The sequence below is a fragment of the Cygnus olor genome, chromosome 5 (genome assembly GCF_009769625.2).
Source record: "Cygnus olor isolate bCygOlo1 chromosome 5, bCygOlo1.pri.v2, whole genome shotgun sequence".
In the NCBI taxonomy this organism is placed as follows: Eukaryota; Metazoa; Chordata; class Aves; order Anseriformes; family Anatidae; genus Cygnus; species Cygnus olor.
In genome coordinates this window covers 59,375,815-59,497,710 of record NC_049173.1, presented here as the reverse complement: position 1 = coordinate 59,497,710, position 121,896 = coordinate 59,375,815, and the positions used below count along the sequence as shown (strand labels likewise).

The 121,896-nt window shown below is 38.7% G+C and overlaps 4 protein-coding genes and 2 long non-coding RNA genes across 9 annotated transcripts in view; 2 read left to right on the top strand and 4 right to left on the bottom strand.

Annotated features, from left to right (window-relative positions):
* Positions 1-3,854: 3,854 nt before the first annotated feature.
* Positions 3,855-5,310, bottom strand: LOC121071452. The gene is made up of 2 exons (XR_005820604.1): positions 4,730-5,310; positions 3,855-4,639 (listed from the first exon to the last, which is right to left on the bottom strand). It is a non-coding gene; the product is annotated as an uncharacterized LOC121071452 (long non-coding RNA).
* Positions 5,311-5,315: 5 nt separating this feature from the next.
* Positions 5,316-55,968, top strand: CSTF3 (cleavage stimulation factor subunit 3). Its single transcript, XM_040559710.1, has 21 exons — positions 5,316-5,540; positions 15,080-15,181; positions 15,311-15,406; positions 38,850-38,882; positions 39,256-39,353; positions 40,800-40,866; positions 40,963-40,997; positions 41,105-41,231; positions 43,651-43,728; positions 43,933-44,095; positions 44,625-44,734; positions 45,180-45,296; positions 46,388-46,462; positions 47,763-47,906; positions 48,006-48,108; positions 49,911-49,980; positions 51,312-51,507; positions 53,305-53,458; positions 53,823-53,917; positions 54,043-54,103; positions 55,276-55,968. The coding sequence occupies exons 1-21, from the start codon at positions 5,511-5,513 to the stop codon at positions 55,476-55,478; spliced, it is 2,157 nt and encodes a 718-aa protein (XP_040415644.1). The 5' UTR covers positions 5,316-5,510; the 3' UTR covers positions 55,479-55,968.
* A 5-nt stretch (positions 55,969-55,973) lies between these two features.
* TCP11L1 (t-complex 11 like 1) lies at positions 55,974-74,681 on the bottom strand. 3 transcript variants are annotated; one of them, XM_040559711.1, is made up of 10 exons: positions 74,568-74,681; positions 71,371-71,534; positions 68,212-68,344; positions 65,628-65,748; positions 64,832-65,052; positions 63,645-63,781; positions 63,010-63,206; positions 60,612-60,793; positions 59,772-59,944; positions 55,974-59,567 (listed from the first exon to the last, which is right to left on the bottom strand). In XM_040559711.1, exons 2-10 carry the CDS (start codon positions 71,519-71,521, stop codon positions 59,332-59,334), a joined length of 1,551 nt encoding a protein of 516 aa, XP_040415645.1. In that variant the 5' UTR covers positions 71,522-71,534; positions 74,568-74,681; the 3' UTR covers positions 55,974-59,331. The 3 variants fall into 3 exon arrangements, with proteins under 3 accessions (XP_040415645.1, XP_040415646.1, XP_040415647.1); XM_040559712.1 differs by lacking the exon at positions 74,568-74,681 and adding an exon at positions 72,804-74,293; XM_040559713.1 differs by lacking the exon at positions 74,568-74,681 and having other exon boundaries at positions 68,212-68,361; positions 71,371-71,504.
* A 1,486-nt stretch (positions 74,682-76,167) lies between these two features.
* Positions 76,168-85,063, bottom strand: DEPDC7 (DEP domain containing 7). The gene is made up of 9 exons (XM_040559577.1): positions 84,897-85,063; positions 82,842-83,229; positions 80,712-80,842; positions 79,639-79,828; positions 78,634-78,848; positions 77,134-77,276; positions 76,821-76,946; positions 76,645-76,723; positions 76,168-76,475 (listed from the first exon to the last, which is right to left on the bottom strand). Exons 1-9 carry the CDS (start codon positions 84,967-84,969, stop codon positions 76,261-76,263), a joined length of 1,560 nt encoding a protein of 519 aa, XP_040415511.1. The 5' UTR covers positions 84,970-85,063; the 3' UTR covers positions 76,168-76,260.
* Positions 85,064-85,586: 523 nt separating this feature from the next.
* Positions 85,587-88,659, top strand: LOC121070927. Its single transcript, XR_005820299.1, has 3 exons — positions 85,587-85,630; positions 85,727-85,799; positions 86,045-88,659. It is a non-coding gene; the product is annotated as an uncharacterized LOC121070927 (long non-coding RNA).
* A 6,540-nt stretch (positions 88,660-95,199) lies between these two features.
* Positions 95,200-121,896, bottom strand: part of QSER1 (glutamine and serine rich 1) — a 45,793-nt gene continuing 19,096 nt past the window's right edge. For both annotated transcript variants that reach the window (XM_040558739.1, XM_040558740.1), the window contains 10 exons: positions 114,556-118,254; positions 111,749-112,038; positions 110,127-110,243; positions 108,492-108,625; positions 106,034-106,245; positions 104,105-104,242; positions 102,513-102,610; positions 98,483-98,635; positions 96,949-97,044; positions 95,200-96,381 (listed from right to left, as the gene is read on the bottom strand). In XM_040558739.1, coding sequence (XP_040414673.1) covers positions 96,241-96,381; positions 96,949-97,044; positions 98,483-98,635; positions 102,513-102,610; positions 104,105-104,242; positions 106,034-106,245; positions 108,492-108,625; positions 110,127-110,243; positions 111,749-112,038; positions 114,556-118,254 — 5,078 coding nt within the window. In that variant the 3' untranslated portion in view covers positions 95,200-96,240. The remainder of the gene's footprint in view (positions 96,382-96,948; positions 97,045-98,482; positions 98,636-102,512; positions 102,611-104,104; positions 104,243-106,033; positions 106,246-108,491; positions 108,626-110,126; positions 110,244-111,748; positions 112,039-114,555; positions 118,255-121,896) is intronic.

Here is a 121,896-nt window from a genome sequence, read left to right as displayed (position 1 = left end):
AAGCGTGCAGTGCCAACCACAAACAAGCACGCTCTGCCCCACCTCGCTTTGTTCTCCTCCTCGCTTGCTGGATGACAACTGCTGTGCTGAACCCTGGGAAGTTCCCTCTCCTTTCCAATCATCCTTTGAAGCCTGGGTTTTCCTTCCATGTGCTTCTGCTTTCTACCTGACTATTGCTTGCCTACCCTTAAAAGCAGGACGCACATCACTTTCCAAACCGAGGCAGAGTTAAGCGCTTCCCAGTGACTCACTGCTGCGAGCTGTGACTCACGGGGCGATTCATAGAAAGCGGCTTCTGCTGTCAGACAGGACCAAGGCCCCGCAGCCCCGGCAGGAGAGGACCCGGAGGAGCCCCCGAGGCTGCCGAGCCCCCCGGCGCGGCTCTCGGCCGCCCCCTCCCGGGGCAGCCCCGGCTGCGGCCGGCCCGGAGCGCACCCCCAGCGCCAGCGGGACGCGGGGTGCCGAGGCCCCAGCTCCGGGAGGACGGCCGGCAGCTGCCGGCAGCACATCTCAGCTCCTGGCAGCACGCATCCCGACGGATCCACCAGGAGACGGGTGCCCGGTGCTGAGCGCCGACACTGCTCCAGCGAGCGGCGGCACAGGAACAGCCGCTTCCCCCGGGAGACCTCCCCAGATCCCGGAATAACAACAGGATGGGACCCGAGGAAAGTTGTTCAGCCTAAACGTGGGTTGGTTGTCCTTCGCTTGGAAAGCTGAAATGCTGCTTAGGAAAAAAACACACTAGGCGATGTTGTGCTACATAAATGACAGCCAGTTCAAGCAAGGGAACTGGTGGTGGGCAGACTGGGATTCAGTCCCCGACTTTAACATTTTACTACATTATAACATGCATTACTGCAACTATGTAGGCTGCTACAATTACTTTGTACTATTCACCCTAACCATTCACTTGTCTGTGTTTGTTTTCTGCTTGTTTACTACATTTCTAAATTGGTTTCTCTCCCTTTAACTAATTTCAAAACCTGACAAATTTCTCTCCTCTCCCTGAAAGAAACTGATTACATTATACCCTCATCGTTTACCACTGCATGTCCTCGATGCCCTTCTTCTTAGCTTCCTGACACTGTCATCGTGAAGCGCGATTTCCAGGGTAAGAGGAGACCTGTACCTTCACATGCTGGGACCGCTTGCATCTCCATACCCATAGCCTAGATGCTCTGCAGGACACACGACCGCCTCCGTGCGCTCGCCTTATGGAAATCCTCTACCTGTATGACAAGCACCGGCGCCTCAGTCACTGGTAGCTGGAACAAGGCACACGTACTGTGCCTCCTACCATGGCTTTCTTGCCGAGATGGCCTACAGTAATCAAACGGAGAAGATGACAATGGAAGGCATGAGTTGGAGAAAAGGCACAGCTGGAACAAAATAAGACATCTCCCCCAACTACTGACGGTAAAAGACCACTACCATCTCTGGCAACACAGAAGCCGCAACAGATCCCACACCTTTCCAGCATGGTAATGTTTTCCATATTCCAAACCCAACAGTGCCCGTATCAGAGTTTAACGTAATGAACGTGCAGCTCACTACTCCAGACTACTTCTGGATTTGTATCTCATGGATTTAGAGCAAAGGAAGCATCGTGGCTCTCTGTAGTGAGTGGCTGTGCCACACCTGACATGGGGATCAGGGAGAGAAAATAACCACATTTTATTTCAGAGAATACTACTCAAGCACCAGATCTGATGCCACTGCTCCCACCAGTCCCACACTGGTGAAAGTAATTTCATACACTGACATTCCTGTCAGCTGAAAGGTCCATATAGGATACCATTTGCAGCTGAGCACTGTTGTGTTCCCCTCACTGCCCCATCCCCATTGCTGCTTCCTTCTCTCTTCACTACAAGCTCCAGCAGTACCAGTACAGACTAAAAAAAAAAAAAAAGATTAAAGCATATTAGCTTGGGTTCTGCTTCCTTCCTCATCTTTGTAGTTGATGTAGCCAATTAGTGGGACACACCTCACTCTAGAACAGTGGATGTCAAACAGGGAGCAAAACCAGTTTGGCAGAAACATGAATTTCATTCATAATTACGGCCTGTGGAAATATGTATTTAGACTACCTTCTTTAGTCCACAGAATCCCCATGGTGCTGTCAAACACAAAAGCTGAAGGACAGATTATGGGCTCTGCAAGGCACTCACCTCCTGCAGAACTCTCAGTTGATGCAACAGCAGGGCCCACCACCACCCCACAGCAAGACAGGGGCTCTCAGTTTTCAGCTCAACATGCTCTCCCCTGTACCTATGCTGAAATCCATCCTAGAGGAGGAGGTGATAGAGCCCACAGCCTCCAATGATATAATGGAGAAGTGAGGACAATCCCCTCTGTGTTCAGGCAGCTTAAGATTGAGCATTAATACACAAAAATCAATGGGGCAGTTCAAATCTCAGAACTGCTAGCATTCTCTCTCTACATTTGAGTAATTATACCTCTGAGCGAATCCTATCAAAAAAAGTCTCTGAACAATGTTTTTGGTGGTTACAGAGTGATGCTAAAATGGTTGTACAAAACCTGGGATCTCATAACTAGTAATACACAACAATCTGCTGTGGCAGCTAGAATGACTTGGAAGACAGATATGGCAGCTAGTTGATATCCACTGACTGAATGCTGTGAAACAGCCTCCTCCCGAACAGGCTCCACTTAATGCCAAGGTCTTGGCCTACCACCCTGTAAAGATCAACATCCATTTGTTTTAAGATCTGATTTTCTTCTTCCTTTTTTCAAGTGGCACAATTTGTATCTACTTTTTTTCCTAGCAAAAACATTTAAGTACCATTGAACTGCTATATGTATTGCAGGCGTCTTCAATTCATGTTCAGTTTCTGATTGTTTTCAATTTGTGATACATAACTTCAGCAACAGCCACTTTCTGAGCAGTAAGATCCACAATAGTTCACTTGTTAACTCACAGCCTGCCATTCAGTTTCATGTCAGTGACTAACCCAAGCATGAATCACTACAGCATAATACATTAGCAACATCCTGTTACTTTCATATCACCAGCGATTGCAGAATTGAAGGGCAGCTTTTCCAAGTAGACAGGCCTGTAATCAAGTCTTCACTACTCCAGTTACATTGAACCGGAAGCCTTGAGCTATTTCACTTGTGATTATGCAGCTTCAAAACAAATGTAAGGAACAGCCACTTTCTAAAACAACATTTGAGCTACACAGGAGTTAGCAACTAAGTATTCATTGTAAGCTTAGCCATAGCATCCCCATTATTTGCTCCAAGACCATCAGTAAGAAAACTCCAAATCAGCCTATCAAACAGGTCAACTAACACAAAACACTATTGTACTCAAGCCAGAAGACTTATGCATGAGACCCAAATTGAAGTTACATTCAGAAAAAAACTAGAATTAAGTTAACAATGTTCTATGTAAACTCTAAATTTAAGACTAGGAAACATTTTTAAGTTACTTTGAAATATAACTTACGATTTACACACAGTTTTTGTTTTTTTAAGTGATACTGCCTCTTGACTGAATCATACCAGAACACAAACATCTTCATTATTACATAAACATGAAAAGTTTCACATGTAACTTCAAATCAAGGCAAGCTATCAGGGCTGAAGTGGTGAGGCATAACTTATCAAGAAGAATTGAAACAATTTTCTTTCTGTAAGCTATTGCTCCTCGTAATTTCCTCCAGCTAATACATTGTGGTGTTAAGAATGTGTATTACAGCTGCATTTCAGGCAAGCTATCACAGCAGCACTTGACAGAAAGGGGGCAGGCACTAGCTGTATTTACAGCAGCTGGGGTTTTGCCAAAGGCCTATTCGGTATGTGGAATTACAGAAATGAAGAGCAACACCAGGTTAAGAGATAAAATATTTAATTGGGGGTAGGAGGGAAACGCTGTAAGAGGTACAAAGAAAAAACCTAAGTAACATTAGGCATCATTCATTTCACTCTTTACTAACTTGCCCTACTGGATGAGCAAGATGTCACTGGTGATATCAACGTCCAAAGCCGCCTTCATCATTTTAAGAAACTAAACAAGGTAATAGAGAAGCACCTAAAATTACAGTAGAAAATCCATATAGGTAAAACAAATGAGTACCAGAAATCCTAAAAATCTAGGCCAAAATTTCACCAAGGCCACTGAAACAGCTGACATCCTGTAGGCCTAGAATAGCACAGGTATTGAGTGGTAGCAGTTTCACCAGCTTTGCTTTAAGTGATGCCTTATAAGGACAGGGTTCCTACATTGGAAATGGAAAAACACATTTTTTTAAATGAAATTACAATCGTATCTCAAATATTTTCAAAATAGAAGCTGTTGTGACGTGGAAAAGCCCATGAAAAACAAGGTAGGCTGCTACCACAAAATCATCATTCTTTAAGAAATCTGAGACCAACACGGCTTATTTATCAAGAGATTGATAGGCATACATGGATTTCTCCTATGAAGAACAAGATAAAAAACCTTCAGTACTGATAAAAAAAATCACTCCACAGCCTGGTCAAATAAATGCTAACTCTCTTTCCCTCACATGCCACCTTTTTTCTTTTTGGTCAAGCTTAGGAGGTAAGCGTTGCTTTCCTTATGTCCTTTTTCCACACAACTGTAGCTTAAAAAGGTGACTTCTGGAAGACAAAGCTGAAAGGAACCCAAAGAGTACTAACATCAACTTATTTAAAGTATTTCTGCATAAATATGAGCATATTATACAAGTTTAAGAACACTTACACTGCTGTTTTGAAGGTAGCTAAGTCAGCTTTCACCCCAGCATCTGCCATGCCTGAGTTTGTTTCCTACAGCTGCCCGTTTCTCTGCAGCGGCCGGCTCAAAGCCCCTCTCACGGACAGCGATTGCTTTGTACATAAAGTTTAGGAGCTTTAAGGGGAGCTGCCTCCTGCGTCCTCGAGGTCTCTGGAGCTGCTGACCTCTCAGCCTGCCCTTTGCACTTGCATCCTGCCTTAAGGAGAGCTCTGGTGAGGTGGGCCTACTGCTAGGAGGCATCGTTCAAACGGCAGCGGTCCTGAACGAAAGGAGGACTGGGCTAGAGGCTACCGAGCCCCCTGGTTACTGCTCAGCGTGCCCAGGACTCCAGCAACTGGGCTCCCTCCACAGCAGGGGACGCGGGACAGCACTACACTCCCGGGGCACAGCCCTCACGGGCATGGGACCTCCACAGCGGGCCCCGGCATTAGTGGGGTAAGGGGTAAAGGGAAGGAGCCGGGGCCGCCGGGCTCCCTCACGCCCCGCTTCCCGCCCGCGCACTGCCAGGCAGCGCCCGCTGCCGTTGCCCCTCCCGGGCCGCTCCCAGCACGCCCCGCGCCGCTCCGCCCCCCGCCCCCGCGCAGAACCGGCCCGCAGGCGCCGCGCCGCCATTTTGTGGGGAGCGCGGACGGGGCCGGGGCCGTTGGCGCGGCAGGGGGAGCTGCCCGCGGTGGCGGCGCGGGGCGCTTTTTAACGGGGTTTTTAAGCCGCCGAGGGGCTCCGCGCCGCGGCTCTCTTTTAACCCGCCATGTCTGGAGACGGAGGCGCTGGCGACCAGGTGAGCGGGAGGGGGGAGGCCGCAGGCCGCTCCCTGAGGAAGGCTGGGGGGGGGCGGGCGGACGGACAGCGAGCGGGGCGCCCGTGGGGCTCGGCGAGCGCTTGGGGTGCGGGAGTGCGGCCCTGCCCTGCCCTTCCTTTCCTCCTGCTCGGTCTGGCCCTGTCTGGCCCTTCCTTCCCGCTGCCCGAGCCCCGGCACCGCGCCCGTCCCCTCAGCGGCTCCCCCATCTTGAGGAGCCGCCGCCGTGCCCTCAGCCGGGCCGCGCGGAGGGGAAGGGGAGCACGGGGGGGTGCTCCCGGCGTGGCCCCTCGGTGCAGGGCGGCCCTCCCGGCCTCCTGGGGCTGCTGAGCCGGCCCTAACGCCTCCCCGGGGACAGCAGGCGCTCCGGGGAGCTGCGCTTTGCTTTGCACGCCTCATTCAGTCGTGGGTAGTGGTCGCGTACGCCAGGGCTTAAACCCGAATAAACTGTCTGTGCCAACAGGCTTGCAGGGTTTTATAAAGCTAGTGTTTGCCCGACACCTGCGTTTAACGTAGAAGGTTGTGTGCTTCTTGAGAAATACAGCAGAAGTACACCGCATTTTTGGTCCGGAAGTATTAAAATGTCTTCAAATTAGAAACAAAATATAAAAAAACATAATAACAAAATATATGCTTAATAAAAGAACTCTTTTTGTGGTACATCATTCTTGCTCTTGGAGAAATAACTGCTGCTTCAATTGGCTTTGGCTTCTTTTGTTGTTTGTTGTTTTTTTTTTAATATGCTAAAACCACATATTTGTCATATTTTCTTATTTTCTAGGCAGATGCAGTCAGGATTTTATGCCAGATTTTTAAGTCTAGTGTTAATATGAAATATTTTCTACTTAGAGGCAGAATTTCTCTAAGTAGCTCTTCTTAAAAGTTAGGGCTGTGTTTAAAATCTGTGTTATGCGGGGCAGTGGGGTGGGGGTGAAAGTTACTGGGTAGGGGAGAAGTGATTGATATCCCTACAGCTGCCTGCGGAGCCTACACAAATTCTTTAAATCAAGCCAATGACCTAGTACTTCCTTTTTCAGAAGCTTTTCTTTGTAGAATTAAGGCTTTTTCCAAAACAGGTTATGCTTCTGTCTATCTGGGCCTGTATCGTGAAAGGGTGACATATAAACTCTTTGTAAAGTCACTAGTTTCTGGGGTAGGGCAGGCAAGAATGTAAAATATCCAGTTTCTTTCTTGTTAGGGAAACATGCTGTGAATTACCAGCTTGTATGCTCAACACTAGTGAGGTTAGTAAATGTTTGTATGCTCAACACTAGTGAGGTTAGTAAATGTTTGTATGCTCAAGCGAGAGGTTCTTCAGAAAGGTTTACTTCATCACAAAAAGTAAGAACACATTACAGTAAAATGTTGACAGTCCCGATGTGTAATATGCTTCACATTCAAGCTACCCACCACAATATTTTTTTTGAAGTTGCAGTGACAGTTAATTGCATAATTAAACTCAATTAAAGTGGTGTCTTCGTTTCTGTAACTTGTAATATATTACTGGGTAACTTACAGAGCAAATGATGTTGACTTAAGGCTCTATTTTCTTTCGCAAGGAAAGACTTAATATACAAAAGGTTGAACTACTGTCTATATACTAAAATAAAAGCTATTCTGGAAAGTATCATTAGTTTTAATGTTGTGGTGCCACATCACAGGGTTTTAACATTAAAAAAAATGCAAATTATTTGCAGCATATGTAAGTCATCTATTTTAATATATAGCTCGGATTTTTTAAGTCCGTGTTAACTTTCAGCCTTTATCAGGTTTTGATTACTGTTTTCACATTGGGTACAATTCAAATATAAAAAACTTCTATAGGCTTCGTTAAATCTTTTCTTTACACCATGTTCTTTATGAAAGCAGTATTCTGTTTTCCCAGACCTCCAATTTTGTTATGGTCAACTTCTTCCATCAATTTTCTTCAGTTTCTGTACATTGCCCTCTACAATATTATTTTTCAAACCCTGGTAGGCTTCTGTTTCTTGTTCCTAATATTAAAATAGGACATAATTTAATATTGGTGTCTTGAGCAATACCACCATGAAGGTTCCCCACCCTCGGTTAACACCGGTCCAGCTGCATTGTGCGGCAGGTGTGTTGGAAGCGTTGATGTGGCTCTAACAGTGGTCGTTACACAGTTACCTGGTCACAGTGTGTCTGTCCAAGAAGGAACAGCAAAGCATTGTGACTGGGGCAGTGGTGCCTTGCTCTTTTCTGCCACGCTGCTGCTGATATATAGCGTAGCCTAGTGCTGCTAGCCAAAGGTCTCTCTGACCTTACATGCGCAATGACCTTACAGTTTTAATGGTTCCTTTTCATGGGAAGCTGAAGCTAGACAAAGGTTGGATTGCATCTGGCTTTCTTCTTTCACGTTTCCTCTGCTGCTTGCGTGACCAGGTTCTGAGTCTTCGTGTGCCATTATTATTGACAGTCACATACTTCGGTTGGTAGAAGGGGTGACCACAGTTAGCTGTGCACAAGATGTGCACGTTAGAGTGTGTGATGCAGATGCTAAAGACCTTTCACAAACCAGAACTGTTAGCTCTGACTCATTAACGCTCAGGAGCATCTACATCTTGCTTCCTAGATCTTAGGACTTGGAGAGGACTTCCAAAAGCAGCCAGATGAAGAACAAATTGCCATGCTGTCTGCTGTGAGCACGAAGCTGTGGTAGTGCAGGAAAGAACGGAGAGCATGTTGAATGTAGCAAGAGTGGGAGAGTAAAGGCTTTGTAAGGTTAAAGTCTCAGATGGAGATTAGAAGGCTTTATTACACCATGTGCAGTACAGCTGGAACGTGCCTTCTCTGCCTTTAGGTTGAGCTTAGCTAAGCGTCGTTAGGCTGCATGGCTGTGTGGTAGAGAAGGAGCCTGAGCTACCAGGTGGAGGCTGTCTCCTCCCCGCACTGTTACTGTTGAACAGAGTGGGGTAAAGGAGAGGGGATAGGATGGGACGTGGGAACGTGATGCAGGCACCATTACTGCATGGACCCTTTTGGGAGTCAGAATAGTTTCAATTCTAGTACCGTTTGCTATGCTGGACCCAAACTAATTTCTGCAGAACCAGTTGAGTGATACCAGAACTTAAAATCTGTTAGGTCCCTCCTAAACTCATGGCAAGGTCTACATGATATTTAACCAGCCATAATTTACAGGGTTGGTTTCTAGAATACCAAACACTTTTGTCTGTCTATTTCGTAGACAGCATCTGTTGCTGTTTGCTAGAAGATTCCCTCATTTTCCCTGACAAGCTCTTCCCAATCTCTTGCATGTGTCAGGGTTAAAAAGAGTATGCGCTTGCAACTATAACTTCTTTTACATTTTTTCCAGACCTTTATGTAATGTATCTGGTTTCATTTTGTGTGGTCATTGCTCCAGGTACTCTCAAAGAAGGCCTAAATGCATTGTGCTCTTTTTGCCTCTTTCTCCTATGACAGAGCAACTTCTCTTATTCATTTAATAAATACAAAGTTGCCAGACATGAGTTTTATCTGAAGACTTGACGCAGTATTTATTTTACCCTTGCAATAGGTTACTTCTCATCTTTTTAAGTCTAGAAACATGCATTTTCCACTTCCTGTACTGGTTTCCGAGCTGTGTCTCAGCCCTGCGATGCAGGTTACCTCTTATGAATATGAATCTGCTCCAAGACTGAGCTATGGAAAAAAAGTCTGTGTAGTTTCTGTGATTATAGAAAAGACCTTGAAAGAAGTATATTGTTGGGTTTTTTTTTTTGGGTAGTATTTCCTGTCCCTCTCTACTGCATTCATACCTTGTATCTGTTTGGTACAGTACAGCGTACAAGTCTCTGAATTCGAAGTGCGGTAGTAAATGCTAATGTAAGCAACTTAAGCTTAATATTTTAAAAACAGATGTTGGTGAGCACAGTGCTGAAAGCAAAGGCTTATTTTTGCAGGATTGTGGGAGTTGAGCTTCACAGGAGGAGTCATTTGAAACAACAAAAAAAACCTAGCATAGTAGCATATATAGTACATAACTGGCTTTACTATCACTGTTTACAGTTACTATAGGAACTGGTAGTTCATAGAATGAAAACAAGGTTTGATGGCGAAAGACTTTGGACTTGGTGTTGCGGATGTTTTTCCATTTTTTTTGCACAATTGTAACCAAGCTCTATATTTAAGCTGCGTTTTCTGGGACAATAAGTTCCAGATACACCAAGAAGCTAAAGTGGAAAATGTCTAAATGCTAACATTTGGGAAATAGTCTCATGAGGAAAGAATGGTAATCCTTATTAATCTAAAGCTCTTGATTTGTACAGAGATATAAAACAGCCCAGATAGTTCATAGAAGTTTACCTGTAAAAGTATCATTTTAAAAATTATTAGATTAATATGCTGCGTTACATCTGTTAATAGTGACCCAGTCTTAATGGGCAAAGATTCTTCCAAAATTGTGTTCACAGTTGAATTTCCTTAGTGGCCAAATAGAAGGCAAGGTATTATAAATAGATTCAAGAGTTGCCTATGGGAAATACTTTCCATTTTGGTATCATTGTTGTTTGTTGAACTCAGGAAAGACGCCAGTTTCCATGGTTAAACAAGGCAATCTGGAATACGGTGTGGTCCTAGAATAACTGTGCAGCTGGGTGTTTGTTCTGGGTTAAGTAGCTTTTCCTGTCAACAGTGAGTTAAGTTAGTAGGGGAAGTATGGTTGCTGGACACTAAGTATCTCGCTTTGTTTTCCCCCACAGAAACAATCATTAGTACACAGAGAAAGTGCAGGAGGTCCAGTGCTGTGGTGTTTACTGTACTAAATTACCGGATGTGCAACAAGCAAAGAGCAAGTTGCTAATTCTTATTGTGTATAGCCATAACTAAGCGTGAAGGAAAAGCTTAGGCTAGGCAAATGTGTAATTTAACCAAATTGAGAAATTAACAACGTTTAAGGTGCATGTTTTTTCACTGCAAAAGCTCCTTTTGTGGAAGCAGGATGCTTTAAGCAATGGGATGCATTATATGGTGTGAGCAGCTGAAATGTGTTTGGCCAGGTATTTTCTGCTGGTTTGGAATCATGAAGGTTCACTGTCAGAGGCCTGGGGAAACTCTTAACTGATGCTTTTAGCAGTAAGGTATAAACCAAGAATTTTTCCTTGAAGGTGATTAAAAAGAACTTGCAGTAAAGACTAAAAGTCAATTCATGTGTTCTTGTTCCCTCTGACATATTTTATGAATTCAGATGTGGCTCTTGTACAATTGACTGATTTTGTTGGAAGAAACATTTTATGCTCTTAGTATCTGTGAAACTAAGAATCCATTGCCATTTATCTGTGTACAACTAATGAAAGCTGTGAATCAGGCTAGATGTTACAAATACAAGTACTGACAACTTTAAGTGCTAAAATGATTCAGTGACCTTGAGTAGGTTGTTTGTGGGATTGGAGCCCGATTACACGGGAGGTATATTGAACACAGTTATCAAAAGAAAAGGACAAAAAGTACTTCTCCAGTTTGAATGCAACAATTCTTTGCAGCATTTTTATCCAGCCATTAAAGAAAAGTTAAAAGTTAGTATCCAATTTGGTAGTTTTTATGGTAGTTTCTGCCGATCTAAGTTGGGACTGAAGTTCTATATTTTTTTGAATTCCGTATTCTTCATCACATCTGATCCTGGTAACAGGGAGCAGAGCCAATCAGAAAGTTGATTGCTTTTCCTAATAGGGTTTTTTTCCTGCTGATTTAACTCCTTGAACTGGCTTGGTACAGAATGAGGCAAGCTCAGGCATGTGCCTTAACCAGAGGAAGGGACTGAAAATAAATGCTTATATAGGGGCAGGATCATGTCAGTGAACAGCACCCGGTGGGTGAAGTATTTACGGTGTTGGATACTGGCTGTTGTGCAGGTGATACAAATAAAAGTACATAATCAAAAGTCATGTGCTCCCAAGCTGTGATTAACAGCAGCTCTAAGCACAGGGTTGGTTAACATGCAGTTTTCGAGACTGTGATCTTTCTAGTTGTAGTTGAGCAAGGTTAAAAGTCACAGCTCCCTGCTCCCCTTCACTGCATGCTTACATTAGACGTTAGTCCTCAGAGATTTTGGCGTGTCACTGAATGCAGGCGTGTACTCACTCACCCAGCTCTGGCAAAGTGGTCCGCACTGGAAAGCCTGAGCGTTGATTTCTCCGGCGTGTTAGGAATGATTAGGCATGAAGGTGAAAGGTAATGAGAACTTGTTTTAGTTGAGATATAAACTGAACGCTGGTTTGCCTGCAGTGTAGTTTGCTCTACATGTGGATGGCTCGTATAAGATTTTATTTTTTTTAAGCCAGAGAAAAGGAGAGGGAATGCTCACTGGCCTGAAGAGTTTGGGCGTTTTCTTACTGGTGACGTTAAATATAAGCAATACCAAACAGTCCATATTAAAACCCTGACCATATCTCATTTATCAGTTCTGCAGAGCTCCTGTGTTTTTCTTTTGTTTGCATGGATAACTTTTTTTGCTGATGCTAAGTGAATACTTGCTAATGTAAGAAATTAGTCCTTCAACTTCTTTCAAATAAAAGAATCAAGATTTTCTTATGCTTCCTACATGGATTAGGAGTCCTATATCACACATACAACATTAATGTAGGATTACTGGGATTATGCAGTGTCAGCAGTTATTTTTGCAGTAGCTTAATTTATTGCAGCCATTCTGAGGTTATTGCCCTATATCTGCATGGGTGAAACTGACTTCCTGGAAGCCCTTAACTGTTTTACAGCAGCATCAGCTGAGTTAAGTCTGTCACATGGAAAGGTTTGAGGTAATACAGCTGAGCTACTGCTGAAAGAGTTGAGATGCACTACAATGCTCCATTCTACTTTTTCCTGTTTGGAAGTGACTAGTTGCAGTAGAGGACCCGGTGGTTGAAGAAATGTTTCAATTGTTGTGTAGCGTAGAGCAATAAATTGTAGCCAGTGTTAATAGTACTCCTACAAACTAGGCGTTTCTGTCTAATTGAATAATGAATAATCTATGCATGCTTGAATATTTGAGAAAAATAGATTTCATTGAGCCAGAATACAATGAGAAGCAATGCTTACCACTGCTGTGGGGCATATTTGAATTTAGTGCTTTACTGAATAAAAAAACCTGCAGTTTTGGGTCATCTGTAGAGATAACTTACATAAATTGTCTTTTAAGTTTGGAAAATTCAGATTCAGTGCTGTCGTCCATAAGTTGAAATATGCTCATGCATGCATGTCATTTTGGAAAAAAATAATGTCACTAGTTCGTTTCATACTGTTTCACATCCTAGAGCTGTATTACTTCAACTACAGTCTGCAGTATTGCCCAGTCAGCATTTCAATGGACTTAGAGATGTAAAGATGTTCATATGGAGATTTATAAATATACTACTTTTGAACTGTCAAGTTTGAGCTAAATTTTTAAATGTAATTTGTTATGAAATTAATTTTACAAATTAATTTCCTGTGGGATGTGATACTTGCCTTCAAAGTTACACTGCTTTGCACCAAGCAATTACTGTTAAGAATGACTCAGAGCTGAATTAAAAAGAATAATGGTCTTCATACATAAACTCCTATAAAGCACGTTCTACGATTTTTTTTCCCTTTCACACGACTGCTCGAACACATCAGTGTAACGCTTCAGCAACATTCTTGATCACTTGTCCATTTTACAAGTAAAAAAAAAAAAAACTAATTTGAAGTCTTAAGGCAAATAACTTGATTTATATTCTGCTAGTAGGACTGACAGGAAAATTAGTAGTGCTGAGAAATATTAAAAATACAGTAACCTTCTGAAATGATTAAAGTTGAATTATGACATAGAACATAAGTAACTTCAGTATAGTAGTATATCTGCAAAGGTTAATAAAACCGAATTGGGGTGGAGGGAGGAAGAGGACCTGCTGAAAATAAAGTTGATATTCCTAGGTAGGAATATCTTTCTTGCAGGCTTACTGTGTTTGCTATCTTCAGCTTTTTCTTGTTTTAAAAATCATTGTGTTGCACAATACTTTGCTGGCAGCTTACCTTCTTATAACACTACTGTAATGGTTCTGTTTATTATTGCACTGAGGAATAAATGATTTTCCAGTAAAATCCATTAATAATACCTTGGGTTTTTACTCTTAGAATGTCTGGTCCTCAGAAGTGATGTGCAATAGCGATGCTTGTTAATTTCATGAGAAATCACAACTCTGTAGTGTTATACATGTCTAGTTGCCTTCTCTTTTTTTTGTGTATGATGAAACCTTTGATAGAGGTGAGCATTAGTTCTCTCTGTCCTGCTTACTGTCTTTATAATCTTCAGAGCTATATATTGGCCTAGATCCAATATTAAGAAGTAAAATGACTTCCTTGAAATAATCTTATAGCAGCTGACAGGTTTTTTTTTTAGTGTTCTGTACAGTAATAAGTCACCGTCCTCCTGTACAATACAGAATGGTGTATTGTAACAGTAAATATGTAGATAACTTGTAAAATTTCTCCATAAATATTTTATAGTAATAGTATAAATACATATTATTACTGCATGAGAGCAAAGCATACTTGATCATATGATTTGGAACTGCTAACAACTGCCTGAAAATGAGCCAAGTTCAGAACGTTCGTTAAAAAAAAAAAGTACACAGGTCAGAACAGTATTTCACATTTAAAAAAGCTTCATAGCATTTGGGGTTGTAATAAGCATGCATTTAAAAGGCTTGAGTGGATGTGATCATTATAGATAGTAATTCTATTTTCATATACTTCATGCCAACAGCGTTAAATCTAGGGATTTTTTTCTGGAGATCCTAAAGATATTTCCACAAAAACAACTTCAAAAGAAAATGTCAACCTATACTGCAAGAGTAGCTTTATTAACAAGTTAACATTCAATTTAGTATAGATTTTAGTATCAAAAAAAAGGTTTTAAACTCAAATTTGAATGTCTCAGTGTAAAGAAAATGTTTTATGGTAGGTAGTGTCAAAGCTACGGGAGGGCAACTAAGAATTTGCTGATTGCAAGATCAGGAAATGAACCAAAAAGAAATCGTGCTTAGATAGCATGTAAGTGTTGCTGCTAGAACTGTCATCTCCTAGTTTTTTTTGTTAAATCTGTAACTTGTGATATGAAATACTTACTGTCTTGTCTATGCAGAATGATTCAAGCAGTAAACTGGATTTGTTTGGCTGAGGGCTGTAATACAAAAATCAGTCTGAATTTACTTAAGCCGTCTTAAAAGTTTCAGGTCAGTACAACTGTTTGGAGTTCATAGTGCACTAAGTCTTCTGGCAAACTTGAGTTTGTTCTAGTGTTCTAAAATGACTTAGTTTAGTCTAGCTTTTTGCTGGCTTACCAGATGTGTAGAGCCTGTGGTAAGAATACATTATCTTACTGAAACAACTTGCTTTTACAGATAAAATTACAATTAGCTCCAGCATAAAAATCTGAAGTCTGGAATGTTACATTGTCAGTGTGTTGTCATTAGCTTGACCTTGTAGCTGGGATTGAATTTGTGAAACTCTACTTGTGATCTCTTATGTCTTCTCTCTAACTTTTCTAGGCTGCTGAATATGTCCCAGAAAAAGTGAAGAAAGCTGAAAAGAAATTAGAAGAGAATCCATATGACCTTGACGCTTGGAGCATTCTCATTCGAGAGGCACAGGTTTAGTGACATAGGATTACATTTCCTTATCTATGGTCCACTCACACTATTTGGTTCTGGAGTAAAATCAGCATATTCATTTACATAAATCATAATATTGTAAATGCTGTTTTGATTTTCAATTTTTAGAATCAACCTATAGACAAAGCACGGAAGACCTATGAACGCCTTGTTGCCCAGTTCCCCAGTTCTGGCAGATTCTGGAAACTGTACATTGAAGCAGAGGTTAATATTTTAACATTCTTTCTTATATAACATTTAATAGGAATTTAAGTTTACACTCTCATAAGCATAAATAAGATAGGCACATACAGTCTACAGACAGGGGGATTGAAAGTATACCTTGCGTTTATTTTGTAAAATAGGTACAAAGGAGTAATTAAAATGAATTCTAAAGTATTGGGTCTTTTATGAGATGATGATTGTTGCATTATGGAATTGCAACAACATTAAAACAGTTTCACTGGTATTGGAGTGCTTTAGCCTTTTCTTTACTTGTCGTGTCAATTTATTGCCTCCCGTGTCATTTATTTAGAGGACATTTTTTTATTCATACGTACAACTTTATCTGACTTTCTGTGGATGTTTGGATCTTTTAATATTTTTGCTTCCATAGGGAATTGAGTATTTCTGTGAGTAGTGTTTTCAGGGAGGGTGTGGGATGGGGATGGCAGCTGAGTTCTGGAACGACAATGCTGGGAAAATGTGTTAGCACTACTCATTAGCTGCTAGAAATCCGAACAAAATTGGGATTATTCACGTAACTATAAAACTACAGCATTTTTGTACCCACTAAGTGCATTGACCACTTAAACTTTAATGATGTGCTATGAAATATACTGTAGCGTGGGTATTTTTTTTTAATTTTCTGTAACTACTTTATAACAATACACATACTTTTCATGGGCATCTTTTAGCTGCACATTTTTCTTGAGACAAGTCTTCTGAACAAGTGGTGGGGACCTGTGTTTCGTAGATAAGAAATGAGCTAGCTAAATTTTTTACTATTTTATGTGAAAATTGATAAGCAGCAATCTTGAGTGGCAAAACTTCATTGTATAGTTATATCATATTTTACATTAACTTAAGAATCCAAATGCATCCTGGCAGTAAATTTTTAAAGCTTATGAAATAAAACTGGGATCATGGGAACCTAACAGAAAATTTTATATTGCAGTTTGTAGGAAGATGTAATAGTATAACCTCAAATGAAAAATACTGAATGAAATATCCTTGAGTTTACACTATTTCGTTTCTAATAGCTTGTAGTGGTTACTGGAATGTTGGTGATTGGACATATTTGGGAGATTGTGAATGCACTAACACATACAGATGTGAATTTTTCCTTTTGGCACCCTACAGGCAAATTCATTAGCCTCTTGTACCCTTCAATGTTTGCTATAGAATCTAGTCTTTAGAATCTAACCTAATTAGAGGATTACCTGAAAGTTGCCTGAGTTCTGTGGGATTTGGTGGTTATTTAAAAGTTTTATCTTTCCCATGACTCAAATTTAAGAGGTGAATAAGACCACCTCAAAAAGTCTGTACTATGTGCTACATCATAGATCATTCAGCAGAAAGTATTGTTATCAGTGTAAGGTTTCTTGTCTGAGTCTTGAACCACGATCAGAGATGAATAGACAGACATTACCTCCCTTAATCAATACCTTTTAACTAATTTCTAATCTAATAGTATTTAGAACCACAAACAGTGGCAAAGCTTAAACAGTCTAGGATGTAATTCTTAGGTGCTTCTTCAAGGAGAGAAGATGAGCTTCTACACAGCTGGTATGGTAACCAAGTAACACAAGGTAAACTTGAGAAGGAGACAGTTGGCAGTAAGATCACTAGCTTGTGCGTGCACGCGTGCGTGTGGGTGTCTGTCTATAATTACACTCGAAATATAAGAGAAATGGAATATATGATTCTGTTACTCAAAAAATTGGAAAAACGTGAACTTTGGAGATCTGGTAGAGGTTACACTTGGAATGGGTTATGCTTAAAAGAAATGCAAGGGGTTATTTTTTGGGAACTTATCTGAGGAGGACATTTTTTAAACTCCAGTTATGACTTATATTTCCAACTTTTCTTTCCTGTTCCCAGTAATTCTTTCAAAACTCACTTAGTTACTGATACAACTCCTAATCAACATGCTTATATCTGCCTGTTTCAGTATATGTAACCATTTATAGCTGCAAGCCGAAATAACTTCCCGTTTCCAAATTCTTCACTAAAAAATATATTCACACAATTGTACACTGTCAGTGTTGTTTAAAGTTGTACATCATATGTGTAGTCCTGTCAGAGTAAATTCAAAGTGAAATGTTTTCTCAAATGTTCCTTTAACAGTACGAGCATAAGTTAAATTATTTTTTTCTAAGTCTACCTGACATAGCTAGAGGAATTGTTTTGAGGCTTCTTTTCTCACAGCCTTAAGATGTACAAGGAATATATGGAAGGTACTTCCCGAAATCTTTTTTCCATTGGAAATCCTAGCATTCTCCTGCTGCTATCAGGTTTTTCTTGGATACTTCAGAATTATAGATCTTTCCAGCCTTGAGTTGGGAAAGTAAACTTGTGGTAAATCTGAGTTTAGCATTGCTTTTGATTCACTTTCACTGTCTCCGTATTTAAATCTGGAAATTGCTACATCTTCAGTTATCTGTGAGGTATGTCTTTCCTGATGTCAAAACAAGCATATCACTTTCCTCTTTAACATGGTAACTTGTTTCCTCTTGGTGTCACAGAAAGAGAGGAAGGTGAGGGCTGTTTTCTGGCAGGTTGTCTTTCACTGGATAGTTCTGTCCAGTGAACTACACAAGTCTGAGATGAATATCGTTACATAGTGTTGTTCTATTATTGGAAGATGGGCTAGGGTAAAGGTTATGATTGTGGCCTCATGAAAAATGATTTAGCCCTGTAACAGATGTTCTTCATAAAAATATTAGAAATATTTAAATTTCCCTTTGTGTAACTTGAGGAATGTGTTCTTTTCAGTTCCAGTCTTCAAGTAAAAATAATTGTTTATAAGCTATATGAACAAAAACTGTTGCCATGCATATGCTGGTTCATTTTGTAGTGTGAAACTTAACTGCAGACCTTACTGCTGTGATTACTTTTTTTTTTTATGACAGTGTTACTCACTGTCTCTGTTTTATTTTACTATGTTACTTGGTTCCCTAGTGGAATATAGTGTAAAGCAGTGCTCAGCACTTAGTATATCATCTAATGTATTGCCACTGATGTACAGACTTTGCTGAATTAGCTGAATACTCTGTGTTTCCATTTTGTATGCCAAGCACTGATTCTGGTCTCTGATCATGGCTGATCACTGTCACTGATCTCTGGTTATGGCTGGTTTGGCAGTCATTTGAACAGGGAAATTAACTGGGAAGAGCACACTTTGACACTTTGCTGTGTGGAACTTTAATATTAAAGTTTGAATTTGTCAAAAAGAAATTTTGATTCTCACACTTTATTTCTTCTGACATTCAGAGAAGCAGTTGCAGGACGTGGAATTAGTAGAATTGGATAAAGTGTCTCCTGGCTCACAATATTTTGGGGTCATAGCATTTAAATGCTTAAGGCTTGTGAAAATAGAGTTTGGTTAGTGAATTAGACTAGTCTATTTTTATACATTTTAACAAGTAAAAGTAGTTAACTATATATTTGTCATCTCTCCAAACTTAGGAATTGGAGCAGTTATATTACTCTTGTTACTCAGACTGTTTTCTCTACTTGCTTGAAGCACATTTTTCTCTTGATACTTTTTCCATAAAAATCTACTTCCAGAAAACTTGAATCAATTCACATATCAGTGCCTCTTTGACAATTTTAAAAACGATCATGTAAATCTGTCCCACGTGTACCATGATGTTAAATTAATAGATCACATGATCTGGATTCTATCCTGCTCTGCTGATTTGCTGTGCCTTTTTGGGTAAGTTATTTAACCTGTTTTTACCATTATTAAAACACAGATACCTACCTACCTCACAGGGTTGTTGTGAGGCTCACTTAATGATTAAAGTGCTTTTGGCATCTGGCTAAAAGGTGCTGCAGAAATGTAAAAATAAATTCTGTTGTAATACACCCTGTGATGCTCTAGGCCGAGCTGTCTGTTACTGTTTCCTCTGTCTCTTTGATTGTTTGACCAATCTTTTAGATACTGAAAGACCTGTTAATTCCTTTCATACACTTGAAAGAACTTTCACTTTACTGGTGGTGTAGGTATTTCAGTAGTTCTGCAACAAACATTTGACATCATTGCCTTTTTTTCTTCTAGTTTCCCTTGAGAAATCACTAGGCTGACGATCCTTTTAAGCACGTTTATTAAACTATGTTCGTGTATTTGCAACACTTTATGAATTTTTAGTTGCTGACAGGTTAAATTGAAACTTTAATTGTCCTGAATGTTTCAGGCCAGTTCACACCACACCTTTTTACCTTTTCTGTTGGGCATATTTCATTATATCTTGGTCACTTTGAACTGTTGTTAGTAGGCACTGAAAGTTTTCTATAATTAAAGATTTAAAAGTCATAAGCACAAGACAGTTGTGACAAATATCCCCACATCTAGAAACAATAAATACAAAACTAGTAAATTGCATGTAAAGTGTTTGGCTGTTAATATGTATTTTTCATCTTGCAATTTTTTTTTCCAAGTAAGACCTCTGTGTTACTGCTTGTTCTAAACAAATGAAACTAGATACAATTGTTCAGATAATTTCTATTTGATATGAACATTTTGAATTTTAGATGTCTCAGTAACAAAACAGATGCTGTATGAGGGTTCAGATGGTGGGCCCAAGGCTTAGGGTTGATTGTTTTGCATTTCATCATATGCAATACATCAGTATCTTTAATTCGTGTAATTCACACTGGTGTGGATACTAGTCAGAATGTATCATTTAACATACTTGTATATGAAAAATGTAAATAAAACCATTTAGAAAAATTGTTTTTGTTTAAAATGTTTGTGTTTCTTCCAAGCATTTTCTTCCCCTTTTACTTTAATCTGTTTCTGAGTTCAGAAAAAAAATTATTACGCTTCCAGAATACTTCTGCTTGGGGAGAAATGGGAAATGACGTCTGTCAGGATCAAGTTGGAGTGATCAGAAGTCGTAGTAAAATAGACTTCTTAGCTGAGATTCTGTTTAGTGGTTCTTTCAGTTGAAAATATTGTATATATTGCTAGCCAATTTGTGTAAATTTCTTATGGAAAACATATCCCATTATCACTCCCCTCCTGCCCCCACTTCCCCTATCTTACCACATTTCTTATAGAAAACTTCTGCTTTTGAGAAACCGTTGTACAGGTGCTCTGTACAAACATCCATATTGCACATTCTTGACTACCTCAGTCTGAGACTTTTAATCTTTTTTTACAACTGTATTATTTATGATCTTTTCTTATTCATGTGTGGACTTGTTCCATTCCTGTTAATAAATGTTGTTCTGTCTGTGTGATTATTGTAGACTTGCACTAGAAATTAAATGCAACTTCTTTCCTGTCTTTTCTGCTCAATATGTAAATACAGGCATGTACACCTTGCATAGTTGCCATGGTCCTATAATATGTGTAATATCAGAAAGCTATCCACATAATTGACATTGTTAGTTTCAGTTGGTGTGGTACAATAGTAGTGGATTTCCAGATAATTTCTGTATTTGATCATAAAAATAACATCATGGGAAGGTATTAGGAGTTTTAATTTTGAAGTGGAAGTGATGCTTAATGAAGAGATTACTATGAACCTTCTTCTATAGTGTGTTGCTGTTTTCACATGAATAAACATGGACTGCTTCTTGTTCTGTCGTATTCTTTCAATGTGGGGTGACAGAAACATATTGGAAATGTTAGTTATATAAAACACTTGTTCACAACACTTTTGAAGTCTCACTTCCAAGTGTAACGAAGACAGTGACAACTTTCCTCATTGTGTGCTTTCTTTTGTTGAGATCATGTGCTGATCCTTTTACTGATGTTCTGAAAGGGGGGGGGGGGGGGGGAGGAGTGTGTGTGTCAGGTGAGACCCAAATGTCAGCTTCTTTCCAATGTCTGAACCTGAAAGATCCTATCGTAAATACAGAGCTTTCATATGAATCACGTATTAGCTACAGATTGGTTATCTTCATCTGGATCGATGAAGGAGCTGTAATTTGAAGTAGTGTATCATAATTTCTCATTCCTTTCTACATCTTTTCCAGCTTCCAGTTGTCAGCTGGTTGAGTTACTTGTTGATCTGTCTTCAGGTTTTGAGAAGCCCACTGGCTGTGAGGACACTTTCTGCTAAACTGTATCTGTTAGTGTTACTGCATAAAACAATTCATTATTTGCTCCAGAATCTCTTTTTAGATTATGAAAAGGCTTTTGAGTCACTGCTGCAATGAAATACAGTGGCTTCTCTTAACTAGCAACTTCTGTGAAGGCAATCCTTTCATTCTGTGTGCCATTCGATATGCATTCTTTAAGAGTATGCATTGTTTTTTTCCCCTTATTAGGGTATGCTTTTTCTCGATGATGGTTCAATGTGACGAGTGTTCTACATCCAGTTTTGGAATTCTGCAATGAAGCGTTGTGTAGTTAGCACAGCAAGCTTTGACATTTTTCCATTCTTACATAAAACAATTCAAAAGTGAGATGTACATAGAATCCATTGGTACACGACTGTACCATTGTACAGGAGGCATCCAGGTATTTTTTGTGGCATATCTTGTACATGCAGTTATCTTCATGTTAAAAGGTCTTATAATGATTGGAACCGGATTCATATTGGGGTTTAACCGGTTTGGTAATAATAAATGCTCATAACGGACGTATGAGAGCATTTGCAGAGTTCATTGGAACTATGCTGTCAGAAATGTTTCCATTTAAGGGCAGGCATTTTAAGTAGAAAGATGCTCTTCTCATTTAATTCATGGACAGTTTTCAGTAATAGTATTACAGAAGTCCTGTTGCCTCTAGATATAAGACTTTTAATAGAACTTGCTTCTAACCTGAAGTATGAACACTGGATCAGGCTTCAGGTGTATTCTCTTAGAAGCAGGTTGTTTGGAGCCAACCGACAGGGCCCATGTGCTAATATTATTTTTCACAAGTTCCAGTGAACACGTTACTGATGACACATCAAAATATGTTTTTAGTAGATCTTTCAACCAAAGCTCTTGTAGATAGACTGCTAGGCTAAAGACTTTCACAGTTTAAACATGTTGAACTTTCTCCAAAGTGAGGAGGGCTAGATTTGTTGATGTGCTGAGGAACTGTAGTAATTTTATTCGTACCTTCAACCTTACCCTGTTTCAATAAGACAGTTACAGAGCTTCCAGATGTAAAGCCTGTATAGGCTTTTATCATTATGAATTCAAGCTGTTCCTCTGAATCAACCCATTTGGAAAGTTCAGTAGTGTGGTGCCATTTTACCTTGTTTGACTCCTGTAATGTGACCACGTAAAACTTTCTGAGCAGCTTAATCTCTTCAGATTCCCCATGGTTTGCATTACTTGAATGCATGAAGTAGGGAATATGAGGTAGAGAATAAGAAAGAAGCAGTGCGTGAATCAGGATAGAGCAGTGACTGCACACACTTTGAAGTGTTAAGCCATGAGTACAGCAGAACAAACTTGCTGTGAACAGATATTTTTGTATTGGTTTATGCAAGAGTGGACATCAAATACATTCAAAAAATACTTCTGTAATCATGCATTTGGACTAGAAAGGCAACTTGCAAAATGGTGCCTAGTTAAGTGATTTATTTCTTTCTGAGTCAAGACTAACAAAAGCATCAAATTCAAATACCATGTCTTATAGAAGTAAAGGTTTTCAATCACTGTTCAAGTGTTTAAACAGTTTTTTTTTAAAAAAAAAAAAAAAGCTCTTCAGAGATTAAAATGGATTACATATGCAAAAGTGAGGCAGCAGGTTTTTAGTGTGCTGTCCTGCAGATACAACATGTATGGTCAAGTTAGCTGGTGGTGAAGTAACTTTGTTGTGCTCAGTGGAGCTACGTTTATACATAAAACTAGGTATATTTTAAATGTTTGTAGTGTGACCTGGTAGTAAAAAGGGCAACCTGGCTGCAGCTGAGTCTTAGTTCCCTTTTCCTTAAGAAAAGGGAAGATGCTATGTCAAAGAACAAAAATTCCTAAAGCTTTTTTTTTCTCACACTATATATTTTGGTTTTTTTTCTTCTTGGAGGAAATAAAGTGTGGTTACAGTTGGTGGCATTTTACAGTGCATATAAGGGTGCTGGTACAACTTCCTATTAAGTTCTCCCTTAATTTAGGAGTTCAGTTTAGCATATAAGAAAATATGTATTAGTGTACTGCTTTTCACCCCTTCTCCCCCCAGTTGGGGAGAGCATGCATACTCGATTTTATTTTTCAAAATTATTTCAAATTGGCTTTGGAATTAGTAAGTGACTGGTCCTGGTTTAACACTGATGCAGTTCATCTCAATTCTGCTTTCAGGATATCTGAAGGGCAGGCGACAAACGTATTTGGCTTCTCTCAAATTCTGCATCCCTAGAGCTTCTGTTAGAGGCTTGGTCCCCAGTATATACGTGCATTATATATGTTAATTAACTAAATGATGGGTAGGAAGAAATCAAAAAAGCATACTTAATATATAGTGAGCTAAAGTAATAAAGTCACTATTTAAAATAAATTTTTAATATTTTGATTATTTTAGTTTTTATGGCTAAATTAAAACATGCTATAGGCTCCATTTATGTGGATTCCTCAGGAATCTCTCAAACTATGTATGTATACATGCAAGGTTGTATGACCAGGTGACCTCCAGAGGTCCCTTGCAACCTGAGACGTTTCTGTGATTTTCTAATATATGGTTATGTAATGAAGTTGCACAGCGCAATAGAAATCTAATGCTAAATAGAAATCTGAGTATATCAGTACAAATTGCCAACAGTTAATATACTTAGGTTATTTAAAAGTTTATAGCTACTCGTGTAAGATTATGCACTAATTATTTTCCTAAGTTAAAGTTGAATATATTTAGAATTACAAAAAATGACAATTTTTTGTTATATACAAATACTGAGTGAAACATGATGATACTGTGTGTAAATGAGTGGGGAAAAACTAAGCTAGATTCCCTGCTTTACTTTTTTTCTTAAACTCTGTAGCTGAGTATAGGTCTTCCTTTTCCCATTTTGTGTCCCTGTCTATCAAAAAACTATTTTTGTATGTTTTCATAGAGTAGAGTTAGAAGTGCATTTACTGTAAAAAAAAAAAAAAAAAAAAAAAAAAAAAAACTCTTGCAGCGTGTCCTTGCAATGCACCCATCAGATGACAAAGAAGTCCCAAGAATCCTTATGAAGAAAAGCTGTCTTTGGATAGTTGAGATGTTCTTTGTATTTAAGAAGTGTATTTAAGAAGCATGCTTCTAATTGCTGGGTTTGATGGGGAGGAAAGGGAGGAAGATTCCCTAAGAATGGAATAATATATTTGTATTTTTATCTACTTTTCTGAAATTTTCTTGACTTTATTTAAATGAAATATGCAAAAGTAATCTATGACAAACTTTTTTACATCCTAAATATTGCAGAAGTCTGGTGTTCTTAACATCACTTAATTATGCTTGTGCATCTTCATGGATGCTGATGTGTTTGTAATGTGTACCCCTCACAAATGCAATACCATGTAGCAGCCTGTACCATGCAGTGTGTTGCATGAACAGTTCTGGATTTGTTTTAAACTTTCCCTGAAATATTGCAATGAAATCCCTGAAGTTTAGTTACTCTCTGCAGCTTGTTATTTTGTACTGTATCAAGGATAATTAGAAGATAAAACTCAGTTTATTTGTACTATGCAGGAGCTTAAGGTATAAGAAGCCCTTTCACTGATGTTTCTATTCTGGAGAAAAGAATAATACTAACATGAGTAGGTTTTCATCTACTTAAAGGTGGAGTGCACTTTTAATAATATGAAAGTAATGTAAGTTGAAGATGAGCTACAGTGTTTGAGCAAAAGTTTACAGAAATTTGCTTTTGTAAAGCATCCTCCTCGAGGAATTTCAGCTTGCAATTTCCTTCTCTTGGCTATATTGATTGCCACCTCTCTACAGGTTTTCCATAGACAACACAGTAACAGTCGTAGTATAAGCATTATGCTTCAAAAGTCTGCCTGTATAACCCAATGGTGCTAACAAGTTCATACACAAAGAAACATTTCCTTCATACTAAATTATCAAGCCTTGTACCTAGAGCCCTAGTCTGTTTTAATTTTGCTAGGGGAAATCCATAATTCTAGTACACTGGCTGTGGCTTTAGGAATTATAAATTCTGTCTACTTGTAAAATTGTGCTAGAAATGCTTACTTCATGGTGATGACGATGTACCAAGTAACTGAAAGAAAGTACAATTCGCTCATGTTGAAGAAATTCAGGTTTCAAATAGACAGGTCTTAAATAGGGATAAATCTTCAAAAGTGCAAGTAGGTACCCCTGACAACTCTAGTAGCCATTTAAACTTTTGTTATGTAAGCACACTCTAATATAGTTCCCAACAAATGACTTTTTGGTCCTGTTACACAAAAGCACGTAAAATAATTTTAAACAGAGCAGTGTCCCTCAACTCCTTCAAAAACAAACAAACAAACAAAAGGAATCGTTGCCCTGCTGAGTGCATGTTATTTGCCTGTTGTTGCCAACTAGCTATCATTATTCAGGGAAATATTATCAATGTTTGTCAATGGGAGTACAGCATAACAGTACATAAGTAGGATGGGCAGTATAAGTTTAAAACCTCAGAATATTCCATGGTATTTGCCCTTGATGAAATTTCAGTGATGGCAAGCCTGAGCAGGAAACTGACTGCACTATTTGTTGTTAAAGGTTAGAACTTCATTTCTCCAATATAAGTTGTGACTAAACACTATTTAGGTTTTGCGTTTTTGTAAATTTGATTTAAGGTTAGTATTTTAAAATGATATCCCCCACACTTGTGTGTTAAAAATGGATTTTAAAATGGAAATAGCATGGAATATTTAAGTTAGGTGACAATTTAATTGAGCAGAAGTATTTTCCTTGCACTAAGAGCAGATGGAGGTAAGTTTCTTCATAGTGCCACAGAGTTTCTGCTGTTCTTGCTGCTTGTCTTCGCTGTTAAAAAATAAAATACTAGTGCATAAGAAACCTCACCTATTTACAAAAAAAAAAAAGGCATAATCTTAGATATTCATCAGTTTACTGATGTTTCCTAAATTCAGTTTTCTCACCAGAAAGGTTTTGTTATGTTCTTTCTCATATTTCAGAAATAATAGGAATAAGGTCAGTCTGTGATTTTTTTCATTTATAAAAGAAAAAAATGTGTATTTTTAAATCTGGTTTTGTTATTTTTGTTGATCATTGGTCTGAATGCAATGAAGACCACACTGGTGAGTTGTTACCATTAACCTGCATGATGGACTTCTAGCAGTCTGTCATTTCTGCAAAAACTTCATAGTTGAAATATTTCATTGCTCTTAGAGTGTGCTTCTGTACCTCCAACATAAGAAATCTTGACTGAATGTTAGTATGCACCAACTATTTGAATTCAGCACTGAATCTGTATTTTGTTTTTCTCCCAGGCTGGCAAAGTTGCTAAAAACTCTGTAGATTATGGTTTTTCACCTGTTTGTAGAGAGAACTCTGCTCACACTATGTTCAAGGACAATTCTTTGCTCAAGTGCTGGCTGATTCAGTGTATCAGAGAGATTCCATAGTAATACTTCACCATGTGGCCAAATCTTCAGACTGGATTTTTAAGAATGCTGAATCGTCATGATGATGTACACCAAAATGAGTGCAAGCACCATCTTCCTCCAACACGAGGCTAAGGTTAGAGTGAGGGGAAATTCACGTCGTCTTTAGAACCTTGTCTGTCTTGCTGTGAACTATATCTTCTCAATCTGGGTAGTTTACATAATGTTTTAGTAGCGGTGCCCTGTTTTTTACCAAACCAAATATTTTTTGCCAGTGATAAAATGATCGGTTAAGCTACTCTGTTAATTACATGTTATTTCTACAGATGATGGTGGTTTGGTGTTCTTGTGCGCTTGATGTGCTTAGATCAGATCAGATGCCACTCTTGGCATCCTGACTTAACTGGCCAAATAAAACAAAGAACAACTATAAAAATACCATAATTTTGTATAAGGTGCGCATCTGTGCAGCAAATTGGATGCAAGAGATCATACATAATGGTTTTTAATTCAGTTTTTGAAACTGACAGACATTTTGCATTCTTTAATGTGCATCCTGTTCTGTACTCTGCTGCCCAGTCTTTGTCCAATACCAGTATGTTAGCAGTTAAAGCAGAGTCCTCAGGGACTGGATCATATTTACCAGGTGTCTGTCTACTGAAGAGGCTTTTTTTTTTCCACATGAGTTGAGAACTGCTTACTCTGGGTTTCTGAATTACCAATTATAGCAAAAAAAAAAAAAAAAAAATGTTTAAAATGCTCAATTTGAGGAATAGGAGAAGGAATAACAAACTGGCTGGATCTCTGCTGTCTCTTACAGCAGCTTCCTAGACTGTCTGATTCTACATGAACATCACTTCTTGGTTCCAGGGTGTAGAAGCAAACTAATTTTTAACGGTGACAAGCAATAGAAGAAATAAGTTGATTAATATCAAATAGTTTGTTCCTGAAAAGAAACTTTATTAATTCAGAGTGCTCTCTGGCAAGAGGGACAGAACTACCAGCTGTATTTATTTGGTCTGTACAAGTGTATGAAAAACCACCTCCCTTCCTCGTCAGTAAGCAGGTGTTTCTTTCTAGGTTAGGGTCAAGACTAACCTTTCTTTGGCAAGTCTATGCATTTACCTGTGCAAGTACTCATTTCAGGTCCCTATTGGATCAAGACACTAAAGTATTCTTTTAGGTAAATAATGCAATATTTGTGTGTGTAAGGCCTTTGGTGTTAGGTAGCCTTACTTTCAAAAGATGATAGTTGTCTTTTAAAAGTTGGCTTGCAGTCACATGCCTTCAAATAACTTCTAAGTCTTTCAGTTTCCATCAACAAAAATCTCATGTATCATCTCAACTGGTTATGTAAATGTTTTAAGTGGGTTCATAAAAATATGCATCAATACTTGTGCCTCTTTGTAAAATAGATTTAGGCAGTACTCGTTTACAGGCAAACTACAGATTACATCATTTTATCTTGTCATCAACTTTGAATTTGAAATACCTTCCAGTTCATTTTATTCGTTCTTGTGTAGGTAGCCTATTTAGCTTGAGCATATGACCCTACCTTCTGGTATTTGTTCTCTGAATTTGAGATGTGGAAAGATGGGAGGAGACTGGGACAGCAGTGGGAAGGCAGTTGTATTTCATCTGTCTGTTTTTGCTAGGCCACGTGGGCTATGTGTTTCTATAGGGCTTTTATAATGGGCTTTCATATTTCATCTTTTCATAAGACATGAAATAAACTAAATGCACCTACCTAGCTGTGGGTGAAATGAACATTAGAACATGACATTTTTATTTTATTGAAATTGGAAGTTAGAGCAGTGCTTCCCTCTGTTTATCTGATACTGATGAATTTCAAGTAGGAATAATGCAATGAATTTATAAAGACAGAAGAAAATGCCTCACATGAGGTGTACGTTATTTTGAGTTTACCTGTAAAATTAAAGACTTCAGGGCAAAGATCTAAAAAAACAAGATAATCTTACAGTAGAAATGTCACCTTGAATTGCTAAAGACTGGGGGAATGTGTAATCTGTATTTTTATTTTTCTATTTGAGTTTTTCCTCTATGTATTCAATTACTCATGTAAGATAGCTTAGTAAGTCAATGTAAGCATTAAGTTCAGCTCTCAGATATAAAGCAGATACGCATACATTTTTCTCTTTATCCTGTTTCATGAATAGTGTGACTATTCCCACAGGCAGAAGCCTAGCAGGCTTAGCTTTAACCATTGAAGTCATCAAGTTGAAGTTTAAAAGAGGAAGAAGGGGAAGCCGCTTGAAAAACTTTAGTCACACTGTGTTTAAGTGGAAAGAAGGTAGCATAGGATTTAAATATTCTAGGGAAGTGTTTTTTATGCACTAAGCAGTATGATAAGCTGTCATAGTAAATAATTACACTCAAAATCAAATATTTTAGAAACAGAGGTTGCAGAATAGTTGTGCACCGTCCACTTAAATATTATTGGTGGATCCACTCTTTACCAAAAAGATTCCCATTGTTCATGTGGTTTTGTATTAGGCAGTTTATGATCGATCCAAGTAGATATTGAGAAGACACTGCAGTAAAATTCATATGCTGAAAGAAACCATTAATTCTTAGCAGTGAATGCTACTCCTGTAGTGAATTTTGTCTCTTTTACCAAAAGACAAACATGTGGGCATTGACTTTTCAAATATGATCTTTCCTTTTTTAACATCGTAGATGAGACCTTCCAGTAACTATGACTGAGAATATGCAAACTCATAGGAAACAGTAGAGAAATTTTTTTTTCTAACAGACATACAAAGGGTTTTAATTGGGGCAGCTGCCTGTATTAGAAAAATGCAGTAATTCCCCGTGCTTTAATTTGAATATTATATTGCTGTAGAACAAAAATAGCTCAGTCATCAGGTTAATCTTACATTTCTGAGGCTAATTATTTCCTAGTTTACTAAATGACTGAAAAAAATGTTTCTGCATGATTTCTTAGGAAATCCATGGGAAAGCCAGGATTCAAACCCACATTCCTTCCTTATAACATTTTTGCAGTGTTGCAGCTCAAGTGTACTTGGTGTGGTTTTAATAAGGTTATAGTGTAACACGGTGCACGTCTTGTCAGCTGCAAATTCAGAAGATGAATGCAACGATGCAACCAAGATGCTGAGAAGTACTTGGACATGAGCATTATTCTCCACTATTAACTTTATTGTTTCTGATTCTTATTTTCCTGTGACGAGACAGCTGTCTTCTGTGGTCAAGCAGAGCCCCTAGACGTCTGTGGAGGCTTGTAGGCCATCTACTGGTTTTAACAACATTTGTCTCTGGGCCATTTTTGCAACAAATAATTGGAAAATTGCTTTCTGTGTTCCAACTGTGGAGACAAAACATTAAGAACAATTTGTCCTCTGCTGACAGGCCAAGGTAGTCCCGCGCTAGCATTGTGACTGTAAGAAGATTATGTTGTATTACGTTACAATTACATTTTCTAGTACCGCTCTCCTGTTTGAGAAACTTCTGTTCCTTTTCCTTAGGTTGTCTTTAATTTGAGGAAGGCCTTTTTTAGACTGCTTTCATTGTAAAAATGAGAGGAATTAATGCATGGTCTCTGAATTTGGCCACTTCAATGGGGCAGTATTTCTTTTGGGTCCTAAAAATTTGATAATTTTGACTACTAACTCTTTTTTTGGGTTTTGTAGACACTCTATTTAAGGTAACTTTTTTCCACTTCTATATGTATTGCTTTTTTAAGTGCATATTCCAAAATCTCTTTAAAAAGTAAGAAATTCTAGCTTTTTCAGTTGTATCATGAACATATCCTAGATGGAGGACTATTAAAACTTTCCATACAAAAATTCGGATTATCCGATATCTTCATTCTACAAAAAAAAAAAAACAATTCACAGTATGAAATGATTATAGTTGTCAAAACTGTAACTTTCTGTGTTTTTTTAATGCAAGTGTATTTGAAAATAATGCATTAGAACTGCTTGTAGGCATGTAGTGAGCGTAGTAAGAAGTCATCAAAGTACAGTCCTACCGGGGATCTTACTGCCACCCAAAATGTCCTTTTTTTCCCCAATTATATCATCAAATTACATTTAAAAACTCACTTTCTTACTCACATATTTTGAGAATACCAAAATCAAATATGGGACAATTATTTTTTAATGAGGTGCATTATCGTTATGAACACTTATTTCCAATAGTAGTCAAAAGCAACTAGAAGATTTTAAATCGAAAGTCTAAAGGTAGATCTCAGAGCTTTAAAGAGTGAGGTCTGTGTGATGAAACAACTGGCTTTTAATTTTATTTCTACCAGGTAGTGATGTCTCATGTACCTCTTAAGATAAGTTTTCTGTTGCAGCAGTCTGATCCCTGTATTGTTTTTAAGGTCTTAGTATCACAGGGAATTTTGGGTTACTGGATTAGTGCATCGCTAATGATGGCAGACTGCAGTTTGGCAACCTTGAGTAAGATGCCTGTAATATTAATAAACTAACTGAAAAAAAAGTGTTAGAGGAATGTGTATGTCCAGTTCAATTGCCAGTGCTAAGAGACTGCTCATCGTATGTGGTTGAGGTTAGATGATGGGTGTAATTTATCCAAGCTTACAAATTGGGGATCTCTAGCTCATTGAGTTGGGCTGAGTATCTTGGTTTTTTGCTTATGTCTTAATTTAACTTTTTAACTTGAGTGTTCTGCTCAAAAGCTAAGACGTCAGGTCCTTATCTTGCAGCATTTTGTCATGTTAACAGGTTAGCCATGGCTGCTGTTTGCTTTTGAGTCCTATAAATTTGTTTCTCTGACAGTGAAATCAATGTAGAATTAATACTAGGTGAACAAAGACCCGTTGCTTTGTGAAATAGCATGTTTCATAATAACTGCAAAGGGTAGTTGTAGATCTGTTAGCCATCTGAAAACGCTTCCTATTGCTATTGTAAAATACAAAAGACATTGAGAAATAGAAATGAGACACAGAAATGAATTAAAGTACATAGGAAGAGCCAAAGTGCATAAGTCAGGATGGAAGCAAGACAGCTTACAGGACTGTGAATGTGTGGTGACGTTCTCTACTGTGACTTAATGTGAGTATGAAATTAAAGAGGAAATTATAAGCCCCAGAGCATGTTTAAAATTGACTTTTTATTAAAAGAAAGAAAAAAGAATTGCAGACAGTCTAGGTATGAAGATGAATATGGCTAGAAAGGAATGGATAATGGAAAGGATGTTTAGCATTTGTAAACTACTTCATACAGATGATAATTTGATAGTTGGCAAATTTCCTAAATAAAAAAGTGTAGTGATTTTCCTGGTTTGGAGAAGATGTGAAAAAATGTCTATTGGTTTAAAATAAACATTTATAAAAATGTGTTGTACTATAAAGATGGAGACCAAACTAGCAGAGAATACAGGATTGCCTCACATTGGTTGGAAAAATGCTTGGGAGTGGGTTGTTCACACTTTCTCTTACTCTTACATGAAGAAAGTGCCTTGCTGTGGGACCAAGATGCCAGTATGTTTTGTAAGGAATAGAGGCAGATACTGTTCCTAAAGATTTGTCTGTATGTGGAAATTCAAATTGCACTAAGGTGTGAACTAAAGCAGACTATCTGTTTAGAGATAGTCAAAAGCTGCCTGGGCATGGTCCTGGGCAGTCTGCTCTGGGTGGCCCTGCCTGAGCAAGGGGGGTTCGACCAAGTGACCTCCAGATGTTGATTTTGACATCAACCATTCTGCAGTTCCACAAGTTTTCCGCTCACAGATAGGGAATTAGGCTTTTCAAGTCTTTAGTCTTACATTTTTTATTACTATTTTACAGTTAGCTGGTAACATGGGGGTCTGTCTAGGTTGATGCCTTTGAGAGCAAAAAGGGTTTCCTCTGACAGGCTTGTGTGTACTTCGGCTAAATTGCTCCTGAAGGCTGTTAAAGCTTTAGGGATCATGAGGCTGTAATGTCAGATTTCTTGTAATTAGTGAGTGAAAAACAACCTTGCCTATTCCTAGCTATCCATCCACCTCTCTAGCTCTGCCACTGTCCTCTCCCAGTCTCCCATTGCAACTTAGCTCCCTGAGGAAAAATGGTGTCATTCATTTACTGATGGTCACTTCTCCGGTAGACAAGGCCTTCCTTTGCTGTTTTTCCTGTCTTTAACACAAAATGGTAACGTGGCCCAGAATTTTGCTATAGAAGGTCAACATCTTCACTAGCTGCCCACTGTCTGTTGTTTTACATAAGATAGTAGCTGGTAATTGGACTTAAAGCATTACAGGCCTTGTTCATTGGCTTAAGCCACGTTCTTAATTATTGTAATGTTGATTTATTCTTAAATACTATGAGAAAATTCAAAGCATATCTAAATATAAAGACACATATGTGATAGCTTACGATAGTTCACTATTTTGGTAATCAAACACCTGCGATTCATAAAAGATGGTTGTGATCAGAAAACAGACTGCAAAATGGTGCTTTTTTGCTCTATATTGTAGCCATCTATATGGCAGCTGTGATGGTATCCTGTGAGGAGACAGGCTTTCAAAGGTTGATATATCTAGTAGAGACAACTTTTAAATTTTGATATGGTGCCATGGTTGTGGAAACTCTAGAAATAGTGTGTATAGTAGTAGATGAAGACACTTCAGGTAGAATAATTTTAAGGAGCTTTTAGAATTGCATTTTATGACAGACTTTCAAATTGAGGCACAACCATGTAAATGTGAGAAGTAACACCACTTAGGATGACTTGCAAAGTATTTTCATCCAATTACATTTTGAATAAATGAGTTTTTGCATACTCTGTGTACTATATCTCTTCTTTGCAGTCTTTACTAACAACAAGAAAAAAGCTGTATTTTCATAAGGAATATTAACACTCCAGATGAAAGTGCAGAAATACTGATTTTTTCAGTGCATATCTGATATAAATTGTAGCACAATTCTGCATTACAGAAATTACATCTGCAATTCTGTGCTGATGTTTTCTAATAAAGGAGGTTATTGGCTTAGCCTTGGAATACCTTGCAGAACTATGTGCTTTGTTCAGCTTACATAAAATAACTCTGATGTTATTATCTGGGAAGTTATAATCCAGCCTCCTTGGGTTAATGTCTCCATGTGAGTGTGGTGTTATCCCTGTGTGATTCTATATTTGTCCTGCTGACACGCTTACAGCATTTCACCTGCATTTCATGTACTTGGACAGAGCTGGGTTTGCCATTTGCAAGGGTAATTGCTATTATTTGACATGAAATTGTTTGTTGTGTGAAGTGTTCTCGCAGTTAGCCAAGAGATTTGCTCTTCCGCTGACTGGAAGTCTCAGCAAACAACAAAAGACAATGTGCGGAAGATTGAAGCATGTTATGCTCTCTTCATCCTTTCAGAGATTACATTTCCTTGAGGCACTCTGAGAAGTGTGAACTGCGGTAGTCCCAGCAGTAGTTACTCTGCAAATAAAGTGAGAACATCTCTCCAGCCAGCTCGAACCTGTATTTTGGAAACAGGTACAAAGGTACCTGATATAAAATACCTGAATGTATTTTTTTAATCCTACACTTTGATACTAGTAAAGACACTAATTGCATCCCATCAGGCTTGACAGTATGTAGAAGGTTAATTGAAAGGAAAAAATCCTGCCTTAACAATGAAGGTGTTTAAAAAAAAAAAAAAAAAAGATGAATGTGACAAACATGGATTTGGTTGTGTTAAATTTGGTGTAGTCTGATTTTCTCTCAAAATGGAACTTTTTAGTTATATAATAACCTGTCCTGTAACTGTGTGAATTAATATAGGTCTTTAACAGTGAAGTCCAGTTAATAAACAAAAGGAAGACTTCCAATATGTGCATGTATGCTCTGGTTGTAATTTTGTACACTGAAGCATAGGGTGTGTATGTGTTCATAAACCAAACAAACATTAAAGATGTTGCATACATGTTATTATTTATAATGAAACCAGATTTCAGGAAACAGTAGTTTTTAAAATAGCAGTCACTATGAAGGAAGTCCCCTGGAAGTTAATGCTGGTGCTGCTGTGGTGTTTTCTCCTCACCAGCTCCTGCTCTCTGCCAGCTGCACCCGGACTTTCTCTTCAGGCCACTCTTCCAAAAAAGTTGCTAAAGCCACGGGAGAACAGTGCCTGGGAGGTGGGTAAGGCAGAGAGCAAGAGTGTTTTCCTCACAGAGGTGGAGCAGCATTGGGTTCAGCTGGAGACCACGAGTAAGGGACATAAGATTTTATTATCAATTTTTATCACCTACTTGGAGAGAGGGTTGGGCTTTAGAAATAGCTGAGGCCTCTAGAAAATGAGTCATGGCAGAAGAAGCCATGCTGATCCTTAAGGAAAGGATTTGAAACAAAGTGAAGTGCAATGTAATTTATGGATTAAATTTTGCCCTTGAATGTTTATGAAGTTCATTATTGGGAAGTATGTAGTGTATTCTGGGGAGAAATTTTACCCTATTATTAAGAATTTGTCTTGTACAAAGCTGATACAGTGGTGACTTAAACTTCCTATTGGATCATCAAATTTAAAAAGACTTTCTCAGCAAATAGTTGGAATTTCTTACTGTTATAGGCAGAGGAAGGCAAACTCAGATGTGTTTTACCACAGGAGCACCTGATTATAGCCAGACTAGGTGATCTTTTTGTAGTCTTCAAGGATGGAAGGGGGATATTTTTATGGATAATAATTTTACCCTAGAATGTTGATATTCATAGGCTTATTCTGTAGTTGACAGACTCGTGCTAGTGACACTTCTGTATGTTCACCTTTGTGAGGGTATCACCTACCTTTTGGATTAAAATAATAATAGAGAGGAACAGAACATGTACACAGGCAGTGTTAGTAATCTGAGGACAATCTGTTGTAAAGATATATGGTTCCTTTTGTTCTGTTTTTACTAAAGAACAAAAATACAACATTCATGTCAATCCTTTAACGCTTGTCTGTATTTGATCGCTGCCTGTTCCTGTGTCTGTAGTAGAAAAAAACAAGAAAAGTAATAGAAAGATGTGGTAGTGGGTCCTGGAGGCAGCATGCCCTTTCTGGTGCTCCATTTGCCCCATCACTGAGGTGTCCCTGTGCCAGGGCAGCCAGGATGCTTGCTTGGGAGCCAAGAAATGCAAACAAATTCCAGCAGGAGAAATAGCTCCTCTTCCCTCTGGCTCTGGGGCTTGGTAAAAACTCCAGTGAGGGATGCCTAGCAAGCACTGGCAAGTGCTGCTTTTTTCTTTTCTTTTTCTCTTCTTTTCCTTTTTTTTTTTTTCAATCTGTCTTCAACCTCATAACTTCATTGGTACCAAGATTTCACTGACAATTAGATGTTGAAAATGGGTAACAAATACATAACACTGGCGTAAGTCCAAAAAGTCCAAGTGTGGACAGCAGCTTTTCTTGTATTTAGTAATTCATGTAGAAAATACTTTGTTCTTTGAGTTACAACACACGCAAATAAAGAATATTAATTTTTCTTAGCAAAAATATCTTAATTTTAAAGGTCTTGAGGTGCAAATCAGTTCATTGGAAGCACATGTAACCTAATTGGTCTTCCTCATGCTTTGTTTTTTGGTGGTGTTCAGTGACAGTGCTGCCACACACTAATAAAATCGCTTTGGTAAACAATTGAGTGGAATTGCTCCGCACTTACCTGATGTCATAAAATTACTGAGATCAGTCTGGGTCATTTATATGGGGTAGTGGTGGTTGGTGGGCTATTGGCTGATAAAGGCAGGGAGATAAACAGGCAGGCAGCATCCTCACCTTGCCAGCTGCAGCTGGGAGTTCTCCCTGGCGGAGTAACTCGCAGCAGGCATGCAAAACTTTTTTTGCAGGGCTAGACTGAAGGGTAGGCTGTTTTGTCCTGCATATCTACGGCTTTTTAATTTGAGCATGTACAATTTCTTTTCACCTTCCGTGCCTTTGTCAGTGACAAAGCCACGGAGTAATTTTCATTAAAAAATCAATTTATTCCTTTTACTGGGGACTTGCTCCTTAAAAAAAAAAAAAGTTTCTGCTCTCCCTATTGAAGATTTTGATTGAGTAAAAGAAGGGGGAAAACGTGCAGGCAGCTTCGCACTGTACTAGGCATGCAAAACAAAATTTGTTCTTTTCCATTATGTGGCCAAAGACAAAAGGAGTATGCAGGGGGTGGGACACGCTGATGAGAGCTCTTGCTCCTTACTGAGAGCTGAATCCTTTTTGTCATATTCTAAGAGATGCTGAAGAACCTGAAATGCTACTGTAACTTAAAAATGGATGAAGGGAAAATGGGAGGTGTCTTTTTTTTTGACTTTGCAATGGAGGAGAAATTTAAAATATAAGCAGTTGTTTTCCTTCAACTGAAAATAGGGTGGGATCTGACTCCTTCACTTGTGTTCACAAAAGTCTTCTGCCTAAACAGCTATAAAAGTACTGTAACTGCTGTTTAGAGATTGAAATGCTGTGCTGCTCTCACTAGAAGCTGCGAGGAAGCAGAAATAAGATACGTGCCCGTCCGTTCACCTGACTCGTTTGAGCCGTGTTATTGCAGAGCGCTGTCGTTTCTGCAGTCGGTCATTCCTATGGGCAGCTATCTCCTAACCGAGTAGTTTGCAGAGAAAAAAAAAAAGTGTGAAAGCTCTGTGAAAGCTGTGTGTTCAGTATATGAAGTAACTAGGCCTAACTCCTGCGAAACAGGGTTTTGTCAGATCACTCAAACCTGGGCAGGGTGCTGCTCCAGTTTGGAAGAGCTGCTAGCACAAGGTTCTAGTTTGCAGTGCGTGCCTATAACATCTGCCTGCAAAATTCACTTGAATTCCTGCATTTTTAATTGCTCTGGTTGATGAGAGAGAGAAATTGGGATCCTGTTTTAGAGGGGCCTGGAGGCCGGGGTGTCGGCGAGAGCCGAGAAGCTGAGGAAAGGGAGCCAAGAAGGATCATGGTACAGTGAAGGTTGACCGTAGGCCTCCTGCAGAGTAGTCATGTTTTCCTAAGGCTCCCATTAAAAATTCTCTTAGGCTTTAAAAAGAGAACAATGTAAAATGATGTAATTACTAGGTTAATCCCCCTGTGCTGCCTGGGGAGAAGAAGAGGCTGTCCGAGCCTCTCGCGGCCCTCTTGCTTCCCACTGAAGTAACAGCTGTGAATCCCCTCAACAAAGGGCAATGAGATTTAAATGGGGGTTTTGATACTTAAAAAAGTGCAGTGCAACATAGCAAATTTCATTAAAGGATGTTTATTTCTAAACAGATACGCGTTTCTAGAGGCTTTTCAGATTCTCCTTATCTCTTCAGGGTGCCCAGTACATTAGCATAACTTGAGCTACTAAGCACGTGAAGAGCATTGTCAGTCAGCTTCTACGTCTTGTGCTTTTCTGTGTCCTGTGTGAAAGGAAGCCTGTTCTGTAGAGGCTGAGTTTTCACCCGTGACCCTGCAGTGCTGTCTGAATGACATGAGTGCTGCGGCGCCAGCCAGTTTGGTGTCTTGTGGAGGGCAGCACCAGGGCTAGGGGGGGCACGTGTTGAAAAAGAGGTTCTCCAGGTTATTCTCTTATTCAGCGTCAGCCTGTTAAGTCAAAGCTTACTTTGAGAAATAAATGTCAAAATATAAAGCATGATAAAAGAAACATGTTACATGTTTGTAAATGTGGTATTTTGGGTTTACTGAATCCTGATGTGGAGACTTTGGTACCTAAGTCAATAGATATGCACTTAAGACAACGAAGTTCCTCAGAATAAGAGGAAAGTGTGGGTATCCAAACCAGACTATAGGAAAGTAACTTTGTCTACTGAGACTGCATTTTTGGCCCTAATGGAAGTAAAAAAATAAAAATATGAAAATTTTGAAAAAGCTAAGCTAGGTATAGTTTTTATATGTTTAATTGTATCTTTGCAGCATTATGTGAAGTTGGAATGTAGTTAGTTTAGGAAGCCAGACTGGAATGTTTAATACTGTATGCAAAATATATTCCTACTATTCTAAAATAGTTTAAGTGATTTGTTCTTTTCTGCTTCCCTGTAGATTAAAGCAAAAAATTATGACAAAGTGGAAAAGGTGAGTCCTATCAATATACGCGATATATATCTATAGCAAGAAAAAAAAATCTTCTGATTCGACTGAGATTGAAAATAACTGTGGCTGTCTTTGAATGAGCTATTCAAAAACACAGGAAATATCACTAAAGTAGATTTTGTTGTTGCTACCAAACTAATCAGTGAAGTGAGCGGAGGAATTTCTCTGTTTAATTCTTTCCAATTTCCTTGCATAGCATGAAGGTATTTTTGTCAAAAAAATGAGTAATTTATTCTTTCTTATAAATTTTAGTCATAATTATCAAAATTATTTTATTTCATACTGTATAGCATTAAAAGTAGAAACTTAATTCTGTATTGGAATCCTGATCACATCTTCTTGATGTATTAAACAGTTATTTCAGCGATGCCTTATGAAGGTTTTACACATTGATTTATGGAAATGTTACCTTTCCTATGTACGAGAAACCAAGGGGAAGCTACCTAGCTACAAGTAAGTTAACAGAGTTACTCTGAATTATTCTAGTTTTATAATGACTCTCCTCTTGATTTTTGACTAAGGGGTGGGGAAGAACATGAGTCTCACACCTGCTTGGGAACCTTGTAGCAGAGTGGTTTTGGGGTGGTGGTGGTAATAATATATAATTTGCATTTTGCAAGCATTTTCTTTAAAGTTTCTGTAATTAAGCTTGCTGGGTAAAATTTCTTCCTCCATCTGGGTCCATATGTAGAGGTGGGACAGCAGCGGGGGACCATCTGGAGCACCCATGCTGTTTCCCTGCAAATGAGATTGGTGTTTAAGCTAATCTGAAATATGCTTCCTTCTCAGACAGGTCTTTTGCTATTCTCCCCCTTAGTGCCCTGTTTAGTCTCCACAAAATTCAAAATCAATTCCAGTTGAGGTACTATTTTTGAGTAGTTAATAGTAAATCAGTAATTAGAATAAGTTTGGGAAGGCCTACTAAGCATAAAAAATCAGGGTGTCAACATCTTTGGGGCATGCTAGTTTTCATCTCTTTTCACTTACTAGATTTTGCTTGTGTATAGTCCTGTGGACTGAGTTCAGTCCTCCTTCTTCCTGCTTGAAATTTCAAAAATAGTCCTTCAGCATCTACAAACTGTTTCTTTCCCAACCCATCATAATTTCTGTGTACTTCAACCATTAAGACAGTCACTGATGCATACATGAAAAAATGCAGATTTTTTATTTTTAAATACTGTTTTCAAAAAATTTCTAAAAGTATTTTCCTCTTCCCATCCGTTATCTTTCTGTCATTTAACTTTACTCTATTTTTTTCCCTTTAACGTGGACAAAAAAGTAGTGAGGTAGTGAAAAACTTCTAAGGAAAGGAAACTGGGAGAAAAGTGGGACAGTGTAAAAGCTATTTTCATTGAAAATTGAGCAAGTAGAAAAATTCTGTGAACATTTTTAAAAATGTGAATCACTTTTTTTTTTTTTTGGGGGGGGGGGTAGATTATATGAAAGATTTTGGCCATTTTCCACACAGTGGAATTACTCCTAATTTTCCCATCCTTTCTATGTTCTTAGAGAGTTACAAGGTTCAAGAATTTCTGAGAGAAAAAGGAAACAACAGGTTGTCTGTAAGGAACATTTAGAGAGCATTTGGTTTCTATCTTTTCAACTTAGAGTGCACTTCATATGCATGGATTTCCACATACTTGAGGAAGGGGGTTCTTGGGAGTGATTAGTATACAATATTGCCACCAATAAATGTAAACAATTTTCTCTTAAAAATAAACCTAAATTCAGAATTTAAAGATATCCAAATGCTAATTTTTTACTCTCAACTATTGGATGATACTTTTCATTCCTCAAGGTATATTGAATTTGCTGCACAAAAAAATGCTCTTAAATAAAGATTTTTCTAAAATACTAAAGAGTTGCTCTATGGTCTTTGTGGTTTGTTCTTTTCCTCAGAGAAAAAATGGCTCAGGCATATGATTTTGCTCTGGATAAGATTGGCATGGAAATCATGTCATACCAGGTATGTTTTTTCTATGAAAACACATTTAATTTCTAACTTTATATCAAGTACAATTAAACATTAATTTCATTATATTTAATATTTTTTCTTGCATAGATCTGGGTGGATTACATCAATTTTTTGAAGGGCGTGTAAGTACCTTAAAAGAATTTATTTTAAGTTCAGTTAAAGTAATGTTGATATTTGTACTGGTGATGGTCTGTAACAGCTGACATTGATCTCTCTCCCCACTATTTAGAGAAGCAGTAGGATCTTATGCTGAAAACCAGAGGATAACAGCTGTCCGTAGGGTTTACCAGCGTGGGTGTGTGAATCCAATGATTAACATAGAACAGCTCTGGAGAGATTATAACAAATACGAAGAGGTAATCAAAAACATTAAATCTGCTTGTGACATTAAAAAAAATAATCTTATAATCAAATATAGTGCTCAAATTGCATCCACTAAATAATTACATATAAAAGAGATGACTGGCAGTGTAAAAAACATTTTGTGTGTGCTATGTACCAAAACACCTGTAGCAAAACTGTACAGGTACCTGATTGATCATTTTTTAAAATTATTTTAAAGATTTTGTAGCATGCATTTAACTGTCCTATTCCCCAGTTGGCCCATCTGAATTGCTAGTGAATTAGAAATCACTGTTACCAATGGCAGAGAATATATTCAATGAAAGCTGGGGCAGATCGGTTGGCAATGGGGGCTTGCTATCGCAAGGAGGCATTTCCCTCGTTCCAGTTGAACAGGGTAAAATGGCATTCAGCTGTGATGGTTTGGATTTCCTCCATAGTATTAAGTCACATGTTCTCAAGAACTTTTAAAATGCTCCCCACCATCCTTCACCTGAAGCCATTACAGCATCAATTCAGGTGAGTCTGCTGCCACACTGTCTTCAGCAAGCACAACCTCAACTCATTGACCCTGCAAGCTGATCTGTAGCTGCACCTCTGTAGTGTACTTGTAAACGCTTTTGGTAGCAGCCTGTTAACCTACCCCACTCACCACAGGTAAGAATGCAGAACCGAGAATAAATGCCTTGGTGCTCAGCACCCTCGAGCAGACACCTTGGTATGGCACGCTCCCTCATCCCGCATGTTGCACCCAGCAGTGCCTATGCTGGCAGGCGATGGGTCAGCTGTGCATTGTGCAGGGAAGAAGGGACAGTTTCTCTTCCCTTGTTTCTGACCGTGCCAGTTGTAGGGTTGCTGACCTCAGACATTAGACACCACTTAGCCAGCAGGAGCGCTTCCTGGCACCCGCAGCCAGCAGTGTGTCCCGCCATAGCTCATCACCAGCTTGGTCCTCAGCGGTACTGCAGCTGGCTCTCTTACCACCAGGGAGGGTACCAAATGACATGCCTTCTCCATAGGAAAATCCGGTGCTGCTGCCAGAAACTTCCCTGTAAACCTCTCCCACACAGTAAATGAAAGCTATCACTGCTTGTTTCTACTGGTTTCATCAATACATAGGGAGCCTGTCAAGATGATAGCTGAAACCTGGCCTACATTTGTTCTGTATCTTCTAGTTGAGGCTGCTTGGTTGGCATCTGTCACGCAAAACAACATCTCAGGCGAGGGCTGGTGGCTGCTGGGACATGGGTCTCTGCAGCTCCTGTTCAGCTTGCAGACCATCCTGGTGCGGAGTAAGACAGTGCTGGGCACCAGGGCTCTTAGGGGGAAACCTCATGTGTAGATCTTGGTACAAAAGGCCACTGGGTATTTGCTGCAAGTGAAATACTCGTGGGTAAAACACTCTCCAGCTTCCCTTCAGCTCAGTCAGTAGTTACTGGGTAGCAGTATCTGCCTGTCAGCTGCCAGCACCATTAGTTAACTAAGGGGCTAAGTGGGGCATTGCTGGGTTTATATTCTAACTGGCCCAGATAGCTCGGCGAGGGTCCAGATGGGGCCTTTCTCTTGCTCCTGCCACAAGGGATCAGTCCCCAGCTCAAATGCCAGCTTGGAACAGGACTCAACACTGCTCACGTTGCTCAAAATCCTGGCAAGTCACTTCAGCAAAACCCACCCTGACTTTTGTGAGCACAAGAGTGGTTGCTTATCCTGCCACCAGAGCTGCTCCTTGAGGTTTGGTTAGTGCCTGGGAGCCCGCTGCCTGGCCTGTGTTCCTGGCATCGAGTTGTGAGCTCTGCCTTGGGCTGGATCCCTCCTGCTCTGGAGGGCTCTGAGCGCACACGGGTCCTGCCCCGTGTCCTTCTCTGGGGTGCTTGGAGCTGGCAAAGGTACGCATATGGCCATCCCTTGCTTCAGGAACAGAGAGGAAAAGGCAGAGCAGTGAGCTTTGACTTCAGTCTCTGTTATTGCTTGTCAATGAAACCTGAATTGCTCCTATGCTGTCCTTGTGTTCACCCAGTGAAGAGCAGGCAGCAGCAAGGCAGGGAACTGTGACTCTACCTGGGCATTGACCATGATTTTAAAAAAAAACTGATTTAAAGATCCATTCTTTCCTCTGCTTTCTCCCCCATCAGTTTTATGTAAAGCTCATTGCATCTTGAAAGCTGTAAGTGATAAGATTAAAAATATACTGAGATGTTTTAGGTCATCTGATTTTTTGTATTGAATGTGTTCCTTCGCAAATACATTCTTGCCCCTTTGTGATATGTTTGTGAAGAAATATCCAGAACCTTTTGAGATCAGTATTTTAAAATAGCTTTGACCTTCATGCTCCCTTTTGCATCCTCTTTCAAGCTATTTTCTGAATAAATTGAGATTCAGGAATTCCACATTGAAATTGCATACTCCCAATTCCTTTTTTTCACCCTTTTCCAGGGAATCAATATTCACTTAGCTAAGAAGATGATTGAAGACAGGAGTAGAGATTATATGAACGCACGACGTGTAGCAAAGGTACAAACTTCTGTTTACTTTTCTTTGTTCTATTTAATTCTACAAACTAGCTCTAAATTTGGTTCTTATTTTAAAACAAAATGTGTGTTAGATTAATAAGGTAGGTACGCTGAAATATTTGTATCAGTTTCATAAAAAATAAACTAAGTTTTTTAGTTTTTTGTAGGTTTAAATCTGGTGTTCAAAACATTGTTTCTGTTTCAGGAATATGAGACAGTTATGAAAGGCCTGGACCGCAACGCTCCTTCTGTCCCCCCACAAAATACCCCACAAGAGGCTCAGCAGGTAGACATGTGGAAGAAATACATCCAGTGGGAAAAGAGCAACCCACTACGCACAGAAGATCAAACTCTCATAACAAAAAGAGGTAATTAGATACTGCTCTGGGCTGTGTAGAATTGTATTTCTTAGCTCAATGAATGGCTTCCAGTGTAGATAATAATGTGTTTTAATGTTCATGGATGGTGCTTTAGCAGAAATCAGTCAAGATTTTTTTCTTGCCTGTCTTGAACTGTGTGGGTGTGATTTTTAAACAATGTTTAGTTTTTACTCAAGTCAATCTGAAAGCAATCCATGGATTTGGGGTACAGTGCTATAGTCGTATGCCACTGATCTCATTAGAGGTCACAAAATGGTGGATCACAGCCTAACATTATGGCTGATGTTCTTGGATGATTTCTGTTTCCTCCTCTGTGGATGAGGCAGGGTTTAGCTGCTGGTTAGGATTCATGAAGTTCCAGATGATATAAAAGAGCTGCAATTGTGATTGTTCTATTCAAAGCCCATTAGTGTTAATGGTGTTTTATTTATTCACTGTTTTCTGTATTTCATTGTGCAAGGTAGAACTATTTCTGCAGTAATATACAAGGAATATTTCTTACATTTTTTCCTCCTAGTTATGTTTGCCTATGAGCAATGCCTTTTGGTTCTGGGACATCACCCAGATATCTGGTATGAAGCTGCACAGTATCTTGAGCAATCTAGTAAGCTGCTAGCTGAAAAAGGGGTAAGGAGATTGCTGTTAGTTTTCTTTCTCATTTAATTGCTGTAATGCAGTCTACTGTTGTTAATTTTTCCTCAAATACTTAAGAACCAAGGGGGGAGCAAAAAGTCTCAAACATCTTTGTCTCAAACACTTGTGTCATGTTCAGAATTTTAAATTTGGGGCTCAATTACTAAATTTTATTTATTTATTTATTTATTTTGCATCTGGGATAATAACATTTATTAAAAAAACTATTTTCCTGTTGGCCAGATTTAGGTTTGGGTTTATTTTGTTGTGGTTTATTTTTTTTGGCTGTAGTAATTTCTCAAGTACTGAGGAGATGAGTATCTTTTTATTGGAGCATTGTATGGGCACTCAGTGGAATTTTTCATGCAGAGAAGATATTACATAGATGGGCCTTCACTGTCACAAGTGTTGAACAATTATCATATTTATTTTATAACAGGACATGAACAATGCCAAACTTTTCAGTGATGAGGCTGCTAATATTTATGAAAGAGCGATCAGCACTTTACTAAAGAAGAATATGCTTCTTTATTTTGCATACGCAGATTATGAAGAGGTGAGCCAAAACAGTGATGTACTGATATTAAAACACAAAGACATCTCTCTTCAATAATGTCATTTATTTGAAGCATACTGAATACACAGACTCTCTGTACAATTACTTTGCTGATTTTTTCTAGCTTTAACCTTATTCAGTATTTCTGAGACTGAGCTGACAAAAGGGGGAGAGACAGCCTGAAGTATTAGTTATAATTCTTTTGAAAATCTAATGCCTTTCCACTTAAATATTAACTATTTTTCAAACGACTGTGAAGTTGAAAGACTGATCAATTTACATTTACTGGAACATCAGCTTCTTCATTTTTAAAATGGAGGAAAAGAACACCTTTCCTGTCCAATTTTGGGGGATTTTATGTTTGTGTTTCCATGGCTACCACTGTATCACACAGACTTGATGAGTAATGCCCCAGCAAGGGTTGTTTTTGCACATGAACCATCAGAAATGAGGACAATTTCCCACTGATCATATGAGGACTATAGAATCCTCTGTAGGATGTATTTTGCCCATTTACTGTAACATGAAAGTCTTTGCAGGAAGATCCTGAGGACAAAAGCCAACAAATCTTTGCACTTAAAAGAAAAATCCTTGGCTTTCAGTGCAGCCTCTTGTATCCTAAACATACTGGCTATTAAAGTTTTTAAAGGTTGCACCATGCAGCTTGGAGGGCTGCAGCTGGCAGTGAACAGAATGGATTACTTGAAATGTGTAGGTTTTAGAGTGAAGGTGGTCTTCCTAGCTGCTCTGCAAGTTACCTTTAGTTGAAGATGAAGGAAACAGTCTTCAAATCCCAAACACCTAAAATGTCAGTTCTGTTGCAGTACTACAAAATTAGAAAAAGACAACAGAGACTTTAGGAAAGCATGTATGTAGTAAGCACTAGTAAAAACAGAATGTGGAAAGTAAAGAAATGACTGCACAAGACAAAAAAATGCATCAGTTTAAAATGATTGACATACGTAGTGTCCAACTGAGGAAAAAAAGAAACAAAAATTTTATTTTTTTTCTTCAGATTGATTTTTGCATTCTCACAGGTGGTTTTTAATGGTATTACCAAGCATTCTCTATTTCCTTTTTATTTACTTTAGAGTCGAATGAAGTATGAGAAAGTACACAGCATATATAATCGACTCTTGGCTATTGAAGATATTGATCCCACTCTGGTAAGATGATCTTTAGTATTGAGTTTTTCCACATTTGCATAGACAGTCACCTGAGTACACTCAGAGAATGGGGAAGTACTTATATGAGTTTATTGGGTCACAAGGATGATTGAGCAGGTGGAGTACTGAGATGACAGAATTAGATTAAAATTTCAGCAGGGTTGATAATTAGAGGCTTTAATCCATTCAGACACTAAGTCACGTGCATATTTCTCCTCTGTGTCTTTTGGAGAACCTCTTAAAACAAGTTATGAAGATGTCAGATGTTAAAGATTTTATGAAGCATCTCATAAGAATTGGTGTATGTGTTGTTGGCCCAACTAAAATTTCACTTTGCTTCTCCTTAACTGATTAAAAGCACATTGCTTTTGCCCATTGCCCTCCCTAAAGTAATAAATATCTTTCTGTGTATGTGTAGTTTGCAAATAAATTTGTAATGCACCATATAAGTATCAAAGTTTATTGCTGTACATCTACTTATGTAGTAAACAGCATGGTTCATAGTGCCAGCTGTGCTAGTACTGAACAAATGGTGTGAGAACGTAACCTGCCCTCAAAAAGTGACGTGGTTTATAGACATGACAAAGCATGAGAAGGAAGAAGAAGGTCTGAGGTCTAAAATTAAACAGGTCATTGTCAGAGGAAAGGTATCAATTTACTGACATGTTTATTCATTAAGCTCAGAATCACAATGCTTTCCTAACACACATTTTCTGAGAAAGCACATACCAGTTCCTCCCATTTGAGGAATGCTGTTATTTGTGATCTAATTCTGAGTGGAAGAATATTAAATTCCAAAGAAATGCAAATCACAAATTGGCCAATGAATTAAATAGCACATTCATTATTTTTTGAGTAGGTATAAATACTTGCAGATAAAATGATTTGTGGTTTGGATCCCATAATATACAGTAAAATACTTCAATGGTCTTTTTGCCTACTCTTTAACCTTATAATGTCTCAGCTTTATTGGAATATTGTCATTTTTGTAAGTCCTTAATTTTCTGAAGTTAGATTTATCCACTTACCCTACCTTGAAAAATATGTTTATTAACTATTGCTGTTTCAGGGGATTGATCTTAGGTATTTTCCATTTTTAAACCAAGTATATAAAAAGCTTTACCTCAGTATTTATAGCATTGTGACACAGAGGCATAACACAATCTTGTTTGTTTATATTGTGGCTTCTTAGCTGTATTTTGTGAGTACGGATTATTCCAGATAGAGCCAAAAAGTCATTATGTCTTAGTGTTCTTTCTTTGTTAGCACTGATACTATATAATATTAACATGTATCTTAGGTTTATATCCAATATATGAAATTTGCAAGGCGAGCAGAAGGCATAAAATCTGGAAGAATGATATTTAAGAAAGCAAGAGAAGATGCCCGAACCCGCCACCATGTCTATGTTACAGCAGCTTTAATGGAGTATTATTGTAGTAAGGTAATTCTGGCTGCTCCGTTTGGTACTCAAAAATTGTGGGAGGGTGTGCATCTCACTGAAGTTAATAAGCTTTTTTTTTTTTTTTTTTAATGTTTGCAGGATAAGTCTGTGGCCTTTAAGATTTTTGAGCTGGGGCTGAAGAAATACGGGGACATTCCAGAATATGTACTGGCATATATTGACTACCTGTCTCACCTTAACGGTAAGCTTTAAATGTTGAGACAACTAATGAAGCATTAATCTGCCTTCTGTGAGTTTGGGTCCAGGCTGAGTTCTTTGTATTTTACTTTTAATTCTTCATGAAGAGCAATAAAACCTCTTCATAAAACTCAGCAGTTAATTTGAAAAAAACTGCTGTTCTGTCCGCATTGAAGTTCCAGAAGTGTATTGACATTAGATCTTGTTGCTACTTAATAGGAAAGTGAACTTTCCAAATTGGTAACTCATTTGCAGTGCAGCATTTCTAAGGCACCTGTTGTGAATAATGGGAAATATGCTGAGAAACTTTAATCCGGGCAAAAAGATCTGTGAGGGGTTGAAGTTGGCATGAGAGGAGTGATGGATGAGTTGTTCCATGCTAGAATTAGTTGAAACTCGTTCTTCCCACATAGGTGAGAAGAGTAAGATAGAAAAGCAGCTTTGTGGACTAGCTCGAGACCATCCTGCAGGAGAGCTGAGGAAGCAGGACATGGGCAGGGGGCCCTGGGGCTGCGGAGCCCTGGGGAAGGCAGTGGGGGCAGGTGCCTGCCTGGGGCTTGCTGATGCAGGGGTTCATAGCGATGTTGGCAGAGACCTGGGCTGCTGTGGGGAGCAGGGGCTGACTGAGACCGTTGTGTGGAACTGTTGCAGTACATGTTTTGTGGGGAGCTCGGAAGGGAGAAATTAAAAGAGGCAAGAAGCATTTGTCCTTGGGCTCTTCCTCTGCTGACTCGCGTCTGCCAGATACCTCTGAGATATTCAGATTTCTTCTGGTGTTTCTTCAAGTATTCAGTACCTTACCTCAGTATTTGTGGTATAACAACGAATAGGGGTAACACAAGCCCTTTTGGTTTTTAGTATGAATTGCTAGCTGAATTTGTGAGAAAGCCTCCATGTGGCTGGGGTGAGTGGTGGCTGCGGGCAGCTCTACTTCTGAACCTTTGAGGACATTTTGTAGGCATCAGGCACGTGAGTTTCTCCTGGCAGACTACAGTACTGTACCTTTCTTGCAGGCTCTGAAAGGTTGAATAGATGTAGAGCTTTGTTCTTCTGTCAGTTTTAAGCATAAAATTTTTTTTCAAGTCAGGATATATTTAAAGTTGCAAGAAATTATTGTAGGTCTACATGAACATATGAAATGCCTTTCCATAGATCACCGTCACAAAAATTTTCTCAAAACTCATGAGTGTATTGCTCTCTCTTAGCAACCTGGCAGGCTTTACTGAAGGGAAAAAAAAAAAAAAAGGGATCATGGAAGTTCAGTAAATGTAAGATACGGTAAAATATTTAGTAAGTGAGGACAGAGCCTAGTAGTTTTAAAAAACAAACCAACCAACCATTCCTTTCCTCCAGTTGGCAACATACAAAGGCTAACTGCTAACTGGGAACCAGGTCTAATAATTTTTGGAGGGCTTCTGAGGAACATACAACAGAGAATTACATTGACTGAAGAGCCCAATTAAAAAAATATTGAGATGTGCCATTGTGATAATTAAGAAAAACTGAAAATAAAACAGAGATCCTGAAGTTATGTCAAATAATAGCTGTGCCATTATAAAGAACCTGTATTAGGATTGGTTTGTTGCTACAATAAAATGAGATTTGCAGATAACAAATTCACAGTAGAATTTGACATTGTTAAAGTTTTATGTAGGTGTTCGGATTTTTTTCTCCTTACTGAAAATCAGATCAAGGTATCAGAATGTCAGCCTTTTATTTAATTCAGTGTACGTGTTGAAATGATTTTAAATTGTCTCTAATATATTTTACTCAGTGTGACTTTTTTTTTTCTTTCTGTTTTTAAAGAGGACAATAATACAAGAGTTTTGTTTGAACGTGTTTTAACTTCAGGGAGCCTCCCACCTGAGAAATCTGGGTATGTATGTCTGCAAAAGCAGTTTCACTACACTAAAAAAGATACGTAACCCCTTTCAGCTACAAAGATCATAAAGAAATAGAAAATATGAGCAGGACAAAGTTAGCTGAAGACGTTCCGTCCCCTGTCAATGTTGTCTAAAATAACAGCAACTGTGACAGATATGTGCAAGTTCCTATCCCACTTGCAGTGAAATTCATTCGTTGATTTTAAAATCTCATTGAGACAGGATTGTTGAGGACAGAGTGCAAAATCCTCCTGCTGGGTAAGGATTCAGTAGTTCTAGCAGGTGGTATGGCTAATGAGACATATCACTCGGTGCCTGCTTTAGATAAATGGGGAGAGGGAGCTGAGGACATCTTTCATTGACAGGGCATTACATTACAGAAAGTGAGTCAGGAATTTATTGAGGAAAATGCTGAATAGTGCCGAAAGAACCAAAAATAAAATAGTGTAAGAACCAGAAAAGTCTTGGATTTGCCACTCACTGGCACATTTTCATTACTACTATTTGAATTTATTTCTCTAAAAGATGGTTAACAACCCCTTTGCATTCCAAGCATTTACCATTATTACTCCGGTAGATGCAAGCATCAAAACTAAGAAATGAAACACTGTACTGCTGTCCGTGGTCATTCTACCCTTTAATTCTCACCTTTTGTAAGAAATATTTTATGCCCATTTTTAAAGCAAGAAGAAAACAAAATAGATGATTTAAAAGCTGGATCTTCTTCAAAGGTGAACTCCAAATGAAAGTTTAATCAAGTCCAGAAATATGGCCAGATATTATTCATGTTACGCATGAGATTTTGCACAAAGAAACAAGCAAGGACTACATAAATTTTGGGCTACATAAAACTCTGAAGTATTGCGTATTGTGTTTTAGGATATCGTTCTTGCCTGCTAGAATATGCTAGGCCACAAAGATGAATTAAATCATATTCTATATTGAAAAATCCCTCACATGCGGGATCAGAGTGAAGTTCTGTGTAGCAGTAGTAGTCTGAGTAGTCTGTGCATCTTACGTTGATAAAAACCTCAAATGCTGGAATCATTTATCCCAGAAATCTTTTTCTTTTCATGACAAAGGTCTACTGCAGAGATAAGCTGAATGTGTAGTGTTTAAAGCCCTTTATGATCCACTAGATTGAAAGTTTTTACAAAAATATATAAGCTACTGGGAAAGTAATGCATGCTACAGGTGCATTGAAAATAAATACTGGAAATGGTAATGTGTTCCCAGATTTACCTCATCTTGTGAGTTTTTATAATTGGGATTTTTTTTCAGACTTTCTCCTTCAGCAATTGTCTGTTTATTTTTTCTTTTACAGGGAAATCTGGGCTCGGTTTTTAGCTTTTGAAAGTAACATTGGTGATCTAGCTAGTATACTGAAAGTTGAAAAACGGAGGTTTACAGCATTCAAGGAAGAATATGAGGGTAAAGAAACAGCCCTGCTCGTAGACAGGTATAAGTTCATGGACTTGTACCCTTGCTCTGCAAGTGAACTTAAGGCTCTTGGTTATAAGGTAAGTGGACAACAACACTTATATTCATTTTTATTCTTTTCAGTCATAGCAAACTTATAGCAGTTCCTTGTTTAGCACTTCTCTTACTTTTTTTTTTTTTTTTTTGCTTGACAGAAAAGTAGGTAAAACAGGCCTGGTGTGCTTCCCCCTTGTCTTCTTTGTGTCCTCTCTAGCAGGTTTGCTCTGACTACTTTTTGGCACTGTGCTTCAATGAAAGCAAAATTGGGCTTTTACTTTTTAACTTATTTTGATCTTGAGGCATGTTAACTGGAACCCTGCTGGGAAAAGACAGCAAATGAAAGCATAGGGCGAGAATGTCGTAACTCCACCCAGGTTATACCAGGGATGAATCTAACTTTCAGTCTAAGACTCAGACAGAAACTGAGCTAATTAGGTTCCCCTGGGACAGTATTGTTGGGCAGCAGTGCCAGACATTGTGGGCCAAGTGCAGGAAGGGGCAAGAAGTATGACAAACAGATGCAACCTCATGCATTTGTATTTACCTCTTGTTTTTCCATTGAAAAGTTGATGTGTTAATGACATCACCACTCAGCTACAGGCCTCTGCTTTGGACTTAAACATGAGCTCCTTCAAAAATCAAAATTATTTTTGAAGGTAGGAGAATCAGGATGAAAGAAATACTGCTGACTGCCCTTCCACTCCAATTGGCAGAACCCCTTTCCCTTTGTTGAGAGCTGTATCAAAAGGAAATAACAAACTGGAGGCCCAGTGATTCCTACAAATGACTGAGGAGACTTACCTGTAGAGATCAGTGGCTGCCTGGTTTTTTTCAGTTGCTTATTATGGTCTAAGTGCTTCAATGCTGCTATTTGGAATTTAAATTCTAGGCCAGAAGCCTGTAGCTGGTGGTCTCCCATTTCAATTCTGACCACATGTATTTTAACTAGTATTTTAGTCCTATGCAAGTCCATAAAGCTTTGGTAAACAATTAGATGTGTTTCTTTGTACCACGATGTAAAATAGGCTGACAGAGCAGCAGAAAGCAGCTCTGTTGGAGGAACTGTTGTTGCCCACTTATGTGAATGGGAAGTGAACCTTCAATTCCTAACTCAAAAATAGTGCCTCGACTTCCATTTATTTCTTATACAAAAAAGTAATTTCTGTAAAGAAAGAAAAAAGTCATTGAAGTCAGCAAAACAGCTGAATTGTTGATCTTCACAGGTTTAAAATAATCTGACAGGTGGAAATGAGTCACATTGAGCCATTGAATATTTTTCTTTCAAAGTAATCATGACAAAGATAGTTTGAAGTTACAGGTATGCTTGCGAGAGCATATGTCTTGACAAATGCATGCTAGGTGGTATACTTAAGATTATTCAGCCCTTGGGCTGATTTCTGTTGCTTGTCATATGCCAAAATATAAGAATTTGAACTGATGCCTTGCATGCCTGCTAACTGCCATATGCTTGCTTTCTTTTCCAGCTAAAGCAGTCTAGGGAATGAAATGAGGGAGAAATGATAGTTGTGAAGCTTAGTGGTCTGCACCTGTTCACCTAAATCTTTTTAACCTAAAAAAAGGAGCCATTCAAAAATGATAAATACAGTCCCATTTTGTAACAAAATGAAGTGTTTCTATTCCCAGCTGAACAGCCCCATTGCAGAACTAAAATGTACGATGACAATATGCAAGTTTTGCCCAGATGGTCTTCTAAGAGGACATCTGTAATTATAATCATGACAAAGTGAGAATAAGTGACTTGTCTAGAGAGATGTTTTGTTCTGTAATTTAAACAAGTGATACTGCCAAGTTCAGTGCTGTCTAATTGGCTTTTGCAGGATGTCTCTCGTGCCAAGCTGGCAGCTATAATTCCAGACCCTGTGGTTGCACCGTCCATTGTGCCTGTTCTCAAAGATGAAGTAGACAGAAAGCCCGAATATCCAAAACCAGACACTCAACAAATGATTCCATTTCAGCCAAGACACTTAGCACGTAAGTCAAATGTTCAGTCCAAAGTGGTTATAGATCACCTAACAGCAAGATAGTAACTGGGATGTTTAGCAAACCTAATTGTAGAGACTTCCTATAGTCTTCGGTCACCTAAATTTGTACTTAAATTTTAGGCTGTTGTTTAATTGGATTGCTAAAGGCAGTATGTACAAGTAGTTTGGGGTCTGGTAAAGGGTAATAACCTGTTACACATGCTGCTTATAGTCTAGATCAGTGACTAAACAGTATGTAATTAGTAGAGGCAAAAGTGACAGGGTAATAATTATTTTCACCAAATAATAATGGTGTTAAAGCAATACAAGTATACCTGTCTTGCACTGGATTCATACAGCTTTTCTTCCCACAGCTCCAGGTTTACATCCTGTACCAGGTGGTGTATTTCCTGTTCCACCAGCAGCTGTAGTTCTAATGAAGCTTCTGCCACCTCCCGTTTGTTTTCAGGTTTGTTTTAAAGAATTCTGAAAACTTTAAAAAATTATACAAGAGATTCTATTTTGACAGAACCATGGTATGTATGCACTCTATTCAAAATAATCTACAAAACTTTTTTTTTTTAAACAAATCAGGGTCCCTTTGTTCAAGTGGATGAGCTCATGGAGATATTTAGAAGATGCAAACTGCCAGACAGTAAGTTGTTTGTTCGCTCTGGACTCTGTAGTAGTGCTGCATATGACTTTCTTTTACATATGGATATTACTGTCTAAAACCTAGACCTCATTTATAGATGCTGATGTATAATTATTACTTAAAAGTACCCTGTTCAATTGGCTGTTTGTATGTTGGAATCAACCTAGAAATGTTTGTACATTTAACTGTGAGGGGAGATCAGCAAAGAGTAAAAAAGCTGAAAATCACCACCTGCTGCTTCAGAAATAACGTTTTGGTGGTAAACATTAAAAGAAATGAAGATTTTTCAGAATATCCTTTAAAAGAAGCAGTGCATTATTTCTAGCAGCATAACAACTATAATTAAATTACAAATTTGCAGCATGGTTATATTTTACCTAGCAAGGTATTAAGCATTGTTTTTAGCAAACCTAATCATAGAGACTTCCTAGTTTTTGGCTATCTAAATTTGTTCGTTGGTAGGTCTAACTCTGACTGCACATTGTTGCAGTGGTTGAGAACAAGTCAAGATCAATGTTTTCTTAGCTCCTACAACAGAAGTAGTGTTCTGAAATATGAAAAGAGGACAGATCCATACCCCAGGCTTCATGTAAACTATGGGAGATGATTAATATGCTACTTTTAGTTCTGATAGTTGAAGAAGCAGCTGATCTGACAGAAAGCTAGGATTTCCTTTAGAGGGAAAATAAAACACCTATTTAAATTATACATTATTTTTGAAGCCTTCTTTGTTTATAAGCAGAAACTGACTTGCTATGCATACTTACTGATGAATCACAAACTAGGTATACAATTGCTCAAGTAGGCTTTCCTATTTTATTAAGCTTGCAGCTGACCTCAAAAACTTATGTAAAGGGAGGTCTCAAGCTGATGCAGCAGCATTTACTTTCTAATTAGTGTTTGCCATAGCTGAGAGTTTTAGACAGTTGGGATTCAATTCTTAGCAGCTGTAAGAGAACAGTGTAGACATGTCTCATGTCTGGAACATGTCTCATGTTCCGGAAATCTCCAAAACACGTCTACCTTGGTGTCCCTGTTTGCATGCATATTAACGCTTACTCCTTTGTTTCTTTATTCCAAAAACATATCTGAAATTGTACTCAACTTTGCTGAAACAGCTTTCTGTATCAGGGCATTTATTTTCACAAATTAATCTTTTTCTCTTTTTAAAGCTGTTGATGAAGCTGTGCGAATAATTACTGGAGGCCTACCTGAAATAACTGTGGAAGGCAATGGACCTGTGGAAAATAATGCTATGCTCAACAAGGGTGTCAAGAGACCAAATGAAGATTCTGACGACGATGAGGAGAAAGGATCAGTAGTTCCCCCTGTACACGACATTTACAGAGCACGACAACAAAAGAGAATCCGGTGAAACAAGGTTGGAGTTCTACTGTGATAGACAAAGACTTGCATTGAGTTTTTCAGTCTCTTAAAAGTCAAGCATTTAAAAGGGACAGCTGCAAAGAAAAAAAATCTTGAAAATGGTTTTGTTACTGTGGTGCCTCTTCTCCTATTTGGCTCTTGATCTGAAAACAGACAGAACAATCTTAGAATGTGCTCTGAACAAAACTAGGTTTTCAAAACCAAAAGTGCAAAATGTCTAAAACTGCATTTTGTTCTTCAAGGGTGTTCACATCTACCACTTGAAATCTTGTGGGTTTTCAACAGTTTTATTTTAAAAACTGGATGGCTTATAATTGTGAAGCATTTTTAATTCACATTTTCTGGAAGACAGTTGTTCTCAGTTTGTTCATGTAGTGTCCTGCCTTATTGTTCGTTTTTATTTATGGCAGAATGTATGGAATCTGTTTTGTAGTTGAAAATGGAAAAAACATTCCTTTAAAATAAAAGGATATCGATAACATCATGCCTCATTCTGGTTTTATTCAAACACAATAAATTACTTTTTAAATATTAGTCAGCCACTTCAAGAACAACGTTAATAAGAATTAAAACCATCACAGGAAATTGGTAAGAGCAATACATATTCGAATTAGCTTTTTTTTTTTTTTTTCCAATTCCTCTAGAGGATACAGTATATTTTTGCTTTTAATTCCATGACTGTTTAAAGATGACACCATCGTAAGACATACTTGGAACAAATCTAATGCTGATTGTCCAGGCGTACTAGCTAACACAATCTGTTCCTGGATATATCTGCATTGGTCTTCCGCTTAATAATATACAAAGCTAAATGTTAATATATTAGCTACATAGTTTAACTTGTTATTATCAAACAAGCTAACAAAAAGGCTGTATGAACTTTTGAAGCAGTTTCTATGTATACTTTAGATTTTAACTTGTAACCGCCTATTCAGAACTGCATTCTTGTAAGACCACAAGAACCCCATGAACTACAGGAATTAAGATACTTGTCAGACAAGTTGGAAGACAATTCCACCACCAGCAGTAGAGATGACTGCAGGTCACTGCTGCTATCTACCAGACTGAAAGATGGACACAACATACGTATACCCACATAAATATTCACATGGAGGTAAGGTCTGGTCTTACCAATCCTAGTATTTCTTTTTTGCTTTGTCACTTAAATGATATTTGCCTATTTGTTTTAAAGACAATGTGGAGAAACTACTTGTCAACCACTATCATTAAAAAAAAAAACAGGGAAAAATCACTAATGGAATTTATACTTGTGGGTATTTATTACAGCCTCTTTAGATCTTTTACTGTTGAAAGGCCTACAAAAGCTTACAAAAATTGAGGCACTCGTTCCCAGTGTGTAACCCCAAAGGTGAGAGAGGAGCCAGCTGTAAGTATTACACTTTTTTTCTACATGAAGACTTTTTTCTACAGCAAACTCCTACTGAGAGGAAAGATGGGACTTAATGTATCGACCCAGCGAGCAATACGCATGCACTAGCAGCAGCACAATCCATGCCTTGATGTCAGAGTAAGCAGGAGCTGGCAGTCATGGACCCTGAATTCCAGAACTGGGAGCAGCCATCGCCTAGATTAAGTAAGTACAATTTTATCTATTCATAATTTAGTCCCATTCATTTTGTCATCAGTCACATACTTTTCCAACTATGTTGTTTCACCATGATGTTGTTCCTTCCCACATCCTTCAGACCATCACCTACAGCATCAAACTTTTTGTAATATGCTTAGTTCACAGGGGCCTTTAAAAGAAGCCTCTAGGCAATGGTAAAGTGTAAAATAACAGCAGCAATTTCTAACTTCAGCAACACTCAATTATAAAAAGGAAAACAGTTTTTTCTGTTTTTCCTTTTCTTTTTTTTCTTTTTCCAAACTCTAGAAATAATGTTTTGAGTAGCTTTTTTGTTACCCTGATCACTGAATTAATTTCTTGGAGCTGCAGAGATAGAGACTGTATTTCAAGGTGGAATCTGCACTAATAACAAAGTACATTAAGCAGATGCAGCAATCTTGAAGACCTCTGTAGTAACCTTATCTGATTCAAATAAATAAATAGACCACATCAAAAACCTACTCATTTTTGAGTTACCAAAGAAATATGCAAAGACAGACATCCATTTTACTATTTGAGTAAACTTAGTCAAGGGAAAAAATCACTTGTCTGAGCTGGTGAGCTCTTGCTACAGAGATGTGTTTCTTTTTTTCCCTTTGGGGAAGGCAGATTTGTAATGAATGAGAAAAAAATGGTTTAATAGTTGCACAGGCTAATACAGAACAAAAGGTCTTCATCCGAACTCAAATTTAGTGCAGCTATATCCATGCTGACATCTAAAGCAAAGCTGGAAAGGAAAGCATCAACAATGATTCATAATTAAGTGCTTCCTTCTAGAAGGCCTATTATTTTGGTTGACTAGTTGATTAATAAAACAAACCTGGATGTTAGCAGTAGAAGGGCCATTTATTTATTTTACATATCTATATATGTATTTAAAGAAGAACACACATTCTATTTTGGATACAGTCTAGCATTTAGGACACTTGCTATTATTAATTATGAACTTTGTTTTCATTAATTCATCAAATTTTGATTACTGTAATACAGTGTTATGCCCAATAACTAGAGGAAAACTTCAAAAGGTACTTACCTCCTAGCTGAGTTTGAAATTGCAATAAGGCTGTAAGATCACTGAGCTCTTCTGTGAACAATCATCTATACAACATGTAACTAATTAAATTCAATATCTAAAAATATTTCAAGTTTCAAGAACACCCCTATAAAGTGAAAAAAAAATATTGAAAATATTCCCTGTGTATTCAAACTAACACTAAATAATTCACTTCCCACTGTAAATTTAAATTCATGCACACATCTGAGAGTGCTCTGCACTTCCTGGATAGTTTCAAAAACATGATTGAATATGCAACCATCTCAAGTTGTAGTTTTATAAAACAAGTAAAATTTTCAGCCTAAAGTTTCACACACTTAAAATCCACCTTCTGAAAATGACAAAGATTTACTTTAAAAGTACTATTTCACATAAAAAGGAGTAAACTACTTGCAAAAAAAAAGGTAAGAAATGCCACTTTTATCAAAACATTTTAGCTCTGCCTTTCTGAAGACTTTACAAGAGATAAATAACAGCTGCAATCTATAAGATTGCCACCTTTGTAAGTACTGTACAAAGCAGAGGACAGTTACCCAATAACCAGAAAATTTGCTACAAAAATATATCGTGTTTTGTTACATCTGAAGGTAAACAGCAAAAAAATGCTATCAAAAATGCAGAAAAAACTAGTAGTCTACCATACTAACCATAATGTTACAGTAAAGTGCTGTTTGGCTTTGTTTTCTGCCTGTTAAAGTTTCTCCTATCTACAATTTTAGCTTACTTCTTAAGTCTCTAAAGTAAGATCTTTTCAAAGCCAAATTACCTCTGGAGGGAAGGACCACTGTTAATCTCTGAATGAATTAAAAGAAATTCATGATAAATTAGAGTAAAAAGCCTTAAAATGATCCACTTAAAAACAAAGTTTGGTTCTTAAACTTACCCTACCTAGCACCCACTCAAAAATCTAAAAATTGCAGCCAGAAAACTACCAGGACATTCCCTCTCCCAACGTTGCAAACTTACATTAAAAATGCATCTCTCTTTCGTCATTTCCTTCAGAACCCTTATCGCAATTCATTGATCTTCCTCATTAGTCATCACTAGTGAGTTAAAAGGAACTGGTGTCTACATGAAAAGCTGTTTTCCTAGACAAATATTGGTGCATTTTTTTAAATAGCTGACAAATTTAATACTGTATTCGTAGCACACAAACTGCATTTATGATTCTTTTGAGTTCCCTACAAGTTGGGATTCTTCCTCAGTCAGTATTTTGGCAAGAACAGCATCATAATAAGGGCTGAAGACCATTTTGTTGTAGTTGACCAGACGGACGTACTTGACAGCAATCTCTTCCAGCTCTCTTTGAATAGGACCTAATCCTCCAGGAATAGCGGGTAATGATTTCTGGTGACTAGATGCAAGATAATTCTCCAGAAACTTTTGAATTCGAGAATCTGGAAAAATTGGACCAAGGGTTTTGGTTTGTTTTTGAAAGAGACAGTCACTTAGAAAGATTGTCATCTCACGTTATACACTGAACACAGCAAACAACTCTTTGAAACAAACTAAATGAGAAAGCATGCATGACATGCCACCAACAGTTTTATAAGTAGAGACAATTTGTCACTGGAGAACAGACCATTCTTGTCAAAACATACCTATTAGCTTACATATGGTGTTATCAGGATTGGCCACTGCTTGGATTTGTCCTTTAAGTACAGCCTCTCTCTCAGCTGTGAATGGTGTGAACCCATGCTGGGAAAGGCAGCTGTTGACTTCAGCGCACACCTTTTCACCAACGGTAGCCAAAGATTCCTTCAGGTTAAAGGAGCTAGAGAACATGGAGTAGAAAGCATTATTCAGCTACTTTAGTTATACACTCTTTTCTCACCTTTTGAAAACAAATTATCCGATTATATTTGCCTTATTTATCAAACTTAATAGAAGAGTAATCCAGATGATGCAAGAACCATAAAGAATATATATAAAATGTATTACAAAAAAAAAAAAAAAGAGACAGAAAACAAGGAGATGGGACAGCATTAAAGATTTCCAGCCTGAACAATCTATACAAGTAAGAGTTGACTTTGTCTACACAGGCAGCTCAGACTAATGTGAAAAACAATCGTCAACCCACAATGCGTAGAGCAATCTAAACCTGCAAGCAGCTCACTATAGCACAGTCAAATTCTCAAGGGAGCCTGGCTGAAACCATGAGCACAGTCAGCTGCTTCCACTTACAGGGCTCTAACCAGGTGTTATAAGTAACACACTTTGAAAAAATGAGCATGTCTGTATCAGAAAAGAACAAATCAAGAAAAAAATGGCTCTCTGTCAGTAAGGTAAATAAAAATCGTCAGCCTGAGCTAATAAAAAGCCCTCATCACTTCTTCTACATATCCTGCTGTCCACAGCCAAAGACGATTGAACTGATTATTTACTGGGATCATAATGAAACTACACCTGCCTCTGTGCGAGCAGGATTGTTCAGTACTCACGGAAGATGCATTCCTGTCAGCAGCACCTTGACAATGGTTTTGATTTTCTCAGCAAATCCAGGAATATCAACAAGTGCTGAGCCTGCTGCACTGAACGTGACCAAAAGGACAGTCCCAGTCAAGAGGAGTTGTTCCAGTTCCAGCTGTATTTCCTGAAAGCGGCTCTGGTCCATTAGCACTGTCTGCAAAGAATGGGAAATCCAGCACAGAATAAAGTCTGTAAGCTAGCCCGTGAAGTGCCCCTGTGATGCCAGCTAGAGATAATTCAGGAAACTGAAACCTTAATTCTTTCACGATATTTACCAAAAACAAACAAACAAACAAGCCCCATTCTATTTACTAGATATTATATGAGACAGAAATATCAAAACCATGCTAAGAAACCAGAAACCATGCTAAACCAGGCTAAGAAAAACCCAGCACAGAAGTCTCTAAAGCAGTATGTCTAGAAGCCAGAATAAGAAATATATCTTCCCTGAGTTTCCTGCAGAAGGCTTGCCGAATCACTCTTAAACCTCAGATTCCAGAATGCTACGTTAAGTTTGCATTAAGCACTGCCTATAAAGTAAACCACTGAAACTTACAGCTCCCTCCGCCAGCAACAGGTTTGCCCAGAGAGGCTGTAGAGTCTCCATCCCTGGGGATACTCAAACACAAATAAATACAGCCCTGAACAACCTGCTCTGTCTGTCCCTGCTTTGAGCAGGGCTACCTGATCTCCAGCTGTCCCTTCCAGTCTAAATTATTCTATGACCTGATCCCTATGGATAAAATGGAGATTGTGTCTACCATTTCTTCTCTCCAAAATAGTTCGGGAGGTTGGAAATACGAATACACACCTTTTGATACGTAAAATTGTATACTATATTAGAAATATATAATTATTCTATATTAATATATGTAATAATAATAAATGTAACATACAATACTACACGGTAGATACATTGCAATACTCTACGTTATGATATCAAACACACACAAGCCTATTTGATCAAATCCGTCTCATCTGACATGCTGACTTAGTGACCAGCCTCGAATGCTTCTGAGAAAGGCGCAAGAAATTCTCTAATGAATCATTACAGAATGACTTCCTGGGAAAAGGAAAAAAAAGACTTCTGGGCTAACCAGTTCGAAACAAAGGTAGCTTGACAGGACTACACTAATAACATGCACTGTGTTGTTACCTTTAATGAATTGTTTTATTCTCTCACTTTCATGACTATTACATTAATTCACAAGAAAAATGAACGTTTCAGTTTTTAACTGAAATCCTTCAGTTATAGAGTTCATAGTGCAAACAAGTTTTAATCCCATCAAACCTGAAAGTGCATATATTTTGAGAAACACTACTAGTGTTAAGATATAGCACAAGCAAATAAAGATATACTCAGTATAATTCCTGTTGAACGATCTGAGCTTAAACTCAGAAAGTTTTTTCAGTGCATACAGAAAGCTCTCAAATACATTTGAAAGAACATAAAAGATAATAAACTTTTCTGCCTTGTGGTTTCTATAAACATGTTGCAAAAAAGCCCTCCAGATGGATGGACAAGAAGCTGTTTATTTTTTCCCACCATTACTTTTTTGTCCTTCTGCTCCAAAAAAAAGAACATCTAATCACAGGAAGGACCCCATTCTACTGACTAACATCCGTCTTTATTTTCTCTCTGACAATCTGAATTTATAAAGTAGCCCCAGTTCTACGGGCAGCTGGAAAGATTTTGAACCAAAGATTTAACCTCTCCAGAACAAAGAGAAACAGCTGAGTGATGATAAAGCTGCAAAGAACCACGTTTTATAGCAGTTTCCAAACTCTGATACATATGCTGGACCAGTCCTTTGAGAAGCAGCTACTAAAACCACAGTTTCCATACTCTGAGAATAACGGAAATAGCTGCTCATTTACCCAAAAACTCCCTGCAACGCTTTTTTTTTTTTTTTTTTTTACAGTTACTGTATCCCCCACAAGATGATGTTATTACAAACTTGATAAAAAGACCATTCATATTTAAAGGGGAGCTGGGGGGTGCAGGCCCAAAGGAAGTACAACCTCAATGCCAGACAATCCATGAACACTGAGTTCTGTCCTACCCCAGGCAACTTCCATGGATAGATAAGCTACCAGAGAGGAGACAACAAAGGCACAGAGAAGAGCAACACCTGCTCAGCAGGCAAGTATCAGGAACAGAATAGAAACAACTGGCTCCTCTTTTCCAACTAAGTTTCAATATTGAAAAAGAAGCATATATTAGAAGAGCCACAAGAATTCAATCAAGAGATAAATATTTTAGTGTTGTACTTGCAGAAAGGCTACAAATTAAAACAGTTTCTGTTATATCCCAGGAATGGAAAAGTAGTAGAACAAACACAGAAATCAATTTTCCTATTAAACACCTACTTCTGGGAAAGGCCTGTTTATGTGATCCCACTTTAGTAGCTTCAGATATGCTTGATTTTGTACAGCAGTGGAGCACAATGCAGAAGCTTCACCAGCAGCACCATCACCACTACCGTGGGGAGGTAACTTGTTACTTCTCAGCTTCGCAAGATCATCTGCTGCTTCTTGCAACCAGTTCGTGACAAGGTCTAAAGAATCTGAGAGAGAGAGAAAAAAAAGTCTTGTTAAAAAATCATTTTCAGTTATTTTTTCCCACCTCTAATTTCCAAATAATCCCATTAATTACTATTCCTAATATCCATGATACCGTTTATTGACATGCATTTTATTTATTGTTTTTGATGTTTTGCTTAATGCAATATTAAAACCACACAGCTACAGAAATTAGAGGTGAGATGATGTTAGCTAATGGTTACCTACATCATATTGAAATGAAACTAAACTCCAGTGTACTGAGTGCAGAACTGTTGTTCCAGTAGATTTTTTTCAAACCACAGTTTTGGGGCACAAGCTGTCATTTTCTGTATGAATTATATATAACTTACAATAAAATCCAATTTATTTTCATTATCTACAAGCAAAGACACACAGTTTATCGAGGTCAGAGGGGAAGAAAGAAAGGAACAAAGTCATACTTGGCTGTTTCTCAAGAAACTCCTGAAACTTCTTTCTTTCATATTCAGCAGACTGCTGCATTAATTTTGGCCTAATACTACTGACAGCGAAGTTTGCCATATCCATTTTCATTAGGTCTAATACAGAGAAAATTGCTCTAAACAAACAAACAGAAAAAGTTATTCAAGGTTTCAGATGTTTAAGAAGTTATATTGACAAGATTTATTGCAGATTGTCTAATGAAACAGCAAAAACATGCATGGGAAACATTAACGGGGTGCTTACTTTAAGAGTGTTAGGCAGAGAGAAAGCTTGAGCAAGTATGCACATACATGCATGTCTATCTTCCAAGTATGAACTAAAACTTGCTCTCCTGTAAAAAAAGTCTCTGTAGAATTAAATTTACTAGCTCCAAAGGTTATACTCCCCATTTTGCAATATCGTATGTCAAAGACACAAAAAGACATCTGGGTTTCCAAGCTTGCATACCATCTGTTGGCAGCCTACACAGCCAACCTCAGTGGGAAGGAAATAATTAAAACCAAGATAAAAAACAAAACAAACAAAAAATACCTTAATTTCAAAGCAACCCAATGCCTGCTGGCAGTATTTCTGCCACATCAATCCTTCACTCTTGGAAGGTTATCAAATTAGAAAACAGCGTTAATAAAATTTCCTCTAACTGTTGAGACCTTGGGCTGATCAACTGAGAACACAGTGACAAAGCAGAAACTTCTCTGCTCCCAGATGTAGTACGTATACTCCTGTTAGAACTAACAGGATATTATATTGCAGGGAGAAGTGGCTCAAACAGGTGGTAAAGGAAGAACTAGCTGAAGAACAGTAACACATTTTTCTTACGACCCCAACTGCTTTTCACCCCTCCCTTCTGCTGTTGATATTAAATCCTGATATAAACTGATCATTCACCTGCTCTCTGAAAGTTTATACATATTTATTTGGCTTTTATGAAAATGTCCTTTGGTAATAAGCAGGAGCCAAACAGAATTCACCAGAAAATACAGGGTCCTTGTTAAAGACTTCTGGGCCATCTCTCCCCTTCACAACCACTATAATTCCTTCCCTGTAACTCTTTCTTTTCTAGGAAGAATTGCAGGTCGTCCTGCTGGAATTCCACACACCAATCACACATCTCTAAAATTATTTAAATGGCTCTCAATATGACGAATAAATACCATTTTGGTACCTGAACAGAGGAACTATTTCATGAATATCTTTCAGTTTCTTTATTTCTTCATCTCGAGCTGGAGCACAGAGAGTCCCCATCATTCCAATAACAAATTCTACCAACTTAGAAATGTCCAGGGCCCCATTCTCTGCCTCTTGTTTTATCAAATCCAAATCAAGAACTTCTGTAATCTGATTTCTTAGTCTTGTATGGCCAGGCAACAAGAAAGACAGGAGATTCTGAAACAGAAAGTTTTAACTGTGCGTTAAGAGTTCTACCACATCAAACACTACAAGGATCATAGCAGTTATTGAACCACTTTTTATTTAAACTAATTGCCATTTGAAAGTGGAATCTCTTTTTTTTTTTTTTTTTTTTAAACAAGACCACGGAGTCATTTGTCAACTCCACATTCAAATGTTTCACCTCATTCTTTATGATACTGAAGTTACAAAGTAGTAAACGCTTTGTAGTACAGATCATACTTTGCACTGTTGTGCTAGACTTTTGTCAACCCAATGCTGGGGCACCTCAGTGATTTCATAACTAATGCCACTGTCATAACATAGAGGAAGCTTGGAATTATGAAACTAGCATTATTACCTACCTCTTATTCATCTTACATTGTTTCGTATTTGTTTGTACATTCAAGTAGCTCCTCAGGTTGTACAACTCACTTGAGTCCATAGAAAATTATACAATAATGAAAAAGATCAAGAGCCTCCTTTACAAACAAACTTCAACCTCCTTTGCCCATTCATATCAACACAGCTACACAAATGCAATAATTTACTCTGGTAACGTATCATCTTACCTCTTTAATTTCTCCCAATAGTTTAATTGCATGGTCATATGTCGGTGGATCCTCCTTTAGCTGAGCTTCCAGACAATCCCAGAAAGCTTTATGCACAATATCTCTTACTTTTTTTTCCAAGCTGTAGATAAATATGACCAGTTAAAAAAAGACCAATACTTGTCTCTGCACCACCTTATGCAAATACTTGCAGCTCCTGAAGAAAAGCATACAATAATATGAACATAATGTAATAATGAGTATGGGAGAATTGACAGAAGAAATCTCTCATTTTAAGTTACTCAGGCAAGAAAAACTAAACACAGGATTTGGAATGGCTCATGCCCTAATACATGGTGACACACAAGCAAAGAAGGCTACCAACTACAATCCTTGAAAGTAGCTGTCCAATGCTACCTCTGAAACGTACCGTTAGCATAGAAAAATGATAAAAATTGTACCTCATCTTCAAAAGAACAGTATTGACATTCCTCTGAAAAGCCTCACTAAGTAAATGCAATTCTAAGTCAAATTCATTAAGTAAACATTAACAGAAATGAAGCAACTTCCCTGACATGAAAGCTTCTGCATTTCAACACAAATACTGTGATTATGCTGAGCTAAAGTCCCGGTTCAGTTTGTATAAACAATAAATGAATTCCACTGCTTCAGAAGCAATGGATAATTCAAAATACTGAAAGCTACTCCTCCTCAGCAGGCAGCCTCCTGTTTACACCAGATTTAAATTCAGCACTGAAGTAAAATACTCACACATGCATGCACACAAACAATGCCCATACCAAACGCCACAGATTCACAGGACAGTCACTCTGTGTGCAGCGGAGTTCAGGCAGTGCCCAGAGGTACTTATGCTCTGTGGTCCTCTGAGAGCAGCCAGTAACATGTTTTACTCTAAGTGCATGGAACTGCAACTACAATCCCAGCTGCTTTTTCCTCAAAGCACTTCTCTACATGTACATTCAAGCTCTGGGAGCCTCCGAGCTATACACAAACATAAAAACGCATTTAATCCACGGAAGACTTCAGTGTCCCTCTTCAAAAAAATCTGAAGGGCTGCTCCTTCTTTTCTAGGTGGTAAATAACTGCCACCAAAACCTTCACTAAAGCCGAATACAGGGATCTTGTACTAGGAGCAGGCCTGGTCTGTCACAAAGCCCAGGCACTCTGGGTAAGATGATCTCTGCAATACATCTGCTTCTGTGAGCAGGTGCAGAGGTGCAAATCAGCCACTCTGGTGAACAACTACAGCTGTTTAGAATCAGTGGGCAAAAGCATCCAAATTACCAAAGTACAGGATTGTTCCTTTTATTACTATTATTATTAAGGGGGTGAAGAGAAGAAGAAAGGGTGGAAACACTTGCTAAAATCCTTCTTCTCTGAAAAATGCTGAGATCAATTTCATGACACTAAGGCATACCAGAAAAGTTATCCACTATCAGAGCACATTTTCAAGTGAGCAATCCATAAGAACGAACAAGGAGCAAAAGCAGACACCTAATTGAAAAGCACTGTTTTAGTTGTGGGATTTTATATGAAGAATTTTTTGTCAGCCATCAACTGCAAGCAGGAAACACCTGATGGAAGTTCCCCCAGGATGGATCTTCTATGCTGGGACACAGAAGATAACACAGAATGGGGAGCTTTGCATGCCTTAGGCATACTTTCCCAACACTTGCTTCAGAGACAGAATTTGCAAGGATAGAGAGGTCCCAGGTTTTGGGACCACACATGAATTAATTGCACACAACCTGCAAGTAACGCGACAAATGAGATGAGGACTGGACAAAAGTGCCTGTGTTTGTCTAACAGACAGGCAGACACTGAGAGGCAGTGCTGGGAAGACAGATCAAATCACTGCTTGAGCTCTAAACTCTGAGGGTCTCTCACAAGCAGAGTAGCTACGACACATACAGACAACACTCTGGTTCCAGTGTGGACCAAGTCCCTTCCATGAAATACACACTCGCTTTCACAAATTAACCCAAGAAAAGCATTGTCTGTCACATCTCTCTGTATAAGAAAAAAAAAGGAACAGCAGATGAAGCATCTATCAAATCAGTAGGACTGTGTTAGCTACACTGGCCAGTACGTGACCAGACATGAAGGCCTTTTGTGTTTGCTCTCTCCCCTGTCTTAGCTGGGGAGCTCCTCCCCTCCCCCCAAAATGGAGAAACAGACATTAGATTCAAAAAAAAGCAAAAATGATCTGAGTTTTGTCTTATTCCCACAGGCAGTGAAAGCTTAAGAGTTGCTAAGAGCCCTACCTGCACCTGCAGCTAGACTTGGATATTCAAAAGATTACAGTCTCAGGCTCCTGGGACAAGGGGACATAGACAGAACCCATACCATAGTGGGATTCACACCACATACACCCAAACAATTACCCCAGAAGGTTCACCTTTCACATGTACACATTTCTGGGGAAACAGAACTGCATGCTCAACTTCTTAATGCTTTTTTTAGGCTTCTCCTACCAGGCACTGCCCAGCAAGACTAACTGGAGCCTTTACCTGCTCCACTAGAACTGTTCCGCAGTTCTACAAATGAGGATTTTGTTTGTGTGTCTGTTTGGTACCAATCTCACCTGTGTTCTGGTAATTCAGCTGGTTTGATCTGGAAGTCTCCATTAACAACAATTTCATGTGCTAGTGCCATGTTGGTTACTCCCTTGGCTGTTTCCATTAGCTCTTCCACCGACACAGGCCGAGGAGGGCTAGCTGCAACATAAATTAAACTGTTAGACAGTTATCTAGAAAAATCTGTGGAAAAGCATCTGCTAATACTTTTGGACCCTTTCCACCTTCTTGACAGTACAGCAGGCCAAAAGACAGTATCACTGAAAGCTCTTCTCTTTTCCTTCCCCTCCTCTTCCCAGCTGGCAGATGACACAGGTTTGGAGCACTTCAGGAAACCAAGCGAACCCCAGTTGATATTCTGGGCTTGTTATGTCAATTGCTTCTAAGTTACATCAAGCTCTTTATTAAAAAAGAGGAAAAAAAAAAAAAAAGGCCAACCTCAAAAAATTACTTCTTTAGAATTGCTTAACTGCATCTTTCTCCGTACTACACAAAGAAATCATAAAAATACCAGCACCTTCACTGCAGCATTCCCCAGTTACTGCGCAGATATCGCCACTGCAATTTTTTATTTTTCAAGGAAGTGACTTTATCTCTAAAGCAGTCGGCAAACAGACCACCACTGACATTAAGCAATAACATACTGGTCAGCTAATTATACTCGCTGCTTTCAGTGCAACTGGCGCTTCTCCAAACTCTTCCCCCGCCCCTCACCCCCCCAGGCTATCATGCAAGTGACAAAGGATGTCAAGGCCTAGCCCTGGCACTGATGCCTAAGACTTCTTCCTTTGTCAGGCGTTTGGGACTGACAAGGATTGACAAGCAGCTTCAAGCTGGGCCTTGGAGCAGACAAGTGACTAGGAGAAAGCATAAGACCTGAAAGAAAACAGGCCAGTTTTCATCAGGCAGGAGACAAAGGCAGTGACTGACTGACTCCAGACGTCTGTTAGGTAGAAGAGGGGCAGTGACAGTTTCAAGAAACTTCGTTTGCTTCCTGCATGCACTGGGAATTACTGCTCCTAATTGTTCTGGACTACTTGACATCCTTCTCCTGGGATGCTGCTGCCACTGCTGTAGTGCAGGAAGTGTCTCAGCTCTAAGAACGAGACAACATAAAGGCAGAGAAGGTGCCGAGGGCGTAGGCCATGCTGGTTAGAGGAGCAACCCTGTCCCCACTGAAGCCAACTGAAACTTGTTGCCACTGATTCTTTGTGGTAAAGCTTCCTCCTAGCTGTGCTATCATCAGTGCATGCAAGTGCCCTGTAATGCCTTGCCCAAAGTTAGGAGGAGCTTTCCCCTGGGCCAGGTATGTGAGAAGGGGGAAAAACGCTAAATCATGAGCGTCCTCAGGTGGAGCAGACAAAGAGGGCAACGTTCACCTCAGCTCCTCCAGATAACACGTAGCTGCACAGAAAGAGGGAAACAACACAACAGAATTGCCATACTGGATCGTGTCCTCTCTCTGTAGTTCATTCACTTCAACGATAGCCTGGGCATGGAAGCAATATATTAATTCGCCAAATTTAAGAAACCAGACAGGGATCTTCATAGGCTGGGTTCACTGAGATGTTTTGGAAAAACTAGCATGACTACCTCATTTCATAATCCAGTTTGACTGGACTTAAATTAGCAACACAGAAAAGGCCCTTTAAAAGTAACTGTCTTTCACTTGTCTGCCTCTCAAAGCTGTTCCAAGTATATACAGTATAATTCCAAGAATATATGCAGTGTGCTAATTTTTCATTAACATCTCGCTCTTTTCATGCAGCACTCTCCAACTCTGACTTCCTTCTGCTTGGAGCTTAATCTTGCATAGTGACTCTGGGAACACAGCAAGAATTGATGTCCTGAGAAGCAGCACAACGAGGTTCACAGCTGAATGAGAGTGCTCTTGTCCAACTGCCAAATGACTTCACCCTAGCAGGAGACGCACTAAAAGCTAAGAGACTCTTTCATTTACCAAAGAATGCTCTTAAATCATGTTACTTCATTCTCATATTATATCTGCCCCCTTCTGAGAGGGGAGGGCTTGAGACTGATGATTCGTTTGTGGTACAGTGCAAGACTGTGCAATGAATTTTACTTTCATGTGTCCACAGCCTCTCTCCCTTATATACACTGAATTTCCTATCGGGCAACCAAGAAGATGTAAGAGTATGAATTCCATACAGTACATCTCCTCGTGTAACATGATGCTAAGAGAACATTAAACCTCGAGTAATAATGAACACTATTAAAAAATAAAAATATAATAATGCAACAAATAAAATGTTACATCCTGAGACTCTCCCTACAGAAATATGGCACTAGTTATCTGAGCAATTCTGTCCCTTTGATCTGAATCCCTGGGGTCAAAAGCCTTTTCCTTTGTTTTATCTACAGATTTGCCAGAAATAGAGATATTGCACCCAGATCCTGATGTTAAAAGCAAAATGACAGAGCAAACATGACCTAGGAATAAACTTACAGTATGACGGTCCTATAAACTCCTTGACAGTAGAAGCGGTATTAGGATTGAAAATATAAACTTTCCAGCTCTGTTTGCTTGGGGTGGAGGGGAAGAAAATGACAGGACATTATTTTGTTAATAACAGCCTTCCCTGCCCTGCAGCGAAAACAGAGGCTGCAACAATCCAGAAGGTTCGGCTGATAATGCGAACAGCAGCGTCAGTTTAGCTACAATGTACTGGAGTATCACAGAATCATCTAGGTTGGAAGAGACCTCCAAGATCATCTAGTCCAACCTCTGACCTAACACCAACAAGTCCTCCACTAAACCATATCACTAAGCTCTACATCTAAACGTCTCTTAAAGACCTCCAGGGATGGTGACCCAACCACTTCCCTGGGCAGCCCATTCCAATGCCTAACAACCCTTTCAGTAAAGAAGTTCTTCCTAATGAGTAGTGCTTATCCTTTCTGTGAACGCAGACACACAAAAGTATCTAAGACATATGTGGCTCTGAACAACGTGGTTATGGTGAACAATTAAATGCTAAAACAAAATGGGGAAAAAGGTGTAATGAATAGCGTCAAAGCAAGTGATCAGGAGTTGTACAATATTTAATAACTAAGCAGTCAAACTTACACAAAATACTATAAAAAATCATGATTGTTTCCGCTGGAAAATTATAGAATTGTATATTTTTTTAAGCAGTTTTGCTTACACTTTGGTGTATCATCTCTGTATGAACCTGGAGCACTCTGTCGTATTCTTTTTCTGATTGACTGATCCGGGTTGTCCAAGCTCTCCTGACCATCCTCCAAACCACTCAACTTTTCTTCGCTTGAATGCGGCTTGTCAGGATTCTGAGACATTTTCAGTTGTTTCCTTATAGAAAAAGAAAAAAAAGATGAAAAAGGGAATGCACAAGCGTTTTCTGACATGGCTGAGTGGGAAAACATCACCACGAGTTCTCTTGATTAAGAAAAAAATAAGAATAAAAGAAATCTCATGAGGAATTATATGATGTCATTCCCATAATGGCAGGGGACCTGGACTCAGTGACTCACTTCCCATCTTACACAAAAAGGGATGCTTTCAACACAGCTACCATTTACTTGATCTGTATTCCTGGTAAGTTCTCAAAAATCTGAAACTGTTCCCTTGCTTCACTGCATGCAGATGAGAAAGAAAAATATATTCACTTTGCTTTATTAGCACTGCTTATGAAAGAGCAGTGAAAAACACTTTCTGAACAGTATTACAGACATGTAGTACAAAAAGATGATGCCAAGTGAGGTATTTCTCCACTAGAAATAAATTAATAAATAAATAAATAAATAATAAAGCATTCTGAACACAACATACTCCTCAACTGGGATCTGTCTCAGCTTATCGGAACTTAAGTGTCTCCACTCCAAGACACCCTAATTAATTAAGAAGCAGGAAAGGGATTAGAGATAAATTAATATAAAGTTCTTCTGCCCTAATTTCATTCCATGTAAGAGTCATGATTTATGCATGGTGATGATGTCAGGAAGATTTAAAAAAAAAAGAAGACAGTAAATAACAGTAATAGTAATTAATATAAAGGTATATTGAATGTTAAATAATGTTTATATTACATCACAAATACTTCCAATATACCCAATGATACATAGAAAAAATGACCACTGGAAAAGCACATCTCACCATTCGCTACCTTCACTTATTTTATAATTCAGATTTCCCTCTGAAGAATGTAATTTTTATGTCTTACTATGGAAAACTCTGTATCATACAGGAAGCTACTGTTCAGACTTCAATTTTAGGAAAATCTGTTAGCACAATATCCCTCTCTAAATCAATCCTATAACCAGGATGTTCTCTGAAGCAGAAAATCAGGAAGAGTCTTCCAAAAAAAAGGAAGCTCCTGGAAAAACACCAGCTTCCTTTTTCACCTACTTTCCCAGCAGCCACTGCTTTCCAAATTTGAAAGAAGCTCTCAGCAAGATACAGCCTCCAAAGGCACCTCGCAGCTATGAGAAAAAAAATACTTACAGCATCAAGAACTACACGGAAGAGGATAAACAGCCTAAAGATAAGCAAGCAACAATGCAGAAATATGAAACGCACCACGGAGATTCTTTTCTCTGTACAACAGCTGTAATAACTAACCTTACTCCATCAGCGCTTAAATTGACTGCACCAACGTGATTCTACAAGACAGCCAGAAGACTCGGGGCATATAAGAAATGTTTTTTTCTTCTACAGCAATGACTCAGGATCATCATCTTGTTGGATGCACAAGATACACAACAACACACAGCACTTGTCCATAGCACTGTATGATTTTAATTTTGGACAAGAAAACAGAGCACAGAAAGCATGGGATAAATCTACACAGGAAAACCAAGACATCAGCACAGGTCCTGTTGGACCCATATACACCCTCTAGCTTGAAGAGGTGGGGACCCCCCCACCTCCAGCTTGAAGAGAGTCACTGATGTCCCAGCTCGAAACTCTTGACCATCTCCGTACCCCCACACCCAGACAAGCCCAGCCAGCACCAGAAAGCAGCAGCCTGCACAGTGCTGCAGTGACACTGCCACCTGGTCAGCCAGCGCAGACACAGCCTGCAGCCGGCTGTAACGCACAGCACCCAAACCAGCACGCAGGCACGGAGCCAGTGGGAAGCCACCGGTGGGCAAAAGGTCTGTTACTGCAAACACACCAGCAGCAAGAGGATGAGATCTGATAATAAAGAAGCAGTTAAAAGAGAAAAGGATAGCAACAGTTGAAATAGAAAAACGTAAAACAGGTCAGGTTAAACAGAGGAGGGGAACACATTGTCTAATCCAGCTAGAACAAAAGCGTTTCCACATTCATTCAACCAGCCTAGACTGCTCTTCCTACCCATTCTCTGCCACAAAGCATCCTCCTGAAATGGCAACATGAAGCACGATGACTCAACTAAGACCTACTTAGCTCTTCAACGCACGTGACGCTTCTCAGTGCCTTGCAATCTCTCACCGTGTTTTACCCTCGCCACCCTTCAAAAGTACAGAAACGGTGCAATACAGCTTGCCTACGGAGGGCAAACAGGCGGGAGTGACGTGAGCTGCTCAAGGACCACAGAAGATGAACGACAGGGCCAAGGCAACCATCAGCCTCACCATTCCCACCCCGCCAGGCCACCATTCCTACCACACAGACGACAGCCTAAGGCATCGCTTTCCAGTCCCACAAACACGTTTTATTTAAACACTGTTTGTTAAAAACAAACCTTATTTCAGATATGGAAAGTGGTTACAAGAACTCCCAGGCCATTTGGCCAAATGACAGCTCTGAAGATGAGGTAAACGGGCACACTTGTTGGCTTTGTTGTTTTGTTTGCACAGCCTATTCTTTTCTGCTGGATTACCACTATTGTTTCCAGAACGCATCTAGAACAAACCCTCTTGCCACTCGGTAAATAAGCTTGACAATACCTCTTCTAAAAGCATGACCATCAGCTTTCATTTCACCATAGCAGTTCTCTGAACAGAATAGAGCCTACCCCTTGCCAGTTTCCTCCAGTACAGTTTTAACAGGATCAGAAGCGCATTGAGAAAGCCCCCCAGCACAGCAGACCCTAACCAGGGCATTTCCCACCGGCTCCTCTCACCCCAATCCCCCCCCACCCGACGCACAGAACCACAGCACCAACTCCGCGGGGCTCCCGGGGGCCGCAGCCCGGCTCCCCCGGCCCTCTCCCCTCCCGCCGCCGGCAGCTGGGCTCTGCCGCCCGCCCCTCGCCTCCCCGCGGTCAGGCGGCTCCGTGGGAGGCCCCGGCGCTGCCAGCAGGCTGCCAGCAGGCCCAGGCGCGGTGCCGCCTCCCCCCCGCTGCCGGGCTCCCTTCCCCGCGGCCCCCGGCGCTTTCCCCGCGGGGCCCCGCCTTACCGCCGCCGCCCGGAGCAGGAGCGGGCCCGGGGCAGCGCCGCCCGCCGCGGCCTCCGCCACCGCCGCGCCGGCTGCAGCGGGGCGGGCGCCCAGAGCGGCCGCAGGGGCGGGCCGGGAGCCGCCGGGAGCCGCCGCGGCCCGCCCCGCGCCGGGCGCCGGGGCGGAGCCAGGCCGGGCCCGGCCCCGCCGCCGCAGGGCCTGGGGCCTCCGCGAACGACCGCGCTCCGGCCCGGGGGCTCGCCGGGATCCCCCAGGCTCACGGCGCCGTGTGGGGCCCGCAGAGCCCCGGGAGGGAAAGCTCGGCCTCGCGGCGGCCAAGGCAACCCGCGCCGGGCAGGGCCTGAGGTAGGAAGGGAAGGTGCTGCTGCCGAAGGGGCGGCTGGCAGCGCCGCACCGAACGGAAGAACGTCCTTGTTCTACAGACAAGAAACTGCCTTTTTTTTTTTCCCTCACACATTTTAAACTGCCTTACTGCGCATCAAGTCATCATTTCATTTTCAAGGACAGTGTGTTGGAGAAGCAATAGCCAGTGGCACCAGCCACCACACATGACTGAAGAGTTGCTTAGCAATATGCTACAGAGTGTTACCTCACATAGAGTTTTGTTTTTAAAAGCAGTATCTGTAACAAACTCTGTATTATACTACTACTTCGTTTTCATGGTTATCTTCCATCCCCTATATACCTGGCCGCAAAGCAAAGCATCCCATTTAAACTAGCCTCATTTAAACTAGTCCTTTGTCCTAATAGGAGAGAAGGTAGCTCTAACCACACTGGATATGGAACAATTTGTGACTTCTTGCAACAGTAACTAATCTTTGTGATGATACCAGAAAACTGCCTAACTGCACAGGAGTTGAAATGAGACCTCTGATTAGACTGGATGTTTTCCCCACTTGCAAATGTCTGTGTTACCTGGAGATTTCCACTGAGGAGTATGCATAGGTAAAATACACAGTCATAAGACCACCCAACAGCCTTTCATTTGTTCCAACCCTTTCTAGTTACAGCTGGTAACATCAAGAAAAGCTACAAGACAGTAGAATAGTGCAAGGATGATGACTGCTACCCACAGAAAGTTTGTTCTATAGCAACTGAAGTGAGACTGTCTACAAATCCAGAATGTCTTTATACCTTTACATCCCAGGAGAGTCAATAGAAGTTTAGGGTACAGAGTAGGATCGAGCTGGGGAAAAGTCCTGGGTATTCCTCAATATAGTGTCATTTTGGCTTAAAACAACACAGTAATTTGTGATCTACATACACAGTGTAGGTGGCTGTCAAGCTTTAAGAAAAGCTGTGGAATATCAAGCAGAAGATGTTACTTCCACTCAGTCCATTGCACAACAAATCAAAGATCAGTGCAACTTAATTGACTTACAAGTACAGGGCCAGTTAAGAACAGGTGTTCAGCTTAAAATTCACTTCAAAAAGAAGAGCACATGGAGAGGTGGCCCTTATCTCAGTAACTGTAATACTTGCACAGAAGCAGTGAATAGAAGTGGCTTTCAGTAAGGAAAAAAGAAAAGGATATTTTTGCCCTACAGGCACATCCTGGGTACCATTACTCTTGGTAATAATTACACAAACTCCATCTATTTCCACAAAATAATTTTATTAGATACACGAATACAAAAGATTTACAAATATATCAGTGTTTACAATGATGCAGTATACAAAGTAATACATAAAGTCACACACACAAATTATTAACTCTGTCTCCAAAATATTGCATAAAAATACTTGGATTAGTACTGTGAAACTGACCTAGCAGTCTCTTTTTCTCTTTGTCAGAGAGCTTTGAATCTTCATCAATAGCTTTCAGTAGAGATAATAGCTCAGCTTTTGTGGTCTTCTCTGTACTGGAGCGATACTCTCTTTCATCAAGCTTTTCGCAAAAGGTATAACCTAGAAGGAAACGAGACATTTAGATAGCTAGCACCACAGATTCTACAGACCCATCTTCTTTAAGAGTCAAGTTAATCATTGTTTAAAGTACGTCTTTTTACATCATCTCATTCCCTTTTATTTTGCATCTGGGTGCATGACAAGAATAAGCAGCTTGGTTTAAGCTTACCCGTTATCTTACTAGGGTCTTGGCCTTTCTGCAAAGCCAGTAGTTTATTGCTGACCATTTTATGCAGTGTCCCTGGGATCTTGAATAAACAGAGAAGACAGTCAAACAACAGCTTAGAATAGGCAATTCCGCACAAACATACAAGATAACAAGTCTTGTTGTTGTCTAGCTTTTACCTTTAACACATCTTTTTGGTGATCCACCAGGAACAAGATCAGAAGATCAGTTTTCCCTCTGGATAAGGATTTATTGTTGATAATAGCTTTAGAGAATGTTCTTTTCACGACCATCCTGTTGTCACTCTGAAGAATAATATGAAATAACCAGGAGAATTACTCTCCCCATTTAAAAAAGGGCAGGGCATCATCTTTTTTAGAATCATTTTTTTCTGTAGACACATTTAAGCCACAGGTGTTTTCTGACCTATAACTGGGATATCTAGATTTCAATAAACATAAAGCAACATAACAGTTCAGTATGCACATTTACCTCCTCCTGTAGTTTGAGCTCAGAATTATGTGCTGCAACAGCCATGAAGTACAGCAACCTCCTGAATTCCTCCCTGATTTGGCTGTCCAGGAGTTTCAAATAGAGTTGAAGAGCTTCTAAGGATTGTTCCATCTTCCCATTCACTGGGGAAAAATAAAAGGTATCTATTGCCATAATTATTTAAATATTATAATAAAACATGTAAATTTAACACTGAAGACTTCACCCCTCTAAACAGAAACCCAAACATTAATTCCCACCAAAAGTTCTCACAGGCTGATGATAGCTGTTTGCACACAATCTTGAGAAGCCTGCACCCAGGCTTTTAGCCTGCTATTTAAGATAGTACATTTTCAATTAAGCTCAATTACAGTTCATAGTCCATTCAATACAGCCGAAATAATGAAAAAGGAAAATGGTTTTGTTAAGCAAGTGACTTCTCACTGTGGAAATAAAGATCTCCCAAGAAATAAGGAAAATACCCTAGATAAATGGGCTAGCTTGATGAATTAATTGCAAACCATTTCGTAGAGCCTTGCTAAGTTTTAATTTATTTGGCTTCACTATGCTGAATACAAGTTTTAAATGTCTATTTAAATAAAGTGGGTTGTGCTAGTCTTTTCCCTTTACCTTGTAGGCAGGAAGTATGGGGTATAAATGCAAAATATTCCCACCAATGTGCAAAAGAATAGTCAAGAAAGAGAAAAACTGATAAAAAGGAGAGCAGGGATGAGATGTTAATTGAGAACTAAATCATAGAATCATTCAGGTTGGAAAAGACCTCTAAGATCATCTAGTCCAACCTATAACTTAGTACTGAAGTCCACCACTAAACCATGCCACCGAGTTCCACATCTACATGTTTCTTGAAGACCTCCATGGATGGTGACTTAACCACTTCCCTGCACAGCCTATTCCAATGCCACACAACTCTTCCAGTGAATGAAGTGTCCAACCTCCTCATATCCAACCTAAACCTCCCCTGGCTCAACTTGAGGCCATTTCCGCTCATCTTATCATTTGGTGTTTGGGAGAAGATCCTGATTCCCACCTCATTACATCTTCCTTTAAGGTAAACCATCAGAAGATGTCTAAAATACTGTTTAAACATAACATTTAAGAAATTGACAATCTCTATGGACATTAAGGCAGAGAGCTATGACCTGGGTATAAAGCATCCACTCAGCTCTGAGTTCATATCCTATGGTCTAAATATTGAGCTATAAATATGGCCTAATATTAATTTCCCATGGATATTTAGTTGCCATGGATACTACCAAGTTACAATGCTTCATTTTCACAGCCATTCTATACATAACTGAACACAAGCTATAAAGCTGCATATAGTCAGGACTAGAAATTCCTCATTATTTCAAGACAGTCTTTATGACCAGAGACTAAAAAACTCTGCAGAAGTCAAGCTTCAAGCTTAGCTGCTGTAGTAAATACTCAGTTTGTCAGTACCTATCTCACATAAGCTCAGGGACTCATTTTACTTACCTAATAGTTCTGCAATTCCTGGATGAATTTCAGGTGCATGGCTTAACAGTGGCTCCTTTTTCTGGCCATAATATCTACCAATGTTTTCAAACAACAGTAGTTTCCACGCATCTGCTTTGTCTGGTTGATCAGGCAAGTTTCTGCTAATATCTACCACCATATGATCTGGAAGATATTCCAGGCAATCTATCGCTGCTGAGAGCCATTCATCTGTTCTAGAAGACAAAGTTTAATTTTGCAGTTTTACTTACTGGCACTTTTCAGAGTTGGTTGCACTCTACCACTGAAAGTGAGTAGACTGGTCAGTGGACACTGCATGTGTATGTACTTCTGTACATTACAGCTTGGTATAACAAGGACGCTTTTCCCAACCCACTCAGATCATAGCCATATGCCTCTTTGCTTAACTGGGTAGGTTACTAATTGTTCATCTTGAATAAATATGTAACAGTTCTAAGTAGTTAAACCTAAAGCTAGTGACATCCTGTACTGTTATAGACAAGAATAAAATTATTGCTAGATAAACAAACTTGAGCCTTGATCTGATTGGTAAGAGCTTTTTCAGCCCATACTTTCAACTGTATTTATACAGTTTCAGGCTCAGTTTTCTCTCAGTATTTTTAAAAGGTGAAGTAGTTAAACTATTCCCTCACAGATAATTTTTTTAAAAAGAAAAAGACTTCTACATGATAGCAAAAAAGATTACTTTTCACCCCATCAGTGCAGTAAACAATAGCCCTCCCCAAATATTATCAAATACCATCATTGCCTTCAAAAACCTCTTCTAGTGTTCAGCAGAAATCACCTCACCTACTTCCAATTCAGAGTTTAGCAACTGCTATTTACTACTGAATCTAGTCTAACAGGTAAGGAGAAATCCGCCTTTTCACATCCTTTTTACAGTACCACAGACTATTACATTTCTACTTCAGATCAACTGTGCATAACACTTGCATGCAGCTTTGAACAGCACTCTGCTCTCAGAGGCGACTAATGAATACTTACTGTGAGTCACTGAAAGCCTTGAGAATTTCTCTGTCCAGGTAGTTACTTGTGATGATGTATCCGGTCGCCTTCCTTGGTTGTGGAAGCTGGGGTCTGACTGCTTGGTGCTCAAGTAAGGAGTCCAGGAGTGGAAGGTCTACAAGCTGCAGCAGACGAGCAATTGTTTGTTCTTGCCATACTTCATTAATAACTGGAAAGGGTAGAATACACAAATCACACAGATCAAGCAAGTGTGAAGATTAGGAAATTGCCAACTCCCCTTCCTCCTACCAACTGTAATCTAACAGATTAATTTTTCCAAAATAAAGATTTACAGTAGCAGAAAAAGTGCGTCCCTTATCACTTAAGTGCTTTTTATCACTGCTAAAGGAAAGACTTAGCCATTTGTTTAGTTAACTGCAAGTGTAGGAGAACTGCTCTTTGGATAAGTCCGAAGTGCCTTACATTCTTTGTGCCCTAACTTGCAAGCAGTCTTTGTTCTAGATAACAGAAGAACAGTGTAGCAGTGACACTCTATCCTTATCACAGCTTCCTCAGTTATGATTTGGCTCAAGTTTTGAGAGTTCTCAGATGCATTAACATTTAAAGCCAAATGGAAAAGAGCCACAGTAGGTAGTAGTTTAGCTGGAGAAGACATGAGTTGTCAGGAACAGTTTCACACAGTACAGAAGGTGAACTGGAGGTGCAGGTGCATTGTTGAAAGGCTGGGGAAGAGTTTTAGCTAACAGCAGACAATTGGCTTTGATTGAGTTGGGCATGAATGTACTGCAGGTGGTTAAACATCATGTAGAATGTTCCTAACTCCAGTTAGGATCCATATAGTTGTGTATTCTTCCCCATGAAGTTCAACACTTATTTATTGCAACTGCAGATGAGTCCTGTCTGATAAAATAAAAAGGTTACATTTGTTGCAGTCTTGCTTTTAATGTGCCTTTGTTATGACATAGTGTTCAAAGCAAAATACTGTGAGTCAGTTTGACTCCACCTTCACTCCAACAGCAGCCATAAGCTTTCTTAGTCCTACAGCTATCTTCCTTCTCCCACACAAATAACTGGGGGATTATTTGGCTTACCTTCACGGGACAAGCTTTCCGAGACATTTACGTGAGGGGTATTTGCAGGCTTTAAACTCAGGTTTTCCCAGAGATCCTCCAAGCTTTCTGCTTTGACAGGAGTAGGGTTAAACAACATGCTCTTCTGATGTCTAAGATAAAAAAATGTTTTTTAATATATATATTCTCATCCATACATATGAGATAACAGAACAACACAGCACACCCAGATATATTTAATCTCAGATGGATATTCATAAGATCTCTCCCCCAGACACGTACTTTCTCTGTCCAAGCTGCACAAGAGGGTGTGCAGTATCTTAAAGAATGAGTTGTGTGCAGTAGTTGCATGCAAGTACATAGTTCCTCCCTTGGAGCTTGTCACATCTGGCATCAGCAAGCTACGTCAATTACCACAAAGCACATAAGAGAGGAAATAGTCATGGAGGGAAATTTATACACAAGTAACACATCCAAAGTTCCCCCCCCGCCAGAGTCTAAGATTTTTGGACTCTATTCCTAATGGTGAAATGAGGCCAAAAATTAAGAGCTGTTCTTGAAAAAACTAGAAGGTGGTTGCCCCTTAGCAACACCACTCCTAAAGCTAGTAGGCTAGTTCCTGCCATCAACTAACAAAAGATTTCAGAAACCTGTTACCCATTTTTGTGTGTTAGCTGGTTCTTCTCGTAAGTGACTTCATATGCTACCAAGTAGGAAAACAACTCCAGCCATAAAATCACTATTCCTCTAAGCATACTTGTTTAATTTCAATTCCTACAGCTTTTTTTGGTTTAGGACACTGCAGAACCCTTTTTGATGTCAATTATTTTTGACATTTATGTGACAAGCCATATGTATCAATAGATTTGTTCCTTTCACTAAATGAAGAAAGGTAAACCAGTGGATCAGCACCCTTCCCAGAAGAAAAAACACCTAACACCTTCATTCTACACAAACAGGTGAATTACCTTCCTTCACAACTATTTGTCTGATATGTCTTGTATTGATCATGATGCATGCGTCTTTAAGCGTTTTAAATATCATACTTTGTTAAAGTGGTTTTAATTCTTTAGAATTCTTGTGTTCTTCTCAAATAGAGACTTGGGACAGTCTGTATTAGCGGAGGAGGAGACCTAGTCCTAAAGAGGCAGGGGGTGGGAAGCATGACAGAGGGCCTAGCCATTCTTCATCTCCGCTTCTAGAATTTTCTGACCAGTTGGGTCAATGCACTTAAGTTTTTAATGTTTGCTACTCTCAAACACAACAATCATGTTTGTTCATGTAACGTTTGTTAACAATTATTTTTGGTCAAGTCAATATCATTTGTGATTTTTAGAAGTCTATGTTGCCAGAACTACTGAAATAACTACCTGAACGTAAGTTCTTGCAACAGTGTCAGAATACATTCAGAGACAAACACTTGACACAAAAACTGCTAAAGGCAAGTGTTTTTTTTTTAAGCAAATTGTTATCTACACTGCAATGTATGCTGTTTTGTGACAGTCTAGTTAGTACTGTGGTTTTCTTTGCCCACTTCTGAAGAAGCAGAAGAACAAGCCCTAGCAATCACACTTCTCTCTGGATCCATGTTGGCATGCAACAGCATAACAGCATTGTAGCCTGCTACCTAGCCTAGGAACAAGCCATGTGCACACAAAGGAACAGCTGAAAACATTTCGTAAAGTTTAATCTGAAGTCTAGTCAAGCTAAGATGATGAAAGCAGCAAGCAATTTTACCTGTTTTTTCCCCCTTAAAAGCTGGATGGATTACTAGCTTATGTCACAGCTAAGTGCACAGTGACCAAAGACTTGTTCATTTCTTTAGCAAGTTTGATGCATCTGAATGCCAGTTGGTTATACTGGTTTAGATCCTAATAGATAAGTATCTGCAGCACATTCATCTTCTACCTACTCCCCCTTCCATGAAGGCAATGTGATAACGGACAGAAAATGAGTAACTATGCAGGCTGAATTATTCACTCAAATTGCTGTTTTCTACGTATCTTCTACACACAAACATCCATAGGGTAGCTACTCCCCCACCCCCGGTCCTGTAACTACACTGTCCCTCTTGTCCTTCTCCTTCCCCCCAAAAACATAGGAAATCTTACAGTAGAGAAGTGTTATCTCCATGCTGCGTTATGTACTAACCTTTGTGGCGTACACTGCTGGTAATCTTTATCAATATCTGTTTGGCTTGAGATGTTTGTGAATCTGTAGAGACTATTGCTACTGTCTTCAAATACAGACCTCTTGTCTTTTCCAAAGACTCTAGTTGAAACAGCCTCAAATACTTTGTAGTCCATTAGCGCTTGACACACTCGCACTATTTTGGCACGGGAAATATCAATATCCCCAAAATACTTGTTCTGTAGGAGATGGGCAAACACAACATCCACCGCATCGGAACCAATAAAACAGTCATGATAGCACTTCAGGTTCTGACGACGCTTTTTCACTTCCACTTGAGTTTGAAGTGCACTGATAATGCTGCTCCAGACATAAGTTGCTCCAAAGGGTTTCTGTGCCAAGCTAAAGCCTAACGATACAAGAACAGAAAGAGCATAATGATTGAACTCGTACTGCAATTACAGGAGAACCTTCCCCTCTCCGGCTACTGGCTTTCATGAAACATGGAAGGATTTAAGAAGTCTGAGGCTTCTAATTTGGCTTGTGCTGAACCAGCCTGCAACAAAATATTAGTTCTTGAGCCTTACTCTCCTGGCAAGTCTGTCTACACCATACCAATGTAACTCACCCTGGTGGTTGCTCTCATTACCATAGCCTGCAGCTTCAATAACAAGCAGCTTTTACTTCTCCAGCCTGACACACTGTGGCACTACCTTGCTGTGTACTCTTCCATCACCCAGCAGATGCACTTGCAGGACCTACTCCTAAGCACACTTGTTCCACAAGACTGAGAACTAACTGTACATACTTGCAGCTCCCCAGTTTCAGTAACAGAGACAAGAAGTATACAGCTGGGAAGGGAGAGAGGGAACCAGGGATGAGAGATGTGCCTTCAAGACTGTGTACACACTAGGCAGACAGTGACGTGCTAAGCAGTAACAAGGTCAAAAGTCCTTGAGACATGGTGCACTGGACATTTATCCCATGGAACAGCCCACTGTCGCCCCAGCTCAAACCGGGATTCACGCTCTGTGTGCTCAGTGCCACTTCCTTGAGCCAGCCAGTCTTCCCTCCCTCAATAAAACCACTGAACTATTACTCATTCACCAATTTCAAGTTAAGAAAAATCATGCTAGTAACTGTGTGCCAAGGGGCTATAATCAGCCTCAGCAAGGACTTGAGACAGAACATGCTTATAAAATCTGCAGGTGGCACCTAGCTGAGGTTAGAATTAGTATATATGTTTGTCAGTAAATCAGATGAGTAATTTACGAAGAGATAAAGCAAAGCAAACGGAAGAAGAGACAAATCAAATGCTGGAGTACAAAATAAGGAATGAAGAGTTGGCAGCAATCCTACAGAAAGCCATCTGGGGCTATGACAGACCTCAAACCTAATGAATTAACAGTGTGATGCAGTGTTTAAGAAGAAAAAAACAACACGCAAGTTGTTCTGGAACATATTACCATGAACATTTTCCACAAAGATACAGGAGGTATTTTTTTCTGTTCAGTCTGAAGAGGCATTAGTTAGAGAATTGTATTCCATTTCGGGCACCAGAGTTTCCAGCTGGTCTCCATCTGCCCGGGAGCCCGAACACCAGCAAGTTGGAAGGGGAGAGTAAGAGAGCATTTGTGGGGAGATACAGATGATGGGGGGAACACTATATAAGAGCATTCAGATACATCAGCAGTTATTCTCAAAGCAATTATCGGACACCTGCTTTCTGAAAACATTCACGTCAGAAAATAAAACTTTAATACAAAGCATTGACACAGTGTAAGCAGAAGCATGCTGGAATCTATTTGCCAAAGCTTTAAGAAGGCTTTAAGAAGGAGCGGGACGAAGCACGCGTTGATGACAACGCAGAGCAGACAGCACACACGCACGCACAGTCCCCTCCAGCCCTACACTGAGGTACCTGGGGAGTCAACAGAAGGACACAAGCAGAGCTCAGAAAGCCCCACAGCGACACACCACCGGCCGCTCCCCAATCAACGGAACCCGGACGGAGCCTCCGCAGCGGCACCGGGCCGACCTCACCGCCGCCCCAACCCCCTCTCAGGTGCCCCGTACCCGTCGGCCTGGCGGCAGGGCTGCAGGCGGCGCCGAGGCTCAGGGCCGCCGCCTTCTCCCGCACCGTAGCCATGCCCAGTTCCCCGGCTCAGTCCAGTCCCGCTCCGCTGAGCTCCGCTCGGCACGCCGCCCCGTCACGCACTGTCCCGCCGCCCGCCACCCGCCGGAGGTAGCCCGCCGGGGGGCGGGGCCAGCGCGCCCGCGACCGCCTCATTGGCTGCGCCGGGGCATAAGGGGCGGGGCAAGGGCGGCGGTTGAATAGCTGCCCGCGTGCCGCCCGGCCCCGGCCCCGGCCCCTCAACCGGCCCTCGTAACGGTCACGGCCCGCCTCAGGCGGCGCTCCCTCAGCGCTCACCGGCCGCAACGCCCCGAGGACGGGCGCTAGTCCCGAGCAGCCACGGCCGGGGGCGGTTTTCCTCTAGGGCTTCTGTCAGCTGCTCGTTAGAGCGCGAGGCTTGCCGCTTTAACTGGAAGGAAAGAATAAAGTCACTTCCAGGGTAATAACAGTGTTTTGTTTTCTTCTGTCCGCAGGAAATGACCGAGAGCCAACATCGCTCTCTGATAAGTCTGACGTATTTTGTCCTGTACTAAGACAAAATATATATATACATATTGCTGACACACCTAATCTATATCTCTATATATATATATATATGCTGACTACCTATATACATATTACTCTTCTCAATAGAAGCAGACAAGAAGCCAAACTGAACTCCATGATATGCAAACTTGTAAGTGCATAATGTTTCCACTTTATTATTTTTAATATTCAAGTAATGCCAAAAAATCATTTTGAAGTCTCTGATTATTGAGCTTTGGTTTTGCAGAATGAACTCTGTTGTGAAACCATAGCTCATTCTGCAAGGAGCAGGTCCTTGCTAGCTCTCCAGCACCGTTCAGGTTTGCCTTCTTTTATCCTTATGTGTCACACCACAAGTTTGCACAGTAAGGGCACTCTAAGTTTGTTCATCGTATCTGAGTGAATAAACAATAGATTTCATTTTAAGCTGGGAGAACTGGTCACAGGGAACTAGATACTACAAGCTCTTATGGCAAACATTTCTTCATGTTTCGTTGACAGAGTGGTAAAGTACTTAATGAGGCTGTTCTAAGAGTGGAAGTTCCTCCTGTTAAATTTTTTTCAGGTAAAGAAGTCTTAAGCCCAGAGAAAAAGGAATCTATTCAAACTGTAGCCAACCACTGGCCTTTGAAAACGAAAGGTGACACCATCTTTCATCAATAGGAAGTGGGAAACACAGATTTCTTTCCTGGGGGACAATGGGAAGACATACAAAAATAGTTCTGACTCACAGGTGTCTGTTTCAATGGTTGCTATTAAGAACCTAATAAAACCATGTAATGCATAGATCAATGTGGATTTCTATGATATATTATTTTATTATTCCCTATTTTGTAAAGGTTCAATGCTAGACCTAGCACTGCCAAAATAGTGAGATAAATTTAACTGCATGTCAGTAAATGCCTAAGTACATTTTTGTTTTTTAAAAAAATGCTCTATTTCAACAACTACGTGAAAAATTAATGCTGTCAATCATGCTGCAATGGATTTGCTGTAATCTTTAGAAAACTTAGACCTACAAACACCCGTTCAAATGGGAGGACACATACGAGAACACTACACCTTATGAGTGAACCAGGTTTAACGCACAGCGATCTGCTCATCTAGAATTTTACAAGCTTCCCCGCCCCTGTATTTTCTTATTAAGTGATCAGCAGACAGATTTCTGTCTTTGCCTCCATGTTTTCCCCTGAGAGATCACTGCTATATCATGCCAGTTACTCCCCACCCTCTAATGCTATGAAGAAGTAAGAGACAGTGGTGGGCTGGTGACAGCTACTGACTGGTCAGCCAGCTGTTGTCAAACAGTATCTGGTATCACAGGGTATTAAAAAAAGCTATGCAAATTTTAGTATTACAATAACATTACCATAAAATGCTTTCCTAAAGCACAGATTTACATGGGTGGATAAATATATATTTATTATTTTAATTATTTAAAATTATGTGTATTTTCATATAGCCATTTTAAAGAATGACATCTTGTTCAGCCAGTACAGACATTTTAAGCCAGTGTGGTTCCTTAGACTGGTAGGGGAAAGATCTGAGGATGAAAGTGCAACATGCTGTATTCAGCTTCACCTTCCACTATGTTTTCCCCAAATGAACCTTTGTAAAGTTGAAGGCAGGACGCACAAAAGAATGCCAGTTATAAAGTCATAATTAACATCATTCATCCTCCAAATTATTTAGGGCCAATTTAGTGGCATTCCAATATACATGTGGAACAGTACTTTGTTCCAAAAGCAGTTCCCCTGAAAAATATAGAATAACAATACAGGACTACATACAGAGACATATGCTGCTGTAGGTAAATTTATTAAAGTGTGGTCTATAGGGTGTGGCAAAGGAGATTATAAACACTACCACTAAATGAAGTTTGATGATATGTACAGCTCTACTGTTGGCTTTCTATCTAAAAGCATTATGTGAAGTTGTTCAGGCAGAACAACAATTCTGTGATCTAGCTAGGGTGATTAAAATTGAATTTAACTAGTTGTGCAACTGAGTCCTAATTTGTACAGTTGTATTAAGCTCTTTAAAACTGTTCCATGGAATGTTTATAGTGAGAAACAGCAGAAGAAAATTCTATTTTAATCTGATTTCTGAAGTCGTCTAGAAATGCTCCATCTGACTACATCACGAGTAAGAACACGACCTACGTTTTTAAGAATTTACAAACTTCAGACTCATAGAAACCTTTGAAAACAAATATAAGAACCTTGGGGTTTAATTAGAAGCATACAGCAGAAACACTATTTATATTCAACAGCCACAATTTCAGGCATGTCTGCTGCTCAGGATCTGATTCACTCACTCGTGTCAACTACAGGTTTGCTTGAGGATAAAGATGATATAGGATAATGTGGGCTCTCACCCCTATCTAGATCTTCTTTGATTATGGGGAGAGAGACAGCAAAATTAAAACTTGAATCACAAAGTGAGAAACTGTTGAATACCTTCAAGTATGTTAAGTGCTGTCTAGCTTTTTCCATAATGAACTTGGAAGTTGGACAGCCAGCCAGTGTATTTGGATGAGAGTGCACCTGTAATTTCCAGGCATTCTGGGCACAAATGAAGGAGATATAATTGAATACTAGACCTTATGGAGTACGGAATGACTGTATGACTGAGTCTTTCAATATCATTACTGAAAAGACAAAAGTTGGAGGACATGTTGCTTAAGAAGATGGAGGCATATTAAGAGAAAATACAGGGTGCAGTTGGATCTACGGCAGATCAATGCTTGGTTAAGGAATTTGGAAATGCTACGCATTCTTGAAAGAAATGAAGGAAAAAGTTTGTTTCAATTTCTTAAAACTTAAGACCCCAAATCTGGAAAATAAAAATGTTCTAAAACCAAAAAAATTCAATGTCCGAAATATTTTTTATATTTAAGTGCCAAAAATTAGAAAAGATTGACTTGTTGCTGAAAATTGACAGACCAAGAAACAGGCATTCTTGCAGAAGAACACTATCATAGTGCTGATTTTCAAAAGAATTTAGATCCCACTTTTCTGAAGGATTAACATAGACTGTACTTTTCACATGACAATCTGACATCTCATAAACAAATGTCAGACTATAGAAGACTCTCTTCTAATATCAGACATTTCTTCAGATTTCAAATGTCTTCCCATAACAATATAAACTTCTAAGCATATTTCAACACAGTTTAAATTTGCATATACATAAAATTTTATTGCCATGATTGCAAGGTTCTAGTAGACTCAGTCTTCATGGCTTTGTTTCTGAAAAAGCATAGCAAATAACGCTTACCATAAAAATTCAGATAACTATTCCAGTTATTTAGAACAGTTATTCTTTTTTTTCCCCACTTAAATATCAACAATGTCTGTATTCATTGCAGTGTGCCGAAGCTGATGAAAAGAGAACATTTTAAACAGTAAGCCCCTAAAATGTTGCTCTATTCCATTCACAAATGATGAAAAACTTCAGCGTATGGTTCATGCTCTCACATAAATATGTAAGGAAAATCAACAGCTTCAGTTACAGAATTCTTTTTTTTTTAAAGTCACAATTGCCATAACATTATCAAATCCCCCCGATTTCTTTGCATGAAAATATAAATCTGTTATATGTTTTGATACTGAAACTGTCCTACGAAAGTCAGCAAACTTTCTCTTCAACCTTTTTTAATCTCAAATTTAAATACATAAATAGCTTTTCATACAACGTTGGATTGCAAAAGGCTGTATTTGATACAAGATTTGATGCAGCAAATCTGTCTTATTACTGAGTAACGTGTTCTGTTATTTATATTAAAGAGCAGGAGAGGTTTGCTTGGGGCTGAACTTCATGGGTTAGAGGAGACTGACCGCATCCCTTAGGATGCAGAGCAGGTTATTCACAAATTCACTCTGCTTACTCTCAATTTCCCATTACATTTGCATTAAAAGAGATCATGTAGTAGTAGGCTCTGTGGGATAAAGCGATGCCATCTTGCAACATTCAATCCGTGATGCCACATCTGCCCCACCATGGAGAAGCGAATTGCAGTTGCACAGCTTGGGCAAGAGTATGATTTACTCCTGAAGCACAGACTTCAGTTTGATATAGTGATGTGAAATCTGTAAGGATTCCACCCTTGCATTTTTGAAGAGACCAGAACAATAAACAAGTTCCCAAAACAGAAGCTTCTGGATGACTGAATATTTGAATTGACAAAGCGTGCATTGTTCATGAGTGCAATCCTTCCATTCCTGGGCTGGAATACCAATGTGGCTAGAGGACAAAGTCAAGCAGCTCAATGGCAAATGAAGGGCAGGGAGGCAAGAGGCCGAGCCTGCACTGGTGCACACTGACCTCCGGTGGAACACACTGCACTCTGAATAGCAATCCACGCACAGGGGCTGGAAAGGGAGCAAGTCAGAGCCAGAATTCCTTGAGACTGCTTACTTTAAGGAAGTGTATGGGAGCAAAGAATATCAGCAATGTGACCAAAAATGCAAGGACGTGACTGCTTCTCAATTTTACTATTACTGTTTTTTGTCTTAAATAGATTTTTCCACTTTTCCTCCTGCAGAAGTCTTCCAAGACATTTCAGATGATTATACATTATAACCAGAGATTGATTACAGCATACCTAAATGTGCTTAGCATAGCATGGTCCTCGCAACACCATTTGGATAAGACTCCTCATAGAATGGTAAAGATTCACTGTCATCTGCACACTAGAAGCCTGTTTGAGAAGAATAAGCAGTCTCAAGCATCATCAGACACAAATAACTGAAACGCCAGAAGTTACCATCTGCCCAGCTGGGAGTTACCATTTCTCAGGTAAGCTAAAGTAACTAACAATGTGAACTTCTGTACATTGCAAAACAAAAGTGAATACATTTACTCATTTTACTACTGAAAGTGGCTTTAGGTAAATTCACAAAGGATTAGGGAGCTGGTCTCACCAGTTTATACAATTGTAGAGAACCTGAGGTCAAGCCAAGCAAGCAGTGATTTCCAGTTGAAGCATGGTGAGGTAGTAATTTACACTGATCTGGCAGGGACAAGTTTCACAACTCTACTCCCAAAGCAAGCAGCAACTAGTGGCACCAGCTTAATGGGACAGTAGGACCACACAGAATAAGGGGGGAGGGAGAACTCTAAATGGATTTTCCAATCATAAGTGAGTTCATGATTTTGACCACTTGACTTTTTTATTAAATAGCTATGTACCAGTTATATCACTATTTACACCCAGTGTAAGGCTTGTGTTCAAGAGCAGAGGAGTGAGTTTATTGTTTGTACACGAGTCTATAATTCACCTTTTATATTAACGTACGATGTGCAGGGACCACCAAACCCTATCATGTCATGTTTTGCCAGGCCCCCAGTTTAGGATGGGAAAAGAGCCCTGGAAGCACTGTCTCGTTACCCCCACTAGAAATAAACAGAACTTGCAGAGTTCAAATCAAAGAGAAAGTAACAATGCTTGGCAAAGTACTTGTTCTTTTTTCAACCAGCTGATTCCAGAATTACAACACTTGGATCCTCAGGGGTAAATTTTCTCTTCAGTTTCTTTTGAGCAAAGTCCATTGACTGTGGTCAATGCACCTCTGCAGCCAGTAGAACAATCGCTGGACCTTGCGCTGAAGCAAATAAAAAGCATTCTCTTACTCTCTCTTCTGTTACCAAAGTTTATGAATAGTAACTTCTATGTAGTGACCAACAAAGAAAAGCTGGGAGGTTTCAGAATCCACCAAAGGTGCTTTACTCAGTGAACACATCTAAATCCTTATTCTCCCAGAGCTTTGAACGAGTTACCAATTTGGACCTAACCACATGACAAAGCATTGATGCTTTAGTTTTTATTTGGTTATCACATCATTTACTTTGTTGCTGCAGCAAAAATGTGATACATGAATAATGCACAGAGAAATCACATTAGCAGGCACCGCAGTTGGAAAGGAGGAGGATGACAAGCAACATAATTTTACTTAAAAGGTCTTGCTATCACAAGCCCTGGAAGTTTTAGAACACTATGGCATGTACTCCCAATTATATAGTTTAATATTTCAAGCGACACATGTAGAATAAAAAGAAGTCATCAGTGACGTAATCTGATAATAATTTGAACTAAAAACACCTACAAAAAGAACAGCAGCATTTTTAAGTTGAAGTTTGCTTTGGGAAGCAGCTCTTACACACAGGACCATTATAAAAAACATTCCATCCCTTCAGATTCACTTTTTCCTACAAGCAAGTGGCTCAGAGACCACTTACCATATATCCACATCATATGGGATTTCAGCCCTCTGTGTGTCAGAAAAATATTCATAAGAAATGAAGTAGTTCATTGTAACTGGGAAAAAAAGGTCAAAAACCTTCTAGCACCACTTTTTCCCTATAGGTACACAGAGGTAATGTTCTGGTTAAGCAAGAAGGAGACAAAAGAAAACAGTATAGCTGAAAGGCACGTGAATCACAGAAGTCGTCTCTCTTTTAGCCCAATTTTCTGGCTCTTAATTTCTCACATCAGTTTAAGAACTGGCAGATACGCTGCGAAAATGAATGCAGAACATTTAGAACCAGTAAATGTAATAACAAAAAACGTTCCTTAATTCATGTGATATAATGAAAAAGAAATGTATTTCTTCATATTGAGATCAGAAAATGTCTAAATTGCCATTTCTTTCCCAACAAACTAGCTTTCCAAGACTTAGTATTTTAATAATAAATGACTGAGCATTATGAGTTTTTTGTTTAAAAGTGTTTTCACTTTAATGGGTTTAGTTAATAACATCATGAATGGTACAAAACTCTGTCCTTTTTCACATTTCCATACATTGTATTACGGACCACCTGAAAATCTGGACTAAGAACGCGTAAAGTGTCTCTTATTAGCCCTAGCTTCTTTTTTTGCCATATGTAGAGGAGATATGCAGAAAACATGCATTTGTTTAACAATGACATGTTAATATTAGCTTAAACAGTAAGATATGGCAGAATGTGCACACTAATGCACAGGTGTGTAACAGAGTAAGAGACCAAATGTCAAGTGTTGGCAAAGAAAAAGAAATGACTGATGACACATTGACATTTTGTGACCATAGTTTTAGCTTTTCTGTTTTAAAATTGTTTTAAATAGTAGTAAATATTTAAATAATATTTAAAATATATTTCCCCTATGGAAATCATTTACTTGGAAGACAGCCTGTAAGATTTGCCTTTTTAAAAAGTAGTATTTCATTTAGACAATATATGAATACATTACATGTCATAGAAGACCCTAAAGTCCTTAGTCATTTTCAGAAACAGTTTTTCAATCCAATTTTGTCTCAGATGTTTTGCAAGCAAGACTTTGGAAGTAGCATCTCAAAGAAAATCTGCCTTTAAGAGAAATACTGTTATGTCAATAAAAACAAACCCAATGTAAACAGGGATGCCATACTAAAGGAAATGACAGTGGAATTAAAAAAAAACATAGTTCATCACACGATTAGTTTAATAAATTTCTCTTTTGCTAATTCATAGTCTAAAGAGGATTTTATTCCTTCCTAGTGCATCTTCTCTTGCAGTCACGAGTGCTCAATTTCCACTGTCAGATGTCAAAGAATAAGGACCTCACTGTTGCTTCGAGAATAAGACGGAAGATTGAGGTGTGGGTGCAGAATTATCTAAAATGCAACAAAACAAAGCATTTGTGCAAAAAAGTAACTTGTACATTGACTTTTTTTTCTAAGTTTGCTTCAGTATAAAAAAACCTTTTCAATCCCACTAACAAAATTTTACTTTCATTTATGATCCTTCACACACTTGAAAGTTCCATGCTTTCACTCACTGCAATTGGTGAACTAATAATCCAGCCACCATTTTTGTAGCCCAAGACAAAGACGGAAGCTCTAACACATCTTTAGAAGTCTGGGGTAGTTACTTTTATTCAAGAAAAGTTTTTCCTATCTATATACCAAGGCACAGTGCTTGCTTAACTGGCCCTGGGAATAAAACAGCCAAAAATAAGCCAGGCCACCCTCTATGGCAGTGCAGAGCATCCTGGCCATTTTTATTTAGATACTTGTTGCTAAAATTTACCTTCTTTTTAAATATGGAGAAACTACTCCAAAAACCTCTTTTTTTTTTCTTTCAGTTTCTAAGGACTTGGATTAAAACAAGTAGCTTTCTAAAGCTACTTCTAGATTCAAAATTCTAAAGGATGTATAAAGTAGCAGTAGAGAAATCATTCAGAAAGCATAAAGACCTCTCTCAGTTAGTTGCTTTGCAGTCATATAAGGGAGGGATATGAGACACAAAGTCTGATGGGTTCATTACTGTACAATCAAGGAGCCAACTCTTGTTCCCTCAGTCTGCATCCTAACCATTTTTAAAGCTACAAGTTAGGAATTCCCAAACTGTGTTGTGTGTATCACTGAAAGGAAACAACAGAACTCCGCCTGGGTGAAGAATATATATATATATATATATATATATATGTTCCTCAAGAGAGGAAATACCTCTCATGAATCTACACAGCCAGGAACTACTGCTGCCAATCACCCCCGTCAATAAGGAAATACACTAAGTAAATTTGGGAACTCCTACTATAGGTTAAATAGTACACCAGGCACATTGCTACTATGTCTCCAGTGTGCATATTTACATTAAAATGATTTTAGCTGATCACTACCAGTGATAACTTTGCTTCATGTGCTAACCACAAACTTTAGCTCCTGCGAGGTTCAACACAGTGACTGAAACAATGGCAACTCTTCAACCCAGTGTCTACTCTTCTTTACACTGTAAAAATGAATTAGCTTCATGATTGCTCTAACATTCTGCACATTCTTCCTAAGTAAAGCCCACATCGCTATCCTTGATTATAGTAGACACAACAGTAGCACAATGCATCTATTAACGTGATAGTGACCTCCCTTTTTAAAGCAAAAACACTATGAAGAGGCTTTAAATAGGCAGGCTCACATATCCATTTCTGTTCACTGTAGTCTGCATATAAGTTGTAAAGGAGAATTATTGCTTTTAAAAGATGAAAGGCTTTGGAAATATGGTAAACATCCTCTAAGGTTCTAAAAACTAATCAGCTAAAATTCTGTACATGCTTTACTATTCAAACCTCTATTTGATTACTCAAGATCAAATCATTGCATTTTCACATCTATTCATTAAACTCTTTATAGTTCTAAGGTCTAATGAACATTTAACAACTAAATAGGATCAAAACAGATAACAGGAAAAAAAGTCACATGGCAATGAACATTATTTCATTTGGCCAATGAATAGTGAACCCTGCTTTCTTGGATGAAATTAAGGCACTAAGTGGCAGTGAACGGATAAAGGAATGATTTTTTTTCCTACATTTTCTGAAAAAGAACAACATGGTTTTTATTTTTTATTTTTATTTTTTAGGACCCCAGTAGAGTAAGTATCCATTCTGAATGACTCAGTAAGGCATTCTGTTGGCAAATTTAAAGAAAATGAGAAAATGTTCTCCTGGATTAGAGCCCATTACATTCATTGTCTGAGTGTGACTAGTGGCACTACTAACTGTTAACAAACTGGAGGGACAAAAAAGCTACAAGATGTCTGAAGACTTTAAAGGCACCAAAAAGAGAACAGCTCTGCAACTGCCAGTTCTACAAACAACTATGTAAGCTGTGTTTAACACTGCATATAGTCTATTCAGTCATCAATCTTTGTTGACAAAGATAAAGTGTAATAGCTCCTCATTTAAACTCTCAGTTAATCAAGTGCTAGTTTAGTAAGAAATTTATTTTCACGTATCAGAAAATACTTGCAGTGTCTAACACAACTACACTTAAAGCAAAACTAGTCTAGTATGCATTATTCTGGTTAACACTGAAGCAAACCTGTATAAACAAAAGGGTTACCTCAAGATATATAGTTTACAATAAGAAATCAACATATAAATGAATAAGATTTACTGAAAACAATGGAAAGTGTATTACAAAGATACATGAAACAATTTTAACCACAATATTTTCTCTGTGAAAAATACAACTATTAGTGAGATAAAATGTACAATTGAATTTTTTTCCCCAAAACAACAAAAACAAAACAAAACCGCAGTATAAAGGAAAATATTTTTTTTCTTCAAAACAGGGAAAATAGTTAAGGTCATTGTCTTTCATTACAATATAATTTGACACAAAAAAAGCAGTCATAGGATTGCACCAACTCCACGTTCAGTCTCCTGAACATGACAATAGTAAAAGGAGTCCATAAAGCATATTGACATTTCTGGATTTTATGATGGCAATATATGTTCGCAGAAACTGATGTCACTCCGGCTCTGTTCACAAAATGTACAAAACTAAATTTGGTGGCCAGACAGGCGCATGTAAAAATTAGTTCACCCCAACACTGACTTTTCTGTTGCTTAGTCAGAGATGGAAAAACCTGTAGTATTTTAAGTGTTGTTATCTTTTTAGCAATAAAGAAAAAAGTATATGTAGTGCATGCTTTATCATTTGTCAAAAACATTTCTGAAAATAAAACTAAGTTATCCAATAGTTTACAAAATAGAAAATAATTCTTCAGGTTAAAAACTTGGTTAGGTTTATGTTTAGTTCCACCTCCAAAGGACCGATTTCATTGGCAGCATCGCTTTTCCTTAGCAAGAGCCAAGGCACAGTTCCATAAAGAGAAATAAAAATGCCTACGAAGAAGAACGCAGTCTGGCATTATAAAAGAAATCAGAGCCTCTCTCTGAGCTTTCTGTTCCATCAGATTAGTGCCGTAGAAAAATGTGAGATTTGGAATACATTTTTGTTATGAGCATTTCTGCTGGACACGATTCAAAAGTTCACCAAACTTTTCAAAAAGATCCTCCACCCATTTTATATTTTTCATGCACAGCTGCACAATCTCTTCTTGTCCTAGATCCGCACTCTTCTTCTGAACAGAAGAAATCTATTTAAAAAAAGAGACATGCACACACACATACATGTTAGGCTGCCAGCATTACAGATTTTTTGCTTTTACAATACTCCACAGTTAAATAGCATTCTACTTTTGAAGAAAACCCCTACCAAAACTGCTTTTCTTAACATCTGAGCCAGAGCTTAACCCTTGTGTTTCTGCTACCTGGAATATGTCAAGGAGAGATTTGCAGTAAGAAATAAACGAGTGGGCATTATAAGAAAAAAAGTAGCCCTTAGACCTGAGGGGTTACACAAGGTGATAGAATTTGTTTAATTTATTTGGAAAACAGTGAAGAATACTTACCCCCATGGGAACTGATTCCACACAAAACTTGTAAGCCTCATATCTGAATGTTCTAGGCAGAAGTGTCCATTAGGGGCAACATATATGCTCAGAATGTCTTTTTGTTTGTCATAAGGAATTAATTAAAATAAAAGGAAGCTACAATCCATACTCATTTACCAAAAATACAAGTCGCTCTATATTTAGACTCAACTCCCTCAATGAATTCCCACAATGAATGTAAACATACAGCATAAGAAACCCAATACTTACCTCTTCTTTACACGTCAGATATATGTGATATTTGTAATGATGGAGTGAGTGATACAAAGAATACAACTGTATTTTTTCTGGATCTACTGTAAACTCCTGCAAGAAGAACAGTTATTTCAGGTAAATGCATGTTATGTTTCAAGACAGAGACGTGACAGATGTTTTGTTCTGTAAATATTCTTTTCTTTCCCTAACAGACCAGAAATTGAATACTTCATTCACATAATCGCTTTGATATATTTTGGTACACTGTAATTTATATTGCATCACAATTATTTCTTATCTCCATTTTCCCTACAAAATTATTTTGTTAAAACTAGTTTTGAGAATGCTTTCAATCCTTCTGAATGTACTGCAAGTGCAAGTCCAGTAAGATATTACTTCGCAAGAAGTGCTGCAAGTATTACCAAAGGTTAACGCTTTTCTACCAGATTGACAGGTGCCATCGCAAAAAAGCACATAATCCGTGCCTTAGAAGAGCTGACCTATACTAATCTAATGTTTATGTTACTCTGGCAAGAAATACAAATGCGGGCTGTATTTGCATGTCTTTTACCTAGCCACTTTTTGCTGCTGTGAGTTAAGACTGTGAGACAGTACCTAGTAAAACCTAATTATAGTTCTCCTCAAGAATGCTATGGAAACAAATAACGTGTACATCTCAAGCTTTAGCACATTACTTTTTAATTTTTTTTTAAAACAGTAATGATACACAGCTTCATTCTGTCACTGGAAATCAGGAAAGAAACTAAATTTTGAAGTGTTAATCATTTTTTACAGTATTAACATTTGTTTTTAATTTTTGATCTAGAAGCTATTATATCATTTACTTTAGTGATCTTGCAGCAAGTTTAAGAAGCTGTTATTATGAGCTACACAGTAATTTTACCACAACTGCAATGTTGAAGGCAACATTGTTGCTTCAGCAACAGTCCAGGAGGCTGACTGTCATGCAGAAATGTGGCCTGAAGTTCACTTCTTGTTCTGGTGGTGACAGAAGCAGAACGGGCTCTAGCAGGGCACTGCTGTTTGGTGTGCTACAACAACAGGTATGAAGCACAGCAACAGCAGAGCTCACCTCTCCCTTCCCATCCAACTACACATACCATCTGCTGCCTGCATGAGGGAAGTAGCATACTACCACTTCATCTTCCTGCAAACTCGAGTAGTTGCCACAGAAGACTTCCTGTATAAATATACTGGATAAGAGCATTTGGGTCTAAATATAGTAAATATGTGTAAACAAGACATTGCGGTTCAAGAACTTAAATAGGGGAATCACTCTGAAATGTTTTATTATATTTTGTGGAATATAATAACTATTTCATAACTGAGCTAAACCAATGCTTTAATATATAGCTTTAAATGTTGTTTTAACTTTTTTTTATTACAGAAAATGCATTTCATTCAACAAAGATTTTTATATTTTGATGAATCTACAGAAGAAACTAATAAAGGAAACAGTCTTTTCTACAAACATGGCTATCATATTACAAGTCAGATGGTGGCAGCAATAAACCTTCTGGACACCCACCTGTGCTAATTTAGTGGTTGATTTAGAAGCCCTCAATGTTTTCTTGTTATACGCTTTACCATTCATTTTGATCTTAGACACTGACGTCCCTCCACTTTTTGTCTTTGAATCCCGAGTGATGACTGTCAGTTCAGGAAAGTTTTCCAAAGCATTCTTTAAAGAGAGTATATAATGAAAGAGGATTATGAAAAATTCAAGAACAGTTGTTAAGACTGCTGATAACTTTTCAGAGAAAAATGGGTAGTTTGAGTGCACTCTATTATAAAACAATTTATTCTTCACAAAGACACGATAAAAAACTCTATCAGATCAAGCAACCATACACGGTTTGAAAAACATGACCACCTCATTGTTTGCTACTATAATTTTTCAAGACAAGATGATCCTCTTATTGTATCTCAGGTATTATGTGATTCTTTTATTAGAGTAAAAAATGGCTCCACTAGGCTATTTTTATCTTTTAAAATTGGTTTCCATTCCATTTCTACACAAGAATCTCTAAGGCCAAGTTACTCAGAGATGCCTAATAACTACACAAGGAGAGGAAGTCTTTCAGTTGTAGGAGGAATATGACGCCTAACCATCTTCATGGATTTTGTCCCAGCTTTTGTAAGACACAGATTAATTGCATCTCATCACATCTGTAAGGTTAGAAAAGCTTATGCACAGTGAATTAGATGACCAGTTCAAAAAAGCACAAGTTTCTAAGACAGATTAACTCTTTGGTGAAGTACATTTCTACCAGCTTCAGTACCGCATTACTCGCATGAACAAATTTGAGTACAACTTTGTTGTACTGTGTTAGCACTGTGTTAGCAGCTACTTTGAAATAGTCCTGTTATGCTGTATAATCTGGTCATTGAGAAAACGTATCTAGTTAAATTAATGTATATATCCTTGTATTATATATAAAGAAATATTTTTACAGGACATATTAGTCCAGTATATATCACAGAATCATTCAGGTTGGAGAAGACCTCTAAGATTATCTGGTCCAACCTTTAACCTAATACTGACAGGTCCACTGCTAAACCATGCCACTGAGTTCCACACCTACACATTTCTTCAAGACCTTCAGGGATGGTGACTCAACCACACCCCTGGGCAGCCTGTTCCAATGCCACACAACCCCTTCAGTAAAGAAATTTCTCCTAATATCCAAGCTAAACCTCCCCTGGTGCAACTTGAGGCCATCTCCCCTTGTCTTCACACTTGGTGCTTGGGGGAAGAGCCCGATCCCCACCTCGCTACAGCCACCTTTAAGACAATTGTAAAGTACAATAATATAGATGGACATGTATGTCCAATATGAGGAAAAACATGCATATAAATACAAATAATACAGCCTAAGGTGCTAAATTTAAACTACTGAGAAAATATAAAGTTGACTATTGTATTTTTTTTAAAAAACAGTACTAATATTCAGTAACTTCCCCTATCTATAATCTCTTAGCACTGTATATACATCAGCCATTTTTCACTTCACTAAAAAAGCTCTCAACAGAAAGCTATAAAACTTATTGCACAAAACGCAGTTGCATACTAGTAGCAGTAATCTCGACTAGCTAACCTGTCCATGTACAATATTCATAGCAAATAACTTTAAACTGGAACCACTTCTATATGTTTAAATTACTTTTTCTATCCACTGTAATAGCCTTCCTGAAGGCTGACTCCGAGTATCAAGGAGCTTTGGCCATTTCTTTTCTGCCTTCCTCTGGAGAATTCCTATTAACCAGAAGAGTCTACATGGCTAAAGCACTGACCTGAAACAGACAAATTTGTATTGGAATGAAGAATCAAATACTAGTGATTTCTGCATCTCTGAAAGCAGAAGACAGAAAATGGTAACAATTATTTCCAAATAAATTTACACAGTTCAGCTAAGATGCTTAATTTACTGAGCTTCCAATAAAGCAAAAATATTATTTTCTCATTATGTTTACAATGAACACACCCAAAGGATGTGACAAACTGTTAGAACTACAAAGAATGTTACAGGCAAAACTACCAAACACTAACTGCTAACTTCAGTGTCCAATTTTATTAGTAATACAGTGCTAAAATATCCCGTATTAACTCTATCTGGTGGGAAAAAAACATCTCATCCATGCTTATTAATGCAGAATATTAAGAATATTCAAACTGGATGATACTCATGCTAATGATAATTTTACTTATTATTGCAATGCCTCATTCAGCTGGAACAGCAGCAAGCTTTAAGATTCAAGTTAATGTAATGATTAATAAAGAGTATCAAACATTTTCTCACCAACACAAACACATGGGATGACAAATAAGTGTTTCATTTTTATCTATAACATTAATCTAAGTACAAGCTGGTACCCTCATACCAGAAAACAAAAATACAAGGCTTTTTATCTTGCAGTTTACATCACAAGCAGACCCCTTCCTTACACCCAGAATTCCAATAATTTTCCTGCAGCTTATACCGTGGAAATACAGGCTAAAGCTAGCTTTAGAAATATGATTCATAATCTGCCCCTAAGCAAACACACAGCAAAGCTATTTTATTCATTATGAACACCAACTGAATAAGAAGCTGTAATTACATGCTAATGTTATAGAAGATACCAGTATTTTTCCCTTAAACTGAGGAAAAACAAGTAAACTACTTCTCATTTTGTGTACTGTGAATGTAACTAGAATTCCAAAATTCATATCCTACCTTATCTTAGCCTATCTTCTCTGCATAAGCAAGTCTAAAAACATCAGCTACAGAAATATCTTACCAACACAAAACTCTTAGCACAGAAGAAAAGCAAAAATGAATGGCTACTACATCCTGCCTCTCTGAGACTGTTATATTTTAAAAAAAACATATGCAGCCCTCCCTGTGCCTTCCTACTACAAGGAGGGAGCCACATGAAATTCTGTTCAAGCAGGTACAAACTGTACAGCTGTTGGGAAAACAACATAACTAATGATAAAAAAGGTGAAGAATTAACATGAATTTAAATTGTTTCACTGGTCGAAACAAAGTCACTTACTGTCCCACAAGACTTATCAGGAACGGTTTGTAGAAAAAAAGATCTTTCAGAGATTTCATGATGAAAATGCAGAACTGACTTATGTGCTGTTATCTTTTTTCTCACCTAGCTCTCTGCACACAGCAGTAGAGAGAGAATTAATTCTCCAAGAAATGTTTCTGTACTGTAGAAATAAAAGGAAATGAGAAGGACAGGCAAAAGAACAAGCTTAGTCTGGTGGTGGTCTGCTCTAGTGCTGTTGGTCTCAAAACCACTGCAGGAAGAAATAATCAGTCCAACTATAGACATTGACAACTGTGTCTCAGACACGAGTGGAAAAAGATGTCTTAATTCACTTGACTGCACTTCCAAAGTCTGAATTCTTGCCTTTGTGTGTGGGAACCACAGGAATCACAATGACTGTCCTCCCCTTTACTTTCTCTCTACTGAGATTGTACAGTTACTCTCTTCCCTGTCTCCAGATCTGTTTTTTATTTATTACCGTGTCTAAGCTACTGTAATACAGGCTTGTTATTCAAACTTCCAAACCTCCATGCTGAATGTACATGAAACAGTGCACAAATGAGTTGCTCTCTACTCTTTATGTCTTGGTTTTAAGCTACTCTGATCAGGCTACCTCCTTCAAAGAGGTCCAGATATTTGCTCGACAGCACAGCTAATTAATGTAAAAGCTTAAGATTTTTAGGCAATACAATCACTTAATCAAGAGCTCTAGAAGGACAACAAACATTTTCTTTTAACAAACTTGAGAAATTTAAAAGGGGAAGTGTTTGAAAATGAACCAGGAAGCATGGTGAGTAAAACTAGAACTTCACCTTTGCAGTATAAACTTCTTGATCACAAATACTCTCCAAATGCCACAGACAAGCACTGAACTTAGAGCACCTCTCTTTCAAATTCATATTCACTGCTGTTACATATTTGCCTTGGGTTTTTAGTTACACCTGCATGGTATGTATTCAGTATGTATTCAGGCTTATAACACTACTTTAAAAACCCTAGAATTTAAAAGAGAATACCTTGAAAGTATGATCCAAGCGTAGTTTGGAAAGCAGCCTTTTCCTATTGTCATTCAGCATGCCATCAATTTTTCTCATATGAGGCAAAAGTAGCTCATCTAAAAGATAATTGAAAAAAGTAACAGTTGATTATTAAGAGAAACATGGTAATATGAGACTCCAATCTATTCTTCTACCTATTAACATAAAATGTGTAAGTAAAAATTAATGCAATTTGCTCATAAACTCATTTTAAAAGTCAGAAAAAAAACAGTTTTGTTTTGTTTTTTTTTGATCAGCCCAATAAACTGGTCTAGATATTACGCAGCTTAATTGCTGACTGCAGTCCAGCTCCTTCTCTGACTTTTCTTTATTGAAAGTGAAAAAATAAGACAGAGCAATAAAAAGAATAAATCTCAAAGACAATTTAAAACCTTTTCCAAAATAATCTACTGTGCAATACAACTGGCAGTTTTAGGAAGACGAAATATACATATATTTGACATTCACTATTCCCTCTTAAAAGAAATGACCCTGCTGGCGTTTATAACAGAAGTATTTGAGGAAAGTGCTTGCTGATAGAAGTTACCTGATAAACCACTTTAAGATGAAAAACATACACCTGAACATAGGTACGTGGCCATGGATGAAAATTTACAGCTCAGTGTGGAGTCTTATTTATAGTCAATTTCTTTGCCTTTAGTGGGACTACCGACAAAAATCACAGGGTATAAATCCTTGAGGTAAGTGTACATTGATGCACAACCTGAGCAAACCAGGAAAGAGGAATCTATATAATTTTTTTTTCCCTTTTTGTTTTTGTTCAGGTAAACTGAATATAATGCAAACAAAAACAACAGCTTCCAACTTAATAGGTGAAATAATCGGTCTTACAAGGACATTTAACTTCATACATAAGTATTTTGTTAAATTTTGAGAAATGTATTTTTTCTATTTTGTCTTCTGGAGTCCACTATGGTAGATAAATCCATCAGACATTTTCGCCTTAAAGGAAAAATGGAATAAATACATCTGTGATCAGAATTTCAAAGTTTCAGAGTTTGAAAATGAGACTTTTTTATGGTATTAAGAATCATAACTACTTAGTTAGGAGGGTATTTCTTTATAAGAACGCAAGCACATACCTGAAACATCGTAGATTCAAATAAATGTTTTGTAAGATTTTAAGACAGTAACAAAGAGCTCAGCTCTGACAAGTCTAACGCAGCAAAGCAGACAAAAGAGTATTTCTAAATTACTTTGCTTCCTCACAGAGGCAGCACAGATAGATACATTTATATATGCATGCATATCTAACCTAATCTGAATTGAAACTGTATTACATTAAGCAGGAAATACAGAATATAAATATGGCATTCAACCAAAATTGAAATAAAAAAACACTGCGGTACCAAAGCCACCCTGAATCTCAGAAAAAGGAAGTGTCAGAAAATCCAAACTGCAAACAAATTACACAGTCATTTACATGAAGTTATCTTCAGATTTTTTTTTAACCTCATTTTTTTCGCTTGTTTTGCTTTCTAAATACATTTGCCTTACTGATTAATAACCTTAAATTTAATAAAAACATACAAATTTTAAACATACTGTACCATTGCTTTTTTCCAAGGCTTGCATTGTGTCTGGATCCAAAGCAATGCTAACAAGCAACTCCATATAGCTCTTAAAGGTCTCTTTCATAGCCCTTGTGTTCAAAAAGCGAGTAACAAAGGGAGCTGGAGGTACAAGCTCTGAAAAATTAATTGGAATATGGTGATTTTTTTTTTTCTTAAGGATTCGGCAAATATTTGTGTTTTACAAAACTGAAGGCTTTCTCTCTTAAAACATAAGTGACCCCTACTGGCATCCCAAGAGATTAAAACCCAATGCAGTCAGAAATAACAGCCAAACTATGCACACGCTAAAACAGTTATGAACAAGGTACAAATGGTACAATTTTTTGCTGAAATATGTATAACTACTTGCAACTATCAGCATGCAGATGATCATATCTTAGGTTATTTAGACATTTATTTTTATATTATTGCAGATGAAAGCCTAAAGAAAAGGGATAATGAATAACTTCAATCAAGCAAAGTGCGCTAAGCACAGGTTTCATGTGAATGCAAGTGTACCCTAAAGCTGCAAAACTAAGTCACCCAACAACAACAACAAAATTAAAGAGCACTAATGTCATTTAGAAGCCTGTGTACTATTGAAGTCCATAGCACCTAACTGTCCAACTTGCAAAAAAAAAAACAAAACCACCAAACCAAAAAACCATGCAAGCCACATATTACCAGCAAGGCAATGTAGGCATATTTGTGCTTATTCTGAGGAATCATGCACACAGAGTAGTCGTCAGCACCAGTAAAGCCTGAGTCCTATGGAGCTTTCTGTAGGCACCATGCGCGATAACAGTACTTTGCAGTAATTCCACTAGCAAGGCTCCGCCCCCCCCCCCCCCCCCCCAAGATTTCCACATTTCTACAGGTAAACTTCAGCTTTTAAATATGGATAAGTCTGCCTGAAACATGTTATTTTAAGCATGCAGCCTTCAGCAGAGGCACTGTTCCAGTGCATTGGCCATAACTCATCAATATTTAAAAGTCACAGAGCATGCTTTAGAAATAAGAGTAATACAGTGCATGGTTACTACACAGTGCAGCTTCAAATGCACAGTAAATAAACAAAACAAAAATGCAAAAAGTACTGTACGTCTGCGACCACAGGTAACCTCTATAAACAGAGTACGCTTTAAAAATACCTTTCTGTTCTAGAGCATTACTGCAAGCTTCATATCTCAAAGTTCTAAGACACTGTGAACGTCTTAAGAGCAAGTGTGTTCAGCTGGCTACATTTGAACAGCTGGCATTTAGAAAAGCAAGCAATGAAGCAGCCAGAAGTCAACTCCTTTTTCTCCAGGGGTTTTGAAAAAACAACAGTAACATCTGAATTCTGTCTACATGTGCATCCAGACAGGCATCGCAGGAATGTTATTTTAGACATAACATGAAGTTGCAATGGAAAATTAATGAAGAATATGATTGAGATGTAATCTGAAGTCAAATCAGCTTCTTCTGAAATTGAACCAGTCTTAGAAAGCAAGCAGTAAGAATATCGCTCTCTACAGGTACCTTAAAGGAGGCTGTAGAGAGGTGGGGGTTGGTCTGTTCTCCCACGTGCCTGGTGACAGGACGAGGGGGAATGGGCTAAAGTTGCGTCAGGGGAGGTTTAGGTTGGATATTAGGAAGAACTTCTTTACCAAAAGGGTTGTTAGGCATTGGAATGGGCTGCCCAGGGAAGTGCTTGAGTCACCATCCCTGGAGGTCTTTAAAAGACGTTTAGATGTAGAGCTTAGTGATATGGTTTAGTGGAGGACTTGTTAGTGTTAGGTCAGAGGTTGGACTCGGTGATCTTGGAGGTCTCTTCCAACCTAGACGATTCTGTGATTCTGTAATATATTTAATTGAGAAACTACAGTTGAGGTAACTTCTGTTGCACACATTAGTTCATACAAAAAAAGAAGTATCCTCACTCACCATCCTCATCACTCTGTGCTTCTGGTGAAGAATCAGACTGAGAAGATGAAAACTCCTCTTTCCACTTTTTCCTTTTCTTTGGTGGTGGTTCAGCCTTTACCTTTGGCTGTTTAGCTTTGGGTTTCACAGAAGAGACTTTTGTTGCTGTTGGTTTTGGTGTTGGTGGATCAGGCGTTTTGTTGTTGCTACTACTAGGTTTGCAATGAATAGTCCTGCAATATTATGAACAAGATCTTTATCAAAATAATTACCATACAAATTCTGGCTTTAATAGAAGAGTGGTAGGCTTATTTAACCAGAAGATATTCCCCGTGGATTACATATACTTATTTCAATGTCACAGGAATGGACAGGCATAGGGAGTACAGATTGCCCAATGTTAGTAGAATCTATGAGCTACAGAAGACTGGAGCTAATATTAAAACTGACCATTTAATGAAAAAAATCAGACTTCACAGACTTGAATAAATAATAGTACTTAATTAGCTTTGCTGACAAACTGAATTTGGGATACTGTATCAACACAAAGCAAGAACATCATCCAGGCAGAAACACAGAATCTTGAAGACTGCAGCAAGAAAACAGACAACTCTTCTCCTTTCTCCACCCAGCACTCAAACCAGGAAAACAAATGGGAAATTTAATATCATAAATACAAAGTAATATATATTTTAGAACCAACATGAATTTCTCACAACCTGAGAGCTCATCTCCTGGAAACAACAGAAGGAAACTGTGATGTAGCCAGGTGCCAGGGAAGTATCAATGCAATACAGTTTTGAGAACATGGGAGGAATACATTTCTGGGAAGTGTTAAGCAAAATTCTTCATTCAAACGGGAAAGCAGTGAAGTGAATTACAGAAATATTGTTAGTATCTTCTGGACTATTTGTGAATAATTCTAGTCAAATCTCAGAAATGCAGATTCCAAACCAAAATGGGTGGAGACAGTAGATACTAGAATGATTAGAGGAATGGAAAGCCTGCCTTAGAAGAAAAAATTTGAAGAGTTTGATTAATCCAGCTTAGTGAAACAAGAACCAAGATGGAATGTGACTGCTCTCCAGAAATATCATGCAGTAAGAACACCCGGGAAAGACAGAAATAAAAGCCAAAAAAACAGTATTGAAAAGAGAACGTATGGATAGCTAATCCTGATCATGTTTTGGCTAAAAGACAGGATTGTTTCAGAGCACTACAGGAACAGGTCCTGGAACAGACTTCTGTAGCCCAAGAGGGGAAAAAAAAAAGATTGTCAAAGCCCCAGGTAATTTTAAGTAGATCATGATCATTTTATAAAATTGGTTATCTGATAAAAGTGCCTTCTCTAAGAGTACAGAACTGCAGAACTGGAGCTCAAGACCCAGTCATTTCCTGAATGAAGAGAACTGTATTTTTTTTCCTGTATTGTTCACTAACATCTGACAAAACAAAAATACCTGCATTACACTAATTATTGAAAAACCATATAGAGAGAAAAGCTTCAGATAGCATCTGAAGATGTGGAAAGATAAAATGAGCTCAGCATTAAAGCATGAAAAGGTTTGTATAATACAGATTCTGTAATCCTTTGCAAATGCACAGTCAAATGCCAACCCAAAATGCAATAACAAAGTCTTTAGCAAGTGAGTGACAGTGAAAACACTATCAGAAGGAAGGTGGCAGAGGAAATCACAGAGATAGTCAAAGGACTCTGAGGGAGACATGGTCATTCCATTTTGCAGGACCAGCACTGTGTTTACTAGAATCAAAACCATGCTGTTTGCTCCATGTTCTTTACCTGCCTCTCCAAAAAGGCATTTTTGTTTGGTGGTTTAAAAGCAATACTACCAGAATATTGATTTTAGGGCATGGATATGGAATTATAAGGGATGATTTACTGAGATAAGGCTTTTCGAGTGGGCTGACGGGTAGGGAAGGTACAATAAGAAAAGAAAATGTACCCTCACTGTGCAAGAACATAAATGACAAGGGAAAGAATCATTGTAATAACCAATTTCAACAATGAACTTCTGTTTTTAAATTAAGTTTCCAGGGTTGAGAACAAGCCATGGTATTTCTAGTACACTGGGTCAAGACAGTCATTAAAGCAATCCAGAAAAACATACCTAACTTGCAAAGACCACAAGATAGGAGAAAACAACACACACACAAAAATCTTTATGCCTGTAGGCTTCTATCCACATACTGGATAACAGGGCAAAAGAACAAAAAAAGACATAGCACATGGAGACCTAGAACCTCTGAAATGAATGATTATTGCAGTCCACTGATTCTAGTTAAAGAATTGTCTTGATCTGACAATAATTTATCTCATTTCTTATAACAAAACACAGTTTTCCATTTCCAACTGAAAGAGGAACATAGCTCTGAGTTATAAGTCTTGTTTATTAAAATACGTATGTTCTTAATACAAAAAGAAATATGACAAAATGAAAAACAAACTGAAATAAAATACCTTGCTGACTGTACAGGCTTGCTTCGTGGTTTTTTTGAACATACTCTGACATATTCCTTCTTGTTTGCATTTTCAATGAACTTCACATAGACTCGTTTGTATTTTGTTTTTGCATCCCCGAAATACCCAAGATACTAGAAAAAAATATGATTTAATATATAAGGTGCTTCTGTTAAGTAGAATTATTCAGTTTAACAATTTAAATTTAAATAGTAAATAAAAATGTTTAAAAATCTGTTAATATACAAAGATGACCTATTCTATAGCAGCTATAATTTAAGACTGATTCTCCAACAGATTTCCAAATAACGCTTAAAACAAGAAAATAAGGCAAGAAGTACTTTGGGCATTATTTTCTCCCTTTATTTAATACACCACACCTCCATGTGTTATTGCAAAAGATTACCTCTGGCAAATGGCTGCCTCTTGAAATGCTATCCTATAGTATCCTTCCCACAGTGGAAAGCAGTTGATTCGCAAGCCTGCTCCCACTTACTTTATTCCAGTTGAAAAAACTTGTTCCTTTACCCAGACTGAATGATACCAAAGAACCCATGCTGGAAAGCCAAGAATCTACCCCTTAATATATTTAGAAATAATTTTAGAGTAGGAGGAAATAAAACTTTTTTTTTTTTATTGCAAGAATGTTATGTCAGAATCACATTTTCACAGAATTGTAGGGAGTTGGAGAGGGACCCAAGAGATCATTGGGTCCAACACCCCCAAGATGGCCTAGAGACTAGAATGGTCCATGTAAACATCCTGAAGTAAAAACTCCCCCAAAGACCTAAAAAGACCAAACAAAACCTCATTACAGATCCACGTTCTACAACTGGACTTGGATTTGTATGTTCAGAAAAATTAGATATTGATTCTGAATTTTCATTTTTACCTCCAAGAAGAAGCATTGCTACCATGGGTGCTGAAGATATTATCTGACATGCACTTGTTAGAAAATTTTAAAAAGCAATGGTGGAAGATATGGTGCTCATTTCTTCCAATGCTGATAGGGTTGGAAGTTCAGACTGCACCATGCACAGATAGTCTTGTGGTTGCAGAGGCTTTAATTGTGTGAGTCTTTATTAACCTGAATTTCCACTTTCATTTTTATCACAATATTTATAAAAGTACAGATACTTATTTGCCTTTTTTTTTTTTTTAAACTTTGCAGAGTACTTGGTCAGATAAGCTGGTCCTAAGCTTTTCATTAAACACACTTCAGCAGACAAGATTCTGAGATCCATTGAATCATAGAATATCCCGAGTTGGAAGGGACCCATAAGGATCATCTAGTCCAACTCTTGGCACCGCACAGGTCTGCCCAAAGTTTAGACCATGTGACTAAGTCACAGAATGCCACCTGGGAATTAAATAACGCCAGATGCTAAATTTAGAAATACCAAATATCTGAATTGGACTGGCCTAACTTTTGCCATAAAATGACGGAGCTGATGACAATCCTGCCTTGAGATACTGTGTTTAAATGCACATTCTTTCATGAGCAACTGAGCTCACAAAGTTACGTTTTTTGGTGATTATCTTCCATCATTGCTTTTTAAAATTTTAATTTCTTTCTCAGCCTTCCATTAAGTAAATTAGTTGCCATGAAGCTTCATGAGGAATTTTTTGACTCACACTGTTCGTAGCAGCAAACTCCCTCTGTCCATCTCGCACTTCAGGAACAAACTTTTGCAATAAGGCCTTCTGTACTTTCCAAATAGCTGGAGGCTCTTTTCCGGTTTGCAAAGCAACCTGTAAGAACAGAAGATTATTTGCCAATAACGGTGCTTGTTTTTCTCCCAGATGTGTGTTTGTGCATTCTATTTTTTGAACAAGTTACCCAGGAATAAAATAGAAACAGGTCATTCAAATTCCAACTCCTTAGTTAATGCATGTAATTTATATTAAGATAGCATGACATGAACTACAGTAAGTGTTAAGAGCCACAAATATTACCTTCAGAGGAATGAAGCTGTGCCAACAAGCTTCGCCTATGCTGCAATGTCAGAACTAAGGCACCACGCAACCAAGCCACAAAACGGTATTTTTCAAAATGATACTTTCCCTATATACATATATATATAGATAGATAGATAGATAGATTTTTTAAATCTTTTTGCTTAATATAATTTTTTTTGGTAACAAATGTAAGAATCACAACAAGCAGCAAAAAAAGCTTGTAGGTTCCTTGAGATTCTGTGGCAGAAGTCCACAGTACCTGTGAAATAACAGCATGATGCTTACAGTAAGGTGAAAAAGGAGAGTTCAGTTCAAATTAGTGTACCAGAGTTTATACTTTTAGTTCAACTTTAACTGTAAAAAAAGTTTGGATTTTTTTTTTATTCCAATAGTTTAAGAAATAAACTATGTCAAAAACAGATTTGTAATTACCACCTCGAATAAGAATTCTCTATAAATCCTATGTGCAAACTACTAACTTAAAAACTCTCTTTTTGTAAAACATAATCGAATATAGATGCTTTCTCCAAGGAGTGTTTAAATAACTGAAGAAATATATACTACAAAGATTAAAATTCAAAATACCTCATAACAATATTTGCATAGTTCCATAAGTGACAAGGGAATGTTTTATTTTAGAGCTGTTAACACTCGTGATAAAGCTACATGAATTAATTTAAAGCTTAAGCTCAAGAGGATGAACACAGACAAATAATGAAAAGCATCAGAAACTGAAAATAAGAGTATTGCTAGCTATGATAGGAGCAAAAGAATAGGTACACATGCACTACAATTTGAGATAGATAGACCACAAGAAATAAAAGTCAAGAACAACACAGAACCTTTCCATAAACTCGAGTGAAGAGCTGTACTGGTTCCATATGGAAGCTGTTTCTGATTAGAATAGCAAACAACCTTCTCCAAAAAAGAAAAAAAGACAATTCCAAGACCTTCTGCAAAAATCCAAGAGCCATTTCTTCAATACCATACTCCTGAGAATCTACTACTATCTTCAAAAAAAAAAAAAAAAAGTAATTCCAAGTTCTAACAGAAGTTACCAGGACAGAGATTTAACATTATTACATATACCTTACAAAATGGATCAAGTACATTCAAAGCATATTCATAATCCACATCAGAAAGACACCTTTGAAGTAGCTTGGCAGCAAATAGAGCAGAAAACAAATCCGTAGCCTTTCCAACTTTAGCAGTTTTTTGAGGATAAGTCACGGAGCTCTTTCAGTGTGTTTGTTTTTGTTTGATTTTTGTTTCACACTCATAGTAAGCATTTAGATTACCTTTAGTGTCTCTATATCTTCAATCTTCACTACAAATTCATCACGTTCTCTGTACATGCCCTCTCCTCCACTGTCCATATTCTCCTCATCGGTACCTCCTTCTATTGCAACAGTTGACTGTATTTTTGCTAATTGGTCTGAAGTCCCAGCATCCTGTTGAGCTACTTTTAAGGGGTCAGCTGAACTCATTTTGTCCTGCATACTGACTACAGGAGCTGTTGTCTGTGGTGATTCCTGCTTTATAACAGCAGTAGTGGCAGCAGCAGTAACGACCGCCACTTTTTCAGCTTCTGAAGCAAAAAAAAAAAAATTAGTTAAATTTAGTTATCAAGGATTAGCAACATAAGATGAGAACTTCTTTTTCTTTCACAATCCCTATAAAAAGCAAATATTCTAACATCATTTGTTTTAAGAGTTAGATGGGAGCTTTACCTTAGTCACAACATTAACAAAATCAAAATATTGTAGCTAGTACACCTATGTTTGCATTTAACTTGAGCCTGTTACCATCTAGAAATAACAACAATGAATGCCTCACAAAACAACTTTATAGTTAACAGACGTTCAACAGGAACGCTGCTGTGCATTGTGAGACCACGCAAATACGATAGTAAAAACTGATAACACTGAATCTTGTTTCCAGTCTGCTGACAGGTAAAGACTTCATAAATTGAATTAAGGAAAGAGAAAGATGCATGAAACATGAGAACATTTGCTCTATTACTTTTGGACATTTATCATTTATATCTTGTAGTAAAGTAACCGGAAGTTTCAGATTGGGATTAAAATATCCTAATAATTTTTAGAATTAACAGTGGTGAGCAATGAGAACTGAGAAAAAACAAAGAAGGGAATTCTTCTCTATACACCAGAGCCAAAGTAAACTCCAAGCTTTCAAAAATAATTACTCTTTCCCCCTGAAAAAAAATAGAATCCTTTTAGGTATTACTTTATACTCTTTCACACAGTTTATATACATTTATTTTTATACATTTTAACATTGTTTTTACATTGACTTGCTAATCTAAAAATCAAATTAAATAAGCTATAGGGTAATTATTAATATTGCTTAGAAAATTGGCTTCGAATTTAAGATAGCCATTTTGAAGTGTAACAACCATTGTTAGTTGATGACTTAATTGTTGAAAAATAGAAAAAAGATGCGACCTTTTGATAAAAATAATCAAAAAATTAAATATCAAATTAATGTGTCAATACAAAAGTTACATACCACATGTGAAGATTCATTAAAGCAATTCAAGCAAAATTGTTAAGCAATTAAAGACTTTTTCTGGATATATAACATCACATTATTATAAATATGCTATTTTTATTTGTTCACCAAAGACTATGAAAGCCTTAATTAGATATAGTACTATTAGTTCCCCAAGTAATATTTACATATTCTTCAGAACAGTAGATAAATGTACATACACTACTTAATACTAACCACAAGTAATTGTTTTAGTATTTGTCTTTCCATACTTATGTGCAAAAACAGACAGGAGAGGGAATTAGCAGAAAATCTGCGAAAACACCAGCACGTAGGAAAGAAGCCATTATTAAGCATGTTGTATTTTGTACAGTCTCGTATATAACAAAACAGGAAGGCGAGTTAATGAAACTGCTGGTATAAATATTACATCCTTACGAACAATAAAGAAGACACAACAACATTGTAAAAGAAATCATTACAAATGCTAATGTCCATGCAACAACAACAACAAAAAAACTTTGAAATATTTCCTTAGGAAGCTGTACACAGAACATGGCTTATTAAAGTTAACATATTCAGAAAGAGAGGCTCAAACCATAGCACTGTCCACATTCTGGCTTTCTAGGGGGGAAAAAAATGTTGCTTTCTTGTTTAAAACTCATTAAATTGAAAGGCTCTCTCTTGGATGTATTAGTACAGTTATGTGATCAACTAGGTAGTTTTTTATTGCCCAAAGAAAATTGATGTCACTGAACACATCTATCTAGGCAAAAATATGCTGCATGCCAAATACTTCAAAAAACAAAGCAACATCAGTTAAAAGCTATAAACACAGAACGTGTCACACAGCACAGATGTAATACAAGTGAAACTGAGAAGTCAGATACATAGAAAACTAGCTAGCACTGTCATCAGTGGTTGCTGCCCGTCCTCCTGCCCAGAACAACCCCTCCCAGCTTTTGTTCTTTCGTTAGCAATATCTCAACATGAGGGCACAATGCTCCTCACAAATATCGCTGAAATCAAAGTCAAGTGGTTCCCATCTTGGACACAGCTAGCTAAACTAGCGCTTAGTTTACAAGCATAACAATTGCTTTCACAATTGCTTTCATAAACATTCTGTGCAGCTCTAGCATCACAGAAAGCACACACTTAACTCAACCCAGGAGGAATTTAGCATTTGCTGATGGCAATTATTAACATGTTCTCTTGCTAGAATTCTTTGAAAATTGATTTAAAACCACTGGACATGGTGGTTTGTTGAGGTTTAGGGATGACAATAATACTTAGCATTCTAAGCCAGAGAAGAGAACAGATACATCATTCCAAGCCTGGACTAAAGTCATTTTTCAGCATTAGAAGAGTCCTGCCCAAGCAGCATGGATAAGTTTATGTACGCATTTTCCAATTGTAGACAACACTAGTTTAGCTCATACTCAGCACAACTTTTGAACAGAACGCTTAATTATGACTGGATTAAAAACAAAGCAAATCAAGACTTTTACCTGAATTAACGAAAGCTAAAATATTTCCATTTTGCACCATCAGCTACAGAACTCTCCAGTGTATGCACTCACACTAACTGTTTTACCTGATTTGTTCTTTCTGTCGGAAGTATCATCGAGGGCTGACAATGCAGTAGAGATGCTCTTCTGAAGATCGTGGTTCCCCCCCACAGAATCATCTTCATCAGAAGAAAATGAAGGCAATGTTTCTAAATTTTTCTTAAGTTCTTCATCAGCTTTTTTGGTTGGACTTTCTGCACTGACCTCAGCGGCTACAGGTGCTGCTGCTGGCTGAGGCTTTGTGGAGGACTGTAGGCAAGGGCCGCGAACTATTTGGGTAACTGGTCGCCTAGTCCTGTTTGGCATTCGTACAGCTGGAGCTGAAAACTGTTGCCTAGGCCCAGACTTTAGAAAGTCTAAAAAAGATGCAATAAATCCTGTTTTGACTTCAGGCTGCTTTTCTTCAACTTCTTTAATTTTTTGCCTCATTCTTTCCTGATGTTGATAAGTATCGTAACAACTTTCAGAAACAGGAGAAGAGTACATCAAACATGAGTCACTTCCTCTCGAATTTTGACGTTTACAGTGTCCACTTCTTTTGATCTGTTTCTGAATTGCACTGTCATCTTCTGCACCATTTTTGTTTTGGCTTTTTCCTTTGCTTTTCTTCTTCTGAAGGTTCCCGAGAGTTAAATCTTGGCATTCTTCTTCAGTTCTACTAATAGCTCCATCTCCACTTGGGGGCACAGGTAGTGGCTGCAATGAATTAACCTTTGACTGGTTACCTGCTACTGTACCATCATCACCACCACCTATATTAAAATCATTCTCTGAAGCAGCACTTTCTTCACTTAGACTCTTACCACTAGAAACAAAGTCTGCCTCTCTTACATTTACATTTAGTGTACCATCAGCAGAAACATCATTATCTTCTTCAGATTCGTGGCTAATGCTAGACTGTTTCTTAACTGGAACAGCACCTTGTTCTTGACCCTCTTGACCAGGAGAGGTCATTCTTGTTGGTACATTTTGATCAGAAGTTTCAATGTGTTGTTGATCAAGGTTCACAGGTTTTGTCTGTATTGCTGACACCGGTGTCAGATTTATAGTGATTTGGCCTCCATTCACAGAAATATTATTTATGCTTGCTGGCTTTCCAACTGGAGAGGCACTGAAAACAGAAGACACGTGTCTTACATCCATTGATCGGAACTGTGTTTTAGACTCCTCACTATTTTCAACAGACTGGATTTCTTCTTCATTAGATGCTGATTTGGCAAAGTCAGATGGTGTCACTCCACAGGCTGCCGCGGTTGCTGCTAAGATATCATCTACATTGGATAATATATTCCTCTCATCACTGAGAAGCATAGATTCTGGGAAACATATTGAACTAAGAGAAACAAACTGATTTTTTGAATCATGTTGATTTGTCTGAGTAAAATGATCTTTTGTTGTCAAATGTTGCTGTAGTGGTTTTGAGGGCTCGGAAATGTCCATTTTCATTACTTCTGAGTTCTGAGCATGAAGCTGCTGCTGAGAATGACCTCCATTACTTTGGATAATATGGCCATCCATCTGAAGGAATGGATGTGTCACCTGTTGAGGACTCTGTATTCTTTGCACTTGTGGTGATGCCTTTGCTTGTCCTAAACCTGACTGCAGTATTGACTGATGAAGAATCTGTAAGTCACAGGTCGACTCCAGAAGTACCTGTGCACTGGGCAAACACAGCTGATGACCATGCCTTAAAGCATGAGGTTGAACCTGCGGTGGTGTGCTGATGACTTGGCCTTGCTGTTCTTGACCTTTATTTTCATGTACCTTATGCATAAGAGAATGTTGCTGGTTTAGTTCTTTAGGACTCACATTTACTTGTGTCGTTTGCATTAAATTCGCTGTTTTTTTAATGTCATGGCTTAGGCTTGTGATATGGCCAATATGCTGGGAAAGCTGTTCCACAGTATTAACCATTCTTTCATCTTTTTTTGCTCCTTGAAGAGTAAGTCCAACAACTTGATCTTCAAGACGAGAGTTACTTCTGATTACACTTTGAGAGTATCTGTCATCTGCTTTTGAGACCCTATAGGATCCGTCCTGAGCATTGATTTCATCATCAGTTAGCCTTTGGGTGGAAGATTCAAGAGAAGCCTGCTGTTGCAATGCCTGCATATCCTGCATTGACAATTCTTCCTCTTGTTTTGATGAAGCATACAAGTTAGAGTCAGATTTCCTTTTTACGTACGATTTTGTTTCTGAGGAAGGCCTGTTGTTCTGCAGCGTCTGTGAATGAGCTGGGGATGCAAAAGGAGGAGACTGCACAGATGGCAAAAACTTCTGAGACTGTGGCGGGGAGGATTCTTGTGACTGAGAGTTCTGAGAAGAATGTAAAGAAATATAACTCTGATTAGGACTTGAGCCCGGAAGAGTCTGTATCCGAGGAGACGCAGAAAAAGGAAGAGAAGGCGATGTTAACGTTAAAGACTGCCCTGAAGAATAGCTTTCTGAAGGACTAACAGCTGATAAAACTTGTGATTGAGATGAAAAGCTAACTTGGGATTGGCTAACTGGAGATAAACCCTGAGAGTGACTAGAAGAGTAGCTCTGAGATTGGCTGACTGAAGAAAGTTCCCTTGTTTGCCCAGAGTAGTTCTCATTTGGAACTGAAGTCAGTACTTGTTCGTCTGAGGAGTAACTTAGAGTTTGACTATCAGAAGTAATAGTTTGCGATTGCCCAGAAAAAGTCAACGTTTTGTACAAGGAGGGCAGCTTCTCGATCTTGCTAGATGAGAAATCCTGTGAGTGACTGACGGGTGACACATTCTGAGACTGGGAAGAAACATAATTTTGGGACTGGCTGACTGACAAGAGACTTGGGAGCTGTGCTGTAGAATAGATCTGTGCTTGGCCTGTAATGACAGAACTCTGGTTTTGTGCAGTTTTGGCATAGCTTTGTGTCTGCACAGTGGGAGCTACACTTTGAGGTTTGGGGGTCTTCGTTGACCTTGGAGGCTGCTTCGTGGAACAGTTTTTCACTTTTGCTGTGGAAGCAGGTGGAAAACCAAGTGATGGAATTGCAGATGTGTAAGACTGAGCAAGTTCCACTGTGACTTGGGAAGTCTTCTGCTGTGGTCCTCCATTGCTCACCTGAGTAACATCTCCAACCGGACTGCAGGATAATGCTGAGTGCCTAGATGTATCCTGAAAATTAACTCCACTTGTACTCGTTAAATAGCTGTGTAAGGAATGCTGTGAAACAGTCAGTTGAGCCTGAACAGACTGAGTACTTGAAGGCCGCTGATGGTGTTTAATAACACTACATTCTCGCTGAAGTGCTCTATCAATAGAAGCAGTGGAACCAGTAAAGACAGATGTGCTATACGCCTGAGAAACCTGCTGAGTTCCTCCAATGGTTGAAGGCAACAAACTAAACTGAGGTTGCAAAAGATGGGGTGCAGATTCTTGAGCAGAACGATATGTTGACGACTGAGGTGGTATACTGGTACTCAAAACAGAACTGCCGAGGCGCTCAAATGTCAAAGCAGTTGGAACAGTGCCTTGTGACGTTTTAATCTGTAATAAAGGATCATGAGTAGTTAAGAGGCCATTTGATGTAGCACTGAAAGTAGTATCTTGAAGAGTAAGAGAAGGGGTAGTAGCAAAGTTTCTACTGCTGAAAGTGTTGGGATGCTGATATGCTGATAAAGCAGATGTTGGTGGAAACGTTCCAGAGGTTGGCAATGCTCCAGTAACGAATAGTTCTGTGGCTGTTGAGGAATGCATACCTGGAAAAAAAAAAAAAAAAAAAAAACATAAAGGGAAAAAGAACATACGGGAGCTTTACAAGTTGCAACACTGCATTTCTGTAACTTATTTCGTATTAAGCTCTTCCACCATCTATCAGTATAACCTTCTTTAGAATCAACACACTCATCAGCAAAGGGAGGCACTCATTGCAGATAATTTTCAAGCTGGAAGTGCAGTTCTGCAAGAATTCCAAGTTCTACACCTACAGCAAGTTGCTGAGGGAAAATAACTCACACCCTTATGATGCAAATTTTGGATTAAAAAGTCATACAAGACTAATTCTACTTCGAAACCAAAGGCTCTGTATTAGTTTTTATTTGAATTTAAAAAGAATTCCTAGTAGAGGACAACTGATCAAAAGCTTTGGACTCTTTAAGTATACTGTAAAAAGGCAAAATTACGAAATAAAAATTGTAATAATTAAAAGAGCAATTTCATCTCCTGCATTTACCCTCACCAATACTTCTATAACTCACTTTTTATGAAACAGCATTTCAGAGCATACAATGAAATAGCTGAATTTAATTCTCAAAGGAAGGCTGTAACTTTCAATACAAAAAAAAAATACAGAATCACAGAATCATCTAGGTTGGAAGAGACCTTCAAGATCATCTAGTCCAACCTCTGACCTAACACTAATAAGTCCTTCACTAAACCATATCGCTAAGCTCAACATCTAAACATCTTATAAAGACCTCCAGGGATGGTGACTCAAGCACTTCCCTGGGCAGCCCATTCCAATGCCTAACAACCCCTTCAGTAAAGAAGTTCTTCCTAATATCCAACCTAAACCTCCCCTGGCGCAACTTTAGCCTATTCCCCCTCGTCCTGTCACCAGACACATGGAAGAATAGACCAACCCCCACCACGCTACAGCCTCTTTTAAGGTATCTGTACAGTGCAATAAGGTCGCCCCTGAGTCTCCTCTTCTTCAGACTGAGCAACCCCAGCTCCCTCAGCCGCTCCTCGTACGACTTGTTCTCCAGACCCCTCACCAGCTTCGTTGCCCTTCTCTGGACTCTCTCGAGCACCTCCATGTCCTTCTTGTAGCAAGGGGCCCAAAACTGAACACAGCACTTGAGGTGCGGCCTCACCAGAGCCGAGTACAGGGGGACAATCACTTCCCTAGACCTGCTGGCCACACTGCTTCTTATGCAAGCCAGGATGCTGTTGGCCTTCTTGGCCACCTGAGCACACTGCTGGCTCATATTCAGCTGACTATCAACCAGTACTCCCAGGTCCTTCTCGGCCAGGCAGCTTTCTAACCACTCACCTCCCATCCTGTAGTGTTGCTTGGGGTTGTTGTGCCCCAGGTGCAGGACCTGGCACTTGGCCTTGTTGAACCTCATACAGTTGGCCTCAGCCCATCGGTCCAGCCTATCCAGATCCTCCTGCAGAGCCTTCCTACCCTCGAGCAGATCAACACATGCACCTAACTTGGTGTCATCTGCGAACTTACTGAGGGTACACTCGATCCCCTCATCCAGATCATCGATAAAGATATTGAAGAGGACTGGCCCCAGTACTGAGCCCTGGGGGACTCCACTAGTGACTGGCCTCCAACTGGATTTAACGCCATTCACCATGACTCTCTGGGCCCGGCTACCTAGCCAGTTTCTAACCCAACGAAGCGTATGCCAGTCCAAGCCAAGAGCAGCCAGTTTCTTGAGGAGAATGCTATGGGAAACGGTGTCAAAAGCCTTACTGAAGTCAAGGTAGACCACATCCACAGCCTTCCCCTCATCTACCAAGCATGTCACTTGGTCATAGAAGGAGATCAGGTTCGTCAAGCAGGACCTGCCTTTCATAAACCCATGCTGACTGGGCCTGATCACCTGGTTGCCCTGCAAGTGCCGCATGATGACACTCAAGATAATCTGCTCCATGAGCTTCCCTGGCACTGAGGTCAAACTAACAGGCCTATAGTTTCCCGTGTCTACCTTCTGGCCCTTCTTGTAGATGGGCATCACATTTGCTAGCCACCAGTCGACTGGGACCTCCCCCGATAGGCAGGACTACTGATAAATGATGGAAAGCAGCTTGGCCAGTTCTTCCGCCAGTTCTCTCAGCACCCTCGGGTGCTGAGAAAAGATATGATTTGCATGTTTTCTTAAGTGAAATACCATAGTTGAAAATACCCTCAGACAGCAACTATCTACACAATACAACAACTATCCAACTCAAACATATAATCTTATTTGCACCCAGACATTGCTATCACATCCTTGCTTAAACAGCATTTATTAATAGAATATACTACTGCAACTTAAATAAGTTTGTGAAACTCCTTTGCAAGCTTTGGGGCTCACAGCAGCGATCCATATTTTTCAGTGGTTTTCACCCTGCGGCTTTCAGGAACTGGTAAAGTTTATGTACTATTTCTAAAGTCTATGAAAGTAAATGAAGACAAATTTATTCTCAGAGAGGCTTGAATTTCTTGTAAAGGAAAATGAAAAGGAATCAGTTTCCACTTAAAAAAAATTACAAGGATACGCAAAGCAGAAAAAAATAAAATCACTGGTATAAACTGTCAGTAAATAAGGCTTGTTTAGAGACATATCTCAGTAATATGTTTAATTTTCACTTTAAAATACATAAAGTCCTTCTGCAAGTTAATCACAAAATGACTTTGGAAGTGTCAGATGAAACTGCGAAAGGAAGTCTTTGTTTCTCCCTTTCAGTTCAAGACATATACTGATACGAAGAGATATGACACTGAAGGAATGCCACAGTATTTTTCACAAGTCAACAATAAGGCCTTTCTGAGTAAGAAAGCATAAGCAGTGTTTTAATTCCTCTTTTCCTATTCTAAAAAACCGCAACATCACATACAATCGGGTTCTTTTTTACTGATAGCTAACACTAACACAAAGGTAGGGGCATTCAGAGGGAAAAGAAGGGGAACAATTTATTCCTATTTTAGCTGTGGATGTTCAGTTCTCATCTAAGCCCTTCCTACTACGCAGTTCATTTCTCAATACCAGACAAGTCACACTATTATGGTAGAACTGCTGGGTTTTACATTTGAGTTTTGTAGAGCAACAGACAAAAGCACGGGGAAGGTGTATGTGCAACAGCCTCCCCTGCTTCCCTGTGAAAACAGAACACAGATAACACATCATATATATCCAAGGAAGACTTGGTAGGACAACACAATAAACATGCTGTTCCTCCCCCCAACACCCCCCCCCCAAAAAAAATAAAAAAAAATAACAGCCATTGCACGGTTTGGAGAAAAACCCAAAGTCTATAATCCGTCTCAAGAATGACACCTTGAAGACCAAAGAGTACTTGTTTTCCCTCATCAAAAAAATCTGTAGAAGTTTTCAAAAGATACTTGAGAGGACTATAGAATACAAAACCAAACAATAAACAAAAAACAACAAAAACCAGTAAAAGCATGAGAGGACAATAGAAAGCCAAGAGAACTGATAATATTGAAAATGGGCTTACTGATGAGTTCTTAGTAATGAGTACTGAGAAGTCTCAATCACTGGTATCAACATCAAACCCGACCCACAGCATGTCTCCCCATTCTTCACAATTCACTGCGATAGGCAGGCTGCAATGGAGAAAATGCTAGGACGAAGAGAAAAAAAGGTTTCTTCCCAGCTGACAAT

Coding starts and splice junctions, on each gene's coding strand:
- CSTF3 (XM_040559710.1), top strand. CDS start 5,511: ATGTCTGGAGACGGAGGCGCTGGCGACCAG. Junction 5,541..15,079: donor ACGGAGGCGCTGGCGACCAG/GTGAGCGGGAGG, acceptor TAACTTTTCTAG/GCTGCTGAATATGTCCCAGA. Junction 53,918..54,042: donor CACCTCCCGTTTGTTTTCAG/GTTTGTTTTAAA, acceptor TAAACAAATCAG/GGTCCCTTTGTTCAAGTGGA.
- TCP11L1 (XM_040559711.1), bottom strand. CDS start 71,521: ATGTCTCAGAATCCTGACAAGCCGCATTCAAGCGAAGAAAAGTTGAGT. Junction 59,945..60,611: donor CTGACAGGAATGCATCTTCC/GTGAGTACTGAA, acceptor CATGTTCTCTAG/CTCCTTTAACCTGAAGGAAT. Junction 59,568..59,771: donor CACCATATGTAAGCTAATAG/GTATGTTTTGAC, acceptor CAATTTTTCCAG/ATTCTCGAATTCAAAAGTTT.
- DEPDC7 (XM_040559577.1), bottom strand. CDS start 84,969: ATGGCTACGGTGCGGGAGAAGGCGGCGGCCCTGAGCCTCGGCGCCGCC. Junction 79,829..80,711: donor GGAAAGCTTGTCCCGTGAAG/GTAAGCCAAATA, acceptor TACCCTTTCCAG/TTATTAATGAAGTATGGCAA. Junction 76,476..76,644: donor AGACCCTAGTAAGATAACGG/GTAAGCTTAAAC, acceptor GTTTCCTTCTAG/GTTATACCTTTTGCGAAAAG.